Below are 144179 nucleotides of genomic sequence, written 5' to 3' on the forward strand. Positions count from 1 at the left end.
GGTTGAAGTGGCCTCTGCCTCGTCCAGACAATTTCCTAATGAGGAACCCTTGTCGGACGGAGAGATTCTGGAGGAGGATAAAAGATACTTCTTTTCCGCTAAAGAAATGGAAGAGCTGCTCCGAGCAGTCAGGTCCACTATGGGTATTGAAGATATTCCTAAACCCCGTACGGTTCAGGATGAGATGTTTGGGGGCCTTAGAGCTAGGTCTCCCTATTGTTTTCCCCATCAATGAAAATATAAAGGAAATGATATTAGAGGAATGGTCAGATCCAGAGAAGAGACTTGGCGTTCCTAAAGAATTCAGGAATAGGCTCTGCTTTGACCCGTCTGAAAGTAAAATATATAACCAGACGCCTAAGGTCGATTTGCAAGTATCCAAGGTAGCAAAAAAGACCGCCCTACCCTTTGAGGATTCCTCTCAGCTAAGTGATCCTATGGATAGAAAGGCAGATGGCCTTCTTAAGAAATCCTGGGAAGCGGCGATGTTTGGGGTAAAAACTAACATCTCCGCTACATCCGTTGCCAGAGCAATGTATATATGGCTTGGAGAACTAGACGAACATCTGAAGAACAAGACTCCAAGAGAAGAGATCAGGGAATCTCTCCCCCTTCTCCGCTCCGCCACGGCATTTTTAGCCGATGCGTCGGCAGAATCAATCAGATTTTCCGCCAAGGATGCTGCCCTTTCTAATGCTGCCCGTCGGGCTTTATGGATGAAAGCCTGGTCCGGAGACAAGGCATCCAAGGCCAAGCTTTGTTCTATCCCCTTTTCAGGGGAATTTGTCTTCGGCCCCACTCTGGATAAAATCCTAGAGGGCGCAGCAGACAAGAAGAAGGGTTTTCCAGAGGACAAAGAACCAAAAAAGAAGCCCTTTCGGCAGTACCAGCCCCAGCAGAGATCCTACAGGGGGAAAGGGAAGTCTGGCCGATGGAGTTATCCAAAAGGGGGGAGAGGAAGAGGCTTTATCCTCAATCCCCAGAATAGGCAACCGAAGCAGCAATGACGCCAGGGTAGGGGGGCGACTGATGGGTTTTCTATCCTCCTGGAGTCTGGTAACTTCAAATCCCTGGGTGCTAAATATAATCTCCCAGGGCTACAGGATAGAGTTCACATCAGTCCCCCCAAAAAGATACTGCATTACATCTCAGAGCAGATCAGATCTCCCGAAAATCTGGCAGGGAGTCCAAGACCTCTTAGAGCTAGGGGTAATACGAAAGGTTCCTATCCCAGAGGAAAGAAGAGGATTCTATTCCAGTCTTTTTTTAGTAAAAAAACCAGATCAATCCTTTCGCACGATAATAAACTTAAAACCCCTAAACAGGTCTATCTTATACAGGAGGTTCAGGATGGAGACCATCCCATCCACAATCCCTCTGATTCCAAAAGGAGCATTCATGTCATCAATCGATCTGAAGGACGCTTACTACCACGTCCCCATCCATCATCTTTCCCAAAAGTATTTAAGGTTCGCTCTAAGAGGACCAGACAGGTCTATACATCACTTCCAATATGTCGCCCTCCCTTTTGGTATCTCCTCGGCCCCCAGGGTCTTCACAAAGATCGTAGTAGAGATGGTGGCCTGCCTTCGTCAAGAAGGAATCACAATTATACCTTATCTCGACGACTTCTTAATCCTGGGCAAGACAGAATCCGAAAACCTTTCGGCGACCCAAAGATTCTCGGAACTCTTAAGGAGCCTCGGATGGATTATAAATATAAAAAAATCCACCCTAACCCCGTCCACGAGAATAAAGTTCCTGGGCGTGGAATTAGATTCGTCTCGACTGATGACCTTCCTCCCTCAGGACAAAGCTACTGCCCTGATAGAGAAAGTCAGAACATTCCAGAAGGCTCGCAACTGCTCCATCAGAAAGGCCATGAGTCTCCTAGGAAGCCTAACTGCCTGCATCCCCTCGGTGGCTTGGTGCCAAAGCCACACAAGAATAATCCAAAATTGGATCCTAACTATCTGGGACGGAAAACAGTTAAGCCTGGACAGGGTCTTTCGGATCCCTCAGTCTGTAAAAACAGATTTGGACTGGTGGAAAGTAAAAAGAAGACTGCTAGGGGGCCTTCAGTGGCGGAATCATCCCGTCATTCAGGTAATTACGGACGCAAGCCTCGGAGGCTGGGGAGCAAAGATAGGAGATCATCTTCTACAGGGTACCTGGCCTGCCGAAATAAGAGACAGATCTTCCAACTACCGAGAGCTTTACGCAGTCCTGGAAGCTTTATTAAAAGGAGAGTGCCTTCTAAAAGGACAACATCTAAGAGTAATGTCAGACAACACTACAACGGTGGCCTATCTGCGTCACCAGGGGGGAACAAGATCACGGCCTCTTGGCGAGATAGCAAAAAGAATTTTCTCCTGGGCAGAAGTAAACACTTTATCTCTGTCCGCCATCCACCTAAGGGGCTGCGAAAACACAGTAGCAGACTTTCTGAGCAGAGAGACAGTAGACCCAGGAGAATGGTCTCTGAACAGGAAGATCTTCCAAAAGATCTCAGAAAGGTGGGGCTGTCCAGAGGTAGACCTATTCGCCACCAGGAAAAATGCGCAGGTAGACTGTTTCTGCTCCCTAAACCCAGGAGACAATCCATGGGCAATAGATGCTCTATCAATACATTGGAATTGGAGACTAGCCTACGCCTTTCCCCCAATACCACTATTACCTCGGATTGTCCAGAAGCTTCTGGAGGAACCGACTACTCTCATCCTGATAGCCCCTCTATGGCCAAAGAGAAGTTGGTTCTCCACTCTAGGACAGTTATCGCTGGAGGATCCGTGGGAGATTCCCTTCCAGAGGGACATTCTGGTCCAGGGCCCTCTTCTTCACCCAGACCCAGGCATGTTCAGGCTGTCAGCCTGGATCCTGAGAGCGAGACACTAAGAAGCAGAGGACTTTCGGAAAAGGTGATATGTACTCTGAGGGCAAGTAGGAAAAAGGTGACCTCCTCCATCTACCTCAAGATCTGGAAGAAATACTGTTCCTGGTTAGGAGTTGAGCGCCCAGACACCACCTCTCCTCCCATCAACAGAATTTTGGACTTTCTACAGTGCGGCCTTGAGTTAGGCCTTAGACCTAGTACTTTGAAGGTCCAAATTTCTGCCCTAAGCTCCTTCTATGACTGTAGCCTGGCCAACCACAGATGGATCAGGAGGTTCTTCAGGGCGGTTGCTAGGTTGAGACCCTCCCTGAGATCCAGAATTCCGACCTGGGATCTTAACACCGTACTAGAGGGCTTAACAAAACCTCCATTTGTACCTTCATCGGAGATCTCGTTAAAACACCTTTCCTTTAAGACTGCCTTTCTGATCGCCATCACCTCAGCCAGACGCATCGGGGAGATCCAGGCTTTATCATGTAGAGAGCCCTACCTCCAAATTAACAAGGATCACATCCGTTTAACTCTCGACCCAGGCTTTCTCCCCAAAGTAGTCTCTCCTTTCCATCTAGAGCAGGAGATCTTCCTACCCTCTATCCCTAGGTCCGATCAGGCAGGGTCTAGTGATAGGTTACATCTCCTGGACGTCAGGGACATAGTTATCCGTTACCTGGATTCTACCAGAGATTTTAGGGTGGATGACAATCTCCTTATTCAGTTTTCAGGGAAGAATAAAGGAAAGAAGTTAGCCAGGTCTTCCATAGCTAGATGGATCAAATCCACTATTGAATGTTGCTACAAGATCCAGAACAAACCCTGTCCTGGTAATGTTAAAGCCCATTCTACTAGGGCCACATCCTCCTCTTGGGCCGAGAAAGGAGGGGTCTCGCTGGACCAGATTTGTAAAGCCGCAACCTGGTCTAGTGCTAATACTTTCGTAAGACACTATCGTCTTAATCTTCCGGACGCAAATGAAGCTCTTTTCGGCCGGAAGGTTCCTACAGGCGATATCCCCACCCATTTAGTTATCTGATATGTCTCAATGTGGGCCGTCATGGTGGATGAAATGGAAAAACCGCAATTAGACTTACCGGTAATTCCGTTTCCTTGAATCCACCATGACGGCCCATACTATTCCCCGTCCCTAAAAAAAAAAAAAAAAAAAAAAATATATATATAAAATATATTAAAAAAAAAAAAAAAAAAAAAGATTTTTGGGATTTATGTTGCATATTCATGCAGGAGTTTAAGGGTATGGATCAATATCCTTTTACTTTTGTTCCACCTTTTCGGGTAATTGTAAAGCACTGAGGAGGTGGAGGGGTGGGGGGTTCTTAAACTCTCTATGTGTTCCTGCCCCTACAGAGGTCAAGGGTCAATCTCAATGTGGGCCGTCATGGTGGATTCAAGGAAACGGAATTACCGGTAAGTCTAATTGCGGTTTTTTTGTCCTAAGTTAGCGGAAAGTGAGACTTTGTGAGAAAAAAAACAAAAAAAAATCAATATCCGCTAACTTATGCAAAAAAAAAAAAATTCTAGGAACTCGCCATGCCACTCATTGAATACCTTGGGGTGTCTTCTTTCCAAAGTGGGGTCACATGTGGGGTATTTATACTGCCCTGGCTTTTTAGGGGCCCGAAAGCGTGAGAAGAAGTCTGGGATCCAAATGTCTAAAAATGCCCTCCTAAAAGGAATTTGGGCCCCTTTGCGCATCTAGGCTGCAAAAAAGTGTCACACATCTGGTATCGCCGTACTCAGGAGAAGTTGGGGAATGTGTTTTGGGGTGTCATTTTACATATACCCATGCTGGGTGAGAAAAATATCTTGGTCAAATGCCAACTTTGTATAAAAAAAATGGGAAAAGTTGTCTTTTGCCAAGATATTTCTCTCACGCAGCATGGGTATATGTAAAATGACCCCCCAAAACACATTGCCCAACTTCTCCTGAGTACGGCGATACCAGATGTGTGACACTTTTTTGCAGCCAAGGTGGGCAAAGGGGCACCTTTCGGATTTCGCAGGCCATTTTTTACACATTTTGATTGCAAGGTACTTCTTACACATTTGGGCCCCTAAATTGCCAGGGCAGTATAACTACGCCACAAGTGACCCCATTTTGGAAAGAAGACACCCCAAGGTATTCCGTGGGGGGCACGGCGAGTTCCTAGAATTTTTTATTTTTTGTCACAATTTAGCGGAAAATGATGATTTTTCATTTTTTTTCTTTTTTCCTTACAAAGTCTCATATTCCACTAACTTGCGACAAAAAATAAAAAATTCTAGGAACTCGCCATGCCCCTCACGGAATACCTTGGGGTGTCTTCTTTCCAAAATGGGGTCACTTGTGGCGTAGTTATACTGCCCTGGCAATTTAGGGGCCCAAATGTGTGAGAAGTACCTTGCAATCAAAATGTGTAAAAAATGGCCTGCAAAATCCGAAAGGTGCACTTTGGAATATGTGCCCCTTTGCCCACCTTGGCAGCAAAAAAGTGTGACACATCTGGTATCGCCGTACTCAGGAGAAGTTGGGGAATGTGTTTTGGGGTGTCATTTTACATATACCCATGCTGGGTGAGAAAAATATCTTGGTCAAATGCCAACTTTGTATAAAAAAATGGGAAAAGTTGTCTTTTGCCAAGATATTTCTCTCACCCAGCATGGGTATATGTAAAATGACACCCCAAAACACATTCCCCAACTTCTCCTGAGTACGGCGATACCACATGTGTGACACTTTTTTGCTGCCAAGGTGGGCAAAGGGGCACATATTCCAAAGTGCACCTTTCGGATTTCACCGGTCATTTCTTACACATTTTGATTGCAAAGTTCTTCTCACACATTTGGGCCCCTAAATTGCCAGGGCAGTATAACTACCCCACAAGTGACCCCATTTTGGAAAGAAGACACCCCAAGGTATTCTGTGAGGGGCATGGTGAGTTCCTAGAATTTTTTATTTTTTGTCGCAAGTTAGTGGAATATGAGACTTTGTAAGAAAAAATAAAAAAAATAAAATCATCATCATTTTCCGCTAACTTGTGACAAAAAATAAAAAGTTCTATGAACTCACTATGCCCATCAGCGAATACCTTAGGGTGTCTACTTTCCGAAATGGGGTCATTTGTGGGGGTTTTCTACTGTTTGGGCATTGTAGAACCTCAGGAAACATGACAGGTGCTCAGAAAATCAGAGCCGTTTCAAAAAGCGGAAATTCACATTTTTGTACCATAGTTTGTAAATGCTATAACTTTTACCCAAACCATTTTTTTTTTGCCCAAACATTTTTTTTTTATCAAAGACATGTAGAACTATAAATTTAGCGAAAAATTTATATATGGCTGTCGGTTTTTTTGCAAAATTTCACAGCTGAAAGTGAAAAATGTCATTTTTCTGCAAAAAAATCGTTACATTTTGATTAATAACAAAAAAAGTAAAAATGTCAGCAGCAATAAAATACCACCAAATGAAAGCTCCATTAGTGAGAAGAAAAGGAGGTAAAATTCATTTGGGTGGTAAGTTGCATGACCGAGCGATAAACGGTGAAAGGAGTGTAGTGCCGAAGTGTAAAAAGTGGCCTGGTCATGAAGGGGGTTTCACCTAGCGGGGCTGAAGTGGTTAAGGAAGGCATTGGGCTGCCTTCCCTGCCATCGAGTCCCCGTCACAGAAGCGCAGAGACCTGATGGCTGCTTCCTCCCTGCACGGACATCGCACTGACCACGGCTGTGCAGGGGTTAATGCGCCGGCACCGGTGATTTCACCGATGCCGGCGCATACAGCAGGGGTCCGGCTATCAGTGACTGCCAGACCCCTGCTGCTGATCGGGCGGGCGCAGATCCTGCACTGCCCAATCAGCGTGCCGTACATGTATGGCGCTGGGTGTGAAGGGGTTAAAAGAACAAAAAAGGACAAACATCGGCTTATTTGGCAAAATATTCAGTTTTAATTATGTCCCAGACAAATAGGTCAAAAACATTAACTGTTCCTACATTGGCTGAAACCTTAAAAACAAATAGTGGTTAGTGCAATTGTCATTTATCGCTTTAATGTGTATAGACAGTGAGTGTTTTGTAAAACACAAAAAGCTAATTCATCAGTCTCTAAACATGAGCACCGCAAAAGTCCAATCAAAAGTAGGTCAACTTCAAATCATCAACAATGTGCAGTGCCAGACTTGCGCTGCTTCTACAGGACAAACAATGGTTCGATGGAGATAACCGTTACCACATCCACTCCGAGATTTTGAAGATCCCTCTCGATTTCACCACTGGTATAGTCCATCACTGTTCCCAGCTGTGAAGCACCGCACTCTCAAAAAGGAAAAACACAAGGAGCATCCCAATAGTGAAGTACTGTAGACCAAAGTGCTTCGGCACTTGCTGGATGGATTAATAAACTATCACTTGTTTGCTAATTAACTGAGTGTCATGGTGATTTTGACTATTGCACGTGGTAAATCTCCCTATCATTGAGCACCAGACCGACATTTTATGTCAGAGTGCCAAGCATTTTCTTCTGTTCTGAGGCTGGGGCAGGGAGACCAGAGGCAGAGTGACATTCCTCTGCATAATATGGTTATCCAGCGTCTCCAGTGTTTTATTTGACGTTTGAGGCTGTAGCACTCACAGGAATGCTTCAAACAGTCGATCAGCAGAGGATCTGATCTTTAGCCCTTAACCCCTTTGGGACACAGCCTTATTTCACCTTAGGTACCAGGCCATTTTTTGCAAATCTGACCAGTGTCACTTTAAGTGGTGATAACTTTAAAACGCTTTGACTTATCCAGGCCAGATTGTTTTTTCGTTACATATTGTACTTCATGACACTGGTAAAATGAAGAAAAAAAAAATACATTTTTATTTATAAAAAATAAATAAAAAAATTTACCCAAAATTTGTAAAAAAAATTGCAAATTTCCAAGTTTCAATTTCTCTACTTCTATAATACATAGTAATACCTCCAAAATTTTTTATTACTTTACATTCCCCATATGTCTACTTCATGTTTGGATCATTTTGGGAATTATATTTTATTTTTTGGCTTACAAGGCTTAGAAGTTTAGAAGCAAATCTTGAAATTTTTCAGAAACTTTCAAAAACCCAATTTTTAGGGACTAGTTCAGGTCTGAAGTCACTTTGTGAGGCTTACATAATAGAAACCACCCAAAAATGACCCCATTCACTTTTTGGGGAAATTTTCCATTTGAATACTTTTTTTACAGTTACAAAGCAAGGGTTAACAGCCAAACCAAGCTTATTTTACATATAGCTCCCTGACACGTGTTGGGACTATTATATAATTTTATTTACAATTGGTCCTTAGGACCATAGGTGTCCCTAGATTTACACGTGTCATTGATATTAAAATGTAACATTTATTTCTTGTCCTTAAAAAATGATAATAGTATCTAGAACCTCTAAAGTTAAAATTGTCAGCTATGTCTGACTATTATATTCTTGGTCATCCTATATCTGATTACAAGGTACATCCACTAGAGGGCACTCTGCACTTTCATCTGTTGTCCTCTTAATTTATTCTGTTATAGCATAATCTATGCCCAGACAGTGCTCACTGTTAATTGCACAGTGTGCTGCCTTCTGGCAGCGATTGCCTTAGTGGACTGTATTCCTATTCCTCATTTGACAGATTCAGACATACGCTGGCTAAAAAACACACAGTTATCACTATCTGCCTCCCGACATGTTTCGCCAGGAACTTGGCGTCTTCGGGAGTATGGGCAGTGGATTGTGTGCTGGGGGCGGAGCCAGGCTTATAAAACCTCCCTATGTGTATCTTTGTTACAATGCACTGAAAAGAGGCAGCCTATCGGTGTATGTCTGGCAGATAAAGCTAACTCCTCCCACTCACTAGTTGACCTATAGGCTCAAAAAAAAAAAAAAAAAAAAAAAAAACTATAAACAGTAAATATAAATGTATTGGATAAAGATGGACAAAGGGGAAAATTCTATCATTGATCCAGATCGTAGAATCACAGCTAAGACAATAATATGGACTAAGGAAATCAAATAAATAAAATCAGTAAGTGTCAAAAAACAAAATAATAAGAATAGTCCCAAATTGTCCAGGAAATGCCAGCTTACTCAATCCATCAATACATTTATCTTTAATAATAAAACAATACTTCAGTAATAAATGGATATATGGATAAATAGATATTATTAGACTAATGAGTCATATAAAGAATCAGCACCCCACTGTGTCAAAAGACAACTCAAGATAGAAATGACAATTTATCAAGCAGAAACTAAGTCCTAACGCATACGCAATAGAAATCTGCGATACCTGCTCTATCACTGCGAGCAGATGCAGTACATCTAAGGACTACAAACATCCTAATCCTAATAAGTGCGCATTGAAAATCCACGATACCTGCTCTATCACTGTGAGCAAACGCAGTTCATTCTAGGATCGTAAATGACTAAGTCATATGACATGCGCAGACACGCAATGGACTCGGTGTCGCATAGGCTATGCGTCACACTTGCGGAAGTACGCGTAAAAACACGATCTATACCAAGCTAGATAGCAAGTATCTGGACATGCGCAATGACTTACCACAGGAGCAAATAGGCATCAAGTATTAGCGCAATCCAACAGCGCAGCTTTGAGCCTATAGGTCAACTAGTGAGTGGGAGGAGTTAGCTTTATCTGCCAGACATACACTGATAGGCCGCCTATTTTCAGTGCATTGTAACAAAGATACACAATGGCCCAGGAGATCGGTACACACATAGGGAGGTTTTATAAGCCTGGCTCCGCCCCCAGCACACAATCCACTGCCCATACACCTGAAGACGCCAAGTTCCTGGCGAAACATGTCGGGAGGCAGATAGTGATAACTGTGTGTTTTTTAGCCAGCGTATGTCTGAATCTATAGTAATGTGATAGTCAAATGAGGAATAGTAATACAGTCCACTAAGGCAATCGCTGCCAGAAGGCAGCACACTGTGCAATTAACAGTGAGCACTGTCTGGGCATAGATTATGCTATAACAGAATAAATTAAGAGGACAACAGATGAAAGTGCAGAGTGCCCTCTAGTGGATGTACCTTGTAATCAGATATAGGATGACCAAGAATATAATAGTCAGACATAGCTGACAATTTTAACAGCCAAACCAAACTCAATATTTATGGCCCTGATTCTGTAGTTTACAGAAACACCCCATATGTGGTCGGAAACTGCTGTACGGGCACATGGCATGGCGCAGAAGCAAAGGAATGCCATACCGTTTTTGGAAGGCAAGTTTTGCTAGACAGTGTTTTTTGACACCATGTCCCATTTGAAGCCCCTCTGATGCACCCCTAGAGTAGAAACTCCATAAAAGTGACCCCCATCTAAGAATTTACACCCCTCAAGGTATTCAAAACTGATTTTACAAACTTTGTTAACCCTTTAGGTGTTCCACAAGAATTCATGTAAAATAGAGATTCAAAATTTCACTTTTTGGGCAGATTTTCCATTTTAATATTTTTTTTACTTTCACAAAGCAAGGGTTAACAGCCAAACAAAACTTTATATTTATGGCCCTGATTCTGTAGTTTACAGAAACACCCCATATGTGGTTGTAAACTACTGTACGGGCACACGGCAGGGCGCAGAAGGAAAGGAATGCAATACGTTTTTTGGAAGGCAGATTTTGCTGGACTGGTTTTTGACACCATGTCCAATTTGAAGCCCCCCTGATGCACCCCTAGAGTAGAAACTCCAAAAAAGTGACCCCATTTTAGAAACTACGGGATAGGGTGGAAGTATTGTTGGTACTAGTTTAGGGTACATATGATTTTTGGTTGCTCTATATTACACTTTTTGTGAGACAAGGTAACAAGAAATAGCTGTTTTGGCACCTTTTTTATTTTTTGTTATTTACAGCATTCATCTGACAGGTTAGATCATGTGATATTTTTATAGACCAGGTTGTCACGGATGCGGCGATACCTAATATGTATACTTTTTTTTATTTATGTAAGTTTTACACAATGATTTCATTTTTTAAGCCAAAAAAATCATGTTTTAGTGTTTCCATAGTCTGAGAGCCATATTTTTTTCAGTTTTTGGGCAATGTAAGGTGACAAAAAATGGTTTATTTAGCACAGTTTTTATTTGACATTTTTTACGGTGTTCATCTGACGGTAGTCGGTCGATACGTATGCGGCGATACCTAATATGTATACTTTTTTTAATTTATGTACGTTTTACACTAACAGTTTTTTTAAAACAAAAAAATTATATTAGTGTCTCCATATTCAGAGCCATAGTTTTTTTTATTTTTTGAGCGATTGTCTCAGGTAGCATTTTTTGCGGGATGAGGTGACGGTTAGATTGGTACTATTTTGGTGGGCAAACACCTTTTTGAGCGCTTGCTGTTGTACTTTTTGTGATGTAAGGTGACAAAAAAAAATGGTTTATTTAGCACAGTTTTTGTTTTTTATTTTTTACAGTGTTCATCTGAGGGGTTGTGTCATGTTATGTTTATAGAGCAGGTCGATACCTAATATGTATACTTTTTTCCCCTTATTTTTTTAACTTTATTTGGGGAAAATGACGTTTTTGTTTATTTTTACTTGAAACTTTGGGAATTCAACTTTTGGGGGTCTGATCCTTTACAATGCATTCCAATACTTCTGTATTGGAATGCATTGGCTGTAAGAGTAATACAGTGTTTATTACTCATACAGCTTCCGGCCTGGAAGATCCAAGGTGCTGGAACTCACAGGCACGTCACAGGAAGGCAGCGGCGATGCCTCAGGAAGGCTTTGCACTGCCTTCCATGCCATCGGGTCTCCCCTATAGCCGCATGGGGACCCGATGGCACCGCCGCCAGCCGCCACCACGATAGGTAAAAGGCGCAAACCGCAGGTCTGAATTGACCTGCGGTGTGCGGCGATCACCAACATGAGGGGGTCAGGCGCCCCCTCCCCGCGCATTTAGCAGAGGTGCCTGCTCGATGATTTGAGCAGACACCAGCTTCCGATCACCGTCCGCCGCGCGGCGGTGATCGGAAATACACAGGGCGTACAGGTACGCCCTGTGTCCTGAAGATATTAAACAAATCTGTTCCCCATATCACCACCAGCAGTTAAAAAGTAAAATCATATTTCCCTTCACCAAGTGCTTGTCATTTGAATTACACAAGAAATAATTTCAGATCTTGAACATGAGAATGAGAACGATAGAGACATTTTAAGGACAAGCGTTCTTTGTGGCACAAGGAAATCAGAACACCAGTTACAGGTTGATTCTCTCTCCTTGTACAACTCGTGCTTTTGCCATCCATATATCCTGAAGCAAAAAGAAAAAGTCAGAGACAAAATGCTGCTGTGACAAACTACAACAACTAAAAATAACAAACTCTTGAAATAAATCTGTACTGGTAATTCAGCAAAACCCAAAATTAAAATCAAAATATGTACAGATGTATCCATTCTTATTTGTTCTCTTGCTGCACTTTCTGTATAACAATGATGCAATAAATACACTCTTTCAATGGCTTTTGTTGTCTTTAATGAAGAGATAAGGCACTACAATGGCTCACACTGAGTAAGAATGGATGCATCTGTATTGTACCTCACTGGGTGCAAGCAATTATTTGTACAGCCTAATATATGCATTACTTTTGCTGGTCCAGATTTACAGCTAGTAATATACGCTGGTTGTCAGTCCAAACAATTGACAGCTCTGCTGTAGGACACATCCAGTCTCAGTGAGAAGTTCCCAAAAGCAAAGAAATCAGATAATATTTCAGAGAGATTACAGCTGTCTAAGGCCTCATGCACATGAATGTGTGCCGGCCGACCCTGTGCTGCAGCTTGCGGTCCGCAACACACGGGCACTGATCGCGTGCTCACCGCCTGCGGACACAGACCCATTTACGTGAATGGGGCCCGCAATACTGCATCCCGCGGTCTACATTGCAAAAAAGTAGTACATGCACTCCTTTTTTTGTGGTGCGGAGGCACAGACAGAAAACCCACAGAGGGACTCCATAGTGCGTCTGATCTGTGCCTCCATTCCGCAGCGCACCTTCCGAATTGCGGACCCGTTCAAGTCAATAGGTCCGCACCCGTGATACGGTGAACACACGGCCAGTGCGTGTATATTGCAGATCCGCTGTTTGCTGGACACAATATTCGCACGGAACTGCTAAGGTCGTATGCATGAGGCCTAAATATGAAACCTGATAGGCTCATTACAAGTCAATAGAGCCGATCTGTGAGGCTCCTTTGCAAAATGGTTCAGTTGTAAGACAGGTTCACCATGGTGTCCATGAAACCCATAAGCCTTGACACCAGTGTGAACAGGGCTTTAAGAACAGTGATCTACTAAATGTCTTTTTAGGCAATTGAGCCAAATTACCTGTGAAACAAGATCGCACAGTGTAATAAATGAAGCATGATTACATACATCATACATTCTTACTTTACTGTGTAGTGAACAGAGCTAGTTACTGCAGCGCTGCGCCATTTGAAGTGAATGAGCGCAGCACTACAGTAACCAGCTCCACCCATTATGAATTGGACAGAGCTGGTGATCGTGGAGTGGGTCTGACCCCTGCTACTCAGATATTAATGGTTTCTCCTCAGGATAGGCCATCAATATTAGAATCCTGGAATACCCCTTTAAATAATAAAAACTAGTTTCCGAATAATGTAACGGCGTAATGTCATACCTTTAAGGTCCTAAGTGACTCCATTGCAAGCTGTTTCTTTATCACTTCAACAAACTCTTTCTCAATGTTTTCCTGACTTGTTCCCTTGACATCTATATAGTAGCAATCTGAGCTGGCAAAATGGCAGGAAATAGCCTATAATCACAAGATAAAAACAGGGATTTATTCCACACGGACAATATAAATAGCATTAAATCTAAGGGTACTGTCACACTAGCGCTTTTGTTTTCCGTGTCACAGGAGCTCAATACTGGAAAAAAAATGAGTTTTAGCCTAATACATTCTGAATGGAGAGTATTCTGTTCAGGATGCATCAGTTCAGTCCCTCTTACGTTTTTGGACGGAGAAAATACCGCAGCATGCTGCATTTTTCTCTCCCGCCAAAAATACTGATCACTTGTTGCCAGCATTAATTTACATTGTAGTGTATTAGTGCCGGATCCGGCATTAAGAGTTACAGCAAAACGGATCTGTCTTTCCGGTCTGCGCAGACCTTTAAAAATTTTAAAAAAAAATAAAAAAAATACTGGACAAGTTTTTCCAGATGATACCGGAGAGACTGATCTGGTATTTCAATGCATTTGTCAGACGGATCCGCCTGACAAATGCCATCAGTTTGCGTCTGGATTGCCGGATCCGGCAGGTAGTTCCGGCAACGGTACTGCCAGCCGGAATCCTCTGCCGCAAGAGTGAAAGTACCCTAAAGCTCGACATAACTAATACTTCTGACATTATATAACTTCATATTCTACCCATGAATTGTGTACCCTAATACACCCTGCAGCTTGCTATATTACTACACCTGAAATTCAGATGCATATCGCGACTGATCTATTCATTTCAATGAGGCAAATCGAGTCCAAAAGGAATACAAAACAGAAAGCAGGTCAAATGCAGACCAAAGTTTATTCCTTTGGACTCCATTTGCCTCACTGAAGTGAATAGATCACAGTATATGTTTGAATGAAGTTTTCAGATATTTGAACATACACCCCTGATGGAAAGCCCAGCACGGCACTCTGGGAGAGAATTATTAGTATTACTGGGACTTTGGGGAGCACTGTGAATATAGGGGGCCTACCTATATGGCACAGTGATTTCTACAGTAGAATATCTGGGGACATTAGGGAGCACAGTGGGAACAGTATTGGGGGTAGCAGCAGGATAACACTTTTGGGGCACCAGGAAGAGGAGGAGGATTATAGAAAAGTGGTTAAAGGGGTTGTCCGAGTTATGAAAAAAAAAAAATATATAGCACAAAAAATCTGATGGGCAGCAATATATAACTAAGCTAAGCAAGTTTTATCCAAAATATATATATATTTCCTAATTTCCCTGTTTCTTTTCTGGCCCTTTGTTTACATGCAATACAAACCATCTCTGCCCCTCCCCCTGCTATGCTAAGGGAGTGAATACAAGTGCTGCCCTGAGTGACATGTCTGCCTGCTGGGAGAATCAACAGCATGTTGTATGTGTAGGACTACAAGTCCCAGCTGTATAATGACACTGCTAAGGGAGTGGATACAAGAGCTGCCCTGAGTGCTGGGAGAATCAACAGCAACTTGTAAGTGTAGAACAAGTCCCACCTCTATAATGACACTGCTAATACACACAGGATCTTCCCCCTACCTTCTTGTGCAATGCTCTCTCTAGTCTGTCAGCTCCTGTGCCCAGAGTGGTCACTGCTGCAGCTACCCAGTCTGTGCAGCTGTAAAAGGGTTAAGAATCCTAGGAGAGAGCAGACAGCCCGGCAGTGAAGGGGGGGGGGGGGGGGGGCGAGGTGGCCATTACAGTGATGACTCTTTTTCAGGCTTGTAAACAAACTTTTTTTATCAGAGCAGGGAGAGAAGCTGACATCACAGGTCATGTGACCCTCAGTCAAATCCGATAAACCAGGCACTGCAGATAAAGTGAGTTAATTGAAAAGTTGTTATATTTGCCTAGTTAGGAATATAGAAAGAACAAAAAAATAACTCGGACAAACCCCTTTAATATAAAGTTTATTTTTGGCAAACTCTGCTGAGAGAAGATGTAGCTGAAATAACTGGGCCAAATAGAGAAGAAGAGAAAAGAGAATATCTACATCAGGGGGACGACACTGGATTTAAGAGGTATGCGGTGCTGTGTCATCTTGTATGTTTGGTATTGGTGAATATAATGTCCAGCCACATATGTGTCACCTATTTCTTTAGCGCCATTTTCTGCAGCTCTGGTCTGTTAATAAACTGCAGCAAGGACTTGCTGGTATATGGCATGTTACTGCTGCAGCCAATCACCAACCAGTGATCTAACGCTGAGGACTGGTTGCAGTCGTCACATGGCATACACCTGCACATCAGTGTACACATCTCCAACACTGTGACGGATGTGCACACTTGCCCATTACATTCCTGTCAGTCTTTGTTTACATAAAAAGGTATGACAGCACAACATTTCACATACAAACAAGAAAACTGAAAAATAAGGATCAGTCTAACTTAAAGTGGTATTACACCTACTATAAATGAAAAAAAAAAAAAATAGAAGCTCTTTGTGCACATTTGTGATCAAATGTGTGTCGGGCCCATCTACCAGGCATCAAGGTGGCTTCTGCAGTTGGGTCCCTAACACTAACAGAACTGCCTCTCCTGGACTAAGCCTACAATATTCAGGGTAGTGTAGGAGTCAGCTACCTGTATACTCTGCTCAGAAGCCCCAGGCAGATGGTGCTCAATCTAAAAGAGGCAGCTACCCTTAATATATACTACAAGAAAATTTAGACTAGCACATTCATAATCACAGATGCATATCCATAAGGCAAACATGCAGGAAGCAAACAAAACCTTATTAATGCCTGATAGATGGGCCAGACACAGGTTTGATCAAAAAAAAAAAAAGAGCTTCTATCCCCCCCCCCCCCCCCCCCAAGTTAGATTGATCCTTATAGTTTTATTGTTTGTATGTGAAATGTTGTACTGCCATACCTGTTTTTGTTTGCTTCTGCATGTTAGCGTTATGGATATGCAGCTGCGATTATGAATGTGCTAGTCTAAATTTTCTTGTAGTCTTTGTTTACATGGCAGCAGCAATGATGCCAGAAAGTCCAGCACGTCACAGGCATCCTCACTGCAGCCATATAAACAAATCACTCAGAATAGAGTGGCGAGAATGTAACACCTGAAAATTGTTGTTTTTTTCGATATGTTGCTGCCATATTTTATTTTTAACTACTGAACAATAATTTTTCTTCTGGGGAGTTTTTGATTCAAGGGCATTTTAGAAGAGTGGAAAGAGGGCATGACGTCTAAAAAGGGGTGGGATGTATGTCTGTAAAAATTTTAGGCTGTCTGTAAATTTCAGTTCAGTTGAAAGGAAGGTTGGCAAATTTGGACAGTACATTGTTCTTATGTTAGGTTATTTTGCGGTTACTATTTATGTGGTGCAGTCTGTTTTACCTTTCTGAAGCCAGCCGTCTTGTTCATTCCTGATCCATGGATAAGTATGGGGTGAAAGAACACTGTGTCTCCCTTTTCCATGGTTAAGTGCACTCCAGGGATGTTTGGATCATAATCACGAACTCCATGGTACATCTTATTGACCCCACCCTAAAAACAGAAAATTCACGCATATTATTGCACATGGGCACATTAATTCATGCTATGCAACCATTTTTTGGCATAAAAGAGTCACAAATGGTTGCACAATCAGCATTTTGCACAAATATTTCCTGTTTTCTGTTGCTCAATGCAATTTTATAACAAGTGGGCAGGGTGTGGTAGAAGTGTGCAGGGACTCCTTGGCCTGACACATTGGCCTAGATTTCAGATGCTGCAGAGTTTGTGCTGGCTGTGCTCCACAAAATATATTAAGATGCGCTGCTTCTTAACAAATTTATTTTAGATTAAGTCTTTCAATGGAAGGGTTTTTTGGACATGCTGTACCTATGGCAGGTGGGACACTTTTTGCACTTTTGACATGTACAAATAAGAACAAAATTTCAAAATGAAAAAAAATGAAAAAAATCATGCTAAGTAGGCGGGGAGGCAGTGGCGTAAAAATGACTGGGCCCAACAGCAAATTTTTGAAGGGGACCTTTCCCCAGCAACCTCTTCGCAAACCCCTCCTCCTTTAAGGAGAATATAAGTGGTAATATTGTTAACACTATTGATATCACTATGTTATAAAACTATAATACAGTATTACCATATAATTCATCCAGATTTTTTCCTTACTTTCCTTAATGTAAACCACATAATCTGGTAACCAAAAATGTAAAGCTTCCAACTAAATTATTACTAAATTACATACTATTCATATTTACGCTACATATAAATGGTATAGCATTTCCTTTAGACTTGGCTGAAGTGATGAAAATGTTCCTTACCTCCCACTCTGGATAATCATGTTGTTTGAGTTCTCCTGTGTGAGTTCCTGGAAAAACCACAAGGCATCCATTGCTTCGGTCAATGTGCTCCATGGCTGTCCAAGCACAAACTATGCGGTCTGCAGGCCTGAATGCAAAGTAGTACAGATCCTGGTGGAGTGGATGGCGAGAAGTCTTCTTACCTGGAATAAATAACAAAAATGAAACTACATTTAAATATTCCCCTGATTCCGCTCCTCATGGATTTCCCCACTTTGGAGAATATTAAAGCCCCAAAAAATGTAAGAACCCCCCCTTCCCCCCCCCAAAAAAAAACAACAACCCAACAACTATTAAATAAGTTAAAATGAAACTCTCACAACAATAGAAAAATAACTAAATAACTCATACAATTTTTCTCCCACAGCTTCCAGTGTTGAGCACCAGTCCTGCAGTGATGATGTCACTTTCTAAGCTTTCAAACAATACCAGAATCACAGCATTAAATCCATTACATCAGAAGATGGCAGTGAAGCAGGTTTCATTTCTTTCAATCCCAACTCGAATTTTAACAGCTATATCTTCCAATGTAGTGGGTATAATGCTGTGATTCTGGAAAGAAGACCAGGCCCATAACTCTAGCTGCTACTTATCCCAAGATATGAGAAGCTAAAGCGGCCCTACCCTCTTCTTAATTCTGGTTTTCTTTGGGACCTTGGCACAGCAAAGCTCACCGAGCTGGGCACTTAGGAGCAGTTTTCCAGCAAAATAAAAGCACTTTTCCAGGACATGCAATGAAGACACGAAGTACACACAGGTATGTTTAAAATGTGTTTGCAATCTTCTGTGGGGTAATGCTGTTAGTCATATTAGTCAAAATGACATGCCAGATTCCCCTTTAAACACTAACCCTGGGTTCACACCTAAGCGTTCCTCAAACGCGCGTTTTTTGTAATAGTAAACGCGCGTTTGACGCGCGTTTGTGTCATTGACTGCAGTGTCCTATGGCCACAAACGCGCGTCAAAACGCCCCAAAGAAGCTCAAGTACTTGTTTGAGCGTCGGGCGTTTTACAGCGCGTTCGTACGCGCTGTAAAACGCCCAGGTGTGAACCCTTCCCATAGGGAAGCATTGGTTTTCATGTCTTAAGCGTTTTACAGCGCGTTTGAACGCGCTGTAAAACGCTCAGGTGTGAACCCAGGGTAAGGGGCACATTTATTAAGACCCACATTTTAGATGCCAATGCCACTTGCGCTCGTGGTGGATCCGCCAAAGTTATGTAGAGGCGCCTTTAAAAATTTGTGGTACATAAAAGGAAAAACATATGTAAATAGATTTACACTAAAGATGTAGAACAACCATAATAGAAGAAAATAAACTCTGCTATGCCTGTTCACAGCTCTCATTTTATTAGCATTTGAGAAGCCACTTGCCTGCATCTGGAGGCTTATTGATCAGCATGGAGTGCATGGACATGATGTTGGGGCCAGTGAAACACTCCACGTACTGCAGAATCTAAGAGACAAGAACAAGCTTTCAGTATATGTATGGTGCATCTGGAAAGTTTTCAGACCTTTCACATTTTGTTATTGTGCTAAAAAGTTTAAGTTTCCCCCCAATCTGCACTCAATACCCTATAAATGACAAAGTGAAAACAGAATTTTAGAACTGTTTGAATTTATGTTTGTATTTATGAAAGTATAAACTAAAATTTTGCATAAACATAAAATAAGTATTCAGGCCCTTTACGATGACACATGAAATTTAGCTCTGTGGCCCCCCACCCCCCATTTCCCTTGATCACCCTTCCAAACTAAGTAATCGCGGCAAAAGGGCCTTTCATGCTAAAAGAAGTGACTAAGAACCCAATGGTCACTCTGGCCGAGCTCCAAAGATCCTGTGTGCAGATGGAAGAAACTTAAAGAAGGTCAAGCATCACTGCAGCATTCCACCAATCTGCACCTTGTGGCAGAGTGGACAGAAAGAAGCCTCTCCTCAATAAAAGACACGTGAACGTTTGCAGAAAAGCACCTAATGGACTCTCAGACTGCGAGAAACAAGATTCTCTGGTCTGATGAAACGAAGATTGAACTTTTTGGCCTCAATTCTAAGCGTCATGTTTGGAGAAAACCAGGCACTGCTCAATATCATTTTTACAGTGAAGCACGGTGGTGGCAGCATCATGCTGTGGGGGTGTTTTTTAGCGACTGGGACAGGGAGACTGGTTAGGGTTGAGGGAAAGCTGAATGGAGAAAAGTACAGATATTCTTAACGAAAATCTGATACAGAGTGCTCTGGACCTCACACTGGGCCGAAGGTTTATCTTCCAACAAGACAATGACTCTAAGCACACAGCCAAGACAAAGCAGGAGTGGTTAAGGGACAACGCTGTGAATGTCCTTAGGTTCAAGTCAGGGCTCTGGCTGTGCCACTCAATCGACCATCTCTGGTGAGACTTGAAAAGGGCTGCCAACTGACAGTCCCCATCCAAAATTGACAAAGCTTGAGAGGATCTGCAGAGAAGTGGCAGAAAATCCCCAAATCCAAGTGTACATTTGTGGCATCAAATTCAAGAAGACTGGAGGCTGTAATCACTGCCAAAGGTGCTTCAACTACTGTAAGTACCGAGTAAAGGGTCTGAATACTAATATCAATGCAAGATTTTAGTTTTTCATTTTCAAATTAGGCATCTTTCACACCTGCAGCTGGCAGGTCTGGTAGACAATGGCGGCCAGGCAAAAACTGCTGCCGTAGTGTTTGTTGTCCAGCCAAAACTGCATATTTGCAAGGTTGAGGCCAGAAGGTGATAGTATCTCTACCTGAAAAGCCTGCCAGATTTCCCTGCTGCTAGTGTGAAACTTGCCAAAGTTAGCAAACATTTTGTTTCCACTTTCTCATTATGGGGTATTGAGTGCAGAATGATGGGAAAAATTTGTACATGAGAAATATCAGTATATCTGACTAGTGTACGAGTTGCAACCTGCATTTTCCCCTCTTTTGCTTAATCTAGCTCAAATTGCACACTGAACACAGAGGAGATCCTGCTCCCCTATCTTTCTGTAGCACACCCTCACTAGAATCATGGAGGACATTATGCAGCAACACTGAGCAGCGTATTTACAGTCAGGTCCATAAATATTGGGACATCGACACAATTCTAACATTTTTGGCTCTATACACCGCTATAATGGATTTGAAATTAAACTAACAAGATGTGCTTTAACTGCAGACTGTCAGCTTTAGGCCTCATGCAGACGACCGCTGTTTGCTTCCGCACCCGTTCCGCCGATTTTAGTGTTTCAGGTGCAGACCCATTCATTTCTATGGAGCCATTGAAAATGCGGATAGTGCAGCGTTTGCCACCCGCGTCAGTGATTCCAGTCCGTCAAAAGAATATAACCTGTCCTATTATTTCTGCTGAAAACGGTTTGCGGACCCATTCAAGTCAATGGGACGGCTAAAAGACGCGGAGGCACACAAGATTGTCATCCGCGTCCACGTCCGTTTTATTCCCATCATTTGCATGGCAAATCTGTCTTAGACTTTTTTTACATTCCTTTATGTCTGGTGGTCCTCCAAAAATAAAGGAAGACACGCGGAAACAAAAACGGAAACGGATCACGGAACACCATTTTGTGGAACGGAACACAATAACGGTCGTGTATGCATGAGACCTTAATTTGAGGGTATTTACATCCAAATCAGGTGAATGGTGTAGGAATTACAACAGTTTACATATGTGCCTCCCTTTCACTTTTTAATACTTGGTTGCAAATCCTTTGCAGTCAATTACAGCCTGAAGTCTGGAACGCATAGACATCACCAGACGCTGGGTTTCACCCCTGGTGAGATTCTGCCAGGCCTCTACTGCAACTGTCTTCAGTTCCTGCTTGTTCTTGGGGCATTTTCCCTTCAGTTTCGTCTTCAGCAAGTCAAATGCATGCTCAATCGGATTCAGGTCAGGTAATTGACTTGGCTATTGCATAACATTTCACTTCTTTTCCTTGAAAAACTCTTTGGTTGCTTTTGCAGTATGCTTTTGTTCATTGTCCATCTGCATTGTGAAACGCCGTCCAATGAGTTCTGAAGCATTTGGCTGAATATGAGCAGATAATATTGCCCGAAACACTTCAGAATTCATCCTGCTGCTTTTTGTCAGCAGTCACATCATCAATAAATACAAGAGAACCAGTTCCATTGTCAGCCATACATGCCCACGCCATGACACTACCATGCTTCACTGATGAGGTGGTATGCTTAGGATCTGTCACGACCATGGTCATGACTCCTGTACCGCATGCTGTTGCCTGCGGTCTGGTTTTGTTGTTCAACCATAGGTGAGTGCCGCTAGTATGTTGCCTCACTTGTGGTTGCCGCTGGCAACATGTTATTGTCAGTATAGCAGCCTGAGCTGTGCTAGGCTGCTTGCTGCTATGTGCATGCGGTTGCACCTGGCAACCTCTCTTTATAGGTGTGCCTTTTATCCGTTAAGTATGGTGTGGACATTAGCGTCTCAGCACAGGGATCCAGTCAGCAAGGCTGTGGCAGGTAGGTGGAACTAGTGCAGTTCACCTGCCATATCCATAGGTCTGTTTTTGTACCCCTTTTCCTTGCAGCTTGGCCAGTGAGACTCCTGTTCCTCCGTGCCTAGGAGGAACAGGTCGTCTTACCCTGCTCCTAGTTCAGGGCCACCCTGAGGGCTAGCAGGGACTATTAGGTTCCGGTGTATGAGCCCTCCCACCATCAGGGTTGGCTCATATGGTTAGGAGTTAGGAGTCAGGGTCAGGTTAGGGACGCGATAGGAGGTGACCTGCTCCCTAATTCTGTCGTCCTGGCCAAGCAACCAATAACATCGTCTGGCATCGCACGGCTGAGGGTTTTCCCCATCCTCAGCCGTGACAGGATCATGAGCAGTTCCTTTCCTTCTCCATACTCTTCTCTTCCCATCACTCACATAGGATGTTGTTCCAGAACTGTAAAGGCTTTTTTAGATGTTGTTTGGCAAACTCTAATCTGGCCTTCCTGTATCTGTGGCTCACCAATGGTTTACATCTTGTGGTGAACCCTCTGTATTCACTCTAGTGAAGTCTTCTCTTGGTTGTTGACTTTGACACACATACACCTACCTCCTGGAGAGTGTTCTTGATCTGGCCAATTGTTGTGAAGGGTGTTTTCTTCACAAGGGAAAGAATTCTTCGGTAATCCACCACAGTTGTTTTCCGTGGTCTTCCATCCCTTTTGCTGTTGCTGAGCTCATCGGTGCGTTCCTTCTTTTTAAGGATGTTCCAAACATTAGGCCACGCCTAATGTTTTTGCTATCTCTCTGATGGGTTTTGTTTTGTTTTTTCAGCCTAATGATGGCTTGCTTCACTGATCGTGACAGCTCCTTGGATCTCATTTTGAGAGTTGATCGCTTAATAAGTGGGAGGCACATATGCAAACTGTTGTAATTCCTACACCGTTCACCCGATTTGTATATAAATACCCTCAAATTAAAGCCGACAGTCTGCAGTTAAAGCACATCTTGTTCGTTTTATTACAAATCCATTGTGGTGGTGTATAAAGCCAAAAATGTTAGAATTGTGTTGCTGTCTTAATATTTATGGACCTGACTGTATTTATGTTACTCACTCACTTATAATAATAAAATAAAAAAAATATGCAGCAATATTGAACAGTGTAGCTGTGAATCCACCACTTAGATAAAATACAAAATTTAACAGACAGGAGCAGGGTCTGTGCGGCTGTGCCTCCCTATAGTTGACCCTTCTTCATCCCCTTTCCATTTATATAGACTTCTGTTCACTGTGCGTAACCTGGTCCCCAAGGTGGAAATTAGCTTTGAAATGAGACAGAGGTGAGGAGATGAAGTGGCTCATACCTGTGGTAGACTGCAGTATCGGAATAGTCCAGGAAGCTCCTGAAAATACTGAACTTTTGTAATTGCTTCTTGATCTGGAAGAAATTCTGACTTAGCAATGGCCACATCTCGCATTACAAGCATTCCAGGTGCTGTCAATTCTTTCCTGCAAACTTTCTCAAAGACATCCCTGGAAAAAATAGCAAGATCAATTCAGTAATGAAAGACAGTAAATAATGCCTGAATAGTTGTCTACAAGGAGAGAAACAATTATATGAATGTGTATTTGTACCTAAATTCATCTATGTCCTTGTGTGATACCAGGTTTTTTATAACAAGGAATCCATTCTCCTCGTAGAACTGTCTCTGTTCTGGGGTCAGAAGATTATTGTCCAAGGTGTAGCTGTTGGAAATGAGCACAGAAGCAAAATCACCATCAGAGGTTTCTGTAATGCAGACGGCAATAGAAGGAAATATAGGTAACAGGTTATCAATGGTAATCAGTGTTATTACTGTATGTTCTTGACTATATGCCTGGTATAAAGTCCAAGTTATGGCTGTTTATGCTGCTCATGTACTGCAATTGCTCATCTCTGCTTCTCCTAGCTTATAGCTCCTTACAAGTTACCAATAGCACACATCACCTGTCACCTATGTACAATAAGTAACACAATCTTTTAAGCTATATAGTCCTAGTTATTTTACCTTTATTATACATTCTCTCATTTTTACCAGAAGTAAACTAAGGCAGACAGTTCTCAAGCCACAACTGGGTATTACCATTCCACTTTATGTCCACAAGAGTCTGCCATCATCAGCAGTGCCTGGACAGTGTCAGACTGTGCAGGGACACCCCTCCAACAAAATACTACAATCTGTGAAAATAAAAATGTACTTACCGAAAGGTGGTTGTGGCAACCTGACCTGACATAGGAACTGCTGTCTGAACTCTATGTAAGGTGAATACAATCCGTTATCTGTTTTTACTACAACATACCTAAACACACACACAAAAGTAAAACTTATCTATTTTCACATATGATGATCATAACCGAGAGAAGATAAAATACTATGCACTACTATGTGATTTTGCACAGCAAAAAAAAACTAGTCTGATTCACACATAGTGTTACGATCAAACTTTTTTGCACGCCTAAAGAGCAGTCACCCATTCCCCCTAAAAAAATATTTGCGGTTAAGGAGTAACTGCTCACAACATTTAGATTTCTTGGGGAAGGCAGCCGATCTGAAAACTAGATTTTCAGACCGTGGCTACCCTATAGACACACTTAAATCAGCCGAAAAACACACGCGATATTCAACTCATCAGCACCTATGATGAGGCTTCTGCCAGCGTGAGGGAGATAATTTCTAAGCACTGGCATGTACTTAGAATGGACCCCCGATATCTGTGAAGTCATCAAGGAACGTCCTAGCATCAGGGGCGTAGCTAAAGGCTCTTGGGTCCTTGTGGAAGAGCTCAACTTGGGCCCCCCTTTCCCTCTGTGCTTTGTGGCCAGGGTTACGGAAGCACATTGCCTTTGTGCTGCCTGAGTCAAACATTTTAATGGCAACCCACCCATGCCAAATTCTTGACCTTACCCCTTCCCTCCAGCCAGATGTGTAACTTGACCAGCATGCACTTTCTATAATACCAGTGTCTTCTTATGTGGCACAAGGGTCTTTGGGCCCCCTCAGGCTCCTGGGCCCGGTAGCGACTTATACCTCTGCACCCCCTATAGCTACGCCCCTGCCTTGCATCACTTGTAGGAGAGGAAGGAGTGTACGCGATTGGTTTGTTAAAAGTCCTTTTTTCACAGCACCAGTATCCAGAACATGGTTGGACAAACGCACCTACCGGAACTACAGATGGGGAGGCTGTGTAGCGTGTAAATACATGAAGTGTGGTAAAACCTTTGAGAGTAAAAACACCAATAGGACATATGAAATCAGGGACTTGATAAACTGCAAATCCAAAGGGGTGGTATATAAAATCACATGTTCCTGTGGAAAAGAGTATGTCGGCAAAACAACGAGAGAGCTGAGAAGGAGAATTGGGGAACACATTGGGGACATCAATAACTCAAGAGACACTTCCGTTTTGCGTCATGTGAGAATGGAACATGACGGTAGAACAGTGTCTTTCCTTTATGGGTATCGAGATGATTAAACCAACGGGGAGGCAAGGAGATTGGGATAGGAGAATTCTCCAGTGTGAAGCAAAGTGGATCTTCTACCTAAAAATGGTACACCTAAATGGTCTTAACGAGCAGCAGAATTTTAGTTGCTTTATTTGAATCATTTCCATAACATTCATTTTTTGTAACCTGTTTTATCCATTTAAACTAGGTGTAACTTAACAGTCTTTTCTAATCTAATCCAAATTGTTTATGCATTTAAACTAGGGGTTCTATAATATTCACCTCTATTCATTGAATGGTCTTTCTTAATCTAAGTCATGTGATCCGATCTACTTGTTTATGTTCTTTATAAATATGATCTTTTCTCCGGTTTTGGGCTATTGTCAATATGAATTAATAACAAATTATGCGGTATCTAACCTCTATATCCATTATGGAGCAACTTGGTAGCTCAGTCAATTTAAATAGCTACCTGATATCAATGACAGCGGGTGAGCGCTGCGTCCAGACATCACTCAGTTGCGCTTCACCATATCTCCGGCGGCCTTGTAGATCATGTGGTTCCTACTTCCCTGCCTTTTCTGCCCAAGAGGAGGCCATAGCTCTAGTCACGTGTGCCTTAATACCCATAGGACATGTCTGACCTACTAAACTATAGCTGAGAACAATAGTTGTTTTTATCCAACACCCTATTGATGTTTTGGAGAGTTCACCCTTATTTTTGCTGGAGAACTGAATTAACAGATTATCATCCTTCCTAAAGGGCGCTGTAACTTCTAGGTATTGGATAATTGTCTCCTTTACGTCGAGGAGATGCCATTTTTCTTCCGAGGGATTTTTTGGATCACTACAGAAGGAGGGTAAGATAATCTCCTGGTCCCTATGGAAGTTTGAAACTACTTTTGGGAGAAAACCCGGATCTAGTTTTAGTACGATCTTAAATCGGGAAATATAAGATTACACTCACCGGTAATCACTTTTCCATGAGCCCATGACAGCACCCTTGAGAGACCGCCTCTATCCAGGACAGGAAACAGGAACTTCCGTGGAGAGCTTCTTAAGGATGGACCCAGCCTCTATCCACCAGTTATTTGCGAGAACCTGTCCCAAAACATATAAAACCATCCAACAACTTTTTTTTTTTTTTCTTTTAGGGAGGGAATAAGTAGGGGGTGGAAAAAGGATTACCGGTGAGTGTAATCTTATATTTTCCCCTCCCCCACGACAGCACCATAGAGAGAGGGATCCACCCCCAGGGACAGGAAACCTACAGAAATAAAAGGGTGGAGCCTCTCCTCCCATTCAGTGGTTTCCTGTCCCTGGAGTGGGAGACCTACAGTTTTCTTTCAGGCTTACCGTCGGTCTTGGCTTCCTAGGAGTTCCTAGAGGGCTGGCGGTAGCTGCCGGGGTCCATCGCGCTGCTGGGCAGGCTGACAGGACCCTAGGATACGGAGGTGCTCCAGGGGCCCTCAGTATCTTGCGGCAGCCATGTGGGTAACTCTCAGGGAGAGCTCTGCCCCATGGAGGAGTACATGTGGCGGCCGGAGGTGGTATCCCTGAACGCAGGGCTCTACCACTTGGAATCAGGCTGGAGCGGCGTTGCGCTTCCGGTCACGTGTGCGGAGGGTATGACGACTTCCGGTTCCCTCCAGCGTGGAACGCACACGTGACTTCCGGTTCGCTCGGACGGACGCGGCTTCCGGTTTCCCCCAGATCGAGGCGTGGAACGCATAGCACTTCCGGTCGGAGACCGGATAGTGTGAAGAACGGATAGCCGGGTTCTCTATTTAAGGGAGGCAAGCCAGACCGGTCCTTGAGCTATACAGGACGGTCTGTGCTTATTTAGAGACATGTAGGAGCCTCCTGGGAGTAGTACAGGGGGATCTATAATTAGGCTTTGATTAATTATACCCCCTTTTTTTGTTCACTTAGTGTATATAGACTCCCTAGCTCCTCCCTCCGTTATATAATGGAGGAAGAAAGAAGACAAGAAGCTGCTGAGGGTGAAGTGACTCCCATCCTGGTAGCTCTTTGATCTTCAAGGGGGTAAGTGGCTCAATTAAATTTACAAACCCCTTTAAAAATGTCGCCTTGTGCTCTCTCTTTTCCAGCCTAAACCAAAGAAAATGCTGGCAAAAAGAAAAAACAAGGAATGTGCGCTCTGCAGAGCTTCTCTATCTTCTTCTTACGAAAAGAAATTATGCCAGGCATGCATTGACAAGACCATTTCAGACGAATCACCTTCCTTACTGGAGAATATTAGATCACTCATTAAGACGGAGGTTAAAAACTCCATTAAATCAGAAAAAAGTGTTAAATCATCCGTTAAGGATAAAGGCGCAGGATCTTGCTTATCTCTTGGCCCCTCATCAGACGATAATGACACACCACCGGGGTCGTCCGCGTCTGGTTCCTCATCGGAGGATGAGTCTATGTCTAACACCTTTTTTCCTTCAGAAGATACTGACAAACTACTAAAAGTTATAAGATCTACTATGAACATTGAGGACGTTAAAGAGGATAAATCTGTAGCAGACTCTTTGTTTGCGGGGTTGCAGGAAAGAAAGGGTCGTTGTTTTCCCGTACATAGCAGTATTATGTCATTAATTCAGAGAGAATGGAGGAAGCCTGGAAAAAAGGTATTTGCCTCTAGGGCCTTTAAACGGAAATATCCATTTGAAGAAGCGGCCTCTTCCTCTTGGGGGAAAGCTCCAAAAATCGATGTTGCCATCTCTAAAGTGTCTAAAAAATCCGCTCTTCCCTTTGAAGACACTGGTATGCTGAAGGAGCCCTTAGACAAAAAAGCGGAGGCCAGGACTTTAGGCCTCTGGTTACAGCAGCTAGAAGTACAGTTAAAAGAAAGAGCCCCTAGGGATCAGATTTTATCTTCCTTACCAACCTTGCAAAAAGCGTCTGACTTTCTAACAGATGCGTCTGTGGATTCTATTAAGCTCAGCGCACAGTCAGCCTCCCTCACCAATTCTGCACGCAGAACTCTTTGGTTAAAAAGTTGGAGCGGGGGTGATATAGCCTCCAAACAGAGACTATGTAATATACCCTGCCAGGGAGAATTTTTGTTTGGTCCAGAGTTGGACGACCTTTTAGAAAAAGCAGCCGATAGGAAGAAAAGGTTTCCGGTCCCTAATCCTGCTGCTATCTTTGGTTCCCGGAGTAGGCAGTCCTTTCGTCCCTATAGAAATAATGCAGGTAGAAGGCCAAACAGGGACAAGGATCAAAGATTCAGATCCAGAAATTTTGGGGGGGAAAGGATTCCTATTTGGAAACTCTCCCTCTGCTAATAAGAAACAACCCCAGCAATGATGCCAGATTAGAGGTGGGAGGAAGGCTAAAATTCTTCCAGGAAGCTTGGGGAAGGATTGCAGGGCCTTGGGTCTTGGATATCATTTGCTCAGGTCTAAAACCAGAGTTCCATTCTTTGCCTCCGCAAAGGTTTACCATTACAAAAAGCATTTGTGTAAGAGGCTGTTTTCCTATAATAAAAGAAGTTTTAGACCTTATCAAGAAGAATGTCTTAATTCCCATTCCTCCAAAGGAGCTATCCAAAGGGTTTTTCTCCCACCTGTTTCTAGTTCCAAAACCAGATGGTACACACAGGACTATCATCAATCTCAGGGATTTGAACAAATTTCTGGTTTTCAAAAAATTCAAGATGGAAACAATGAGGAATACGATCCAGCTTCTTTTTCCTCATTGTTTCATGGCTGTGTTGGATTTAAGACGCTTACTTCCATATTCCAATGCACCAGAGGTTTCAGAAATTCCTGAGAGTGGCGATTCCGATAGAGGGTCAGATTCGACAATATCAGTTCCAGGCATTACCCTTTGGCCTGTCTATGGCCCCAAGGATATTTACGAAGGTGGTAGCAGAGATGGTATCTTTCATAAGGATCAAAAACATTTTGATCGTTCCATATTTGGACGACTTCCTGATCATTGCGAGTTCTCGGCAGGATTGCGAAAGGAACGTTCAGACTGTTATTCAGACCTTTCAGGAGCTAGGTTGGATAGTAAATTTCAAAAAATCCAAATTAAAACCGGTCAAGATTCAACGGTTCCTTGGCCTAGTTTTGAACTCAGACTCAGAAAGTGTACCTCCCAGAAGAAAAAATTACAAAAATCTGGAATCAAGTCAAATCCCTCTCTTCCACATCCCTGACTCTTCGAAAGGCCATGTCGGTCCTAGGTTCCCTTACTTCTTGTATCCCGGCAGTGGAGTGGGCCCAACTTCATTCCCGTCATCTACAGTCGGAAATCCTGTCAGCTATCAAAAAGCACAAGGGGGTGTTGAATGTCAGGATAAAAATTTCAGATGCAACCAGGAGGAATCTATCTTGGTGGCTGGACAGGGACAATCTAGTTCAGGGAATTCCATGGTCCTACCCAGATCCTGTTGTTCTGACCACAGATGCGAGCCCTTGGGGGTGGGGTGCCCACATTCAACAATACAATTTTCAGGATCTATGGTCTCCAGTCCAGAAATCATTCTCCTCCAACTGGAAGGAGTTGGCAGCGGTAAGGTTAGCCGTGAAAGCTTCTCTGCCACTACTGGGCACAGGCCATGTGAGGATTCTCTCGGACAATCAGACGACGGTGGCTTATGTGAATCACCAAGGGGGGACAAGGTCGGTGTCCTTACGGTGGGAAGCAGAAAAATTATTAACTATGCTAGAGAAACAGGTCAGCCATGTATCGGCCCTCCACATAAAGGGGAAGGAGAATGTTTATGCAGATTTCCTCAGCAGACATCCTTTAAAGCAAGGAGAATGGTCCCTCAACACCTCAGTATTTTCCAAGATCAGCGAGTCATGGGGCATGCCAGTCATAGATCTCTTCAGCACAAGCCAGAACAAGAAAGTGGAAGTCTTTTGCTCCTTAAATCCAAGAGAATCCCCCTATGGGGTGGATGCTTTTCTTCTGAAGTGGGACTTTCCCCTAGCATATGCCTTTCCCCCCTTCCAACTGATCCCAGCAGTTCTAAAGAAGATCAGGAAGGACAGGGCAAGGGTTATCCTCATTGCCCCCTTTTGGCCCAAGAGGGCATGGTTCACTCTGCTCCGAACAATGTCAATCTCAGACCCCTGGATGCTGCCAGACCTGCCGGATCTGTTGTCCCAGGGTCCAGTTTTTCACCAGGCAGTCAGTGGTCTCCATCTGACTGCATGGAATTTGAGCGGCGCTTATTGATCAAAAAAGGTTTCTCCCGGGAACTCATCACGACCTTGCTCAAGAGCAGAAAGCCTGTTACTGTCTCCATCTATGCTAGAAAGTGGAAAAAGTTTATTGAATTTGGCAATCTCAACCCAGGGCATTTACCTCTGTCTGTCCCTATCTCCCAGGTGCTGGAATTTTTACAGAAGGGTCTCTCATTAGGTCTGGCTAAGAGTACTCTTAAGGTACAGGTCTCTGCCCTGTCAGCTCTTTTCGAGCAGAACTTTGCCTCCAATCCATGGGTTATCAGATTTTTTAAAGCGGTAGATAAGATGACGCCAGTTTTATCCCCCAGAGTTCCCCCGTGGGATCTTAACATCGTACTTAATTCATTAACCAAAGCACCCTTTGAGCCTATTGATTCTGTTTGCATAAAGCTTCTTACTTTCAAGCTCATTTTGTTAGTAGCCCTCACTACTGCTAGAAGGATAAGCGAGTTGCAGGCCATTTCCATCAACCCCCCTTTTACTACAATTCTGGAGGATAGAGTAATTATTCTTCCTGATCCGGCCTTTTTACCCAAAGTGTCATCTAAATTCCATAGGTCCCAGGAGATTATTCTTCCTTCCTTTTGTGACCATCCCAAGAATGCTGGCGAAGTGACATTCCATACCCTAGATGTACGGAGATGCTTAATTCAGTATCTTAAAATTACGGAAGAATGGAGAAAGTCTTCTGCTTTATTCGTTCTCTTTTCAGGATCGAATAAAGGGAAGAAGGCTACCAAAAGTACCCTGTCTAGATGGCTTAGACTGGGTATTATACAATTACCTGGAGGAAGGCCTGTCTCCTCCAGTCTCGGTGAGGGCTCACTCTACTCGCGCAGTTTCCACTTCCTGGGCGGAAAGGTCGGGGGCTTCTATTGAGCAAATTTGTAAGGCGGCCACGTGGTCTTCTCCCTCTACTTTTTTCCGTCACTACCGTTTGGATCTGCACTCTTCCTCTGATCTTTCCTTTGGTAGGAAGGTTTTGCAAGCGGTGGTCCCTCCCTAGGAAGGGTTATTTCCTCTGTAATTCTCTCTATGGTGCTGTCGTGGGGGGGGGGGGGGGGGAATGATGATTACACTTACCGGTAATCGGATTTTCCAGACCCCACGACAGCACCCTTCCTAATTCCCTCCCTTGGTGATGGTTTCCTTATTCACTTGGAGTTGCAAAAAAAAAAAAAAAAATTAGATATATATATATATATATATTTGTTTGTGTATATGTATGTGTGTATATATATATATATATATATATATATATATATATGCATGTATGTTCCTTTTCAAAACATTTATTGTTTATACGATTATATGCTGTTCAGCTCGGAATGATTAATGGTGTAGGAGTCCCTCTCTTGCTCTGTAATCCACTGAATGGGAGGAGAGGCTCCACCCTTTTATTTCTGTAGGTTTCCTGTCCCTGGGGGTGGATCCCTCTCTCTATGGTGCTGTCGTGGGATCTGGAAAATCCGATTACCGGTAAGTGTAATCATCATTTTCCCTTATGCCCATGACAGCACTCTTGAGAGAAGACTACAATAGAAGTAGTCTAGGGAGGGATTACAGCCTGCAAAACTTTCCTACCAAAAGAAAGCTGACCTCTGGAGTCTAGATCTAGCTTGTAATGGCGGAAGAAGGTATAAGGGGATTTTCAAATAGCGGACCTACAGATCTGCTCTAGGGAAGCTTCAGCTTTTTCTGTCCAGGAGGTGGAAATGGACCTGGCTGAATGTACCCCGAATTCCAAGGGACAAGGCTCCCCTGCCGAGGACTAGGCCAAGGAAATGGCTGTGACAATCCATCTAGATAGTGTTCTGGATGTGACCCTATCACCTTTGTTCCTCCCAAAAAACTGCACAAAAGCCTAGAGGAACTCCTCCAGAGTTCAGTCCTCTCAAGGTATTTCAGGAGACATGGTCTGACATCCAGAGAGTGTAATTTCCTTTCTCTTTCATTATTCGGGGCTTGGCATAAAGAAGGAAGGACAATGTCCTGAGATCTATGAAAAAAGGAAACTACTTTGGGGAGAAAAGGAGGGTGGAAAAAGCTGAAATTTCACTTACACGTCTGGCCGAGGTGATAGCCACCAGGAAAGCAGTCTTAAAGGAAAGCAATTTAATTGGCAAATCTTGTATAGGTTCGAATGGAGGCTCCATCTTCCTGGACAATACTAAGTTGAGGTTCCATGGAGGGGCAGATATTCTGGTAACTGGTCTGGTACGACTGACAGCTTTAAAGAATCTTCTCACCCAAGGATGGTTGGCTAGAGAAAAGTCAAAATACGCACTAAGAGCTGAAATCTGCACCTTAAGTGTACTAATCCTTAGTCTTTTGTCTAGGCCGTTCTGAAGAAAATCTAGGATTATCGGCATAGGAGGGGGATCTAAAGGGTCTATTGGAAATGCAGAAAAAGCTAAGAAGTTCTTCCAAATTTTTAGGATATATATAAGAATTGGTTGGTCCTTGTGTGGGCTTGGCTCCATGCAACCGCTGGTATACAGGAGGCCATAAGACCCAAGATGCTCATGGCACTTATGATCGAGGTACTGGTTTGAGTTTGGAATCTTCCAATTTTTTCTATTATGGCCTTTATTTTTACCCGAGGTAGTAATGTCTTTTGGGCATCTGAATCTAGAATTACCCCCAGAAATTTCCTGTTGCATGACGGAATTAGGGAAGACTTCTTTATATTTATCAGCCAACCTAAGCTGGAAGTTTTCTGTAAGAAGGTCTCTGTGTTTGTGACTGTTTCGACTACTGAATTTCCCAATAAAAGAAAGTCATCTAGATATGGGAAAATTACAAGTCCCACTTCTCTGAGGGAGGGCAGCATTTCTACTACAAGTTTTGTAAAGATCCTTGGTGCGGATGAAATGCCGAATGGAAGGGCTCCGAATTGGAAATGATGAATTTTGTGATCCGGGCCTGGCAAGGCAAAACGGATAAATTTTTGCGAATTTTGATGTATAGGGATGTAATAGTACGCGTCTTTGAGGTCTACGGATGTCATGCATGCCCCCTTTTTTATTAAAGGTACGATGGAGGAGATTGATTACATTTTGAATTTTTTTGAACATTATAAACTTGTTTAGATATTTTAGGTTTATGATGGTTCTGGAGGATCCATCCGGTTTCTGAACTAAAAAGAGTCTTGAGCAAAAACCTTGTTTTTCCTCTGGTATTGGGACCTATTTTATTACCCTCGACTTTTTTAATTCTAGTATACCCTGCCAGATCTTTGAAAGGGTATTTGGATCGTGGGACGTTACCTGGAAACTTTTGGGTGGGGTGGAAGTAAATTCTATTTTGTATCCTTTTTTTACAATGTATAGCACCCAAGGGTTTGATCTTGTAGATTCCCACTGGGTTAAGAAATTTTTTAACCTCCCCTCTATTTTGGCGATTGAGAAGGAAGTCCCGGCCCTTGCCTCCCTTCTGGTAGCTCCAGCGACCAGATCTGCCTTTGCCTCTGTAAGGTTTGGATTGCTGACTGAAAGGGCAAAAAAAAAAAATATATATTTTTTTCTTCCAGAAAGCCCTTCTTGTTGGTGGCTTTTTCTAATATTTTATCAAACGCCGGTCCAAAAACATTCCCTCAGGTAACTTTTTTGAGCAATGAATGCACTTAAAATACTTTGTTTTTGCTTTCATTTCTTTAACCTATGCAGAAAGGAGAGCAACCCTAATCAGGCCCATGGACTAAGGAGACAAACATATACAGGTAGATATGCAGGTTTTCCCACTGGGAGACTCACGGTTGGAGTTATCGAAGGTGGGTCTATACATTCGCCACGGGTCCCAGGAGCTTTCGGAGCTGACATCGCTGCTGCAGAGCCGGGGAGACGCTGGCTGTGCGCTCCCGCGCTTGTTTCAAAGAGCAGCGTCTGCCGTCATCCGGGATCGCCTGACCAGCGTGATGGCGAGTGCCCCGATAAGCTCTGCCCCCGGAAGCAGTAGGATGCAGCGGAGACTCCGGTAATGCCTGGTTCGGCATCTTTGCTCCTGCTGGTCTGCTTCCACGAGAAAATGGGAAGGAAGACCTCAACCAGCCCCAGTGAAGTCAGGTCTCCTACGTCGGAGACGAGATCCACGTTAAACTCCCCAGCACAGCTTTGGCATAAGCTGCAGGAGGGCTGAAGAGGAGATTGGTAAGTCAATCTTTTTGGTTAATTAAAATAAAAAAGAAGAACTGTTAACTCCCACATAAGTTACTCTGTGCAGCCAAACCCCTTAGGGACAGGAAAAACACTGAGGATGAGAGTGGGTGGGGGCTTCTTAAACTCTCTCTGTGTATTTCCTGCCCCTATAGAGGTCAATCTCATCCGCAGCCGTCAAGGTGGATGACGGAAAAACAGTAGTCTTTGTAAGGCTACTTTCACACTAGTGGCAGGACGGATCCGACAGGCTGTTCACCCTGTCGGATCCGTCCCGCCACTATTTAGCCGTGCCGCTGCTCCGTCCCCATTGACTATAATGGGGACGGGGGCGGAGCTCCGGCGCAGCATGGCAGTGCACAGCGAAAGGCCGCTGGACTAAAAGTACTGCATGTCTGACTTTTTAGTCCGGCGGCCTCTCACCGCAAACTGTTTTGCTGCGCTGGAGCTCCGCCTCCGTCCCCATTGTAGTCAATGGGGATGGAGCAGTGGTCCGGCGGCATGGCCAAATAGCGGCAGGATGGATCTGACAGGGTGAACAGCCTGTCGGATCCATCCATGCCCGGTGTGAGTTAGGTTCACTTATTTGTCGCAGGACAGATTCTGGGAATATCCCAGAACTAGAACAAACGTTCTTGCCTTATTCAGGTTCATTCGGCACAACTGCGTACATTCTTATATGTGACTGATTAAAACCTATTCTTTATGCTTACTGCATGTACACATACTATAAAAGGATGTTCCGGTAGTATCTGTATGAGCACCAATGTTTATCTTTTATGATTGGTTTAATGCTGTTGTTATGCAAACTTTTCTACTGCCTATATAAGGCCAAGCGATAGCATAATAAAGTTAGAGTATTTCTCAGTGATACTTGTGTGTGTCCGTTATTGCCAACTGAGAAACATCTCTCCTGACGTCAGTGTCTCAAACAAAGGTTGTTGTAGAGGTCCAGAAAGTCCAAATCCTGTCAGCAACATACTGTATCTTCTGAAGAATATAAATCAGGTTCTGTCTTTATGTGGAAACGTAACAACCTTTGCTATGTGAAGTGCACATGAACATTCAGTGACTAAAGTTCAATATTTTCACATTTAATGCTCATGCACACGAACGTATATTATTTCCACGTCCGTTCCATTTTTTTTTTTGCGTATATGGAACCATTCATTCCAATTGGTCTGCAAACCCCCCCCCCCCAAAAAAAACTAAAGTTACTCCATGTGCATTCCTTTTCCATATGTTCTTATTTCCCGTCTGCAAAAAATAGAACATGTCCTATTATTGTCCGCATTACGGACAAGGATAGTACTGTTCTATCAGGGGCCAGCTGTTCCGTTCCGTAAAATACGGAATGCACACGGACGTCATCCGTATTATTTTGTGGACCGCAAAATAAATACAGTCGTGTGCATGAGCCCTTAGTAACATAATAGAGATAAATAGAGATAAAAAGGTTACCAGAAAGCTACTAAAGGCCGCTAGACAGTTAAATGTAAACTAGTTTACATAAAGCTAGATAATAATTATCACTCATGTAGGGTATATCAACCTTATGTACACTACATTCTATATACTTGGTTCCAGACCGGCATGAAACAGAACAGTAATTACTCCCAAAAACAAGAATTGAAGAAGCTTGTCTGCCACATTAAAGGGAGTCTGTCACCTCCATATTGCCATATACAGTGCTTACATTGTCCTGTAGCACACCTATACATGAATGTAATAGTACCTTTGTCTTTTTCTTTTCACTTGCAGAAGCAGGAAAAACAGTGTCATTCATATGCATATGAGCACTCGCAAGTGAATAGGAGGGCGGGCAAAGAAATCGGCTGGGGAAGAGCAACGCTGAAAGAAGGCAGAGCAGCCTGGGCTCCTACACACTGAACGGCGCCCCTGGGCACTTGCGAGTGCTCATTTGCATATGAATTAAACGTCGTTTTTCCTGCTTCTGCAAGTCTAAAGAAACAAAGAAAGGTACCATTACATTCATGCTCTGTAAGCACTGTATAAGGTCATATAGTGGTGACAGATCCCCTTTAAAGAGCCTCTGTCAGCATGAACTCGTCCACCCCTACGTTCTCCCAGCAGAAAGCAGTGCTCATCAGATCCACTGCGCATGCACAGTCACTGGGCCGACTAGGTGCTTGCGCAATGTAGCTTCCCAAGCTCAGGGAGCAGTATTTGATTCATTGTGCAATTGCCGAGTCCCAGGGGCTAGACAAGATGTCCATCCTGTCACTGAAGGGGGGGGGGGGTTACAGAGAGCACAGGGAGCAATGCATAAGTGTCTAAGACTGCATTATAATCACCCAAAAGACTTCAGTGGAAAGGGGGAGGAATATGTATGCCTACAATCACATACGGGGCATTTATTAAGACCAGCGATTTATACGATTTATTAGCTGTGCCCCGCCCTCCCCGTTCTCAGTGGGCGTCTCCTTCTCCCTGGCTGTGAGCGGTCCAATCACACCGGACCATGTCACAACCAGGGAGAAGGTGTGCTGTTTTTTCTCAATGGCTGTGACAGAGTCCACTGTCATTGGACAACTCGCAGCCAGGGAGAAGGAGACATCCACTGAGGAACACGGTTGTCTCCTCCTCCCTGTACCGCCTTGATTAGCATACAAGGCGGCAAAACAGAATGAGGTGCACGGCACCCCAACAGAGCAGCGCATCTGAAAAATATATATATATATAAAATATATAGCGATATTACATCTCCTAAACATGCCCTACAGTGCCAGGTATTAATATTGTAATCTCAAAACCCGTAAAAGGTCCTCTTTAAGCCCCCTAATGTTCCAAGAGACAATTTTACATGTAGCCATCACGAAAATGGAAAAAGTCCAACACCTTGTTCCGGTTCCAGCGGACATCACACACACATGCCAACGACACCCTGAATGTAGGACTAGTTGGTTCTTTCATTTATTGCAAGTTGTATTGCTCTGTACCCTATGATAGATTTTGTGTGGTGGAGTTAAAAGAGTGCCTTATTGTAAAATAAAATTTGCCACTGTGCGCCCCGCTGAACTTTTCCGGGGGGAAAGGGGGGGGATGCTGAATCCTTGCTCTCGGTGCTGGAAAGCCTAGCTACACCTCTGCCAGGTTGTGCTGCGATCCCGTTCAGTGTCCACTTCCGGGATCTTGTGCCGTATATTGGGCATGTGGTCCTTGCCTCGGGTTAGAACCCACAGTGCATGCTTCAGTCTGAATCTCTCGCCATAGCACTAGCAAGAGATTCAGACTTGCAGCACAACACGGATAACCCCTTTAGGTGCATACTGCAGTTTATGGCGCGCTCTTCAAGCTGTTGCTTCCAAGATGGTGATATACCTCCTCCTTCACCTGGTTCAAAAGATCATGCTGCCGACATGGAGAAATTAGGCTCTACTCAACAAGACCTGCTGTACCAGCCAAATGGTAGGAGGAACGGTCTACTAGCTATTGAAGTGGGCAAACGATTCCCTTCAGACATTCTAACTACTTTATCAGCTAGCGTGCAGGCCACCTTAAACTGCAGGAGAAAGTGGTACTACAAGATCACATGCTCTCGGAGGACGAACAGGGCACAGCATTGAAGACTTGGAAAACCACTTCCGCAGGAGGAATTGGAGATTGATCAGACAGTTCCCCTGAAAGACTTGCTCCAACTTTGTGACATTACACTACCACAGGCCTGAGTTCTACAAGACAAGAGTGGAGTCCACCGGATTGGGCCTTCTCAGGACTTAAATAACAAACCGGCTCTGAACCCAAATAACTGCCAGAGACAGGTTATTACCAAGTACTTACTATTCTAACAAGGAAAACATACCAAGGGCCTATAGAGCTTATAGAGGGACCTTGATCTTGAGAGGATGCAAAATTCTGGTATTTGCAGATCAGGGCCGTTTCTTGGACCGGGAGGCTGCCCAGGGCGCTGTCAGAAGGGGTGCGCCGGCAGGGCACAGCAGGAGATAAGCGCTGCGCTTCCATTGTGGAAGCACTCACTCATCTCCATAGTCATCTGTATCACCGTCCTCAGGACAGCGATACAAATGTCTGTGCTGCGGCAGGAGAGGGAGAGGTGTCTCCCCTCCCTGTTCCTCTGGCGTGATGACGTCATCGCACCGCCTGAGCCAGCGAGGGACACAGGCCGGAAGAGGCCTGCATCGCATCACTGGAGGTGGCAAGTATAAGTTGTTTATATATATGTGTATATGTACAAATTACAATACTGGCACATAAGGGGGGCTGCCGGCACAGACATAAGGGGGGGGCGCTACTGGCACAGACATAAGGGGGGCTCTACTGGCACAATAGGGGGGCACATGATTGGGGGCATATCTTACTGGCACATGATTGGGGGGCATTTATTGGGGCACTTATTACTGGCACATTATTGGGTGGCACTATAGGGGCATCTACTTAGGCTAAAAAGAAGGGGTATTTTATATGGGGGGCTCTGTATTGGGGCATTTTATAGTGGGACACATTATGGTGGGTACTAATGGGAAGGGGGGAGAGGAGCACTATAGGGTTGTTGCGGGTAACGAAATTTCGATACCCAATCGATACTTTTGTCCCGGTATCGATACGATACCGGGATTTCCGTTTTTTCGATACTGGGCTGCGCTTCTGCGCAGTCTAGTATCTCTGAACATGAGCGCGCTGCTATCGGCGCGCTCATGTTCTCTCTCAGCAGCACGGGGAGAAGGAAGCTGTCCTCCCTCCCCCCTGTGCTGCTGCCGCTGCCACCAATGAGAAGAGAGGGGCGGAGGAGGGGCGGCAATGAGAAGAGAGGGGCGGAGGAGGGGCGGGCGCACTGCGCCACCAATGATAGGATTATTTCCACACAGAGCGGCGCCCAGCGATGTCCCAGCACTCACCATTAGTCCTGGGCGCCGCTCTGTTCGCCCGCAGTGCCCCATTACTGTCTCCTCTCCTGCTCCACATGCTGCTGATTACTATCGGAGCGATGGGAGGAGACATCAGCTTCACTAGTGGGCGTTCCTTTTCCCTGCGCTGCGATTGGACAGCGCTACAGCCAGGGAGAAGGAACGCCCACTAGTGAAGCTGATGTCTCCTCCCATCGCTCCGATAGTAATCAGCAGCATGTGGAGCAGGAGAGGAGACAGTAATGGGGCACTGCGGGCGAATGGAGCAGCGCCCAGGACTAATGGTGAGTGCTGAGACATCGCTGGGCGCCGCTCTGTGTGGCCTAATAGTGAAAGTCTGGACTCATATACAGTAGTCAGTCTTTAACACATACAGGAGGCGGGTGCCGGCAGCAGAATCGCATTGCCGGCACCCTGCCCCTGACAGGGAGCTGCGATCAGCAGCAGTTAACTGCCGCTGATCTGCCAGTACCCGCCTCCTGTATAAAGGGGTAATTATCATTGGTGGTGCAGTGTGCCCCCCCCCCTCAACCCTCCCATCCCATTAAAATCATTGGTGGCACAGTGCGCCGGCCCCTCTCAACCCCCTAGTATTAAAATCATTGGTGGCAGTGGCCACAGGGACCTCTCCCCTTCCCCTCATTGGTGGTGCAGTGGCAGCTTCTGATCGGAGCCCCAGCTGTGTAAGCCTGGGGCTCCGATCGGTTACCATGGCAGCCAGGACGCTACAGAAGCCCTGGTTGCCATGGTAACATCCCTGATGCTGTGTGCACAAAGCACAGAGCAGCAGGGACAGTGTGGAGTCCTATTCACCCTGATAGAGATCTATCAGGCTGAATAGGAAAAGGGATGAAAAGGGGGGAAATAGTTATTAAATAAAAAGTGTAAAAAAAAAAAAACACTAAAATATAAGCCACTAAGTATAAATCACTAAGTATAAATCACTAAGTATAAATCACCCCCTTTTCCCAATTTCACATATAAAATATATAAATAATAAACATATTACATCGCCACGTCAGAAAAGTCCAAACTATTAAAATATAAAAAAAAATCTAGGTGGTGAATGCCGGAACAGAAAAAATAAAATAAAAACTGTGCGATTCGCCATTTTTAAAAATGAGGAATGCACGTGGCTTTTTTTGTTTATTTTTTTCGTGTGGTATCGAATGGTATCGAGTATCGCAATACTTTTTCATGGTATCGAAACCGAATCAAAAATTTGGTATCGCAACAACTCTAGAGCACTATGGGGTCATCTACGGGGGCACTGAGAAGGGGTATTTTATATTGGCACATTATGGGAACATTAGCTCAACTGGGGGCATTACAAGGGTGTATGTTTTGCACATTATAAGGAGAATTATGTCTACTGGGGGGGCATTATGGTGGGCTTTATTACTCCCCCATGGTATGAAACCTCTAGTAGCAGCACCAGCCTCTCCCTGCTCTGCTATCCCTCTGCCCCTTCTCCAAATCCTTATTATGAAATTTTTCTCATTAGGATAAAACACAACATCAGCTCCACCGAGCCCCCGGCCAAAGTGTTGAAGTGGCGTCCGAGATCTCCAAGGGGCCAAGCCAAGTAATTGTAAGTTTTCATGTTGAGTATGTTTATGTTACACACATATAGCCTACACTGTGCCACACAATATACAGTATACCTCTACACTGTGTAGGGGTTATACTGTTTATTGTACAGCATGGCACAGAGGTTATATTGTCCGGCATGGTGTAACCTCCATACATTTTATGTACAGTATACAGTAATCCGCCTTGCCATCTATGCTTTGAATCTGGTTTTATATATGACTTGGTTTTTGTACATTTACTTGCGTGTGCTAGTTGAGACCTGCTGTGATTGGGTTTTAGTTAGTTATTAAATACTAACATGACAGTTTTTTGGTTTTGCACATTATTGATGATTGTATTTCTTGAATACTCTAAGGGTATTGCCTTCCTTTATACTGCAGTTCTCCTGTACCACTCTGCCTGCGACTTTTAGCAGTTTAAGAAGTAATTTATGATTTTCTTTTGCTCTCAATAAATCTTGTGTTAAGCATAAAAAATAAATAAAAATATATGGTGAGACGGTTGCAAGTACACTTCTAATATGATTTCATCGAGCAGTTTTGATGGGGGGGGGGGAGTTTTTTTAACACTCGCCCTGAGAGAAATTTTATCTAGAAACTGCACTGTTGCAGATTATTCTTTAGATGTCAATAAAAAGCTTTCAGCAATATCTGCTCCCTCCTATATAAAAGGAACATTAAATTCTAACTGATCTACCGGCTGTACTTCGGGTATTTAAAACGGATAGATCCTACAAGCAGCTCCAAGATCCAGCGGAAGCTGATGCTTTTTTTGATCAAGACGTTATGGACAAGAGCTCTGACTAGCAGATCTCATCACAGACCAGATCCCCAGGCTCATCACCATCGAACCAAGGTTGGACCCGCATGCCAACATCCTCAACTACAAGACCTTCAGATTCACCAAGGGCTCAACGACACCATATGGGAAAGCAAGGCAAATCTCCAAAAGAAAAAAAAAGCACTGAACTATACTGTTGGATAACTGGGACATTTTTAGATTACTGTCTTATATAGTTCGGGTAGCGTCTCCTGTTGATATACTGCATTTTTTAATTTCAGGTCCTAGTTTAGTGTGTATATAGATCATCAGTATCATAACATGAAATGGTAAGAGGTTTCGTTCCCCCAATAAATGCATGAAAGTACTACGACATTTAAAGCACTTAATGACGGATGTAGATGTACTACAGAAGATGCACCTGCGGGCTGAGGACCTCAAGAATGTGAAAGCTATGGGTTGTAGCAGTATACAGCTGCCCAACAGTAAATAACAAAGCAGGGGTTCTACAGCTTACTAGCAAACCCCTTTCACATATGGTACATTCTTTAGAAGAAGATACAGGAAAGCTGGTGCAATAGCGATCCCTCGTCCTCATTCATTAAAGGAGATGCAGCGGTCTGCTTCACTGAACAAACGGCCTCCTGTGAATACCTATTGGTATAGGGAAGAGGTGTTATCAGTGATTGGAAGCAGTGTGTGTAAGTGTGCATAGAGAGAAAGCTGTCAGTCACTGATAACACTTCCCTCCTGTACTGATAGCTGTTCACAGGTAGCAGAATTGCCAACCTTCCCTTTAAATTTTTCTGGACAACTTAACCAAAGATCACAGGGAGAGCCAGTATAGGCACGAGGACAGGGAACCTCTACCATTAAGGGGTGTCCCTGGGCTGAGTCTATGTAGGGTCATGAAGGGATAGTTATAGGATATTAATATTTTTTCTACTATTGGATATCACAGTTGTGAGCTGTATTATTGCTATCACGACCTACAGACCACCTCAATCATCATTAGTGCGAAATAATCATCGTAACGCTTCCTTTACCAGCACCAGATCTCCGTCTAGTTATGGAGCACTACACCCCTTGACGACTGAGCTAACCATCTGATTCCATCTGCCCTGGTATTTCAGCAATCGTGAGTAACCACCTGATTCCATCTGTTCTGGTATTTCAGCAAATCGTAAGTTACCAAGTAACCTTGGTTGTGGTTCAATAATATGTGAATATTCACGATATACAGACTCAGTATTTTCAGCTAACCGTGAACAACTATTGAATGTGTATCATATTTAAGCTAACCGTGAACAATCACGGAATGTGTATTATATTTTAGCTAACCGTGAACAATCACGAAATGTGTACCATGTGAACTTATGCAATAAGATCAATAGTGAACCACAATATATTGGTTTCCTTAACGATTTCTTTTGGTTCTCAACTGTGCCCTACACTAAGAGTACGCTGTGCAGGGATAATCAAAATCCCCAGGTCTGCTTACCAGTCGTGTATCTTTACCTTGATATAGGTGTAACTGTAGCCATTCCTCTTTGCCATTATAGGACATTGTTTGTCGACTTTCCTTGCATGTGTAGTCCGGCTGTAGGCCAGATTTTAATAGAATATCATTAAAAGGTATATTTTAATTGGGAAGGTGTTCCAGTATATATTCAATTATTCTTCCCTTAGATTTATTTACTGCCAAGCAGGTTTGTGATGTGGTAGAATTTATAACTATAGATTATGGCAGGCTTTCTCAAAGGCCCAATAAATACGGATAGTTGGTTGGAGGAAGAGGGGGAGGTCTTCTCTGAACAGGAGGGTGCCTCTGAGAGGAGTGGACATTTATCATTAAAATCTATTTTCAAAGACCTGTTTCTCGACTACAAAGAAAATCTTAAATCTTGGTGGGAAACACGCACTTTGGAAAATTATATAAAAAATAGGATCATACCAAGGGGTTTGAGAGTTCGTCTAGTCCCGGCGCAGAGATCTAGTTCCCCTGGATTATTAGAAAAGTGGGAAAAGGAGTCAATTGATAGCTCAATACGCTTTATGAATATCCTCTTAGAGGAAGAAAAAGAAATTTTGAATAATACCTGTAAAAAATTAAATAAACAGATTGAATTAGCCTTGACACTTAAAGGGGACCCCGACTTCAATCGAAGAGAAGCGACTCTCCAAACCTCGGTCGAGAATTTCCAAACACAACTAAAGGAGAGAAAGCATAGGCAGTTTGTGACTGACCTTAACACCTTTAGAGATAAACGAGCCTTTGATTTCCTGAGAGAAAAATCAGAAACTAAGATTATAGAAGAGTCGAGCACTGATTTAGACTCCTCGGATACAGAGAGATATAACAGAGTTAAAACACCCTACAGAGGACGTGGTAGTGGGAATTCTCGACCGAAAGGAGGAAAAAGATGGCAGAGAGGTGGACAGGGTTATGCCTCCTCTACTTCGGAATCATATGTTGCTTCCGGGGGTGGGGGGGAAGCCACAAATTTTTTAGGAAAGAGGAGGGGAGGATCAAACTGGTCCCCCCTACGACCTGAGGGACAGAGTTCCAATACAGAAAGAACAAAGGCACAAGTGAATGAGAAATGTATAATCAATTTGACGAACAAGGCCCTTACAACCAGTGAACTGGAGATCCTGTCAAAAGGTCTTTCTTTTGTGCCAACGGTAAATTTCAATACCTTCTCGTGGGTAAAAGACCTAAATCTTTTCACACGGAAATTACGTTGGCACAAATTCTACAAAAACAATGATAGGGAGGAATGCACCAAATTGGGCATCCCATTGGATTGCCTAAAGGATACCAGACTCCTCCTTTCCATTAATGAAGGTCCTTACCAACAAGATGGGTTGGGCCCCTTCACCAAACTGCGTCCCAAAAGCAATAGAATGCCCCCGCCCCAAGAAAATTCTGCAATCGATATCTTCTCCAGACTGGTGATCCAGGATCTGGAAAAGATTAGATCACAACAAGGGTCTGGGTGGAATCTTACTAGACAGGAAAGAGAGTCCCTCATTGGATTGCAAAAAGACAGTAGCATCATTGTGAAACCCGCCGATAAGGGGGGCAACATTGTTATTATGGACCACACTATGTATAATGGGATGTGTGAAGGCCTTCTCAATGATGCCGGTTGTTACGGTCGACTACGGGATGATCCCTCAAACCTTTTTACAGAGGAACTGGACCAGATCCTCTTACAAGCATTTGAGGATAAACTAATTTCATCAGATGAGCTCAAATTTATGTCTCCAAAAAATCCCCAGATACCAACTTTCTATGCACTCCCGAAAATCCATAAGGGGGTGGATCCTTTGAAAGGGAGACAGATAGTATCTGGAATAGATTCCCTCTCTCAAAATACCAGCATCTATATTGACCAGGTCCTGAGACCATTTGTTTCAGCATTGCCCTCGTACATAAGGGACACGACTGACCTTCTCCTGCGAATACAGGATGCTGCTGTGGAGGAAAAGACATTTTTGGCATCTATTGATGTTGAGGCCCTATACAGCAGTATACCTCATGAGTGGGGAGTTAAGGCAGTCGAGTCCTTTTTGACAACTAGGGGTACTCAGTTCAGAGCGCACAATTCATTCATGATCAGTATCCTTAATTTTGTTCTATCACACAATTTCTTCCTTTTTAAGAATGTGTTTTACCACCAGCTCAGGGGCACCGCGATGGGTAGCCCCTGTGCTCCGACCTACGCAAATTTGCTCCTGGGCTGGTGGGAGGAGCAACTTGTATTCAGTGATGTGGAGGAACCCTGGACCACCCACATTACTTTCTGGGGAAGGTACATTGATGATATCTTTCTCTTGTGGGATGGTCCAGAGGTTGCCTTCAAGTCCTTTGTCACATCACTGAATAACAATCCCATAGGCCTAAGATTTACCTACGAAATAAATGAGAGGGAGATTTCATTCCTAGATATCAAAATTTCGAAAAGGAATGGAACACTGTATACTGAAACATTTAGAAAACCGACGGCCACCAATAGCCTCCTACACTGGGGTAGTTTTCATCCGAACCCAGTAAAAAGAGGCATCCCTAAGGGCCAATATATTCGGATCAGGAGGAACTGTACTGATACCCCCACATTTATGACACAGTCTAGGGACCTTAGGGAAAGATTTCTAAATAGAGGCTATCCTGACGTGACACTAAAAAAGGCATTTAGGCATTCCCTCACACACAACAGAGATGACTTTCTGAACCCTAATAAAAAGGATGAAACACAGAATCAAGTTATTAGGATTATTGGAACGTACGATGACTCTCATGAGAGGATATTCGAAATTTTGAGAAGGCATTGGGACATCCTCCGAACAGATAGAGATCTTGTAGATGTGCTCCCACCCAAACCAGGGATCACTTTCAGGAGGGGAAAATCGATAAGGGACCATTTGGTTCATAGTTTCTACACCACACCGAAAACCTCTGGAACCTGGTTGGATAGGAGACCGTTGGGAACATTTAAATGTAGTGGTTGCATAGCATGCCCATTCATCATTACATCAAAATTCTTTAAAAGTGTCACAACGGATAGAACCTTTGAGATAAGGGAATTTGGTAATTGTAGGAGCTGTGGAGTGGTCTATCTTATAACTTGTACGTGTCCCTTAAATTATGTGGGTAAGACTAAAAGGGAGTTGAGGAGGAGAGTGGGGGAGCACCTAGGGGATATTAGACATAAACGAGACAAACCAGTGTCGAATCATGTACTTGAGTTCCATGGGGGTGATCCTAAATCCCTGGGATTTCAAATCATTGAAATCATTCCTCCCTCTCCACGTAAAGGAGATTGGGATAAAAAGATTTTGCAGAAGGAATGCCAGTGGATATATAGACTAAAAACTTATAGTCCACATGGCCTCAATGAACAATTATCGTTCGGCTGTTTCCTGTAAAATAGGTGCATCCTCCGTTTCTGACTTTTCCCACATAAATATAATTATTGAGTGAGATACACTATCCACAACTCCCACTTGGCTACGACTAGAATTCATTCTTATAATCATTGCCTGTTCAGGGCACCTATAAAATGAATTACTCTTCTTTTCTTGCTCATCCGTCCACTCTGACACGACTATTAAATTCTTATGTCCGGCTGTATATGGGGTTCACCTCCTCGGGTGGCCCCCTTCTCTTTCCTCAACTAAACCAACTACCAATGGTGACTTTATTGCTATCATACATTCTGTCATAAATTAAAATATCGGATCAGAATTGATCCTATAGTAATTATCATAGTGCCGGAAGGGGGTGCATCTTGTAATTCTTTTCCCCCCTGATGGCTTGTTAATATATGGTCCAGTGGAACCTTGTCAATATATAAAGTGTCCTAAATCCCTATTTAGGGTTGATCCAACTCCCTCTAAGCCTCCACCCTGTGTCCCATTCTCCCCCCCTTCTTTACTGTTTGCCAAATGCTATATCATATTATCCACTTAATAATCGATTCCGGTGGAAATAATATACGGATAGCAATGATACATTAATAAACATGCCATTTATAATGACTTAAACATTATGATGATTGCAAACCAATTGCACAGCCTCATTGAATATTCAATCGCTTGGTGGAACGCAATTTGCGTTCCAAAACAACTTCCGGGTATCGGGACAGCACTAGATACGTCACTTCCGGTTTCGGATACTACTTCCGGTCTGTGGAACGCATATGCGTTCCAAATTGGCGTTTTTACATGCTGTCTATATGGATCACCAACTGTGAGGTAGTCTATGACTATATAATATATTTTCTATGAAATGTGCTATTACCATGATGAGGGGGATGTTAAACAATTCAGGAGAGAACACTCTGAACATCAAGTTCATCTGTCTTGGTAACTTAATTATCTCAGAGGGGAGGGACTAATTGGGGGAGGACACTTTATAAGGCGCTGTTTTTGAACAGGACCTGGGGACACCGGTCATTTTTTGCCTACATCTGGGCTTCCGCTCCTGGAGGGTCTTGATTGAGAGACGCCAAATCTGAAAATCTCTATCATGAGATATTGCTGATGGAGTATTGGTCTCCACTTCCCCTGACGAACTAGTCGGAAAATATTTGGACTGGGGAAACGTAGCGTTGGGATTTGTATGTTTGTATCTGTTTTTCTAGTGTGTCTTATATGCCTAGCTTTTTGGCAATTAGGATAGGGTGATAAAGGGAGAGCCAGTATAGGCACGAGGACAGGGAACCTCTACCATTAAGGGGTGTCCCTGGGCTGAGTCTATGTAGGGTCATGAAGGGATAGTTATAGGATATTATTATTTTTTCTACTATTGGATATCACAGTTGTGAGCTGTATTATTGCTATCACGACCTACAGACCACCTCAATCATCATTAGTGCGAAATAATCATCGTAACGCTTCCTTTACCAGCACCAGATCTCCGTCTAGTTATGGAGCACTACACCCCTTGACGACTGAGCTAACCATCTGATTCCATCTGCCCTGGTATTTCAGCAATCGTGAGTAACCACCTGATTCCATCTGTTCTGGTATTTCAGCAAATCGTAAGTTACCAAGTAACCTTGGTTGTGGTTCAATAATATGTGAATATTCACGATATACAGACTCAGTATTTTCAGCTAACCGTGAACAACTATTGAATGTGTATCATATTTAAGCTAACCGTGAACAATCACGGAATGTGTATTATATTTTAGCTAACCGTGAACAATCACGAAATGTGTACCATGTGAACTTATGCAATAAGATCAATAGTGAACCACAATATATTGGTTTCCTTAACGATTTCTTTTGGTTCTCAACTGTGCCCTACACTAAGAGTACGCTGTGCAGGGATAATCAAAATCCCCAGGTCTGCTTACCAGTCGTGTATCTTTACCTTGATATAGGTGTAACTGTAGCCATTCCTCTTTGCCATTATAGGACATTGTTTGTCGACTTTCCTTGTATGTGTAGTCCGGCTGTAGGCCAGATTTTAATAGAATATCATTAAAAGGTATATTTTAATTGGGAAGGTGTTCCAGTATATATTCAATTATTCTTCCCTTAGATTTATTTACTGCCAAGCAGGTTTGTGATGTGGTCAAAGATCACAGATAGCCCAAAATATTTACCCAACCCTTTTAAGAGACCATGCCCCCAAAATGCTCTAAACATAATGCCCTTGAATCACAGAATTAAAGTGATTATCCAGTAGTTAAAAATAAAATATGGCAGCAGCATGTGGGAAAAAATCCACAATTCTCAGCTCCATCAGTTTATAAACCAGCAGAGGCAGAAGGGAACGGACCAGAGCTACATGGAATGGCCTTGAAGAAAGGTGCGAGTATAACATGCATCCACAATGCATATGTGTCAAATTGTTGGTCCAACCAAACCCTCCCCCCGCAGCATAAAAGGGCTTGTGCAGCCAGTTTGAAGTGGTCGTGGGGGTCTGACACCTGGCACCCCTGCAGATCAGCTGTTTGAAGAGGAGGCAGAGCTCCATGCAAGAGCTTCTCCCTCTTCATTACACTGCACGTCATCTTGGACGTGCAGTGTAATCGCTCCATTGACTTGAATGAAGCTTGTACTAGTAATTACACTGCACCGCTGCTAAAAGAGAGATGTTGTGCAGTGTATCAAAGAGGAAGCAGCGCTCACATGGAGCACCGCCAATGCCTCTAAATACTACAGTGTAGAAATAGTACCATACAGATAGTCCCCCTATAGTAAAAGTGCTCCCCAAAGTCCCACTAATAATAATTCTCTCCAAGAGAGCCCTTATTAGTAATAGTGCCCCAGTAGTGATAATGCTCCATAAAAGTAGTCATTTTAGCAGTAGTGGCCTCCAAATTGTGCCAAATAATGATAACACTTCCCAATTATACCCCTGGTAATAGTAATAATAATAATAATAGATACTTTTCCTCATAGTGCCTCCTATAGTAATAAAGCACCCCTACAGTAAAACTGCCCTCAGAGTGTCCCCAATAGTGATAAAGATCCACATAGTGTCTGCGGTATTGATAAAGACTGTAGGACGCACACATTCTTTCAGGTCAGCCTGCTATTGTGGACTGTCCATGAATCTATGGACGGTTGGCAACCCTGGAAGGAAGTTGAAAAAGCAAATATAAATGTATAAATGACAGGTTTTAGAAAACTACACATCAATCTGCTCAGCTTCTCCTGCTCTCTAACAGGCTACCTGCAGATTGCATTGCATTTTGTGGTGACAGGTCCTCTTTAACCACCTCAGCTCCCCTAGCTTAAACCCCCTTAATGACCAGACCACTTTTTACAATTCTGCACTACACTACTTTCACGGTTTATTGCTCGGTCATACAACTTACCACCTAAATGAATTTTACCTCCTTTTCTACTCACTAATATAGCTTTCATTTGGTGGTATTTCATTGCTGCTGACATTTTTACTTTTTTTGATATTAATCGAAATTGACCGACATTTTTGCAAAAAAAAAAAAAAAATAAAGACATTTTTCAGTTGTAAAATTTTTCAAATAAAACTACATTTCTATATAAATTTTCCTCTAAATTTATTGTTCTACATGTCTATTTATTGGTTTGGGTAAAAGTTATAGCGTTTACAAACTATGTACAAACTATGGTGCAAAAAAAATCTATTTACGCACTTTGACTTTCTGAGCACCTGTCATATTTACTAAGGTTCTACAATGCCCAGACAGTAGAAACACCCCACAAATGACCCCATTTTGGAAAGTAGATACCCTAAGGTATTTGCTGATGGGCATAGTGAGTTCATGGAAATTTTTATTTTTTGTCACAAGTTAGCGGAAAATGATTATTTTTTTAATTCTTTTTTTTTTTTCTTGTGACAAAAAATAAAATTTTACATGAACTCACCATACCCCTCACGGAATACCTTGGGGTGTCTTCCTTCCAAAATGGGGTCACATGTGGGGTATTTATACTGCCCTTGCATTTTAGGGGCCCTAAAGCATGAGAAGTAGTTTGGAATCCAAATGCGTAAAAATGCCCTGTGAAATCCTAAAAGTACTCATTGGAATTTGGGCCCCTTTGTGCACCTAGGCTGCAAAAAAGTCTCACACATGTGGTATCTCCGTACTCAGAAGAAGTAGGGCAATGTGTTTTAGGGTGTATTTTTACATATACCCATGCTGGGTGAGAGAAATATCTCTCTAAAAGACAACTTTTCCAATTTTATATGTAATGGATATGGATATATGTAAAATATGTAAAAATACACCGTAAATATACCACATGTGTGACACTTTTTTGCAGCCTAGGTGCACAAGGGGGCCCAAATTCCAATGAGTATCTTTAGGATTTCACAGGGCATTTTTTATGCATTTGGATTCAAGACTTCTTCTCACACTTTAGGGCCCCTAAAATGCCAGGGCAGTATAAATACCCCACATGTGACCCCATTTTGGAAAGAAGACACCCCAAGGTATTCCATGAGGGGCATGGCGAGTTCATAGAAGAATTTATTTATTTTTCTCACAAAGTCTCCCTTTCCGCTAACTTGGGACAAAAAGTTCAATCTTTCATGGACTCAATATGCCCCTCAGCGAATACCTTGGGGTGTCTTCTTTCCAAAATGGGGTCATTTGTGGGGTGTTTGTACTGACCTGGCATTTGAGGGTCTCCACAATCATTACATGTATGGCCAGCATTAGGAGTTTCTGCTATTCTCCTCATATTGAGCATACGGGTAATGAGATTTTTTTTTTTTTGTTCAGCCTCCGGGCTAAAAGAAAAAAATGAACGGCACAGATTTCTTCATTTGCATCGATCAATGTGGATGAAAAAATCTCTGCCAAAAAATGTGCAAAAAAAAAGGAGGCCGCAAAGCAATAAATTTAATAACATTAACTTTATATAACATTTGAAACATAACATTAACTTTTATAAACTTTATTAAACTTTTGGAACATTAACTTTTTTGCTTACCTGGGATTTTTTTATTTTATTTTTTTACCTTTATAGGACAAACCTCTCCTTCCCCATGGGACAATGTGCAAAGCGCAAATCGCCCAGAGATGTGGCGAAGTACATTATGCACTTTGTTCCAGGTGAAAGGAGAGGTTTGGAGCAGCTGTGTGTGAAAGGGCCCTAAGACCCCTGTGTGCCTGTCTTGTGTCATGCAATCCCTATACTAAGTGTACCTGTGTGTGGTACTTCCGGAAACACTCCCCTAAGCATAGGGCAGGGTGGTCAGGGCAGTCAGAACAGAAATAGCGGTTGTCACGCCTTACTCCACTCCTGCTACAGACACAACATCTTTTTCGGGGTGACGCTTGGGTTGAGGTACCAGCAACGACATTGGGGAAATGTCGCTCGTGTAGATGGCTCACTACACTGGTGGTTGGGGCCACGGAACCTCCTGAAATTTGAGGAAGGATCTTGTTCTCCCAGCCTTACTGTAGAGAACAAAACTATTGTACATCGCCAATTAAATTAGATATACAGACACCTTCTTATACCAGCGTCTGGTCCTGCGTGAAAGTAAATAAGGAGCCAACATCTGGTCATTGAAGTCCACCCCTCCCATGAGCAAATTATAGTTGTGAACACAGAGGGTCTTTTCAATGACACTGGTTGCTCGTTCAATTAGTATTGTCGTGTCTGCGTGAATGGAGGAGAGCATGTAAACGTCACGCTTGTCTCTCCATTTCACCGCAAGCAGTTCAACGTTACACAAGGCAGCCCTCTCCCCCCTTGGAAGACGGGTGGTAACGAGCTGTTGGGGGAAGCCCCGGCGACTAGGTCGTGCAGTGCCACAGCAGCCAATCTGTTCTAGAAAAAAATGCCTGAAGAGGGGCACACTTGTGTAGAAATTGTCCGCATAAAGATGGTACCCCTTGCCAAATAAGGGTGAAACCAAGTCCCAGACTGTCTTCCCACTGCTTCCCAGGTAGTCAGGGCAACCGACCGGCTACAGGGTCTGATCTTTACCCTCATAGACACGAAATTTGTGCGTATAGCCTGTGGCCCTTTCACAGAGCTTATACAATTTGACCCCATACTGGGCGCGCTTGCTTGGGATGTATTGTTTGAAGCCAAGGCGCCCGGTAAAATGTATCAGGGACTTGTCTATGCAGATGTTTTGCTCTGGGGTATACAAATCTGCAAATTTGGCGTTAACCTCCTCAGTACCGCTGTACGCAGGATTGCGTCTTTGCGGCGGTCCTATTACTCTGGGTGGACGCGCCGGTGCGTCCTCTCGCGAGACGCGAGATTTCGGGCAAAGCCGGCCCGCGCATGCGCATCGCGGGCCGGCAAAATTTAAAAGACAAGTTCGTCATCAACCTGCCAGCCAATGATCGTCGCTGGCAGGTTGATGATTTTCAAAAAAACTAATCAGAAGCCAGCTAACACATCATATTTTGTAAATATGATGTATTAAATGGCTGCTGTGCTCCTCTGCTCGTTCTTTTGGTCGGTTGGTTCCAGCAGAGGAGCACACATCACTGTGAGTACCCACCAACACCACACTTAGCCCCCAGATCACCCTCCATCACCCCAATTAACCCCTTGATCACCCCTTCTTGCCCCTGTCAATCACTAGTGAAAGGGAAAAAAGTGATCAGTGTAAACTGTCACTTTTTTTCCCACTGGTATTGACTGTTAGGTTTTAGGGATAGTTTAGGTCCCTTGGTTAGGTAGTTTAGCGATCGTTTAGCGCCCAGCCCAACGCACCGCAGTCACTTATTCGCTGATTAGCGTATCGCTAATCAGCATTTGTACTTTTATAATATCTGTAAGTGATCAAAACTGATCACAGTCAGATCTATAATAGTATTAGTGTCACCTTAGTTCGCCCTCCACCCAAAACGCAGCGTTTGCCCGATCAGGCCTGATCGGTCGCCCACACGTGCGTTCACCCACGCCCGCCCCAACGCAGTGACAAAAAAATCATTATTTTTTTGATCACTGCACATTCACTTTACAAGCGCTGCGGCGATAAAAAAAATCAGTTTTGATATTTTTTATCAACCGCAGCGGCCTCCGGTACTTCGCTAGCCTCCCATTTGTAAGACAGGCTTGCATTTTTTCTTGGGTAGTCTCAGGGAATACCCCTAAATTTAGTTGCCCAAATGTCAAACAGGGGGTATTCTTCTGAAGAGGCCTACAGGCTTCTGACCCAGTCGGATGAGGAATGGGAACCCTCATCTGATGAATCTAGCAGGTCAGAATATGAACCTGTAGAAAGCAGTGGCAGTCTGACCCAAAGTTCGGACGAGGAGGTTGAGGTCCCCGATAGCACCAGGCGTACCCGGCCCCGTGTCGCTAGACCACAGGTTGCGCAGGATCCGTTTCAAGGGCAGCAGAGTGGGGCTGGCGCTCTCGGATTACGTGGTGAGGCATACACCAGCAGCGCAGCCCATCCTGGACCTAGTACCAGCACTGCCGTACAACATGGTGAAGTGACGAGCACCAGAAGGGCAGTTGAAGCTGGTACGGTGGCACGTGCATTAGTTACCCCGTCGCAGCCACCGCAAAGACGGGCCCGTAGACCCCCTAGAATCCCTGAGGTGCTGGCAAACCCTGATTGGCAGTCCCCAACTTCAGCCGCACCTGTAGTTCCCCCTTTCACCGCCCAGTCTGGAGTTCGGGTTGAGACAGCACAGATCGGTTCGGCCCTGGGATTTTTTGAGCTGTTTATGACTGCGGAGCTCTTGGACTTAGTCGGGCAGAAACAAATCGGTATGCCACTCAATTTATATCCGCCAACCCGGGAAGCTCTTATGCCCAGTCTTTCCGGTGGAAACCAGTCCAAGTTTCCGAATTTTAAATTTTTCTGAGCCTTCTCCTCAACATGGGTCTAACCAAAAAGCATGAATTGCGGTCATATTGGTCCACGAACCCAATTCATCACATGCCCATGTTCTCTGCTGCTATGTCCAGGACACGTTTTGAGACCATCCTGCATTTCCTGCACTTTAGCGACACCACCACCTCCCGTCCCAGAGGCCACCCAGCTTTTGAACGGCTCCACAAAATTCTGCCCCTCATAGACCACTTCAACCAGAAATTTGCTGATTTGTATACCCCTGAGCAAAACATCTGCGTAGACGAGTCCCTTATACATTTTACCGGGCGCCTTGGCTTCAAACAATACATCCCAAACAAGCGCGCCCGGTATGGGGTCAAATTGTATAAGCTCTGTGAAAGGGCCACAGGCTATACCCACAAATTTCAGATCTATGAGGGAAAAGATCAGACCCTGGAGCCAGGTCGGTTGCACTGACTACCTGGGGAGCAGTGGGAAGACAGTCTGGGACTTGGTGTCACCCTTATTCGGCAAGGGGTACCATCTTTATGTGGACAATTTCTACACAAGTGTGGCCCTCTACAGGCATTTGTTTCTAGAACAGATTGGCTGCTGTGGCACCGTGCGAACTAGTCGCGCGGGCTTCCCCCAACGGCTCGTTACCACCCGTCTTGCAAGAGGGGAGAGGGCTGCCTTGTGTAACGAAGAACTGCTCGTGGTGAAATGGAGAGACAAGCGTGACATTTACATGCTCTCCTCCATTCACGCAGACACGACAATCCAAATTGAATGGGCAACCCGTGTCATTGAAAAGCCCCTCTGTGTCCACGACTATAATTTCCTCATGGGAGGGGTGGACGTCAATGACCAGATGATGGCTCTGTATTTAGTGTCCCGCCGTACCAGACGCTGGTATAAGAAGGTGTCTGTATACCTAATTCAATTGGCTCTGTATAATAGTTTTGTTCTCTACAGTAAGGCTGGGAGAACAGGATCCTTCCTCAAATTTCAGGAAGAGATCATCACGAACCTCCTGTACCCAGGAGGTTGTGTGGCCCCATCCACCAGTGTAGTTAGTCGTCTACACGAGTGACATTTCCCCAGTGTCGTTGCTGGTACCTCAAACCGACCGCCACCCCGAAAAAAATGTTGTGTCTGTAGCAGGAGTGGAATAAGGCGTGACACCCGCTATTTCTGTCCTGACTGCCCTGACCACCCTGCCCTATGCTTTGGAGAGTGTTTCCGGAAGTACCACACACAGGTACACCTAGCATAGGGATCACATCTCACCAGGACAGGCACACAGGGCTATTAGGGCCCTTTCACTCACAGCTGCTGCAAACCGCTCCTTTCACCTGGGATAAAGTGCATGATGTACTTCGCCACATCTTTGGGCGATTTGCGCTTTGCACACAAAAAAATCACCGGTAAGCAAAAAAGTTAATGTTCAGTTTCGAAAGTTAAATAAAGTTTATATGTTCTGTTCTAAAGTTATTATAAAGTTAATAAAATTTATTGCGTTGCGGCCTGTTTTTTTTTTTTTTTTTAACCTTCCAGGTGGACCAACCGATCGACTAGCTGCAGCACTGATGTGCATTCTGACAGAAGCATTGCGCTGCTGTCAGATTACACACAAGTCAGTGTATGCGGCGCTGCAAGACGAGATTTCTCCTCTGCAGTAAAAGATACGTTTGCCGAGGCATATGAGCTGAGGAGGTGGCGGTGTTCATATGCTTTGGCAAACACTTTGTATATAAAAAAATAATAATCCCGGCAATGATTTATTCATCCACATTGATTGATGTGAATGGAGAAATCGTGTTTGCCAGGGCATACGAGCTAAGTGGGTATGGATGTTGGGCGGAGCTCCTATGTCCGGGCAGACGCCTTTCCCCTCCTTTTTTTGGGGGGCAGAGATTTTTTCATCCACATTGATCGATGCGAATGAAGAAATCTGTGCCGTTCATTTTTTCTTTCAGCCCAGCTCTCATTATCTGTATGCTCAATATAAGGAGAATAGCAGAAACGCCTAATGCTGGCCATACATGTAATGATTGCGGAGACCCTCAAATGCCAGGGCAGTACAAACACCCCACAAAAAAACACCATTTTGGAAAGAAGACACCCCAAAGTATTCGCTGAGGGGCATATTGAGTCCATGAAAGATTTAAATTTTGGTCTCAAGTTAGCAGAAAGAAAGATTTTGTGAGAAAAAAATAAAAATAATCAATTTCCGCTAACTTGTGCCCAAATTTTTTTTTTTCTATTAACTCGGCATGCCCCTCATTGAATACCTTGGGGTGTCTTCTTTCCAAAATGGGGTCACATGCGGGGTATTTATACTGCCCTGGCTTTTTAGGGGCCCTAAAGCGTGAGAAGAAGTCTGGGATCCAAATGTCTAAAATTGCTCTCCTAAAAGGAATTTGGGCCCCTTTGTGCCCCTAGGCTGCAAAAAAGTGTCACACATGTGGTATCACCGTACTCAGGAGAATGTGGGGAATGTGTTTTGGGGTGTCATTTTATTTTTTGTCACAAGTTAGCGGAAAATGATGATTTTTTATTTTTTTTTCCTTACAAAGTCTCATATTCCACTAACTTGTGACAAAAAATAAAAACTTCCATGAACTCACTATGCCCATTATGAAATACCTTGGGGTGTCTTCTTTCCAAAATGGGGTCACTTGTGGGGTAGTTATACTGCCCTGGCATTTTAGGAGCCCATATGCGTGAGAAGTAGTTTGCAATCAAAATGTGTAAAAAATGGCCTGTGAAATCCGAAAGGTGCTCTTTGGAATGTGTGCCCCTTTGCCCACTTTGGCTGCAAAAAAGTGTCACACATGTGGTAATCGCCGTACTCAGGAGAAGTTGGGGGATGTGTTTTTGGGTGTCATTTTACATATACCCATGCTGGGTGAGATAAATATCTTGGTCAAATGCCAACTTTGTATAAAAAAATGGGAAATGTTGTCTTTTGCCAAGATATTTCTCTCAACCAGCATGGGTATATGTAAAATAACACCCCAAAACACATTCCCCAACTTCTCCTGAGTACGGCGATACCAGATGTATGACACTTTTTTGCAGCCTAGGTGGGCAAAGGGGCACACATTCCAAAGGGCACCTTTCGGATTTCACCGGTCATTTTTTACAGATTTTTATTTCAAACTTCTTCTCACGCATATGGTCCCCTAAAATGCCAGGGCAGTATAACTACCCCACAAGTGACCCCATTTTGGAAAGAAGACACCCCAAGGTATTTTGTGATGGGCATAGTGAGTTCATGGAAGTTTTTATTTTTTGTCACAAGTTGGTGGAATATGAGACTTTGTAAGAAAAAAAAAGAAAAAATCATTATTTTCCGCTAACTTGTGACAAAAAATAAAAAGTTCTATGAACTCACTATGCCCATCAGCGAATTCCTTAGAGTGTCTACTTTTTGAAATTGTACCATAGTTTGTAAACGCTATAACTTTTACCCAAACCATTTTTTTTTTGCCCAAACATTTTTTTTTATCAAAGACATGTAGAACAATAAATTTAGCGAAAAATGTATATATGGAGGTAGTTTTTTTTGCAAAATTTTACAACTGAAAGTGAAAAATGTCATTTTTTTGCCAAAAAATCGTTAAATTTCGATTAATAACAAAAAAGTAAAAATGTCAGCAGCAATGAAATACCACCAAATGAAAGCTCTATTAGTGAGAAGAAAAGGAGGTAAAATTAATTTGGGTGGTAAGTTGCATGACCGAGCAATAAACGGTGAAAGTAGTGTAGTGCAGAAGTGTAAAAAGTGGCCTGGTCATTAAGGGTGTTTCAGCTAGGGGGGCTGAGGTGGTTAAAGTGGTCTATGAGGGGCCGAATTCTGTGGAGCAGGTCAAAAGCTGGGTGGCCTCTGGGAGCAGAGGTGCTGTTGTCACTAAAGTGCAGGAAACGCAGGATGGTCTCAAATCGTGTCCTGGACATGACAGCAGAGAACATGGGCATGTGATGAATTGGGTTCGTTGACCAATATGACCGCAATTCATGCTTTTTTGTCAGGCTCATGTTGAGGAGAAGGCTCAGAAAAGTTTTAAATTCGGAAACTTGGACGGGTTTCCACCGGAAAGACTGGGCATAAAAGCTTCCTGGGTTGGCGGCTATAAATTGAGTGGCATACCAGTTTGTTTCTGCCACGACTAAGTCAAAGAGCTCCGCAGTAAAGAACAGCTCGATCCGATCTGACCTGTCTCAACCTGAACTCCAGACTGGGCGGTGAAAGGGGGAACTACTGGTGTGGCTGAAGATGGGGCCTGCCAATTAGGGCTTGCCAGCACCTCAGGGACTCTACGGGCCTGTCTGTGCGGTGGCTGCGACGGGGGAACTACTGCATGTGCCACCTGTACCAGCTTCAACTGCCCTTCTGGTGCTCGCCACTTCACCATGTTCTACGGCAGTGCTGGTACTAGGTCGAGGATGGGCCGCACTGCTGGTGTATGCCTCACCACGTAATCCGACAGCGCCAGCCCCACTCTGCTGCCCTTGAAGCAGATCCTGCGCAACCTGTGGTCTAGCAACACGGGGCCGGGCACGCCTGGTGGTATCAGGGGCCTCAACTTCATCGTCCGAACTTTGGGTCAGACTGCCACTGCTTTCTACAGGTCAACTAAATTTAGGGGGTATTCCCTGAGACTACCCAAGAAAAAAAGCAAGCCTGTCTTGGTAGCGGAGGCTGCTGCAATTGATAAAAAATATCAAAACTGATTTTTTTTTTATCGCTGCAGCGTTTTTGTAGGGATTGTGCAGTGATAAAAAAATAATAATAATTTTGTCTCTGCGGAGGGGCGGGCGAACGCATGTGTGGGCGACCGATCAGGCCTGATCGGGCAAACACTGCGTTTTGGGTGGAGGGCAAGCTAAGGTGACACTAATACTATTATAGATCTGACTGTGATCAGTTCTGATCACTTACAGATACTATAAAAGTACCAATGCTGATTAGCGATACGCTAATCAGTGACTGCGGTGCGGTGGGCTGGGCGCTAACCGACGCTAACTACCTACCAAAGGGGCTTAAACTAACCTAAAACCTAACAGTCAATACTGGTGAAAAAAAAATGTGACAGTTTACACTGATCACTTTTTTCCCTTTCACTAGTAATTGACAGGGGTGATCAAGGGGTTAGTTGGGGTGATGGGGGGTGATCTGGGGCTAAATGTGTTGTGTTTGGTGTACTTACAGTGATGTGTGCTCCTCTGCTGGGACCAACCGACGAAAAGGAACCAGCAGAGAGCACAGAAGCCATTTAACACATTATATTTATAAATATAGTGTGTTATATGGCTTGTGATTTGATTTTTTAAAAGTCACCAACCTGCCAGCGCAGATCATTGGCTGGCGACGAACTTCTGCTGCGACTTTTCCCGGCCCGCACTGCGCATGTGCGGGCCGGCTTGGCACGTCATCTCGCGTCTCGCAAGATGACGCGCCGATGCGTCAACGAGGAACAACCTGACCGCACGCAGGACGCATCCCTGCGTTAGGCGGTTAAAGGGGTTGTCCAGCTCTGAAACATTATTCAGCAGTTTCCCCATCCTGATGCAGCCAATGCCTGGAACGTGCTGCCTAGAGATGGGTCTCCTCTGTAACCAGTGAGGATGGATGAACGGGAGCCAGGGTGCAGGACTGGCTCGTTCGGTCCACATTTATCAATTTCCAGAATGTATGGTGGTCACTGCTGCCAATGACTGGTTGCAGTGATGACATGTCCCCCGTTTGGTATGTCACAGGGTCATATGCCACTTGGGGGACACATCACCTATGACTGGCTGCAGCGACATATGGACAAGTTTAGTCTGTTATGTTGCTGGTGAGATCATATGTGGCCAATCAAAAATTCCCTATTGCTATTTGTCTGGAGCATTAGACCTCTGGTCAAGCAGGATTTATGGCCATAATACATGAGTAAAAGCTTCACTGTATTACACTTGCCTGAAAATGGCCTTTATGGGGATCTGTCACCAAGCACTCCACAAACCTGGTGGTAAAATAATTCAGATAAACATTTCCATTGCAAACTGATATATCAATCAGATGATTGCTGCTGATCCCCAAAGCTAGCAAACAGTAACAATGTTTAGAACACTGCAATCTCATATGTCATTCTGTCACTTGATCTAGTTCTTAAGATAATTATACATAGTAGATTAGTGTTAGTGGAACCCACCAATTTCTGCAGGGTTGGCCGTCCACTGATTGTGTATCGGGGTATCCCAATCCCAGTAAGGACTGGGTTGTTGGATTTAAACATGCCAAATCCTTTTGTTCTCAGGAAAGAAAATCCACCAGTAGAGTGGCCGAATGATTGATGTGCCTGTCATCTCGCCAATACCCTGAGTGAAGATGCACCTTTGTAGTATACTTAAGTAAACTCTGTATTTCTGCCTCTTCATCAACAGATGCCCTTTAATATCAAGACTTTTTGCTGCTGCTGCTGACAGATCTTATCGTTACGTATCAGGGGCGGACTAAAAACTTAAAGTGCTCCTGAAAAAAATAAAAAATAAGTGGCCCCCATGTTGTAGCTGATTCCAAATTGACAGTAGGTGGGGCCAGCAATACTGTAGTGCAGAACAAAATACACAATGCAGCACAAAATACTGCCGTCCCCACAGCAGCATTCAACTGTATCACCACCCTGAGGAAGGCTATACAGTTGAATACAGGAGGACACTCTCTTCTGCCAGCCAGGTGCATAAGTACCAGATGCTCCAAGCATTAAAGGGGTTATCCCATTACTAATGTAAAAAAAATGAAAAATCGGACATCATATAGTCCATGACAAACTCTTTCTAATGCTACTTTCACACCAACAGTTTCCCTTTCCGCTATTGAGATCCATCATAGGATCTCAATAGCAGAGGAAAGCACTTCAATTTTGTCCACATTCATTGTCAATGGGGACAAAACTGAACTGTAGAGAACAGAGCGCGCCAGAATGCATTCCCTTCCGTTTCATCGCGTTCCCATGACGCATACAAAAGCACAGCAAGCAGCGTTTCTGAGTGTGTCCTGGAATGCGGAGCAAGACGGATTCGTCATGACTCACAATGCAAGTCAATGGTGACAGATCCGTTTTCTCTGACACAAAATGAAATGGATCGGTCCCCCTGTTGACTTACAATGACGGATCCGTCATGGCTATTTTAGAGACAATACAACCGGAGCTGTTCATAAAGGATGCAGATGGTTGTATCCATGATGGATCCAGCAAAAACGCTGGTGTGAAAGTAGCCTAACAAAGCTAGAACCAGCCCTGTACCTCACATGGATCGAGCAAATCTCCCCATTGATTGCTCTGCTGGATTTATATCAAGCTGACAGCTCAAAGGGAGTGTATTTTCTGCTGCAGTTCAGGGGGTGTGTCTCAGCTCTCCCTATCACAGCTCAGGAGGCAGTTGAAGGATGAAACTGAGCATGTGCGGCCTTCTCAGTGAGCAGTACAAAGAAATAAGAAAAAAAAAAAAAGAAAAAAAAAACAGCAGGTGGCGCTATACAGATATATTTTAAATTATATACAATTACAAAAGTATTATGATCCAGGTGCTGGTTTGATAACTGTACAATATTTTTCGTGGGACAACCCCTTTAATGCTGAGAGAATCAGATCCCTATGTCCATGGCTGGTGTCTGTAAGGAGGGCTTGCGTGGCCCCCTGGGCATCAACCTACCAGGCAATTTCCCTGTAGGGTCTATGGCGAGTTGGATATATTTGTGTTAAAGGGGTTTTCTGAGATGTTAATACTGATGACTTGTCCTCAGGATAGGTCATCAGTATCTGAGTGGGCCACCACCGATCAGCTGTTTGAGAAGACACAGGTGCTTGCAGTAGCGCTGCAGCCGTCTCTCAGCTTTTCCTAGGCCAGTGATGACACGTTCATCGTTCATGTGGCCTAGAAGCAGCTCAGCCCCATTGAAGTGAATAGGGCTGAGCTGCGATATCAAGCACAGCCGCTATACAATGTACGGTGCTATGCTTGGTGAGCAGGGAGAAGGTCATGGCACTGTGAACGCCTGTACCTTCTCAAACAGCTGATTAGCTGGGGTGCCAGGTGTTAAAACCCCCACTGATCAGATACTGATGACCTATCCTGAGGACATGTCATTATAAAAATCTCAGAAAACCCTTTTAACCACCTAACTGTTCTGCCCAAACTCAGAACGTGCTGTGGGAAAAGTATCTAACTGTTCTGCCCGAGCTGAGCTCAGCCAGAGGGCTGCTTGAGCTGCTGATATCTCCTGAATGGTAGAAGCTAGAAGCATGGTACTGGTCTTGTTTGAAAGTAAAATGACAGCATTAGGCCAAGCTAAACAGGAGATATCACTGTTAGAAATCTAGTCAGGATTTCTAACAGTGATATCTTCTCATGTACTGAAGATAATGCTGTCATTCTGGCATTGTTTGAAAGCTTGGAATGTCAGCTTTCAAACAATACAAAGCTAGGTATGAACCAAACCAGAGATATGGGCAGCTAAAGCAGCCCTCCCCCTCCACAGTCTGGATGAGGAGGGGGAGCAGTTGCAGAACTGACAGATGCAGGAGGAAAGGAAAAAGAATTGTAAAAAAATAATAATAATTATATATATATATATATATATACACACACATACACACACACACACACACACTCACCTAAAGAATTATTAGGAACACTTGTTCTATTTCTCATTAATGCGATTATCTAGTCAACCAATCACATGGCAGTTGCTTCAATGCATGTAGGGTTGTGGTCCTGGTCAAGACAATCTCCTGAACTCCAAACTGAATGTCAGAATGGGAAAGAAAGGTGATTTGAGCAATTTTGAGCGTGGCATGGTTTTTGGTGCCAGACAGGCCGGTCTGAGTATTTCATAATCTGCTCAGTTACTGGGATTTTCACGCATAACCATTTCTAGGGTTTACAAAGAATGGTGTGAAAAGGGAAAAACATCCAGTATGCGGCAGTCCTGTGGGCGAAAATGGCTTGTTGATGCTAGAGGTCAGAGGAGAATGGGCCGACTGATTCAAGCTGATAGAAGAGCAACGTTGACTGTAATAACCACTCGTTACAACCGAGGTATGCAGCAAAGCATTTGTGAAGCCACAACACGCACAACCTTGAGGCGGATGGGCTACAACAGCAGAAGACCCCACCGGGTACCACTCATCTCCACTACAAATAGGAAAAAGAGGCTACAATTTGCACGAGCTCACCAAAATTGGACTGTTGAAGAAAAATGGTTTCTTGAACATGACAATGAGTTCACTGTACTAAAATGGCCCCCACAGTGCACCAGATCTCAACCCAATAGAGCATCTTTGGGATGTGGTGGAACGGGAGCTTTGTGCCCTGGATGTGCATCCCTCAAATCTCCATCAACTGCAAGATGCTATCCTCTCAATATGGGCCAACATTTCTAAAAAAAATTATCAGCACCTTGTTGAATCAATGCCACGTAGAATTAAGGCAGTTCTGAAGGCAAAAGGGGGTCCAACACCGTATTAGTATGGTGTTCCTAATAATTCTTTAGGTGAGTGTGTAAATATATATGTGGCATTATCATGACTGTAGTGACCCACATAATAAAATTTTTATTTTTACCTCTCAGTGTACACCATAAATAAATTCCACAAAATAATGTAAAAATTGCTGTTTTTTATCTTTCACCTTAAATATTAAATAATAATTGATTTAAATACTCTGCACATGGGGACAAGGGAAACAAGTTGATGTCTCACTTGGTCAAAAAACTAAAAGAAGCCCAATTTATAAATAGCATCAAAACTCAATCAGGCTCTTTAACAACTGAAACCAAAAGCATAGCAAGGGAATTAGACCGTTTCTATCACCAGTTATATAACATTCAACCTCACACACTACTAACCAAGGACTGTTCCCACATGGATCAGTTTTTGAAAGGTCTGAACCTAATGACGCTCACTCAAGAGTAAGGTTCACACCTTCTGTCTCCAATCTCTGAAGACGAAATTTCAGAGATTATCACCTCCATGCCAATGGCGAAGGTCCCAGGTCCTGACAGGTTGCCGGCAGGATATTATAAAAAGTGTTTACCAACCCTCCTCCCACATATCACATCCTGGTGTCAAGCCTTACTTGCAGGAGAACATCTTCCAAAGCAAGCTTTAGAGGCGACAATAACAATACTGCCTAAAGAGGGCAAAGATAAGAAAGTCTGGGGCAATTACAGACCTATTTCTCTTTTGAACTTGGATGTGAAGATATGGGCAAAACTGTTAGCGACTAGACTAAACAAGATAATTCGTAGAATTATACACCCAGACCAAGCGGGCTTTGTCTCCGGTAGGAGGGAAATATTCACTCTTGCAGAGTCATAAGTGCTATTAAAATAGCTACTGACAAAAAGCTTCCCCTCATCCTTGTGGCAACGGATGCAGAAAAAGCATTTGATAGTGTCAACTGGCTCTTTATGCAACAGGATTTACTTAGATTTGGGATCCCTCAACCCTTTATTACAGCGGAGATGTCTCTTTACCGAAACCCCAGCGCAAGAGTGGAGGGTTTTCGTGGAGGGTTTTTAGACATACGGTTCTGGACGTATAAACGCATATCTTATGCCACTGCTCCAACTGTTTGGGAACCCTTACTGGTTGTAGTTCTCTAGCAAAGGATCTAACTCTCAGTTTTCTCATACTTAAGATAACTACCATAACAACGCACAATCATACTCATCATCATTACTATTGGAGAGATTCCGGGAGTGGCCTAATGTTTTTTCAGGGCTTAGAATTTAACATCTCATTTAAATAATTGATTATGGGTTCTTGTTTCTTGTTATTGTTTCCACTTTCTCTTCCTAAAAGGAGTCAGAGACAATATATATTTACCCCAAAAATTGAAAAAAAATTTTACTGCAGACGCAGGGATGCGTCCTGTGGGCGGCCGGGTTATTCCTCCTAGACGCATCGGTGCGTCATCTCGCAAGAGGCGAGATTTTGCATGAACGCGCAAGCGCATACCTTGGGGTGTCCTCTTTCCAAAATGGGGTCACTTGTGGGGTATTTATACTGCCCTGGCATTTTAGGGGCCCTAAAGCATGAGAAGTAGTTTGGAATCCAAATGCGCAAAAAATGCCCTGTGAAATCCTAAAGATACTCATTGGAATTTGGGCCCCTTTGTGCACCTAGGCTGCAAAAAAGTGTCACACATGTGGTATCTCAGTACTCAGGAGAAGTAGGGCAATGTGTTTTGGGGTGTATTTTTACATATACCCATGCTGGGTGAGAGAAATATCTCTGCAAAATGCCAACTTTGTATTAAAAAAAAGGGGAAAGTTGTCATTTACAGAGATATTTATCACAAACAGTATGGGTATATGTAAAAATACACCCCAAAACACATTGCCCTACTTCTTCTGAGTACGACGATACCACATGTGTGACACTTTTTTGCAGCCTAGGTGCGCAAAGGGGCCCAAATTCCAATGAGTACTTTTAGGATTTCACAGGGCATTTTTACGCATTTGGATTCCAAACTACTTCTCACGCTTTAGGGCCCCTAAAATGCAAGGCCAGTATAAATACCCGACATGTGACCCCATTTTGGAAAGAAGACACCCCAAGGTATTCCGTGAGATGGTGAGTTCATGTAAAATTTTATTTTTTGTCACAAGTTAGTGGAATATGAGACTTTGTAAGAAAAAAATATATATCATTTTCCGCTAACTTGTGACAAAAAATAAAACCTTCCATGAACTCACTATGCCCATCAGCGAATACCTTAGGGTGTCTACTTTCCGAAATGGGATCATTTGTGGGGTGTTTCTACTGTCTGGGCATTGTAGAACCTCAAGAAACACGACAGGTGCTCAGAATAGATAGTTTGTAAACGCTATAACTTTTACCCAAACCAATATATATACACTTATTGCATTATTTTTTTTATCAAAGACATGTAGAAAAATAAATTTAGAGAAAAATGTATATAGAAATGTAGTTTTATTTGAAAAATTTTAACAATAGAAAGTGAAAAATTTCATTTTTTTGCAAAAATTTCAGTCAATTTTGATTAATATCAAAAAAAGAAAAAATGTCAGCAGCAATGAAATACCACCAAATGAAAGCTCTATTAGTGAGAAGAAAAGGAGGTAAAATTCATTTGGGTGGTAAGCTGTATGACCAAGCAATAAACCGTGAAAGTAGTGTAGTGCAGAATTGTAAAAAGTCTGGTCATTAGGGGGTTTAAGCTAGGGGAGCTGAGGTGGTTAAAAATCTACAATAAAAAGAAAAGTGCATTTTTGGGAGACATTAACGTGACTGTTAGGAGGTTAATGATCTTGAACCCTACAATATAAAAGTTAAAAAGAGTGATAAAAGAAGAAAGAAAAATACTACATTTTCTAATCAAAGAAACAATCTAGCAGGGAGACAAGTGTAAGGCCGATTTATTGGCCTGTATTTGTGGGAGGGGCATGGCTGCCTACTTCAACAGCCAGCGTCCCTCTCACTCTGTACGTCGTTACAGCGTTTGATGAGCCACACCTGGCTTCCCAGTGAGAGGAGTTCAGCATACCTGGATATCCTGACGTCGGTGAGGGTGAGAAGCTGCTTCTCTGCAGCGCACAGTGTTAGGGTCCGGCCGGCGTGGGGCTCGTTCCCCTAGGTGAGGGGGGGTCCCCCGCACCGGAGCATAATGCCAGGGAGTTGCGCGGCTCCCCACGCGGTAGGGGTGTCCAGCCGGCGGTGGGTCGGCCCCTGACTGATGGGGGCTCCCCCCGCGGCATCGACTTCAAAATGCCAGGGTTTATAATGCCAGGGAGCTGCGCTGCTCCCCACGCGGCAGGAGTGACCAGCCGGCGGTGGGTCGGCCCCTGGCTGATGAGGGGCACCCCCGCACTGGTGCACTCTGCCAGGGAGCTTCGTGGCTCCCCACGCGGCATCGACTTCAAAACAGGTCGGGGGCTGAGCCCCTGATGGAAGTAGGGCTCCCCCTGCCCCGGTTCATAATGCCAGGGAGCTGCACTGCTCCCCACGCGGCAGAAGTGACCAGCCGGCGGTGGGTTGGCCCCTGGCTGATGGGGGTCACCCCCGCACTGGTGCACTCTGCCAGGGAGCTTCGTGGCTCCCCACGCGGCATCGACTTCAAAACCGGTTGGGGGCTGAGCCCCTGATGGAAGTAGGGCTCCCCCTGCCCCGGTTCATAATGCCAGGGAGCTGCACTGCTCCCCACGCGGCAGAAGTGACCAGCCGGCGGTGGGTTGGCCCCTGGCTGATGGGGGTCACCCCCGCACTGGTGCACTCTGCCAGGGAGCTTCGTGGCTCCCCACGCGGCATCGACTTCAAAACAGGTCGGGGGCTGAGCCCCTGATGGAAGTAGGGCTCCCCCTGCCCCGGTTCATAATGCCAGGGAGCTGCACTGCTCCCCACGCGGCAGAAGTGACCAGCCGGCGGTGGGTTGGCCCCTGGCTGATGGGGGTCACCCCCGCACTGGTGCACTCTGCCAGGGAGCTTCGTGGCTCCCCACGCGGCATCGACTTCAAAACCGGTCGGGGGCTGAGCCCCTGATGGAAGTAGGGCTCCCCCTGCCCCGGTTCATAATGCCAGGGAGCTGCACTGCTCCCCACGCGGCAGAAGTGACCAGCCGGCGGTGGGTTGGCCCCTGGCTGATGGGGGTCACCCCCGCACTGGTGCACTCTGCCAGGGAGCAGCATGAGCTCCCCACGCAGCACACAAATTTTGCTGATGGGGGCGGGGGCCACGGTGTATGAAGGGCTCCCCCTGGCCCGGTTCATGGTGCCAGGGAGTTGCGCGGCTCCCCACGCGGTACGGGTGTCCAGCCGGTGGTGGGTCGGCCCCTGGCTGATGGGGGTTCCCCCGCACTGGTGCACTCTGCCAGGGAGCTGCGCGGCTCCCCACGCGGTTATCATGTAGGGACACAGGGGACACCGTGGCCCCGCTCCTTATCTTCGTTAAAGTCTGGCACGGGCCGCCGTGCCGTTAGTGAGGCAGGGATCAGGGATGAGAGAACCAGGCCGTTCAGGGGGAGCAGGTCATAGCCGGTGGCTAGCTTCCTTCTGCCAGCTGCACACAAGGTCGCCAAGAGGGTCATTTAGGCACGGGGGATTAATTAGTCCATACAGGTGAGTACTAGGTCTCCGGGGAGGGGTGGGTTACAGAGTACTGCACGGTCTACAGACCTGGTCCACCGTAGTAAATCCTAGCTGGGATTGCTGGTCAGGAGCCGAGGTTCACTCGTCTCGGTGTCAATCCAGTACAGGGGCTTAGTAGGCGCACAGCTTGCGGTGGTAGCTCCCCCCCCCCCCCCCAGGTTAGGCAATTCTTATTGGCAAGGGTTAATGAAAAAAAAAATATATAGAAAAAAAAATTTAAGAAAAAAAAAAGTATTTTTTATTTTTACTTGTTTGCGTCGTTCTTTACGACGAATGCACAATCCAGGGTTAATGTCTTGATTGTTTTGCTTCTAGGTCCTAACTTGTCTCGGCTACAACCTGATTTGTGGCTTATCAGCAAGGTACATGTCGGGGGGGAGGGGGGGAGGAGAGAAGTCACAAGCTTGGTTTTCACTAAAGTCTGGCACGGGCCGCCATGCCGTTAGTTAGGCAGGTTTCAGGGGTGGGAGAACTAAGCTTGGTCAGGGTGAGCAGTTATAGATGGTGGCTGCCTTCCTTCTGCCAGCCGTACATAAGGTTTCCCAGGGGGTTATTTAGATACAGGGTGTTAATGAGTCCATGCAAGTGATTTATTTTAATTTGCAAAGGGTTGATTTCATAAAAAAAAAAAAAAAAGATAATAATGCTGCCCGCACGTCTTGCATTCTGCCATGGAGCAGTGCGAGCTCCCCGTGCGACAATTGCGTAAAAGTACAGGGGACAGCATGTCCCCGCTCCTTGTCTTCAACAAAGTCTGGCACGGATGGCAGGGATCGTGGCTGGGAGAACTAGGGTCGGTCAGGAGGAACAGCTCATAGGCGGTGGCTGGCTTCCTTCTGCTGCCCGTACATAAGGTTTCCCTGGGGGTTATTTAGCTACAGGGTGTTATTGAATCCATGCAGGTGATTACCAGGGATCTTAGACGGGTGTGTTGGGTCTGGTTTAGTAGGGACGGGTTTAAAAAAAAAAAAAAGGGAACTCATAGTTGGCGAAGCAAGGTCTCCGGGGAAGAGCGGGTTACAGAGTACCGCACGGTCTACAGGCCTGGTCCGCTGTGAGCAATCCTAGCGGAGGCTGCAGGTCATGGGCCTAGGTTCGCTGGTGTCAGTGTTAAGCCAGTACGGGGGCTTAGTAGATGCGGCTTGCCCTGGTATTTTACCCTCCCTAGGTTTCCAGGTTAAGTAAATTTTAATTGGTAAAGGGTTAATTTGTTAAAAAATAAATAAAAAATGCTGCTCTTGTTCCATCATTCACGTTTTACACATTCGCAGGGTTTCCTCACGACATGTGCACAATCCAGTGTTGATGCCTTAATTGTTTTGTTTCTAGGTCCAAACCTTGTCTCAAGTTACATCCTGAAATTTGGCTTATCGGCAAGGTAGTAGGGGTACACGTCGGGGAGGAAGCTTGGTTTGTGTCTCATGCACTGTCTCACGTCCAGTTCGTGCTGTGTTACTACCGTTCTGCGGTTGTCAGTCCGTAGGTATTCTAAGCAGGTAAGTGCATGGTCACCCTCTGGGTGTCTGTTCGAGTTGGAGAAGGGTTTTGATCGGTCTTTTTGAAGTGCCCCCCTTTCAGCGGTGGAGAGTTAGTCCCGATGGGGTGGTCACAGGTAAGTTTAGCAAGAAGGAGAGACTTATCGACCTGTCAGCCCCACATGGTTACCACGTCCCTAGTCTTAACTCCCTCATTCCTTCAGAGGAAGTGGGCATGAGGTATTCTTCTATTGATAAGTGGAAGGTCCGATACTACTTTTCCACCAAACTCACTGTCTGTTCTAGGAGAAGCCCGTGGCTCTTTAATCAGTTGGCTCAGGCCTCCATTGGGTTTTAGAATACAGTATAAGGTACGCTCTGAATTTGTTATTCATTATTTAGATGACTTCCTGCTGATCTCGAGGCCAGGCTCAGCCCCCTTAGGGCTGGGGAGATTGTTGAGCTGTTTTCCCAGTTAGGTGTCCCGGTCTCCCCCAAGAGACCTGCTAGCTCAGGTTTTGCTGCTATTTTGGCACCCACTTGGTCGCAGGCGAGTGGCCTGCTGAGGTGAGACAAATCCCAGGTTTCCTGCAAACCTCAGCACTTTTCGAGCTGTACCCCATTGTGGTGGCCGCCCGTGTTTGGGGCAGCAGCTGGGTAAATCGCACTGTTTTGTTTGTAACCGACAACGCTGCGGTGGTAGATATCTTAACCAATGGGTTGTCTAAGTCGTCTTATGTCATATGTCTCTTGAGATGTCTAGTTCAACTCTCCTTGCGACATCATTTTTGTGTTAGTAGTACGCATGTGCCAGGTTCTCAAAATGTGGCAGCTGATGCTTTATCGAGGGCTAATTTCTCCCTTTTCGCAGGTCACGCCATAGGCGGATGTTGTGGGCGCTACCGTCCCCCTTCACGAGTCACTAATACTGGTTTAACTGGTCACCTAGAGACAGCCCACTCCTTACTAGCCAAGCCCCTTTCGCCGTATACAACTAGGGTGTATCGCACTGGGTGGAGGGCATTTGCAGGTTTTAGGGAATATGCCCTCAAAGGGAGTCCAGTTTTGTTGAATACATCCTTGCCTTCATTGGCTACAGCCACTCGGAGCTCAAGCTGTCCCACAACACGGTGGAGTCGTACTTGTCGGGGGTGCAGCATTTCCTCTCTGTCAGTCATCCTGAACGGGCATCGGCGTTCTCTGTGCATGCTGTCAAAGCTACGTTGAGGGGTTTGAGCAGATGTGGACCAGGAGGCCAAGTACGCATACAAGCTGTTATTGGACTGCTTTTCGTAACCTATCTGACATTCTGGATAGGAACCTTTCGGGGTTGCCTACTTCAACAGCCAGCGTCCCTCTCACTCTGTACGTCGTTACAGCGTTTTCCCCACCCACCCACCCTTACTATCCACTACACTTAAAGGGGATGCCCTCTTTCAGGTGTCCCTACTACGGCGCGGTTGCGGCATAACTCTAACCGCTTAGGGGCAGGGTAGTCTCAGGTGGGACGGGTGCATTCTCTTGGTTGCCACGACCACAATAATAATTATTCCTTCTAATTCTTTCCGAAGACCAGCGGCTATCTTCCTTTGATGGTTTTGAAAAGTGTTGTTGGCACATATCAATGAGTGACCTGTGTGCCAGTCACCCTATACCAGTCTCTTCCTGCAGACTGCACAGTGCCCGGACCTGTGTGCCAGTCACCCTATACCAGTCTCTTCCTGCAGACTGCACAGTGCCCGGACCTGTGTGCCAGTCACCCTATACCAGTCTCTTCCTGCAGACTGCACAGTGCCCAGACCTGTGTGCCAGTCACCCCCTGCAGCCTGCACAGTGCCCGGACCTGTTTGCCAGTCACCTTATACCAGTTTCTTCCTGCAGACTGCACAGTGTCTAGACCTGTGTGCCAGTCACCCTATACCTGTCTCTTCCTGCAAAATACTACATTTTACATTTTCTAATCAAAGAAACAATCTGGCAGGGAGACGATAATTATTCCTTCTACTCCTTCTTTACGGAGACCAGCAGCTATCTTCCTTTTATTGTTTTGAAAAGTGTTGTTGGCACATATCAATGAGTAATCACTAACTGGACAAAAATTGGAAGATTGCATGGTTAGCAGCTCGCTGATATTGCAATATGGATAACGTGGGTGCTCTGGCTGATTGGCTGTCCGAATAGCCAAAGTGCAATAGCTAAATATGCAAAAGAGTAAGCTGTCACTCTCACCCAGTTTGTATCAAACATTGGTATTTATTACATCACTTCCATATTAAAACTGAATAAATAAATAAATGAATAGACAAAAAGTGTAAGGATAACATCTTATAATAGTAACCACGGGGCTCTTGCTAGGAGGATAAAGTATAAAATATACATTCTGCAGAGAATATCCTTTTGGTGACAGAAGTATTTACCGGTATGTATAATAATATATGAAAAATAAAAAAGGTCGAAAAATTTTAAAAATTCAAAAGTTAGAACAATTAAAATCTATCTATTCGTTATCTACAATTTTTTTTTTTTTTACATTTTTCTAACTTTTTAATTTTTCAGGGCCTACAGGGAGGCCATTATATGTACTGCAGAGGGGGGCATTGTATATACTACATGGGGGCATTATACATACTATCAATACATAGGGGGCCCACTACAGGGGCATTATATCTACTACAGAGGCAGCATTATATATCCTATGAATACAGAGGGGGCAGGTGAAAGCATTACACTTGTTAGCGCTAAAGAGGGTATTATGTGGATACTATGAGGTGGTGTATTATATGTAGTGGCACTACCGGGGTCATTATAACTACAGGGGTATTATAAATACAGGGGCCACTATAGGAGGCATTATAACTTATTACTGCCAAGGGATTTAAAGGGATGCCTTATAGAGGGGACTTGTTACTGCTGGGGGGCACTACTATAGAGGGTTTTATTTCGACTAGGGACCCTATGGGGGCATTATTAATATTGAGGATATTATTATTAAGCACAATAAGGAGTGCTCCCTATTAATATTGGAGGGAGTCTAACAGCACTATTACTATGGAGGGGGGTTATCTTTATGGCAGTATAATTTCTATAGTGCAGTATTTGGGGGCCTTGGGGAGCACGGGGTCCACAGTATTAGGAGGTGGTAGCAGGATGACGATATTGGGACACCAGGAGGAGGAGAATGATAGAAAAGTGAGGAACCTAAGGTGTCAAGACACAGCTGAAATAATTTATATATTACAAAAATTGTACTTATTAGTGCGGGGAGGGAGGGGCCCAATATTGAGTTTTGCTATGGGGCCCCATGATTTCTATGTATGCCCCTATATGCAGGTGCACCTGGCACTACTATATAATAAACAGACGTGATAATAAAGTGTTGCAGTTTAAGGTACCATTACACGAGGTGATGATCGGTATGACTGAGTGCGAACGAGTTGTTTCTTGGTGTAGTGAACGTTTCCACAGTGACCCTTTAGAAGTGCTGATTATCGTTCACAAAATCATAATTTCAATCACATATCCCATCGTGTTGCATTTACACAAAGTCAAATTTGAGGGCCGTGCGGTAAGCGATTCCTGTTTATGAACTCGTTAATGTCCAACGATGATTTTTTGCTCCCACACAAGTGAACCACCGAAAAATCTACCGATTGTCACTCTCTCACTCATTGCTTTTACACTGCTTGATAATCGTGCAGATATGTGCAATTTAGCGATAATTTACAGGATAATCTCCTTGTGTACAGGTACCTTTAGTTCTACTGCATGAAGACCCAACCAAGTTGTTAAGACTGGTGTTTCCTGGAGTATAAAGCTCCACATCTATTAAAAGGGTTCTCCGAGACCACAAACCCCTTCTTATTCTTATGGCCAGGCAGGGTACATGGGTTAAGTAAAAAGATCCACCTGTGATGTAGACAGCACATCAGTCCCAGTCCCAGTTCCGGGGACCAGAAGCAGTGGCGCTGCAGCCGGAGCATCGGTGACCCTGCCTAGAGATATGAGGGGCAAAACTATTGGCTGTATAACCTGAAACCTGGTGTACGGGGTAAATTCTGATAAACCTGTCTGGCTGTAGAGGCCCTTCTATGTGAACAACTGGAAAAGAAATCAAATAGTTGTATAGTTGTAGCAGTGTCCGGACCTGCACCTGTGTACCAGTCACCCTATACCAGTCTCTTCCTGCAGACTGCACAGTGCCCGGACCTGTGTACCAGTCACCCTATACCAGTCTCTTCCTGCAGACTGCACAGTGCCCAGACCTGTGTACCAGTCACCCTATACCAGTCTCTTCCTGCAGACTGCACAGTGCCGGACCTGTGTACCAGTCTCTTCCTGCAGACTGCACAGTGCCCGGACCTGTGTACCAGTCTCTTCCTGCAGACTGCACAGTGCCCGGACCTGTGTGCCAGTCACCCTATACCAGTCTCTTCCTGCAGACTGCACAGTGCCCGGACCTGTGTGCCAGTCACCCTATACCAGCCTCTTCCTGCAGACTGCACAGTGCCCGGACCTGTGTGCCAGTCACCCTATAGCTGTCTCTTCCTGCAGACTGCACAGTGCCCGGTCCTGTGTACCAGTCACCCTATACCAGCCTCTTCCTGCAGACTGCACAGTGCCCGGTCCTGTGTACCAGTCACCCTATACCAGCCTCTTCCTGCAGACTGCACAGTGCCCGGACCTGTGTGCCAGTCACCCTATACCAGTCTCTACCTGCAGACTGCACAGTGCCCAGTGGAGCCGCCTGTGTACCAGTCACCCTATACCAGTCTCTTCCTGCAGACTGCACAGTGCCCGGACCTGTGTGCCAGTCACCCTATACGAGCCTCTTCCTGCAAACTGCACAGTGCCCGGACCTGTGTGCCAGTCACCCTATACCAGTCTCTTCCTGCAGACTGCACAGTGCCCGGACCTGTGTGCCAGTCACCCTATACCTGTCTCTTCCTGTAGACTGCACAGTGCCCGGACCTGTGTGCCAGTCACCCTGTCTTTTCCCGTTGTCAGCTCGGCAATGTGCCGGACCTGTGTACTAGTCGCCCTATACCTGTCTTTTCCCGTTGTCAGCTCGGCAATGTGCCGGACCAATGGAAGGATACGAGGTGTCGCTGGAGGACGGACAGGCGGCCGCCTCCTCGCGGAGTGATACCGTTGTCCCGGGCCTGCATGCTTCTAGCGGAGTCTGCGGCTCTTCCAGGCATCACTTAATGGCGCAGACCTCACAGTGCGGACTTATAAATCTCCCGCCCCGGGCCTGACTCCTCCCTAGTCCCTACACCGCCCCAGCCAAATGACTGCGAGTAGGGCGTCTGGTGACGGGAGTCTGTATGGACGGGGTATACCGGGCACCTGAGACTAGGTGGCGCATAGCTGCAGGAAGAGCTGAAAGTACACGGTGATAACTGTGCATCTGGCTGTATACACCTCACAGCCCCATCCTAAACCACCCCCCAGGGCAGGCTCCTCATCCATACAGACATTAGAGGGCAGATTTACCATAGACCTGCTGCCTATACAGGTGTGTGATACCCAGGTGCGGTGCCAGATGCTGCGCTTTACACTGTGTGACTGCAAACCAATAAGGGCGGCGATGGGCCCCCTAGAGTCAAAGGGCCCAGGCCTGCCAACTAAAACGCCCCTATTATAATTCTCAAGAGGCAGCAACTGGGCCCGGGCAGCTGCCCCTTTTGCCCCGCGTTAAAGACAGCCCTGTCAATGCACCTATACCAATATCTGCGCCGCCAGCCCCAGAAAACTGCTGTAAAAGATGCTAAAAGTGGTGAGGCCCACAGCGAGATGGTGCTCGCTCTCTCTCTCTTTTTTTTTTTTTTGGAGAAATGGCTTTAAAAAGTCACAAATGTGCAGTTTACCACTTTTCATGATAAATCGTCCCCCATGTTAGGGTACTTTCACACTAGCGGCAGGACGAATCCGACAGGCTGTTCACCCTGTCAGATCCATCCTGCCGCCGCTCCGTCCCCATTGACTATAATGGGGATGGGGCGGAGCTCCGGCGCAGCACGGAAGTTCGCGGTGAGAGGCCGCCGGACTAAAAAGTTGGACATGCAGTACTGCACCGGAGCTCCGCCCCAGTCCCAATTATAGTCAAATGATGGCTATTAGGGATGAGCGAATCGACTACAGATGAAGTCGATTTGCATAAAACTTTGTTTCAATACTGTATGGAGCAAGCGCTCCATACAGTATTAGAATGTATTGGCTCAGATGAGACTTCGCAGAATAACTTCAGAAATTGATTTATACTGCAAAAAAACATTTCCAAAGTCGATTCGCTCATCCCTAATGGCTATCAATGAACACAATGGGCAATCTAATGGCTGCCAGCTATAGACTTAACAAAAAAAGGGAAAAAAAAGTTTTTAAAATATAGAAAAAAATAAAAGTTTAAATCACCCCCCTTTTTTCTATATTCAAAATACAAAATTAATAAAAATAATACACATCATGGGCAACACCCATACTATTAAAATGTAACAATATTAATCCCAAATGGTGTAACTGAAAAAAATTCACAATTTTTTGCCACTTCAGTTCACAATTTAAAAATAAATAAAAAGTACAGATCACCATGCAAAAAACTTTTTTTTCAAGGTTTTTAATTTTTTTCAACATTAAAGTGAAAAACAAAAATGCAAGAATGGAAAATTGCCTGGTCCTTTAAGGGTTAACACCCCACTTCCCCCACCCCCGAAAAGAATCCACTTGCTCGTTCATTGTGTCATACTATTGCTGGAGGCTGGCTACTTTTTCATGGGCCACCCTGTACTAAGAATAAGGGCAACCTCTGCCTGATCACGATAGTGCTCCTCATACATACAGAGTGATGAGTGCTACTAAGGGCTATCTATACTGTATATAATTATGGTGTTCCATATCTCACTATAGGGCTCAATATATAAAAATTCATAATTCTGACTTTTTGAGTGCTACTGTTTGAGGCTACTTTCACACAACCGTACTGCCACTGTGCTCGTGTCGCAGGCCGCGGGTCCGCAAAACACGAGTACTGGGCATGTGAACTCTGCATCACGGTGCAGACCCTTTGCCTTTAATACAGGAGTGCATAGCCTGACAAATACATTAGTAAATTTCCCGCACATTTGTTAAAATAAACTTTAAGCAGACCTTTTAACCCCTTCAGGACCCTGACATTTTTCACTTTAGGGACCAGGCCGTTTTTTGGAAATTTGACGTGCCACTTTATGTGGTAATTACTTTACTTATCAAAGCCATTCTGAAATTGTTTTCTCGTGACACATTGTACTCCATGATAGTGGTAGATTTCAGTCAATATTTTTCATTTTTATTTAAAAAAATTACAAAATTTACCCAAAAATTTGAAAAATTCGCAACTTTCCAAATTTACATTTCTCTGCTTTTATAACAGATAGTAATTAGAGTTGAGCGAACACCTGGATGTTCGGGTTCGAGAAGTTCGGCCGAACTTCTTGGAAATGTTCGGGTTCGGGATCCGAACCCGATCCGAACTTCGTCCCGAACCCCATTGAAGTCAATGGGGACCCGAACTTTTCGGCACTAAAAAGGCTGTAAAAAAGCCCAGGAAAGAGCTAGAAGGCTGCAAAAGGCAGCAACATGTAGGTAAATCCCCTGCAAACAAATGTGGATAGGGAAATGAATAAAAATAAAAATAAAATAAATAAAAATTAACCAATATCAATTGGAGAGAGGTCCCATAGCAGAGAATCAGGCTTCACGTCACCCACCACTGTAACAGTCCATTGTCAGATATTTAGTCCCAGGCACCCAGGCAGAGGAGAGAGGTCCTGTAACAGACAATTTGGCTTCATGTCAGCAGAGAATTAGTCTGCATGTCATAGCAGAGAATCAGGCTTCACGTCACCCACCACTGCAACAGTCCATTGTCATAAATTTAGGCCCAGCACCCAGGCAGAGGAGAGAGGTCCCGTAACAGACAATTTGGCTTCATGTCAGCAGAGAATTAGTCTGCATGTCATAGCAGAGAATGAGGCTTCACGTCAGCCACCACTGCAACAGTCCATTGTCATAAATTTAGGCCCAGTGTAACGGTCAGCAGAGGAAGAGACCGTAGAGCAGGACTCAAGTACAGTGCAGCAGACAAGGAGGCTGAAGTAGAAACCGGCTTTATTAAAAGAGAACTCTAACTGCCGGAGAAGCAGATTTACAATATGAACAGCTTGAGAATTCACAATAAAGATAATGGAAATTTGCATAAAGAACACAAGTGAATCACAAACACAAGTACAGACAATAGCAGGCTACTCTCTTCTAGGTAGTCCTATCTGTCCCCGCTACCCGGGGTGCACCTCTACGGTGCACTAAACTAAATCCTATTCCCCTATGTCCTAGCTCAGGTTAGCATCAGTGCACTCACAGTTCGGTGTCCGGCCCATGCAGGCAGGTACAGTCTGGGTCCCGATCTGGTTGCTTGCTTGCTTGCTTCAGCGTGGCTCAGCTCTGGCCTCTCTTTGTAGTCTCTGTAACTCTGGTTAGAGATAATCAGCAGCTCTGGACGTGTAATCAGGCAGGGCCTGGAATTCACTCACAGTTCCTCTGGTAAGTGCCGCACACTACAGCAGTCTCTCTTCTACACCAGGACACATCAGCTCAGTCAGAGAGCAAACACACTCTAATGTCCCAGATACTGTGTCACAGCTGGCAGGGAGAAATCGCTCTAATCTTCCCTGTGGATCTCCCTCTCAGTGCACAGCGTCCTTCTTCCTGTGTACTCAGACACCTTCAGCCCAGGCTCTCTGCTCAGCCCGGGAAAAACACTTAACTCCTTGTCCTCTGGAAACAACTCCTCTCACTGTCCTACTTAGCCACAGTGGCCTCTGGTGGCTGGAGGGAAACATGACAGTCTGCTATATATATATATATATGTGTTGGAAATGTTGCTGGATGATCAGGGCTGCCTCTTACACCAGCACCCAGGCAGAGGAGAGAGGTCCCGTAACAGACAATCTGGCTTCATGTCAGCAGAGAATCAGGCTTCACGTCACCCAACATTGGAACAGTCCATTTGCATATATTTAGGCCCCCGCACCCAGACAGAGGAGAGGTTCATTCAACTTTGGGTAGCCTCGCAATATAATGGTAAAATGAAAATAAAAATAGGATTGAATGAGGAAGTGCCCTGGAGTCCAATAATATATGGTTAAGGGGAGGTAGTTAATGTCTAATCTGGACAAGGGACGGACAGGTCCTGTGGGATCCATGCCTGGTTCATTTTTATGAACGTCAGCTTGTCCACATTGGCTGTAGACAGGCGGCTGCGTTTGTCTGTAATGACGCCCCCTGCCGTGCTGAATACACGTTCAGACAAAACGCTGGCCGCCGGGCAGGCCAGCACCTCCAAGGCATAAAAGGCTAGCTCTGGCCACGTGGACAATTTAGAGACCCAGAAGTTGAATGGGGCCGAACCATCAGTCAGTACGTGGAGGGGTGTGCACATGTACTGTTCCACCATGTTAGTGAAATGTTGCCTCCTGCTAACACGTTGCGTATCAGGTGGTGGTGCAGTTAGCTGTGGCGTGTTGACAAAAGTTTTCCACATGTCTGCCATGCTAACCCTGCCCTCAGAGGAGCTGGCCGTGACACAGCTGCCTTGGCGACCTCTTGCTCCTCCTCTGCCTTGGCCTTGGGCTTCCACTTGTTCCCCTGTGACATTTGGGAATGCTCTCAGTAGCGCGTCTACCAACGTGCGCTTGTACTCGCGCATCTTCCTATCACGCTCCAGTGCAGGAAGTAAGGTGGGCACATTGTCTTTGTAGCGTGGATCCAGCAGGGTGGCAACCCAGTAGTCCACACAGGTTAAAATGTGGGCAACTCTGCTGTCGTTGCGCAGGCACTGCAGCATGTAGTCGCTCATGTGTGCCAGGCTGCCCAGGGGTAAGGACAAGCTGTCCTCTGTGGGAGGCGTATCGTCATTGTCCTGCCTTTCCCCCCAGCCACGCACCAGTGATGGACCCGAGCTGCGTTGGGTGCCACCCCGCTGTGACCATGCTTCATCCTCATCCTCCTCCACCTCCTCCTCATCCTCGTCCTCCTCGTCCTCCAGTAGTGGGCCCTGGCTGGCCACATTTGTACCTGGCCTCTGCTGTTGCCCAAAAACTCCCTCTGAGTCACTTCGAAGAGACTGGCCTGAAAGTGCTAAAAATTACCCCTCTTCCTCCTCCTCCTCCTCCTCCTCCTGGGCCACCTCCTCTTCCATCATCGCCCTAAGTGTTTTCTCAAGGAGACATAGAAGTGGTATTGTAACGCTGATAACGGCGTCATCGCCACTAGCCATGTTGGTGGAGTACTCGAAACAGCGCAACAGGGCACACAGGTCTCGCATGGAGGCCCAGTCATTGGTGGTGAAGTGGTGCTGTTCTGTAGTGCGACTGACCCGTGCGTGCTGCAGCTGAAACTCCAATATGGCCTGCTGCTGCTCGCACAGTCTGTCCAGCATGTGCAAGGTGGAGTTCCACCTGGTGGGCACGTCGCATATGAGGCGGTGAGCGGGAAGGCCGAAGTTACGCTGTAGCGCAGACAGGCGAGCAGCAGCAGGATGTGAACGCCGGAAGCGCGAACAGACGGCCCGCACTTTATGCAGCAGCTCTGACATGTCGGGGTAGTTGTGAATGAACTTCTGCACCACCAAATTCAGCACATGCGCCAAGCAAGGGATGTGCGTTAAATTGGCTAGTCCCAGAGCTGCAACGAGATTTCGCCCATTATCACACACCACCAGGCCGGGCTTGAGGCTCACCGGCAGCAACCACTCGTCGGTCTGTTGTTCTATACCCCGCCACAACTCCTGTGCGGTGTGGGGCCTGTCCCCCAAACATATGAGTTTCAGAATGGCCTGCTGACGTTTACCCCGGGCTGTGCTGAAGTTGGTGGTGAAGGTGTGTGGCTGACTGGATGAGCAGGTGGAAGAAGAGGAGGAGGAAGCCGAGAAGGAGGAGGTGGCAACAGGAGGCAAAGAATGTTGCCCTGCGATCCTTGGCGGCGGAAGGACGTGCGCCAAACAGCTCTCCGCCTGGGGCCCAGCTGCCACTACATTTACCCAGTGTGCAGTTAGGGAGATATAGCGTCCCTGGCCGTGCTTACTGGTCCACGTATCTGTGGTTAGGTGGACCTTGCTACAGATGGCGTTGCGCAGTGCACACTTGATTTTATCGGATACTTGGTTGTGCAGGGAAGGCACGGCTCTCTTGGAGAAGTAGTGGCGGCTGGGAACAACATACTGTGGGACAGCAAGCGACATGAGCTGTTTGAAGCTGTCTGTGTCCACCAGCCTAAATGACAGCATTTCATAGGCCAGTAGTTTAGAAATGCTGGCATTCAGGGCCAGGGATCGAGGGTGGCTAGGTGGGAATTTACGCTTTCTCTCAAATGTTTGTGAGATGGAGAGCTGAACGCTGCCGTGTGACATGGTTGAGACGCTTGGTGACGGAGGTGGTGGTGGTGTTGGTGGTACATCCCCTGTTTGCTGGGCGGCAGGTGCCAACGTTCCTCCAGAGGCGGAGGAAGAGGCCGAGGAGGCAGCAGCAGAAGAGGCCGAGGCGGCAGCAGCAGAAGAGGTAGCAGGGGGAGCCTGAGTGACTTCCTTGGTTTTAAGGTGTTTACTCCACTGCAGTTCATGCTTTGCATGCAGGTGCCTGGTCATGCAGGTTGTGCTCAGGTTCAGAACGTTAATGCCTCGCTTCAGGCTCTGATGGCACAGCGTGCAAACCACTCGGGTCTTGTCGTCAGCACATTGTTTGAAGAAGTGCCATGCCAGGGAACTCCTTGAAGCTGCCTTTGGGGTGCTCGGTCCCAGATGGCGGCGGTCAGTAGCAGGCGGAGTCTCTTGGCGGCGGGTGTTCTGCTTTTGCCCACTGCTCCCTCTTTTGCTACGCTGTTGGCTCGGTCTCACCACTGCCTCTTCCTCCGAACTGTGAAAGTCAGTGGCACGACCTTCATTCCATGTGGGGTCTAGGACCTCATCGTCCCCTGCATCGTCTTCCACCCAGTCTTGATCCCTGACCTCCTGTTCAGTCTGCACACTGCAGAAAGACGCAGCAGTTGGCACCTGTGTTTCGTCATCATCAGAGACGTGCTGAGGTGGTATTCCCATGTCCTCATAATCAGGAAACATAAGTGGTTGTGCGTCAGTGCATTCTATGTCTTTCACCGCTGGGGAAGGGCTAGGTGGATGCCCTTGGGAAACCCTGCCAGCGGAGTCTTCAAACAGCATAAGAGACTGCTGCATAACTTGAGGCTGAGACAGTTTCCCTGGTATGCATGGGGGTGATGTGACAGACTGATGGGGTTGGTTTTCAGGCGCCATCTGTGCGCTTTCTGCAGAAGACTGGGTGGGAGATAATGTGAACGTGCTGGATCCACTGTCGGCCACCCAATTGACTAATGCCTGTACCTGCTCAGGCCTTACCATCCTTAGAACGGCATTGGGCCCCACCATATATCGCTGTAAATTCTGGCGGCTACTGGGACCTGAGGTAGTTGGTACACTAGGACGTGTGGATGTGGCAGAACGGCCACGTCCTCTCCCAGCACCAGAGGGTCCACTAACACCACCACGACCATGTCCACGTCCACGTCCGCGTCCCTTACTAGATGTTTTCCTCATTGTTATGGTTCACCACAACAACAAAAATATTATTTGGCCCAATGTATTGCATTCAAATTCAGCGGGATATAAATTTGAGGCCTAGTATTTAGGCGCTGGGTGACCGGTATGGATTTAGTGACAGAATTAGACTTGGAAATGCACAGTAGCGTGTGTGTGAAGTTATTCTGAATGACCCTATGTGCACCTTGAATATTATATACCCTTTTAGGGATAGATTTCAAATAGCTCTGATATAGCAGAAACCACTAAATTATGAAATTGCTAAATTGGGAATTGTATTTCAACCCAGAACAAAAAATGTGCTTTGACGGGCACTAAATAACTTTCCCATCCACAACAGGACAGCGGTAACGAGAGATTTAGCGGGATATAAATTTGAGGCCTAGTATTTAGGCGCTGGGTGACCGGTATGGATTTACTAACAGAATTAGACTTGGAAATGCACAGTAGCGTGTGTGTGAAGTTATTCTGAATGACCCTATGTGCACCTTGAATATTATATACCCTTTTAGGGATAGATTTCAAATAGCTCTGATATAGCAGAAACCACTAAATTATGAAATTGCTAAATTGGGAATTGTATTTCAACCCAGAACAAAAAATGTGCTTTGACGGACACTAAATAACTTTCCCAGCCACAACAGTACAGCGGTAACGAGAGATTTAGCGGGATATAAATTTGAGGCCTAGTATTTAGGCGCTGGGTGACCGGTATGGATTTAGTGACAGAATTAGACTGGGATATGGCCAAAAAATAACCACACTATTGCTGGTTAAATGCACTTGGTGTGACAGCTTGACCAACCACACTACTGAGGGTTAAATGCACTTGGTGACGGGCGCAGCTTGCCCCTGATGTAGTATATATATGGCCAAAAAATGAACAGACAATTGCTGGTTAAATGCACTTGGTGTGACAGCTTCACCCTGATGTAGGCTTTAGCCAAAAAACAACCACACCATTGAGGGTTAAATGCACTTGGTGACAGGCGCAGCTTGCCCCTGATGTAGTATATGGCCAAAAAATAAACAGACTATTGCTGGTTAAATGCACTTGGTGTGACAGCTTCACCCTGATGTAGGCTTTAGCCAAAAAACAACCACACCATTGAGGGTTAAATGCACTTGGTCGCAGCTTGGATGCACTTGGTCGCAGCACCGCACAAGACACAAAATGGCCGCCGATCACCCCAGAAAAAAGTGACTGACAAACGGTCTGGGCAGCCTAAAAACAGTGAGCAATTGAGTATCAGCAGCTCAATGATCCACAGCTGCAGATCGATCGATTAATCAAGTGCTTTGGAGGAGTTAATCAGCCTAATCTCGCCCTACTATCGCAGCCGCAACCTCTCCCTACGCTAATCAGAGCAGAGTGACGTGCGGTGCTATGTGACTCCAGCTTAAATAGAGGCTGGGTCACATGGTGCTCTGGCCAATCACAGCCATGCCAATAGTGGGCATGGCTGTGACGGCCTCTTGGGGCAAGTAGTATGACGCTTGTTGAATGGCTGCTTTGCAGCCTTTCAAAAAGCGCCAAGAAAGCGTCACAAAAGCGACGAACACCGAACCCGAACCCGGACTTTTACGAAAATGTCCGGGTTCGGGTCCGTGTCACGGACACCCCAAAATTCGGTACGAACCCGAACTATACAGTTCGAGTTCGCTCATCCCTAATAGTAATACCTCATATAATAGTTATTACTTTACTTTTACCATATGTCTGTCATGTACCGGCAGGACAGGTAGTGGATCCTCTGGACCAGAGAGGCGATGGCGCGGGTTGTACTAAAGGACCGGTTCTAAGCAGTTACTGGTCTTCACCAGAGCCCGCCGCAAGGTGGGATGGATTTGCTGCGGCGGTAACTACCAGGTCGTGTCCCCTAGTAACAACTCGACCTCTCTGGCAGCTGATAAGGCGTGGTACACAGGGAGAAGGCAAGAGCGTAGTCGGACGTAGCAGAGGTCAGGGCAGGCGGCAAAGGTTCTAAGGCGAGTAGACGGTAGCAACGGGTTCGGCAACAGGCAAGGCAAACAAACACTGTGGAACGCTTTCTCTGAGGCACAAGGCACAAAGATCCGGCAGGAAGCTGTGGGAGGAGAAGGTATAAATGGGCAGTGCACAGGTGCAGCCTAATTAAGTCAGCACTGCCTCTCACAAACCTTAACCCTTAATAACCCTTTTGGACCAGGCACCAATCACTGGTGCACTGGCCCTTTGAATCTAAGAGTCCCGGCGCACGCGCACCCTAGAGAGCGAGGACGCACACGCCGAGACACTGGAGTGCTGCCTGGGGGCATACGCTGTGAGCGCTCCGCGGCCAGCAGGGGACCCGGAGCGCTCAGCGTAACAGTGTCTACTTTATTTTTGGATCATTTTGTGAATGCCATTTTATTTTTTGGGGACGTTAGAAGGCTTAGGGTACTTTCACACTAGCGTTTTTCTTTTCCGGCATAGAGTTCCGTCACAGGGGCTCTATACCGGAAAAGAACTGATCAGGCATATCCCCATGCATTCTGAATATAGAGCAATCCGTTCAGGATGTCATCAGTTCAGCCATTTTGACTGATCAGGCAAAAGAGAAAACCGTAGCATGCTACGGTTTTATCTCCAGCGAAAAAAACTGAAGACTTGCCGGAATGCCGGATTTTCCCCATAGGAATGTATTAGTGCCGAATCCAGCATTCAAAATACCGGAATGCGCAGAATGCGCATGACAAGCGGAGAGACGGATCCGTTCTTGCAATGCATTTGTGAGATGGATCCGCATCTGGATGCGTTTCACAAATGCTTTCAGTCACATCCAGATCGGCTGATCAGGCGGGCAATTCTTACGACAGGACTGCTTGCCGGATCACACTGCAGCAAGTGTGAAAATAGCCTTAGAAGTTTAGAAGCAAATCTTGAAATTTTTCAGAAAATTCCCAAAACCCACTTTTTAAGGACCAGTTCAGGTCTGAACTCACTTTGTGAGGCTTACATAATAGAAACCGCCCCAAAATGACCATATTTTAGAAACTACACTACTCAAGGGGTTCAAAACTGATTTTACAAACTTTGTTAACTCTTTAGGTATTCCACAAGAATTAAAGGAAAATGTAGATGATATTTCAGAATTTCACTTTTTTGGGCAGATTTTCCATTTTAATCAATTTTTTTACAGTAACAAAGCAAGGGTTAACAGCCAAACAAAACTCATTATTTATTAGCCTGATTATGTAGTTTACAGAAACACCCCATTTGTGATTGTAAACTGCTGTATGGGCACACGGCAGGGCACAGATGGAAAGGAACGCCATATGGTTTTTGAAAGGCAGATTTCACTGGGATCATTTTAAGTTGCCATGTCACATTTGAAGACCCCCTGATGCACCCCTAGAGTAGAAACTCCAATTTGCAAACTACGGATAAGGTGGCAGTTTTGTTGAGGGTACTATTTTAGGGTACATATGATTTTTGGTTGCTCTATATGCTCTATATTGTACTTTTTGTGAGGCAAGGTAACAAAAATAGCTGTTTGGCACTGTTTTTATTTGTTATTTACAACGTTCATCTAACATGTTAGATCATGTGCTATTTTTAAATTATGACTGTTTTACATAATAAAGCGTTTAAAATAATAAATTTGTGTCTCCATATTCTGAAAGCCATAGTTTTATTTTAATTTTTTGGCGACTGTCTTATTTAGGGGCTCATTTTTTTCAGGATGAGATGACGGTTTGATTTGTACTATATTAGGGTGCATATGACTTTATGATCGCTTGGTATTACACTTTTTGTCACCTTACATCACAAAAAGTGTAATAGCACTGTGATGTAAGGTGACAAAAAATTGGCTTTTTTTACACCGTTTTTATTTTTTACCGTGTTCACCTGTGGGGTTAGTTCATGTGTTATTTTTATAGAGCAGGTCGTTACGGACGTGGAAATAAATAATATGTATACTTTGTTTTATTTATTTAAGTTTTACACAATAATATCATTTTCAAAAAAATATTTTAAAAAATTATGTGTCTCCATAGTCTGAGAGCAATATATTTTTGGGGCGATTGTCTTAGGTAGGGTATAATTTTTGTGGGATGAGATGGCGGTTTGATTGGCACTATTTTGGGGTGCATGTGACTTTTTGATCGCCTGCTATTACACTTTTTGTGATGTAAGGTGACAAAATGTTTTGACACTGTTATTATTATAATTTTTTTACAGTGTTCACCTGAGGGGTTAGTTCATGTGATATTTTTATAGAGCAGGTCGTTACCGACGTGTGGAAATACATAATATGTATACTGTAATTCAGTTACAGGATCGCGCTTGAGTCCGCGCGATAGACGGGATCGCGCTGCTACTGAGGCCAACGGCGCATGCGCGTGTACAAGCGCGGTCCCGGCGACTGAGCCGGGTGTCAATTACAGTGCATAGAGGCTGGGTTAGGGCAGGGGAGGTACAGCCTGAAGTGAGGGAAGGGCTACCCCCTTGACTTCTAGTGTGACTGTTGGAGCAGGAAAAGATTACTTTATAAGACGATTTTTTCAGGCAGATACATCACATGAAAGCGGCACAAGGATGTATAATAACACACTGAAGATGATCTATAAGGTACTGTTGCTAGTTTATTAAGTGAAATTGAGGTGAAAGGTTCGCTTTAAAAATATTTTTTTTTAAATCATGTTTTGGTGTCTCCATAGTCTGAGAGCTATATTTTTTTTTATTTTTTGGGCGATTGTCTTAGGTAGGGTATAACTTTTGTGGGATGAGATTGCGGTTTGATTGGCACTATTTTGGGGTGCATATGACTTTTTGATTGCTTGCTATTACACTTTTTGTGATGTAAGGTGACAAAAAAATTTGACACTATTATTATTATTATATATTTTTTTACAGTGTTCACCTGAGGGGTTAGGTCATGTTGGATTTTTATAGAGCAGGTTGTTATAGACGCGGCGATACCTAATATGTCAACTTTTTAATTTTTTTTACATTTAACACAATAAAAGCATTTTTGAAACAAAAAAAAAATCATGGTTTAGTTTCTCCATAGTCTGAGAGCCATAGTTTTTTTTTTTTTTTTTTTTTTAGGCGATTAGGTAGGGGCTTATTTTTTGCAGGATAAGGTGATGGTTAGATTTGTACTATTTTGGGGGGCATACGCCTTTTTGATCGCTTGGTGTTGCACTTTTAGTGATTTATTATTTATTTTTTTAACGGTGTACACCTGAGGGGTTAAGTCATGTGATATTTTTATAGAGCTGGTCGTTATGGAGGCAGCGATACCAAATAGGTCTGTTTTTCTTTTTTTTTTTTACAATTTTATGTGTTTTATTTTGGGAAAGAGACATTTTTTTTTTTACTTGAAACTTTATTCATTTTTTTATTATGGAAAACACCGTTTTTTTTTTACTTTTCATTTTTGTCCTACTCTGGGACTTTTGGGGGTCTGATCCCATCGGCAATGCATTACAATACATTGTGAGGGCTGGATCTCACAGGCTTCCGTAGAAGTCAAGCTCCGAAGCCTATGGATGGCATCGGGCTGCTTTCTCTGCCATCGGGTCCCCGTCACTACAGCGCGGGGACCCGATGGGGAAGCAGAGGGCACACGTACCCTCCACAAACCCTGTGCATGCTGTGGTCAGCTTTGACCACGGCATACAAGGGGTTAATACACCGGCATTGGGTGTATGTACACAACGTACACAAACCCTTTAAGGCCTCTTTCACACTTGCGTTATCCGGGTCTGGCGTGTACTCCACTTGCCGGAATTACACGCCGGATCCGGAAAATCAAGTGAACTGAAAGCATTTGAAGACGGATCCGTCTTCAAAATGCTTTCAGTGTTACTATGGCAGCCAGGACGCTATTAATGTCCTGGTTGCCATAGTAGTAGTGGGGAGCGGGGGAGCGGTATACTTACCGTCCGTACGGGTCCCGGGGCGCTCCAGAATGACGTCAGAGCGCCCAATGCGCATGAATGACGTGCCATGCGATCACGTCATCCATGCGCCTGGGGCGCCCTGATGTCACTCTGGAGCGCCCCGGGAGCCGCACAGACGGTAAGTAAACTGCTCCCCCGTTCCCCACTACACTTTACCATGGCTGCCAGGACTTTAGCGTCCCGGCAGCCATGGTAACCATTGAGAAAAAGCTAAACGTCGTATCCGGCAATGCGCCGAAACGACGTTTAGCTTAAGGCCGGATCCGGATCAATGCCTTTCAATGGGCATTAATTCCGGATCCGGCCTTGCGGCAAGTGTTCAGGATTTTTGGCCGGAGCAAAAAGCGCAGCATGCTGCGGTAATTTCTCCGGCCAAAAAACTTTCCGGTCCGGAACTGAAGGATGATGCATCCTGAACATCCTGATGCATCCTGAACGGATTTCACTCCTTTCAGAATGCATTGGAATAAAACTGATCAGGATTCTTCCGGCATAGAGCCCCGACGACGGAACTCTATGCCGGAAGAAAAGAACGCAGGTGTGAAAGAGCCCTAAGGCCAGCTTCACATCCAGTGATCCAGCTCAGTTCCCCCTCCAGCGTGGCCAGAACTGGTCCCCATAGTTTTCTATAGGATCTTTCATATTCATCCACTGCATCTCTGATGACGTTAGATGTCAACCCGCGCTGAACAGAAAAGTGCTACATGCTAGGTTTTCCTGTCCGACACTATCAGTCTATAGATGCTAGATCTGTGCACATACGCATATATCAATTGTGTCTGGCTCCAAGTCTAAAACATGGCTGGGCACAACTGATATATTTGAAGCAGGTTAAGCAAAGATCTAGAGCTCACAAATCAGGACTTACAAAATAAATGCTGGACATTGGTATCGCACAAGTAAGGTTTTCAATTTTAAGTGTGCACTCCACTATTTATGTTGTCCTGTCCTCAGCATGATTTCTATTGCTACAAAATGTAGGCAATGCTATTAAAGGAGTTTGCCTGGAGTTAATCATGGGATAACCCCCTTTACCACTTTAACCCCCCTAGCTGAAACACCCGTAATGACCAGGCCACTTTTTACAATTCTGCACTACACTACTTTCACCGTTTATTGCTCGGTCATGCAACTTACCACCCAAATGAATTTTACCTCCTTTTCTTCTCACTAATAGAGCTTTCATTTGGTGGTATTTCATTGCTTCTGACATTTTTACTTTTTTTGTTATTAATTGAAATGTAACGAAATTTTTGCAAAGAAATGACATTTTTCACTTTCAGTTGTAAATTTTTTTTTTTTTAAAACGACATCCATATATAAATTTTTCGCTAAATTTATTGTTCTACATGTCTTTGATAAAAATAATGTTTGGGTAAAAAAAAATGGTTTGGGTAAAAGTTATAGCATTTACAAACTATGGTACAAAAATGTGAATTTCCGCTTTTTGAAGCAGCTCTGACTTTCTGAGCACCTGCCATGTTTCCTGAGGTTCTACAATGCCCATACAGTAGAAAAACCCCACAAATGACCCCATTTCAGAAAATAGACACCCTAAGGTATTCACTGATGGGCATAGTGAGTTCATAGAGCTTTTAATTTTTTGTCACAAGTTAGAGGAAAATTATGATTTTTTTTTTCCTTACAAAGTCTCATATTCCACTAACTTGTGCCAAAAAATAAAAACTTCCATGAACTCACTATGCCCATCATGAAATACCTTGGGGTGTCTTCTTTCCAAAATGGGGTCACCTGTGGGGTAGTTATACTGCCCTGGCATTTTAGGGGCCCATATGCGTGAGAAGTAGTTTGAAATCAAAATCTGTTAAAAATGCCCTGTGAAATCCGAAAGGTGCTCTTTGGAATGTGAGCCCATTTGCCCACCTAGGCGGCAAAAAAGTGTCACACATGTGGTATCGCCGTACTCAGGAGAAGTTGGGGAATGTGTTTTGGGATGTCATTTTACATATATCCATGCTGGGTGAGATAAATATCTCAGCAAAAGACAACTTTTCCCATTTTTTTTATACAAAGTTGGCACTTGACCAAGATATTTCTCTCACCCAGCATGGGTATATGTAAAATGACACCCCAAAACACATTCCTCAACTTCTCCTGAGTACGGCGATACCACATGTGTGACACTTTTTTACCGCCTAGGTGGGCAAAGGGGCCCACATTCCAAAGAGCACCTTTCGGATTTCACAGGCCATTTTTTACACATTTTGATTGCAAACTACTTCACACGCATTTGGGCCCCTAAAATGCCAGGGCAGTATAACTACCCCACAAGTGACCCCATTTCGGATAAAAGACACCTGAAGGTATTCCGTGAGGGGCATGGCGAGTTCTTAGAATTTTTTAATTTTTGTCACAAGTTAGCGGAAAATGATGATTCTTTTTATTTTTTATTTTTTTATTACAAAGTCTCATATTCCACTAACTTGCGACAAAAAATAAAAAATTCTAGGAACTCGCCATGCCCCTCACGGAATACCTTGGGGTGTCTTCTTTCCAAAATGGGGTCACTTGTGGGGTAGTTATACTGCCCTGGCATTTTAGGGGCCCATATGCGTGAGAAGTAGTTTGAAATCAAAATCTGTAAAAAATGCCCTGTGAAATCCGAAAGGTGGTCTTTGGAATGTGAGCCCATTTGCCCACCTAGGCGGCAAAAAAGTGTCACACATGTGGTATCGCCGTACTCAGGATAAGTTGGGGAATGTGTTTTGGGGTGTCATTTTACATATACCCATGCTGGGTGAGATAAATATCCCGGCAAAAGACAACTTTTCCCATTTTTTTATACAAAGGTGGCATTTGACCAAGATATTTATCTCACCCAGCATGCGTATATGTAAAATGACACCCCAAAACACATTCCCCAACTTCTCCTGAGTACGGCGATACCAAATGTGTGACACTTTTTTTGCAGCCTAGATGCACAAAGGTGCCCAAATTCCTTTTAGGAGGGCATTTTTAGACATTTGGATCCCAGACTTCTCACGCTTTAGGGCCCCTAAAAAGCCAGGGCACTATAAATACCCCACATGTGACCCCATTTTGGAAAGAAGACACCCCAAGGTATTCAATGAGGGGCATGCCGAGTTCATAGAAATTTTTTTTTTTTTTGCATAAGTTAGCGGAAATTGATTTTTTTTTTTCTTTTTCTCACAAAGTCTCACTTTGCGCTAACGTGGGACAAAAATTTCAATCTTTTATGGACTCAATATGCCCCTCAGCACTTGGGGTGTCTTCTTTCCAAAATGGGGTCATTTGTGGGGTGTTTCTACATTTGAGGGTCTCCGCAATCATTACTTGTATGGCCAGCATTAGGAGTTTCTGCTATTCTCCTTATATTGAGCATACGGGTAATGAGATATTTTTTTTTTTCCGTTCAGCCTCTGGGCTGAAAGAAAAAAATGAACGGCACAGATTTCTTCATTCGCATCGATCAATGTGGATGAAAAAATCTCTGCCAAAAAAAAAAAGGAGGGGAAAGGCGTCTGCCAGGACATAGGAGCTCCGCCCAACATCCATACCCACTTAGCTCGTATGCCCTGGCAAACCAGATTTCTCCATTCACATCAATCGATGAATAAATCATTGCCGGGATTTTTTTTTTTTTTATATATATAAAGTGTTTGCCAAAGCATATGAACACCGCCACCTCCTCAGCTCATATGCCTCGGCAAACGTATCTTTTACTGCAGAGGAGAAACCTTGCCTTGCAGCGCCGCATACACAGACTTGTGTGTAATCTGACAGCAGCGCAATGCTTCTGTCAGAATGCACATCAGTGCTGCAGCTAGTCGATCGGTTGGTCCACCTGGAAGGTAAAAAAAAAAAAAAAGAAAAAACCAGGCCGCAACGCAATAATTTTATTAACTTTATAATAACCTTTGAATAGAACATATAAACTTTATTTAACTTTTGGAACTGAACGTTAACTTTTTTGCTTACTGGTGTTTTTTAATTTTTGCTTGTTTTTTTTTACCAGTACATTATGCACTTTGTCCCAGGTGAAAGGAGAGGTTTGCAGCAGCCCTGTGTGTGAATGGGCCCTAATAGCCCTGTGTGCCTGTCCTGTGAGATGTGATCCCTATGCTAGGTGTACCTGTGTGTGGTACTTCCGGAAACACTCCCCTAAGCATAGGGCAGGGTGGTCAGGGCAGTCAGGACAGAAATAGCGGGTGTCACGCCTTATTCCACTCCTGCTACAGACACGACATCTTTTTCGGGGTGACGGTTGGGTTGAGGTACCAGCAACGACATTGGGGAAATGTTGCTCGTGTAGACGGCTAACTACACTGGTGGATGGGGCCACAGAGGTTCTCGATGATCTCTTCCTGAAATTTGAGGAAGGATCGTGTTCTCCCAGTCTTACTGTAGAGAACAAAACTATTATACAGAGCCAATTGAATTAAATATACAGACACCTTCTTATACCAGTGTCTGGTGCGTCAGGAAACTAAATACGGAGCCAACATCTGGTCATTGAAGTCCACCCCTCCCATGTGTAGGTTATAGTCGTGAACTGAGAGGGGCTTTTCAATGACACGGGTTGCTCGCTCAATTTGGATTGTCGTGTCTGCGTGAATGGAGGAGAGCATGTAAACGGCACGCTTGTCTCTCCATTTCACCTCAAGCAGTTCTTGGTCACACAAGGCAGCCCTCTCCCCCCTTGCAAGACGGGTGGTAACGAGCCGTTGAGGGAAGCCCGCGCGACTAGTTTGCGAGGTGCCACAGCAGCCAATCTGTTCTAGAAACAAATGCCTGAAGAGGGCCACACTTGTGTAGAAATTGTCCACATAAAGATGGTACCCCTTGCCAAATAAGGGTGACACCAAGTCCCTGTCCCAGGTAGTCAGGGCAACCGACCGGCTCCAGGGTATGATCTTTTCCCTCATAGATCCGAAATTTGTGGGTATAGCCTGTGGCCCTTTCACATAGCTTATACAATTTGACCCCATACCAGGCGCGCTTGTTTGGAATGTATTGTTTGAAGCCAAGGTCTGGGACGAGAGGTGGTGTTGTCGCTAAAGTGCAGGAAACACAGGATGGTCTCAAATCGTGTCCTGGACATAGCAGCAGAGAACATGGGCATGTGATGAATTGGGTTCGTGGACCAATATGACCGCAATTCATGCTTTTTGGTTAGACCCATGTTGAGGAGAAGGCCCAGAAAATTTTTAATTTCGGAAACTAGGACTGGTTTCCACCGGAAAGGCTGGGCATAAAAGCTTCCCGGGTTGGAGGATATAAATCGAGTGGCATACCGATTTGTTTCTGCCACAACTAAGTCCAAGAGCTCCGCAGTCAAGAACAGCTAAAAAAAATCCCAGGGCCGAACCATTCTGAGCTGTCTCAACCCGAACTCCAGACTGGGCGGTGAAAGGCGGAACTACAGGTGCGGCTGAAGTTGGGGACTGCCAATCAGGGTTTGCCAGCACCTCAGGGATTCTAGGGGCTCTACGGGCCTGTCTGTTCGGTGGCTGCGACGGGGTAACTACTGCACGTGCCACCGTACCAGCTTCAACTGCCCTTCTGGTGCTCGCCACTTCACCATGTTGTACGGCAGTGCTGGTACTAGGTCCAGGATGGGCTGCGCTGCTGGTGTATGCCTCACCACGTAATCCGACAGCGCCAGCCCCACTCTGCTGCCCTTGAAGCGGATCCTGCGCAACCTGTGGTCTAGCGACACGGGGCCGGGTACGCCTGGTGCTATCAGGGACCTCAACCTCCTCGTCCGAACTTTGAGTCAGACTGCCACTGCTTTCTACAGGTTCATATTCTGACCTGCTAAATTCATCAGATGAGGGTTCCCATTCCTCATCCGACTGGGTCAGAAGCCTGTAGGCCTCTTCAGAAGAATACCCCCTGTTTGACATTTGGGCAACTAAATTTAGGGGTATTCCCTGAGACTACCCAAGAAAAAAAGCAAGCCTGTCTTACAAATGGGAGGCTAGCGAAGTACCGGAGGCCGCTGCGGTTGATAAAAAATATCAAAACTGATTTTTTTATCGCCGCAGCGCTTGTGAAGTGATTGTGCAGTGATCAAAAAATATATTTTTTTTGTCACTGCGGCGGGGCGGGCGTGGGTGTACGCACATGTGGGTGACCGATCAGGCTTGATCGGGCAAACACTGCGTTTTGGGTGGAGGGCGAGCTAAGGTGACACTAATACTAATATAGATCTGACTGTGATCAGTTTTGATCACTTACAGATACTATAAAAGTACAAATGCTGATTAGCGATACGCTAATCAGCGAATAAGTGACTGTGGTGCGGTGGGCTGGGCGCTAAACAATCGCTAAACTACCTAACCAAGGGGCCTAAACTATCCCTAAGACCTAACAGTCAATACCAGTGATCACTTTTTTCCCTTTCACTAGTGATTGACAGGGGCAAGAAGGGGTGATCAAGGGGTTAATTGGGATGCAGGGGGGTGATCTGGGGCTATGTGTGGTGTTTGGTGCTACTAATAGGTTAGAGATGCTTGGCAAATCATTTTGTACAAAATTATTTGAGCCCGTCTGCCGCACGTCAAGGCGATCTCTAGTTAGACGGGTTCCTAACACTAAATTCTATCTGTTATGTGCCATGACGGCTACCATATAATTCAGCAAGTGTAGGTTCCACATGCATGCTGGGCCCGCTTTAATTTCTGTCATTCTGGCACCAGGAGAGAGATAGTGTGTGGACTCTCATTGCAGTCCTTGGTGGCCATTTGGCGCTGTGAGTGGTGTGGAGTGGGCCCGGCATGCATGTTGGTACCTGCTTTCCTAGGATATAATGGAGGCCATTTTGGCACCAAAAAATGACAGAAATTAAAGCGGTCCCAGCATGCATGTGGAACCTACACTTGCTGAATTATATGATAGCCGTTATGGCACATAACAGATAGAATTTAGTGTTAGGAACCCGTCTAACTAGAGATCGCCTTGACGTGCGGCAGACGGACTCAAATAATTTTGTACAAAATTATTTGCCAAGCATCTCTAACTTATTAGTATAGCATTTGCAACTGTGACGCAATTTTTGTACTTTATTTGGTTTGCATTGAAATGAATGGTTCCGTATAAGGAACGCAAAAAACGGCCCTTATAGGGAATGCAAAAAAACGGCCCTTATAGGGAACGCAAAAAACGTTAATGTGAACGAGCCCTAAGGGTGCATTCACATCACCGTTCAGCTTTCTGTTCTTCTGATCCGTCAGAAGAAAAAAAAAAAGAGGAATAAAATTGCGGATCCGCAAAACACGGACACCTGCAATGTGCGATCCGCAATTTGCGGAACGCACATTGCAGACACTATAATCGAAAATTTCTTTTCTTGTCCGCAATTGCGGACAAGAATAGGACATGTTCAATTTTTTTTTTAGGAGCAAAATTGCGGGTCCCGAAAAAGCGGATCCCGAAAAAACTGAAGCAGATCCCGAAAATGCGGATGCGGATCCAGGAAATGTGGATTTGCATTGAAAGTGAATGGGTCCGCAAATTGCGGAACGAATGCGGACCCAAATTACGGACGTGTGAATGTAAAAAATTAATGTGAAAATGGCTTAATGTAGCTTAATGTACCATAATGTGCCTCAACCTCAATCAATTGCCTTGAAACTTTGCACAACCTAAGATCTCAGCTTCCCAAACCTATCCTGGACGTTTCATGGATTTTGGTTACCCACAAGGCAAATAAGTGACATTAACCCCTTCACGACTGCAATCCGTATATATACATGATAGCTGCACATACCCCGTGCAGCTACCACATATATAAACGTTCTAGCAGCTCTTTAATCCAAGCGCTGCAAAGCTTCTGCCCCTGAACTGCTGCTGTCACGGACAGCATACAGTGCAGTAATGCCGGCAAGGGACTTATCAGAGTGGCCCCTTGCCAGCAATCGATCCGATTGATTAGTCTGTACAGACTAACCAATAGGATTGCGGCAGTGAAAAAATGCCGGTTTCAGGCTCTGATCTGTGCTCTGCAGCTGTATGCTGACACTCTGCTGTAAACCCATAGATGCCGCGGCAGCCACCTACAGGGCATCTGATTGTATTATACTTTGCAATGCAGGAGCATTGCAAAGTATAGTACAGCCATCAGCCCTACTGGATCGTCAAGATCCAAGAGGGACTTGATAAAAATAAATAAATAAAAGTAAAAATAAATAAATGTGTAAAATTAAAAAAATTAATTGCCTTTTCCTATAAAAAAAATACACATATTAGGTATCACCGCGTCCGTAACGACCGTCTCTATAAATATATCACATGATAGACCCCGTCCGATAAACACCATAAAAAAATAAAAATAAAAACTGTGTAAAAAAAGCCATTTTTGTCACCTTACATCACAAAAAGTGCAACAGCAAGCGATCAAAAAGGCGTATGACCCCCAAAATAGTACCAATCAAACCGTCACCCCAATCAAACCGTCACCTCATCCCGCAAAAAATGATACCCTATTTAAGACAATCGCCCAAAAAATAAAAAAAAGCTATGGCTCTCAGAGTATGGAGACACTAAAAGATAATTTTTTTGGTTTCATAAATGCTATTATTGTGTAAAACTTAAATAAATAAGAAAAAGTATAGACATTAGGTATTGCCACGTCCGTAAAGATCTGCACTATAAAACTGTCACATGACCTAACCCCTCAGATAAACGCTGTAAAAATAAATAAATAAAAACTGTTCCAAAACAGCCAAGTTTTTGGTCACCTTGCCCCATAAAGTGTAATAATGAATGATCAAAAAATTCTATGTACCCAAAAATGGTACCAATAAAAACCTCAACTCTTTCTGCAAAAAAAGAGCACCTGCACAAGACGATCGGCAGAAAAACAAAAAATATATGGTGTTCAGAAAATGGACACACAAAAACATTATTTCTTTTTCAAAATTGCTTTATTATGTAAAACTCAAACAAACAAACAAAGTAGACATATTTGATATAATTGCGTTCGGAACAACCTGCTCTATAAAACTAGCACATGATCTACCCTGTCAGATGAATCTTGTAAAAAACAAACAAACAAACAAAAAACTGTGCCAAAGCAGCCATTTTTCGGTTGCCTTGCCTCACAAAAAAACTTAATATAGAGCAATTAAAAATCATATGTACCCCGAAATAGTACCAATAAAACTGGCACCTTATCCCCTAGTTTCCAAAATAGGGTAACTTTTTTGGAGTTTCTACTGTAAGGGTGCATCAGGGGGGCTTTAAAACAGTTTAGCAAAATCTGCCTTCCAAAAACCATACGGCATTCCTTTCCTTCTGCGCCCTGCCGTGCCCCCTTACATCAGTTTACGACCACATGTGGGGTGTTCCTGTAAACCACAGAATCTGGGTAATAAATGTTGAGTTTTGTTTGGCTGTTAACCCTCAATGTGTTAAAGAAAAAAATTTTATAAAGTGGAAATTCTCCCCAAAAAGTGAAATTTAGAAATTTTCCTTTAATTCTTGTGGAACACCTAAAGGGTTAACAAAGTTTGTAAAATCAGTTTTGAGTAACTTGAGGGGTGTAGTTTCTACAATGGTTGGTTTCTATTATGTAAGCCTCACAAAGTGACTTCAGACCTAAACTGGTCCTTAAAAAGTGGGATTTGGAAATGTCTTAAAAATTTTAAGAATTGCTTCTAAACTTCTAAGCCTTCTAACGTCCTAAAAAAATAAAATGACATTTCCAAAATGATGCCAACATAAAGTAGACATATGGGAAATGTTAAGTAATAAATATTTTAATGGGTATGACTTTCTGTTTTATAAATTTGGGATTTTTTCATAAATAAAGGTATGACTATCATGAAGTACAATGTGTCACAAGAAAACAATCTCAGAATGGCTTGGATAAATAAAAGTGTTCCAAAGCTATTACCACATAAAGTGACGCATGTCAGATTTGTAAATTTTGACCTGGACACTGGGGCATCAATGACCCTTGGTCATGAAAGGGTTAAGCTTGATTTTTGCCACATTAAAGAGAAACTGTCACTGGGATTTGGGGTATAGAGCTGAGGACATGGATTGCTAGATGGAGCTTAAAGGTTCCCTTTAAGCTCCCCAAAAAACAAGCTTACTGTCACTCATTTGCCTTGTGTGTAGCCAAAATTTATGAACCTTCCAGGATAGATTTGGGAGGCTGAGATCTTAGGTTGTGCAAAGTTTCAAGGCAATTGATTGAGGTTGAGGCACATTATGGTACATTAAGCTACATTAAGCCATTTTCACATTAAATGTTTTAGGATGTCCTACATATGTAATATAAAAATTTTCATCAGTCAAAAAAGACATTTTTGCTCATTCACTGTCTCCATAACAATAATTTTCAGTTACTACAGTTTTTTTTTTCCAGGGGCTTTTTTGCCCCTATTATGGATGCAAAGCCCGGATCTCCTGTGAATAATCAGAACCAAAGGTATGGTGCTCAGACTCCTTTTCTGAAGAGCTACAGAAGGTCCAGGTATTGTGTCCATAATACTGGAGTAATAAAGCCTCCATTACTTAGATTTCTTGATTACTTTGTTTAGAGGGATGGAGGATTATATAGTACACAATTCCCAATACTTACATGCAAAAATTGGTTGGAGCACACATGCAGCACTGAATGTAGACATGTAAAATTCAGATCGTACAATGTTTTGCTGACTATATTAGGTGTTTTGCAGCAAAATCTGTGCAGTTTTCCCTGTGTACACCACTTTTCTCAAGCTCTGAGAAAAGGGGACGTGGTATGGGCAGGCCGGTGTTCCGTTATTTTTTGCTCCCCATGAAATTTTGCTACCCTCGTCACTTCCTGTTGTGACGTAATTTAGAGGCAGACACACCTCCTTCCCAGCCACTCTGGTGGCGAGCAGCAAGACACACCTCCATCCAAACCTTCCGATGTTGCTACGTCACAACCGGAAGTGACGAGGGTAGCAAAGTTTAACGGGTAGCAAAAAAGAACAGAACACCGGCACGCTAATCTCATTGATCATTTTATGTCTCTTTTTGAGTTAGAAAATGACTCAGGCTACTTTCACACTAGCGTTCGATCGGATCCATTCTGAACGGATCCGCTCATATTAATGCAGACGGTGGCTCCGTTCAGAACGGATCCATCTGCATTATATTGTCAAAAAATGTCAAAGTGTGAAATTAGCCTGAACAGGTCCGTCCAGACTTTTACATTGAAAGTCAATGGGGGACGGATCCCTTTGAAGATTGAGCCATAGTGTGTCATCTTCAAACGGATCCGTCCCCATTGACTTACATTGTAAGTCTGGACGGATCCGCACGCCTCCGCACGGCCAGGCGGACACCCGAACGCTGCAAGCAGCGTTCAGGTGTCCGCCTGCTGAGCGGAGCGTAGGCTGAACGCCGCAAGACTGATGCATTCTGAGCGGATCCGCGTCCACTCAGAATGCATTGGGGCTGGACGGAAGTGTTCGGGTCCGCTTGTGAGCCCCTTCAAACGGAGCTCACAAGCGGACAGCCGAACGCTAGTGTGAAAGTAGCCTCAATTAGATTTAATCTTGTTGAACGTCTGCCAGATCATGCACCTAAGTTATGTAGAGGCCAGCGTATCAAGCTGAAGCGGACAGGGACTAAGACCGGTCTTGGTAAATGTCTCTAAATATGTTTTGTGCTCTCGGAAAATATAGATTTTTGGTAACCTAGAAGCGGCTTGCCACGTACAGTATATTTTAACACATATGGATGATGACCATATATTATATGGCCTCTGTGCCAATGTTTTTAAAGGAAACCTGTCACCTGGATTTTGTGTATAGAGCTGAGGACATGGGTTGCTAGATGGCCGCTAGCACATCCGCAATACCCAGTCCCCATAGCTCTGTGTGCTTTTATTGTGTAAAAAAAACACGATTTGATACATATGCAAATTAACCTGAGATGAGTCCTTAATGTGAGATGAGTCAGGGACAGAACTCATCTCAGGTTAATTTGCATATGTATCAATTTGTTTTTTTTTTTACACAATAAAAGCACACAGAGCTATGGGGACTGGGTATTGCGGATGTGCTAGTGGCTATCTAGCAACCCATGTCCTCAGCTCTGTACCCAAAATCCCGGTGACAGGTTCCCTTTAAGAGCACAAATGCTTGTTGATGTATATCATTGTGGTATATATAAGATTTGCACACCTCAATATATTACGTTTTTTTTATGTGTAAACCTCTGCTTGGATGTCAGTTTTATGTCCAAATGTTTGTTTTGATGTTTTAATAATTGCCGTTTGTCACAAAATTACCTGAAGGTGAAGATGGTTGCCAACAGTCCATCAAGGCAACTGCAATCATCGGGTTGTTTGGTCTCAGGAAATGCGGTATATAGGTTTTAGGGGGAGGACTAACTTTTCAAGGGCTGTAATCCCTGTATTTTATAGGTTGTTACTTTTTTTTTTTAATTTCCAGCTTAAAACCACATTTTTGGTCTTTCTAGTTCTGGTGAGTTTATGAAGACATGTGCAGATATTTAGGTCCAAGTTGTATGTATAAACTCTGCACGTGTTGAACGTTAATTTTTAAGAGGTGTGGTCTAGGGCTGCAGCTAACGATTATTTGAATAATCGATTAGTTGTCGATAATTTCCTTGATTAAATCAGTAAAAAAACACCAAAATGACAAAAAGGGGTTTATATGATTTTACTTGAAAAATTATGTTCAAAGGCCATATTAAAACAAATTTAGGAGTCACATAATTATAAAAATTTTGCATTACAATGTAAAAAAGACAACATGTCCACATGGTCAGGGCTGAGGCTAGCTCTCTTCTTACACATTTGTTACCTGTTGCAGAGAAGAGGCGTTCCAAAGGGTGTATATGTACTTGGGGTAGACAAGTATGATCTTGCAAATTTAACACTTATGGGGGATCTGTGGGTGACACACACTTATGAGGGATCTGTGGGTGACACACACTTATGGGGGATCTGTGGGTGACACACACTTATGGGGGATCTGTGGGTGACACACACTTATGGGGGATCTGTGGGTGACACACACTTATGGGGGATCTGTGGGTGACACACACTTATGGGGGATCTGTGGGTGACACACACTTATGGGGGATCTGTGGCTGACACACACTTATGGGGGATCTGTGGCTGACACACACTTATGGGGGATCTGTGGGTGACACACACTTATGGGGGATCTGTGGGTGACACACACTTATGGGGGATCTGTGGGTGACACACACTTATGGGGGATCTGTGGGTGACACACACTTATGGGGGATCTGTGGGTGACACACACTTATGGGGGATCTGTGGGTGACACACACTTATGGGGGATCTGTGGATGGCACTGCTATGGGGAGGGGGATCTGTGGATGGCAGTGGCACTGTTATGGGGAGGGGGGGGATCTGTGGATGGCACTGTTATGGGGGGGAATCTGTGGATGACACTATATAGCATCTAATGCTATATGTGTCATCCACAGATCTCCCCCATAACAGTGTCTCCCGAGTCACAATACACCGGCCCCGCCGCTCACAGCAATATCTAAAGAGTATTCCTTAACCGTTACCCTGCAGTAACTTTTACTTAAACTTTAAATTAGCGCTATGAATTGTCTGCCCATTCCCGGAGAACCTCTTAAAGTATTAGGCTCCCCCAAGGAATCCTCATTTTTTTTCAAGTAGTTTTCAAACACACCGATCAAAACCGTCATGGTCCCCTTTAGTTATTCAGTTTAGAGAAAAACATTTTTTTAATATATTCTATTAGAGAATTTTGAATTATTAGAGAGGGAACGCACGATCCTTATTTCTTGGCCAGGGTGAACACTCTGGCGAGCCTGTCCTGCAATACTGTGAATGGGCACCTTGTAATGTTTCCTTTCTCCTGTGGAGGAGCTACAGGGAAACGGAACTCTTAGGGCTCACTCACACAAGCGCTTAGTGCCCATACTGCAGACTTGAGTATGTCCGCATCCGCCAGATAAGACAGAATATAGGGCTTCACCTTTTTGCGGTGTGGAGGCAGGGATCAGAAGCCCATGGAGCATTACGAAGTGATTCAGTGAGCTTCAGATCTGTGCCTCTGCACTGCAAAAACATGTTCCATCTTTGCTTGTATATTGCGGATCACAGACCTATTCAAGTCATTAAGTGCACACGGCAGGTGCCCATACATTTGCAGACCGCGGTCTGCAGCACAGGGACTGAGCAAGTACGTTCATGTGCATGAGACCTTACTGCCACATTTCCCCACAAATTATAGTTGATATCTGCAGGGTCCTAGTAGCGGATACTTTGTGATCTGTTGTCAAGGGGACACTTCTAACAAGGATGACGACCATAATATGAAGAACCATACTTTCTTCCCCCCCCACTCTTTTTTCTAAAGATTCAATTTACTGCAAGAAAAGAAACAAATACAGGTTGTACAAGAGCAATAAAAAAAATTAAATATTTATAACAAGTTTGGAGTTTAAGCTGCAATGTTGGCAATGTCAATTTTCTTTGCATTAGATCACAAACTCATGCACCAAATTGGAAAAAAAGGAAAGAGCTACCAACTACTTAACAGCTGCTGATTTATAAAGAAAAAATATAAAGGCATGTAATCACTATACAAAATATAAAAATGTATGAAACACTATAGAACAGAAAAGGCGTTGATTATACTTAAAGTGTTTTGTACTTATGGGTGCGCACATTTAGAATTACTGAACTGAAGTGACATGTTACCTCTGAATGTATCTGCACGTGGCCTGTAGTTACATAGCTCTAACCACGCAGCTGTTTTCTGTGCTACTAATAAGAAAGGGCTTTGTTAACATGGGAAATAAGAGAATTACAGAAGAAAAAAAATACATCGTCTCAACCAGAAGTGCTTTAAAGGGATTCTGTCACCAGTTTCACCCCCTCCAAATAAAAATATGGTTATGTTCAGGGAGCTTTAACCATTCCTGTCAGTTATAAAAGCAATGTTACAGCAGCAGGAGGAGGGGGGAGGGAGGGAGAGCAGGAGGCTTTCACAGGATGTTACAGAGGGAGGAGGGGGGAGGGAGAGAGAGCAAGCAGGAGGCTTTCACAGCATGTTACAGAGGGAGAGCTGGAGACGTCACAGAAGATTATGAGGTGGCGCTGGGCACGAACGGCAGCAGGTGAGGGCGGCAGCTTGGAGCCATTTACATCCCCTTGGGCACCTTATTTTTATCACTGACGGTTAGTAATAGCGTATTTTTTTAGCAAAATGAGCCTACAGATTACATTTATAAGACCACATTAGGAATGGTTAAAGCTCCCTGAACATAACCATATTTTTATCTGGAGGGGGTGAAACCTGGTGACAGAATCCCTTTAAGCAAATGGTGCACCCGTAAGACCCTTCGATGCCGCAGTAAAATGTGTACCTAGCATAGAAATGGTAACAGAGCACAACCTTAAGGAGGAGTGGAGAGTACACGGCTAGAAGAGCGCAAGTCTAATAAGTCTAGTCTTTAATAAAAAAAAATAAAAAAATCATGCACCCTCCTGCTATGATCCACAGCCAATTTATTGCCTCTCCATAATAACTTCCATAGCCATTGAACATTGTCAGACCAATAATGATAAATACACATATATAAATGAAGACACTAACTGCTTGTTTGACACTACGAATGGCAATGTCTGTGCTGAGTGAAAGCACCTTTAAAAAAAAAAAAGAGCCTATGCGGCAAGAGATAAGCGTCTATAGATTCAAAATGAATCAACTGTATCGGATAACAATTCTTCAACTTAGAAGCTGCCTCAACATTAGGTGCATCTTCAGTTAATGTAACAGAGGGGGGGGGGGGGGCAGACGGATACGGATAAAAAAAGAAAATAGAAAAAAAAAGAAACAGAACAAAAAGGCAATGGATTTTTTTTTACTTCTTAATTACTTCCCTTCGTATAACTGACCCAAGGCCACGAAATGGGCAGACACAATGATATATATTTATATATTTTTTTTTCTCTACAATTATTTAAATTGTATGATGGTAAAGAACAGGGTCTATTTAAAAACAAAAAAGCTACGGAAGCCTAAATTAAGAGGTGGCACCAGGCGTGGGGTTTACATTTTGAGTAGCAACTTGGGGGCAACTTCTATGATTCGTGGCTTATCTATGATTCTAGCAGTGCGGTTGCCTTTTTCTACAATTCCAATGATCCATGCTTGATGACTTTCTCCATACTTTGGGGACTTGATCTCGGCACAAAACCGGGCAGCCGGTTCTCGCGGTAGACAGATTAGGAGACCTCCTGCAAAGATCAGAAACTCTCAGTATAGCAGACTTGGCATTTACATATGTGCATGTTATTATTTTATGTCCTCTAACAGGTCAGTATTCCTTAATAAATACCCAAATAACATTTTAGAACTGAAAATTATAAATTTCAGGATTACCAATGGGACCAAAGTGTCTAGTTTCCAATAAAAGTAAACAGAATAATGAGCCCCGCCCGTAAAATACTTACTTTTCCTATATACAGTATACATAAAGTCCCTTGCAGACAATAGAAACAACTACCAGGCTGCATGCTCAGTCTAAAACTTGTGTAACACTGTGTATGGTGAAGTAGTGGAGGGAGTGTATATCTCACCCAGAATGCTCAGATGGGTAAAATGATCAGGTAAAAGAATCCAGAAAGCTGTGTTCTTTCAACAAATAATAGTTCGCTAAGATATTGTTGTTTAAGTTATTTCATGGGCTGGATTTTTATGGAATGGTATGTAGGTGTTGGTAGAGGGACCCACCATTCCCTCCAGTACAGCATTTTCCCCTAACATGAAGTAATCCCAGGTATAGCTTCTAGGCTCATTACTATGGGGATAAAGATAGGGCTAAGATCCTCATTCACAGTCGGGTCGGTGCCTGGAAGCTGGATGACCTGTGGAGGCTGTGCAAAGCCTGATCCCCCTGTGTTTGGATTCGAGGTAACCTAATGTCTAGTTAGCGTCTAGGCGGGCAAGGTGATTTATTTTTGTCACGTACATGTGGATGTGCAAAAAGTGAATAAGGAACTTGGAAGCCACTGTCTTGTGGTGGATGGAAAATAAAAGCTGCTTGGACTTTGAGTGTCATTGCCGACCCCACCAAGAGAACACAGACCCATGATACTTGCTTAGGAGAGCTCATAGAATTAGGCAATTTTCACATCAACGGTAAAGCTATTCAGCAGGCTGTTCCGGCAAAGAAACGGCCTACTAGAGTTCACTGTATTTGGTATAGCAGGATAGGGCTGTGCACCGCCAGACCCTATTGACTATAATGAGTGCTGGGTTTTGGCTGGACAAATAACGGTGCATGCACATTTTTTTGTCTGGCCAAAACATGGCACTCATGCTAGGCCAGATCCAGTGAATTCCAGCAGGCTGTTTCTGTACCGGAACAGCCTGCTGGATAACTTTACCTCAGATGTGAAAATAGCCAAAAGCTGGATTTACACTGCCCAATGTGCAGGCTGATTATTAGGAACAAACATTCCTATGAACGCTCGTTTCCGATAATCTGCCCAACTAAAGGTGCCGCAAACGCAGATGTTGGGGCATATAAAGATCAGACAAATGTCTTAAACTTTCTAACCCTTTTTTTTCTCCGGAGCCCATGCATGTGTATAGAGGGAAGGTCATGAGAGATAGCTGTAGGCTGAATAAGCGTTTGGCCGGAAGTGGTTACCACAGAACTGTACTGCAATAACTAGATTTTTCCACTACACAATGGACAAAGCTGTGTGTTTCCAATGTCAACTTCCTGTGCTAGAGCTACACTGAAACAGCTGACTGGTGAGAATGTGAGATGATAGATCCCATCCATCTTATATTCAATCGGATATTGATGGACAAGAACTGTGTCTTCCTACACAAAATACTTTTGTGACCTATCTTCAATCATTCAGGCTCTTGCGGGTTCAGGGATTTTAGTGACTTACCCGATGTCTCTGGGCAAGATCCATGCATACGACCAAACATATTTCCACAAGCCTTGCTAACAGCAGCCATTTTGGCTAAGACAGGAAGGTTATGGATGACAAAGGAAACCTCATTCCGCTGCTGTTTGGCCAAGTTTTGTGCATGTCCTAAAATCCCAAAACCTGTAATATCAGTAGCAGCATGTGCATTAAATGTGTGCATAAGACCGGCAGCTGGGAAGAGAGAGAGAAAAAACACCAGTATTAGGCCAAATGGGATTCAGGAGCTGAATAACTTAAAGTACCAAAATGATAAACACCGAGTCCTAATCACATATTAAGCAAGGGTTTGTCTTCAGTATCTCTTGGCCACTCACTTCCGATTGAAAAATTGGTTCCAGGCAATGGAACAGATTTTAAAAAGTGCCAGTGGAGCATAATCTGACAGATAAGAGTAAGGTCTTTAGGACAATAGATATGATATGAAACTGACTGCACTCTTCTCAGCTTCTAACCTCACTCGCAGGAAGAAGCTCAACACACTAACATGCTGCATTTAATCCAAAGGTGCCAAGCAGGGCCGGGCCAACAGAGAGGCTGGGGAGGCTTCAGCCTCAGGGCGCAGGCCAGCTCCCCAGCCTCTGGGCGGCAGGCAGGCCACTGACCACGTCGCTGCCGGGCTGCCGGCCGTGCTGGAGGCAAGAAAAATGCAGCTAAGTAAAGAAAAATGAGTGGCCATCATTACTTTAAGAAATGAAGGTCAGTCAGTCCGAAAAATTGGGGAAACTTTGAAAGTGTCCCCAAGTGCAGTCACAAAAACCATCAAGCCCTACAAAGAAACTGGCTCACATACGGATTGCTCCAGGAAAGGAAGACCAAGAGTCACCTCTGCTGCGGAGGATAAGTTCATCCGAGTCACCAGCCTCAGAAATCGCAGGTTAACAGCAGCTCAGATTAGAGACCAGGTCAATGCCACACAGAGTTCTAGCAGCAGACACATCTCTAGAACAACTGTTAAGAGGAGACTGTATGAATCAGGCCTTCATGGTAGAATATCTGCTAGGAAACCACTGCTAAGGACAGGCAACAAGCAGAAGAGACTTGTTTGGGCTAAAGAACACAAGGAATGGACATTAGACCAGTGGAAATCTGTGCTTTGGTCTGATGAGTCCAAATTTGAGATCTTTGGTTCCAACCACCGTGTCTTTGTGCAACGCAGAAAAGGTGAACGGATGGACTCTACATGCCTGGTTCCCACCGTGAAGCATGGAGGAGTAGGTGTGGGGGTGCTTTGCTGGTGACACTGTTGGGGATTTATTCAAAATTGAAGGCATACTGAACCAGCATGGCTACCACAGCATCTTGCAGCGGCATGCTATTCCATCCGGTTTGCGTTTAGTTGGACCATCATTTATTTTTCAACAGGACAATGACCCCAAACACACCTCCAGGCTGTGTAAGGGCTATTTGGCCATGAAGGAGAGTGATGGGGTGCTGCGCCAGATGACCTTACCTCCACAGTCACCGGACCTGAACCCAATCGAGATGGTTTGGGGTGAGCTGGACCGCAGAGTGAAGGCAAAAGGGCCAACAAGTGCTACAACTCCTTCAAGACTGTTGGAACACCATTTCAGGTGACTACCTCTTGGAAGCTCATCAAGAGAATGCCAAGAGTGTGCAAAGCAGTAATCAAAGCAAAAGGTGGCTGCTTTGAAGAACCTAGAATATGACATATTTTCAGTTGTTTGACACTTTTTCGTTATGTACATAATTCCACATGTGTTAATTCATAGTTTTGATGCCTTCAGTGTGAATGTACCATTTTCATAGTCATGAAAATAAAGAAAACTCTTTGAATGAGAAGGTGTGTCCAAACTTTTGGTCTGTACTGTATATACACACACATACCCGGGCCATATATATATATGCATATATTAAAAGACATATATACATATTTGCATAATACTCCTTCCTTCTACATAGGTATACAAAGCATTGCTACATATATTTTAACAATATGGTACAAACATATCCCTCCCAAACCCTCCCTCCACCCTCGTCCACCCCCCTCATTGCAATAGCGATGTGTTTATCATAATAGACAATTGCAAAGAAATGTGAAAATATATAGAACATCCAATCTCGTGTGAATTAACATTGTACCTAAATGCAATAAAAATAAAGTGATGCAATTTTATGTTGGGTGAGTCATTTGCGGTTTTGTTTTGTATCTATCTTGTACCATGGGTCTGATGGGTCTAATTTGGCATACCATTCAGTGTATATAAATGGGCGTATAGTCTCCACTATTTCTGACTCAATAAAGAAGGCTGTCATAAATGCTCTCCTTAAAAAAAAAAAAAAGTTTGTTAATGTTGATCTACGATGTTGTGTCTCAATATGTTCTAGCATCAAACATTTTGACGTTTGCTTAATAGCCTCTTTCAGTGGCGGTATATCTGGTTTAAGCCAGTAGGTTAGGAGACACCTTTTAGCTACTAAGCTGATTAAATGAAGTGCTTTATCTAGTTTAGTATTATCTCTTCCCATGTGAAATAGGAGGATTTCTGGGTTCATTAGAATTTTTATGTGGTATTTTGTCTCTATCAATGACAGGAAGGATTGCCAAAAAGATTCTACCCTGGGCACAACCAAAGTCGATGGGGTGAGATCTGTGTTGGCTGTTTGACATTTGGGGCAATGCGTTTTTCTGTCCTCAGTTATCTTGTCAGGATCCCGTGGGCTATGAGAACCATATATAGCCCTATGCGTTATTTTTTAAAAAAAAGTCTCTCTCCACTCCTCACTGGCCACTATTTTTTGGATTAAATCCATCCAATAGTTGATCTGGGAGATTTAATTCTGGGAAATCCTTAAGCCATGCCTTGAATAGGGACAGGTCTTTTTTTCCTGGAGTTCAGCTCTCTCAAGGAGATAGGTCTTATTGGGGTTTAGGCGAACCCAGGATTGAGTCAAAAGGGTTAGTAGTGAATTCTAGTGATAGATCAATCACCCTAGGGCGTAGAAATGCCATTAACTGATGGTATGCAAATAAATGATCTGTAGGTAGTTGATATTGGGCTTGTATTTCCTGAAAGGTGTAGTACCACTTGCCTAACCTCCTCTATGCCTCTTTCTGACCACTTCTGGAACTGTTTGTCTAAAAAGGTTGCATGGAATTCTGGATGCTTCCAAATCTCCACTCTTATAGATATTAAGAATAGCAAATTATACATCTTTCTCACCGCCTTCCATGCTGCTATTGTGTCTCGCAGCAGTACACTTTGTTAACCTGGCTAGGTAGTTCTATGCATTTGGTATGTAGAATAGAATTTAAGCTCCAGGTCCTAGCCATTTCCTCTTCGATCGGTATCACTGAGTAGTGTGAGGATTTATTTATCCAGTCCAGACAATGTCTTATTAGACTTGCCAGATTATAATTTCTGATGTCAGGGAACCCAATGCCACCTCTGTTTCTGTGTCTGGTTAATGTAGTTAAAGATATTCTGCACTGTCTACTCTAGACTGTCCAATAAATGATCGAAAGGCTTTTAGAAGTATTTGAATATCTGCATGTTTTAAAAAGATTGGTAGGATTTGCATGGGATATAGTAGTTTACTAAAACCCATCCTTTTCAGTAGGTGACATCTTCCCAGGAACGAGACAAGCAGGCCAGACCAGGATTTAAGTTCTGAAAGTATCTTTTTGAACAATGGAGGATAATTTAGAGCAGGGATGCTCAACCTGCGGCCCTCCAGCTGTTGTAAAACTACAACTCCCACCATGCCCTGCTGTAGGCTGATAGCTGTAGACTGTCCGGGAAAGATGGGAGTTGTAGTTTTGCAACAGCTGGAGGGCCGCAGGTTGAGCATGCCTGATTTAGAGTATACAGGGAATCTGGAGTCTTTCCTATTTTGATTCCTAAATATTTAACACTGTGGGTCGCATTGGTGATCAGTATGTCTTTCATTTCTTTCTTATGAAATGACTGAGACATTAATAGGTCTAGTAGTTCGCACTTAGATATGTTTACTTTAAAGCCTGATATTGATCCAAACCGAGAGATGAGCTCACACAGAGCCGGGAGGTCTCTATGAGGGTGTTCTAGAAACAACAATAGATCATCAGCAAATAAAGCGTGTTAGTACCTGTTTGCCAATGGCAATACCTTCAATATATTTGGATAAAGTTATTGCTTTAGAAAGTGGTTCTAGGGCTAGATTAAAAATAGTAATGGCACGAGGGGACATCCTTGCCTAATGCCTTTCTGCAAATTAAACACCTATGAAGGGTGTCCAGGTGTGGAGATCCTAGCCAAAGGAGAGCTGTATAGGGATGTGATGTGTTCTAAATTGACCTTTAAATCCCATGGTGTCCAATACCTCATCCAGCCATCCCCAGCTCACGTTATCAAACTTTTTTTGCATCAATTGCGATGAGAGCTGGGAATGAGTGGAGGAGGGGACGTAGCTTAATATCATCCAAAACCGCCAGTACTTTGCGTATGTTATAAACCGCTGCCATGCCTTGTATAAAGCCAACTTGATGAGGGGTAATAAGCTTAGGTAGGAAAGCCAATAATCTGTCTGCTAGTATCTTTGAGAGGTTTTTGAGATCGTTGTCAATAAGGGAGATTGGGCGATAAGATGATGCTGAAATGCTGCCTTGTTTTGGGAGTACTTTGATATATGCTGTGTTCACGTCTGGCTGACCTTGCAATATTTGGTTGTATAGAGATGTAAGGATTGTGGAAATTGTTGGAGCTAATATTTCCCTAACCTCACCACAGTGTTTATCCCAGCCCTAACTCATCTCTTTAACCTATCACTAACCTCTGGTGTCTTCCCCTCTGGTTTTAAACATGCTACCATTACACCCATCCTCAAAAAGCCTTCACTTGACCCATCATCTTTGTCCAGTTATCGCCCCATGTCACTTCTTCATGGAGCTTCTTCCATATGCCTCAAAGCTACTTGAGCAACATGTCCATTCTGAACTGTCCTCTCATCTCTCCTCCTGCTCCCTATTTGACCGGCTACAATCTGGCTTCTGACCCCACCACTCAACTGAGACTGCCCTTACCAAAGTCACCAATGACCTAACAGCCAAAACCAATAAACATTACTCTGTCCCCCTTCTCCTTGACCTGTCCTCTGCCTTTGACACTGTCGACCACTCCCTTCTGTTACAAACTCTCATCTCTTGGCATCACTTACCTGGCCCTCTCCTGGATCACTTCATACCTCACAGACCAGACATTTAGCGTGTTCCACTCTCACACCACTTCCTTGTCTCATTCCCTCTCTGTTGGTGTCCCGCAAGGCTTTATCCTAGGACCCCTGCTCTTCTCTATCTACACTTTCGGCCTGGGACAGCTCATAGAGTCCCATGGCTTTCAGTATCACTGACGACACACAAATCTACCTCTCTGGTCCAGACATCACCACCTTACTATCCAGAATCCCGAAATGCCTATCTTCCACATCTTCCTTCTCCTCTCGCTTTCTAAAACTTAACATAGATAAAACAAAATTCATCTTTTCACCATCTTGCTCAACCCCCCAACAGACCTATCTATCATGATCAATGGCTGCACACTCTCCCCGGTCACCCAAGTCCGCTGCCTTGGAGTGACCTTGGATTCTACCCTCTCCCTCCGTCTACACATCCAAGCCCTTTCCACCACCTGCCGCCTCCAACTCAAAAACATCTCCGCATCCGCGTTTTCCTCAACTTTGAGTTTGCAAAAATACTTGTACATGCCCTCATCTCCCGTCTAGACTACTGCAACATCCTCCTCTGTGGCCTTCCATCTTCTTCCCTTCCTATCCTCAGCTCTGCTGCCTGACTAATCCACCTCTCACCCTGTTACTCCTCTGCCAATCCCTTCACTGGCTTCCCATTGCCCAGCGAATTTAGTTCAAAATACTAACAAATACATACAAGGCTGTCCACAACCTGTCTCCTTCCTACAGCTCTGAGCTACTTTCCTGATACATCCCCACACGCAATCTCTGATCCTTACAAGACCTCCATCTCTCCTCTTATCACCTCTTCCCACTATCGCCTCCAAGATTTCTCCCGTTCATTCCCCACACTCTGGAACTCGCTACCCCAACATATCAGACTATCACCTACATTGGAATCCTTCAAAAGAAGCCTAAAAACCCACCGCTTCATACAAGCCTACAACCAGTGACCCTGCTGCCTCTATACCGCCATGACCAACTTTACCCTTACCTACTGTGTCCTTATCCCATACCATGTAAATTGTAAGGTTACTTTCACACTAGCGGCATGGACCTCCGGCAGGCTGTTCTGTCGGGTGAACAACCTGTCAGATCCGTCCTGCCGCTGGTGACCATGTGCTTCCGTACTCCCGCTCCGTTCCCATAGACTATAATAGGTCCGACATTTATTCCGGCAGCCTCTCGCCATGCGCATTATTCTTTTCCGGCATTGAGTTCCGTCCTAGGGGCTCAATACCGGAAAAGAACAGATCAGTTTTATCCTAATGCATTCTGAATGGAGAGCAATCAGTTCAGGATGTCTTCAGTTCAGTCTTTTTGACTTTTCAGGACGAAAATAATACCGCAGCATGCTGCAGATTTATCTCCGCCCAAAATTCCCAAACACTTGCTGTTCATTGGCAAAACGGATCAGCCCAATGTACATGTACGGCGCTGGTCCTTAAGTCACGTCCACCAGCGCCGTACATGTAGGGAACTGGTCCTTATGGGGTTAAGTATCTTTATTATATTACGTAACTAGAATAAAGTCAGCTATAGGTTTGAGCGAATCATCTTTGGATGAAACATCCGAAGTTGATTTGAATAAAACCTTGTTAGAATACTGTATAGAGCGGGAGCTCCATACAGTATTAGAATGTTTTGGCTCCGATGAGCCAGATTTATTACTTTGTGAAGTCTTGCAAGACTTTGGGTAATAACTTCAAAAATTAATTTCTACTGTAAAAAAACTTTTACCGTACTCATGTTCAGTTCCAAGTGGCTCCCGCTCCGTACAGTATTCTAACAAAGTTTTAAGTTGATTCGCTTATCTCTAGTCAGCTATTTAAAATGATCGTTATACATAAATTAGAAAATCACTTAGGGGGTCATTTACCTGAAATACGCCCACGTCTCCCCACTAACACTAGGGCTAAAATTGTGGGCGTGGGCAGGGAAGGGGACGGGCCGGCAGGTTTGTCTCATTTACCATTTTGTACCAATGTTTTAGGCATAGAAAAAAGTCTAAATGTAAGACAACTCGGAAGCTGTCTTACATTTAAAACAGATGGAAGATCCGACGAAGTTATGAAGAGCCCGGTCACTTTACTTATCTCTGGCGCATCCACCGCCAGCTTAGGAGTTTATTAAGACTGGCGTAATAAATGTGCCCCTTAATATTTAAACCATTATACTTGGGGGGCGGAGCTTGCCGATGGCGGAGTAAGCAGCGTGCTGCCTGAGCTCCTGAACGCCACCGGCCTTTATCAGCCACACATAGCACCCAGAAGCCCGCGGATTCTTTCATGGGTCGCAAGAGAGGCCCATCTTGCACCCCTGCACCCCCACCGCACGATTCGGGGGACATCTCAAGGTTCTTTGGCCCGTCCAGCCAGGCTGAACACTCAAGCTCCGGAGCCGTTTTTTCCAAGATGGCGGAGTCAGCGCGAGAATCCAGCGCATCAACCCCTCTGACCAGAGGGAAAACTGCAGCGCTCAGCTCCCGCTCTCAGGGTGAACATCTTACCGGTGGACCGCCGGTTTCATATGCTGCAGCGGTGAGTCCTACTTCTGGGTCTGCGGCCACCTCGCCGGCATCTAGAAAATCAGGAGGCCTCCCCAGGCCTGCAGCTCTCTCAGCAGGGCTCCCCATCTCCGTCAGCTGCGTCCAGCAGGTCGCATACGGCTCACTCCCATGATGATGATTGGGACTGGAAGCTACACCTGAAATCCCTACCCACCACTACAGAGGTTGATGCCTTACTCAGCAGGATGGAGGCTTCCCACAAGCAGGATATGGCGGCCCTGCATCAGGATATCAGACACGTGGGTCAGAGAGTGGAGGATGTAGAGAACAAGCAAGAGCAGATCTTGAATTCTCTGGACTGCCACCGTGAAGTCATTAATGATCACGCTGCTCAATTGCAGGACATTTTAACCCACATTGACGATATTGAGAATCGTAATCGGAGGAACAACCTCCGGATTAGGGGGGTTCCTGAATCTGTGGAAGATCTCTACAACTGGGCGCAGAGCCATTTTACTGCACTGTTAAAGGTGAATCCTGACACAGCCATCGAGATTGATCGGATCCATCGGGCTCTTGGCCCAAAATCAACTGACCTGAAGCGCCCCAGGGACATTATTTGTCGCATACACTTCTTCAAGGAGAAGGAGGCCATCCTCAAAGCAGCCCGGGCTGCGGCTGGTCCCGGTTTGGACCCGAACGCTATCCAGATCCTCCCAGACCTAGCACGCCGCACCCTGCAACTTAGAAAGGCCCTGAAGCCTCTCTTAGCCGTTCTCAGGGACAATGAGATCCTGTATAGATGGGGGTATCCCTTCCAGCTCTCGGCTAGGAGGAATGGGAAATCTGCTTTCTTCAAATCTGTGGAAGACCTGCCCAAGTTCCTGGCTACTCTTGATCTCCCCCCAGTGGAGCTCCCGGACTGGCCCAGACCTCTCCTGGTACCGCCGGTTAGCGGTCGCGAAGAATGGCAGGAGGCGATGCCGAAGCCCCAGAGGCATTCCAGACGTCACCCCGGACCGCCTATTTGAGCTAGATAAGCTACCGCGGGACTTCGAATATTTTCTTACACTTGTTTCAGTGTATAATTTTCATGTTTTAAGGTTTCTTGCTATGTGTTCTACATTATTGATATCCTTATTTGCATGTCGGAGGCTAGTAGGGCAGCTGTCCTGCCCTTGACCTCTCCTCCCCTCGCTAGGGATACCGACACTTGGTGTCGAACGTGACAGTAGTCACTTACTAGCCTACCTCGGAGCCACAGTTTTTGGCTCTCTCGCATAAGAGGGTTTTTTCGTTCTTTTCCCTTTTCTTTTTGTTTTACTGAGTGTTACTTGTTTGTCCTTGTCTTTTCCCTCTTGTTCCGCACCCCTTTGTCATTGTCCCCTGTCACCCTACCCGGGCCCTTAGTGGCGGTTGTGATGACTCCTTTTTCTTTTTGTACGTATAATGCTAGGGGCCTAAACAAGCCAGAAAAACGTAGCCAGATCTTATACCGTTTCCATCGGAAGCGGGTCATGCTTATCATGTTTCAGGAGACTCACTTTAAGCAAGCCTCGGTTCCCAGGTGCGACCGCGGATATTACACGACATGGTTCCATAGCCCAAATCCTGTTAAAAAGGCGGGAGGGGTATCCATAGCCTTTCACAAGTCCTTCCGTCCCACGGTCTTGTCTTCAGACATTGACAGTAGGGGGCGTTATGTGTTCCTCAAATTTTCTGATGGTTCGCGCGTGTTCACAGTTGCTAATGTCTATTTTCCCAACCAGGGGCAGATCCCTTACGGCTCCAAGATCCTTAGGAAGCTGGCTCGCTTTGCAGATGGCTCCTCGATCATTCTGGGCGGCGATCTGAATATGGTGATGGACCCTGCACTGGATTCTTCGTCTGGTAGGTCTGCTATCTCTCCGTCATCGCAGCGTTGCTTTAGGGAGTACTTATCCTCTCTACACCTTGTAGATCTCTGGAGGGTGCTGCATCCGGGAGTCAGGGATTTCAGTTTCCACTCCTTAGCCCATAATAGTTACGCCAGATTGGACCACTTATTTGTCTCCCATTCTTTGCTAGATGCGGATCCACTCAGCTCAATGGATGGTTTCCTTTGGTCTGACCACGCTCCTGTCTATGGCCTCCTTAGGTTTCAACAGGCCCCTTCCCGTCCCTTCACATGGAGACTAAACGATAATCTTCTTAATGACCTGGTGTGTATGACCGAAGTTCGTAAGGCCATCACTGAGTTTGCCAATAACCATCAATCAGACCCCTCCCCTGCGCCGATTAAATGGGAAGCCCTTAAATGTGTGCTCAGAGGGATTTTCATCTCTCATGGAGCTAGGCTTAAGAGGGAAAGGTCCGCAAAACTCTCCTCCCTTTTATTAGAGCTCGACGGGAAAGAGGCCTCTAATAAACTCACCCCCACAGATCAGCTGAAAGCTGACATTTCTCTGCTTCGGCAACAAATACTCCAAATCCTAGATCAAAGAACCCTATGCCTCCGTGATAAGGTCAAATTCGGATTTTTTGAATATGGAGATAAGAGTGGGAAGTGGCTTGCTAGGGCCTTGCATCCCAGACTGCCCCAGACCCAGATTACTTCGCTTAATTCACCCAGTAAGGGTACAATTTACGCTCCTTCCGAAATCTCATCGGAATTCCGTACTTATTATAGCTCACTCTATGACCTGAACGCAGGGAGGGACTCTGCTTCGGTTTCCTTTACTCGAGATGTTAAGGAGTATCTAGACCAATTCGGCCCTGAACACATACCAAGCGTTGACTCTCGGGCTTTAGAGGATGATTTCTCGCCCCCAGAACTAGCAGGAGTGATAAAGGAGCTCAAAAACGGGAAAAGTCCAGGTCCGGATGGCCTGACCCCGCGCTTCTATAAGCTTCTTATAGAAGAGCTATCCCCCCTGCTACTAGATTCTTTCAATTCAATTGCATCGGGTGCCTCTTTCCCCCCCCAGGCTCTACAGGCCCATATAACGGTTATTCCCAAACCTGATAAGGACCCCTCTTATTGCTCTAATTATAGGCCCATTTCTCTCTTAAACGTGGACCTTAAAGTTTATGCTAAATTACTAGCTCTGCGGTTACATCCCCTCATTCCGAAATGTATCCATCAGGAGCAGGTGGGTTTTGTACCAGGCAGGGAAGCGCGTGACAGCACCCTGAAGACTTTGGGCATTATAGCTAGAGCTAGGTCTACTAGATCTCCTCTGTGCCTGCTTTCAGTGGATGCAGAGAAGGCCTTCGATAGGGTCAATTGGGGATTCCTGGCCTTGACCCTGGAGCATATAGGCCTCGGCGCTAAAATGATTGGGCGTATTATGGCTCTTTACTCCTCTCCCTCAGCCCAGGTACGGGTCAATGGCCTCCTTTCTCCGCCCTTTGCCATTAATAATGGTACACGCCAGGGCTGTCCATTATCCCCCTTCCTTTATATTTTGACCATGGAATCCTTGGCCAACGCTCTGCGTAATAATTCATCTATAAAAGGGGTGGGAATTGGAACGAAAGAGCACAAATTGTCCCTTTTTGCCGATGATTTGCTTCTTTACCTCTCAGAGCCTAGGATAGGCTTGCCTTCGGTCCTTCGGGAATTTGAGAGATTTGGTAGAATTAGTAATTTTAAGGTAAATGTCCAGAAGTCCGAAATCTTGAACATATCATTGCCACATAGAGAACTCACCCACATCAAGGAAGGGTTCGCGTTTAAAGTAGCCCCGGACTCCATTCGCCACCTGGGCATCAACCTGCCCGCAAACCCGAGCCTTCTTTTCCAGTTGAACTATAAACCACTGCTTAGGAAGATAGAGGCCTCTCTCCTGAAGTGGTCCCCCCGTCAGGTTTCTTGGTTCGGTAGGATTAATGCCCTAAAGATGGATGTCTTGCCCAAACTTCTCTATCTGTTCCAGACTGCTCCGTGTAAGATACCCAACAGATTTTTCGCCCAGTTGAGGTCACTGGTCTCTAGATTTATCTGGAGTGGTGCAAGGGCCAGGGTGAGTTACAAGGTTTTGTCCAGAGCAAAGAGCCTGGGGGGAGCGGGCCTGCCAGACTTCCAGGCATATTTCAGGGCCTCCATCTCAAATTGTGTTCTAGACCTTGTACATAAACGTTCTCTGAAGCTTTGGGTAGACATAGAACATACCCTTGAACCACGTTTAGTACCTGGGATATTTTGGCTTCCTGTAGCCGCACAAAATAGTCTCTTACATACCCTGCTCTCCCCTCTACTTCAGACTCTGGTTAAAGTATGGGGCGGATTTGCCTCCAAAATTAAGTTAATCTCTGCTCCAGGCCCTTTGACTCATGTTGTAACTCACCCTGGCCTTCCTCCTCAGATCAGAAATCTGCCATCTTTTCGTGCAGTTCCTCCTCCCCGGATTCTAATTAGGGATATTTTTAATAGCTCGGGTCTCTTACCCCTTAATGACTTGTCACATATATTTCTAAACGCCCCGGGCCGCTGGTTTCATTACTTTCAACTTCGCAGCTTTTTGGGCTCCCTGGCTCCCGGATTGCAGCTGTCAGCCCCATTGACTAATTTTGAGAAGCTCTGTGTTGCCAACACGGGCCCGGATCATGGTATCTCTCTGATATATAGCTTGCTGGGTGCCGGTGGGATGGAGGACCTATCAGTAGCGGAACAGATGAGAAGTGTTGGGTTTGCCTCTGGTTGGGAGAACGATCTGACATTTTCCCTGTCTGTTGAGCAATGGAGTCGCTCCCTCTTATTTACTCATAAGTCATCCCTGTCTGTTCGCTTGCAGGAACTGAACTATAAGATTCTCACACGTTGGTATAGGACTCCGGTTAAGTTGCACCAATTTTACCCATCTGTTCCCAACACCTGCTGGCGCTGCCATACAGAGGTTGGTTCCATGCTCCACATTTGGTGGGATTGCCCTGGGGTTGCCCCATTGTGGCAGGATATTTTTGCTCTGTATAATGCTCTTTACCGGTCTTCTATACCTCCGTCCCCTTTGATCGCTTTGCTCTCGATATTCCCAGGCAGGATCCAACATGTCAAAAGAGGTGTGCTTAGAACATTTGTTTTATCAATGAGGCAGATTATTCCACGCCAGTGGAGGTCTTCAGAAAATTTACAGAGAATCACGTGGTTGCGGGCCCTGGATGCCCTGTTCAGAATGGAGGAGATGGAAGCTGAGTCTTGTAATCGTACGCAATCATTTGCGCTGACCTGGGAACCCTGGCGACAGTTCAGAAGTTCAGCCCGCCTCCAAACGTGGTTGGATTCAGGTGATTGCACCTGGCACGCATGATATGTTGCCTAGCTATTCATTCCTCCCCCTTCCCATCCCCCTCCCCCTTTCCTTCCTTGTCTTTGTTCGTCGATGTCTTGTCTTTGTCTGTCCCCCTGTTATTGCTTGTTTAAGGTTTTGGTTTGCCATGCCATGAGCTGCACCTAGTAGCTCCTTGTTCAACGGGCTAATACTGAAGAATTGGTTATATGTCCTTGTCCTCATCTCTGCCATTGCCCACGGCTTGCTATGCCAAGCGTTATTTCTCCCCAACTACTGAGACATTTGATGGGAACATGCTTTTGGTGTTTGACACCTCTGGATCATTTGCACGTGATCAGGGGGAATGGAATGTAATGCTTTATTTGTCCATTTATATGCTGGCACTGTATGTTTTTATTGCCCGGCTATAAGTAATGTCTTGGTCTTTCACTGTTATAGCTGTTATGTCTAATTTATTGCTATATTTCTCTATGCAATAAAAAGAGATTCAACACTAAACCATTATACTTAAATTTGCTAGTTTATTAGAGCTAGGCATGTATACCTAAGTTAGTCTGTCAATGATTGTCAGAAGATCTGTAATTACCTTATAACAGCTTTCATTAATGTCCTCTGTCCCTTTCTACTGCTCCCTTAAAACACCGTTACTAGGGCTTGTCTGTCTCTGGCTAAGAAGACAGGAAGACGGAGGGGCGGTCCTTCACACTGCATGGCTGCATTAGGCTTCAGAGTGAGGAGGCGTGTCTCTCAGTAATCCAATCTGATTGGCTGACAGGGAGCTGTTTGCTACAGCAAGTGTGTATGTGAAGTGAGGGAAAGCAGTTTTGGCCTCAGAGAACAGGCAGAGGAGCCATCTTGAGAAGGTCCTCATATTGTAAATGTTTAAACAGCAGTAAGGAAAAAACTCAAGGAAAACAGTGGTATGTGAAGAAACTAAAGATTACGTTATGGATAATGCTGCTGCAGCAGTAACATATACTAAAATATATTTTGGGATGACAACACTTTAATGAACAGTTGCCAACATCAATTAAAGGGAGTTTATAGGAGTAGAATATTGATGACCTATTCTCATGATAAGTCAACAATACCTGATTGGTGGGGTTCTGACCCCCAGCACTGCCACTGATTAGATGTTTGAAGAGGCTGGGGCCTTCCAGCGAGTTCTGCAGCTTCTTCATAGTATACCAAGCGCAGTACCATTCATTGCATAGTAGTTGTGCTTGGTATTGCAGCCCGGGATAATTCACTTGAACAGTACTATGATGTGCCTAGGTCAGTGGTGGCGAACCTATGGCACGGGTGTCAGAGGTGGCACTCAGAGCACTCTCTGTTGGCAGCCATGCCCTGGAAAAAAGTCTATAATGTACCAATATGCCTTAGACTTTTCCTGCCATTCGGCACAGGCAGAGACTGAATGCAGGCAGGCTATTATAGCTAAATGATAAATACATGGAAAATATACTATATTGGACTGTAGTATTCAGGTTAAATTGCAGTGTTGGCACTTTGCGGTAAATAAGTGGGTTTTGGGTTGCAGTTTGGGCACTCGGTCTCTAAAAGGTTCACCCTCACTGGCATAGGTCATGTGACTGTGGTACGTTACGTCACTGTCCGCTTTAAACAGAAGATCAGTGGTGATGCTGGGAGTCGTACCCCACAGATCAGTTACTGATGACCTATCCTGAAGATAGGTCATCAATATTAAACTCCCGGTGAAGCCCATTTAGCAGAATTTGGGCACACTGATTTAGCATTGCTAAAAAAAAAAAAAATAATAATTGTGAGTTAGAACAGTACATTGTTTGGCGGGTGATGATTTCACACAGGATTAATTACCCTACCTTTGTCATTTGTTGCACTACCAAAATAATTTTGGGAACATTTTTACATGACTCATAGGGATTTTTATTGATATATATATATATATTTTTTAACAGGTTTTTTTCCCCACTTTTATTTTTGGAAAACAGCAAATATTTTTTTCAGTTTTTTCAAACTATAGATTCTTAATTTTAAAAATATACAAACTGTGTTTCCTATTTGGGGTTGGCAGTCTTGATATAATATGCATAATCTTGTGTAAATGGGGGCAGCTATGGTGAAAGTTTCAGTTGACGTGGAAATTTCTGCATTTTTTTAATTTTCTTTTAATTATATTTTTATTTGTTAAATATATTTTTGCCACATAATATGACCCCCAAAGTCAGTAAAAGACCTTGGAGAGACACTGACCATTTTATTTTGCACCTTTCCACTGTAACTGGGGCATCCAAATGAGCCCCATTTACAGAGGAAACAGGAAACAGTCAATTGGGGGGGGGGGGGGAGATTCTGTTTATGAGGGTCTTCCTAGGCCTTGCAGATCAGCTATACTCATGTGATCGCTGGGTTCAATAGAGGAAGCTATGTATTGAAGAAAGAAGGGAGAAGTGGTAAGAAACTACTTCAGTCTCCTCTTCAGGGTCCCGGCTGACAGCTGGGGACCCGACCTGCTCCAGCTAGAATGAAGGCAGCAGGAGCTCTAATCCAGCGCCATACATCTACACTCTGGATTAAAGCCCAGCACTAGGCACCATTAAATTATCGGGTTAAGAAAAATCCTTTTCCCACTGGCATCTGCGGTCAGGAAGAGAGTCAGGAGGTCTTCATATAGATTACATGGACATCCGGCCCCATCGAAATGACTAGGATCAGTCAGCAATAATCGAATGCTTATAGCACCTTTACCCTGTTCACTATTTGTTATCCAGGTTTTTTTAAACGCTCATGAAGTATACCAATAAAAGCTTTTTTTTTCTTACTTTTTGTTAGGGTTCCCAGGTTCTCAGTGATCAGTGTAAAGAATTGCTTAGTAGAAAAAATAATAAAGAAAACCAACATTTGAGAAAACGTAAAATACACAGTTACCCGTTCGGTTTAACCGCGCCATGTTCATCATCGCCTCCTGATATGCCAACTCCACATCTTCTTGGGTGACGACCAGTTTTATTTTATTCCATTTTTCTGGCTGATGGTGATTCAGAAAACAAATAAATAATTTAAAAATTAAAGTACAATAAGACACATCCCTAATACATGTGTAGTTCACCACATTGCAGACAATATTACCCAGTGTTTCAGTTGTCATCAGCATAGAACAGCAAATAGTAGAATAGACTTTTAGGCTGGGTTCACATCTGCACTATTATCTACGTTTTTCTATTCTGCAAAAACAAAACAAAAAAAAACGGATCCTCATGCTCAAGCTAAAATTAGCATATACAATCCATGTTGCGGCAGCAGTACGAGGATCAACCTATAAACAATCACGAGTACCAGCTCCCATGAAATATTTAAAACCTATAGAAGAAACGACGAATACCATAAATACTTTATTAATTACAAAACATGATATATATCAAGGACATGATCATTAAAAACCAAGTGGACAGAGAAAAACACCATCCTGATGGGACATAGGCTACAGGCAATATTGTCATAAGTTAGTGTATAAAAAATTATAAATCAATAGATATCACGAAGGTAGGTCATATATAATAACACAATATACTGTATATGTGGGGAACCGCAGGTGAACAGAATAATAACTGCCGGTCCAGAAAGAGGATCCAGAAATAACCACCCACTTCCACCCATACAGCATAGAAGAAATATAAATGATAACCTACCAGGACAAGTGCCGTATGTCAACCAACAAGGATGGCGTTACCCCAACGCGCGTTTCGGCATGCCTTCGTCAGGGGGTAACGCCATAACTGTGGAGCACAGGTTATAAACCCCCCTTCTCCAATAGAACATTGATTCGCTCCCTAAATCACCTGGACGCCAGCTGGCTGTGCGTGAGCGGATTGCAGCGCATGGTCCTCCCCCCCGCCCGGCATCACATCGCCACACCCCCGTCACGTGACAACGTTACATGACCTGGTGGAATGACATAGAGACGCCGGGCGGGAGGGGAGAAGGGAAAACAAATCAGGACACCGCTGAAAAAAAAAAAAGGAGAAAAGAGAAGACACCCCCTCTACTGGCGGTCAATATATAGACGTATCGCCATCATCACAGCTCCTTCATTGTCATTAAATAGACAGTACTCTGTATCTACCCGTAGCACATATTTTAAAATACAAGTATAAATTAAGATGCAAAATTAAAATGGTGGTAATAGATAATGGTGATGAGCTAAAAAAGCTAATAGACAACTACAGTTGCAAGAAAAAGTATGTGAACCCTTTGGAATTATATGGATTTCTGCACAAATTGGTCATAAAATGTGATCTGATCTTCATCTAAGTCACAAGAATAGACAATCACAGTCTGCTTAAACTAATAACACACAAGGCATTAAATGTTACCATGTTTTTATTGAACACACCATGTAAACATTCACAGGGTGCAGGGTGAAAAAATATGTGAATCCCTAGACTAATGACATCTCCAAGAGCTAATTGGAGTGAGGTGTCAGCCAACTGGAGTCCAATCAATGAGATGAGATTGGAGGTGTTGGTTACAGCTGCCCTGCCCTATAAAAAACACACACCAGTTCTGGGTTTGCTTTTCACAAGAAGCATTGCCTGATGTGAATGATGCCTCACACAAAAGAGCTCTCAGAAGACCTACGATTAAGAATTGTTGACTTGCATAAAGCTGGAAAGGGTTATAAAAGTATCTCCAAAAGCCTTGGTGTTCATCAGTCCACAGTAAGCCAAATTGTCTATCAATGAAGAAAGTTCAGAAAGTTCTATCAATAAATATGACTGCAAGAGCACAGCGCAGACTGCTCAATGAGGTGAAGAAGAATCCTAGAGTGTCAGCTAAAGACTTACAAAAGTCTCTGGCATATGCTAAAATCCTTGTTAGAAAATCTATGATACGTAAAACACTAAACAAAAATGGATTTTATGGGAGGATACCACAGAGGAAGCCACTGCTGTCCAAAAAAAACATTGCTGCACGTTTACAGTTTGCACAAGAGCACCTGGATGTTCCACAGCAGTACTGGCAAAATATTCTGTGGACAGATGAAACCAAAGTTGAGTTGTTTGGAAGAAACACACAACACTATGTGTGGAGAAAAAGAGGCACAGCACACCAACATCAAAACCTCATCCCAAATGTGAAGTATGGTAGTGGGGGCATCATGGTTTGGGGCTGCTTTGCTGTGTCAGGGCCTGGACGGATTGCTATCATCGAAGGAAAAATTAATTCCCAAGTTTATCAAGACATTTTGCAGGAGAATTTAAGACCATCTGTCCACCAGCTGAAGCTCAACAGAAGATGGGTGTTGCAACAGGACAACGACCCAAAGCATAGAAGTAAATCAACAAGAGACTGGCTTAAACAGAAGAAAATATGCCTTCTGGAGTGGCCCAGTCAGAGTCCTGACCTCAACCCGATTGAGATGCTGTGGCATGACCTCAAGAAAGCGATTCACACCAGACATCCCAAGAATATTGCTGAACTGAAACAGTTCTGTAAAGAGGAATGGTTAAGAATTACTCCTGACCGTTGCGCACGTCTGATCTGCAACTACAGGAACGTTTGGTTGAAGTTATTGCTGCCAAAGGAGGTTCAACCAGTTATTAAATCCAAGGGTTCACATACTTTTTCCACCTGCACTGTCAATGTTTACATGGTGTGTTCAATAAATACATGGTAACATTTAATTCTTTGTGTGTTATTAGTTTAAGCAGACTGTGATTATCTATTGTTGTGATCACATTTTATGACCAATTTGTGCAGAAATCCATATCATTCCAGAGGGTTCACATACTTTTTCTTGCAACTGTAATAGAATGTGAATACATGGAATGAAATAAAAAAACTAATAATTACATACTGTACACTTTGATACATCATAAATAACTTATAAATAAAAGCATATAAGTGTGATTCATGTTAATTCATGTTACATATTATACAAGTTGATACATCATGAATGACTTATAAATAGATACATAAACGTGTAATTCATATGGTGAATAAAGCAAAATACATAAAGGAAATGAATGAAGGTGAAAAATAAGTGAATGTGAAAAATAATAAAGTGAAAAGTATGTTAAATGTTTTGAGCGCTATAGCATGCTCAAAACAACATAATACAATTACAAATACACTCCATATCAGTGAAAGTATGATGAGTACATTTGAAGATAAATAAAAACAATAGTGCTGGATACATATGAAACCCAATATGTACAAAATACATGTGGATAATACATTGTGCATATGAGGATGCAGAGGGGTGAAAAAAGTGGGGGAGGGGGAACTGGGGAGGGGGAAAAGGGAAGGGAAAAAAAGGGGGGAGAGGGAGGAAAAGAAAGGACTGGAAAGGGAAGAACAGAAAGAGAAGAAAAAAGGGACCAAGTATATATATGTGTTAGTGAAAGTGTCACACCCACAATATGTCCCAATCCAATACCTGTGTTACATAAAAAAAGAAAAAAATATATAACACCAATGGGTACAGAGACCAACAACAGATATCACGATCTTGATATAATAGAATCAGTCGGATCCTAAGAAGCTGGAAGAATGTTTCATTCTACAGTAAATGGAAAGGTTTTCTATGAATGGAGGGATAATATAACCTGAAAAGATAAACAAAGTGAGAAAGAATGTTAAAAAGACAATAATAACTAAAAACAAATAGTCCACAGTGGGGGTCTGAATGGCTAGAGAAACGTTTTTCTATTCTGTTATAGGAGCAGAAAAGTGAAAGGAATGGCAGAATCATATCAGTCACAAGATAGGCACCAAAAGCATCCAGTGTGCCCTTTTGACTACAATGGGGTCAGTCAGGTTTCCATCATGGTGTGAGTCATTTTACCAGTCAAAATAGCGTAGCATGCTGCACTATTCTGTCAGGCTTTTTTTGCGGACCACAAGTACCACAATGGACATCCTACACAGGATAGCAAATGTGTGGATGTGATAAACAGTAAAAATAATATAACAAAAACAAAGACAGGTGCACTATGCGGTCTTACTAACCCTCATACTGGTGTTAAAATTGAGAGATTAGCCAACATGTCCTACGTGAGGACATGTCTGAGCCCGAGCACCGCTCCAAGGTTTCTCAAGTAGCAGTGGGCAATACCAGGAGCCAGTGGGCGAATTACAGGAGAGCAAAGTCCGACTCAAAGCAATCTCCCAGTAACCTCCAGCATGTGCCCATGCATACAATGGGAGGAGGCTTAGAGCTCTGAGCCCCACCCAAGACTGGCTGATATAGCCCGGTCCTCACATGTGCACCAGAATGCTGCCTGTGGATGGAAATAAAGGTACATTCAGACTAGGAGTTTGTACACCTCCAAAAAATTCAAAATACAAACTACAAATTGGCGTGGTATTAAAAAGCAGGAAGTGCTCAACCCCATATGCAGTGGTGCAGCTATACCGGGGGGAAGGGGGGGGGGGCAGATCCTGCACTTGTGGTCCGCTGCTAATGGCAATCCCCAGCAAAAATTCATACAATGGAGGATGTCTGCAGCGGACCACAAGTACCACAATAGACATCCTGCACAGCATAGCAAATGTGTGGATGTGATAAACAGTATATATAATATAACAAAAACAAAGACTTAATATTCATAGTCTATAGCTATACAGCCACCTGATACAGATCAACAAGGGACGCATTGCAAATTGCGATACACCCTTGGTCTTGATCTCATTTAGATCCACTGTGCTTTTTAAAAACCCAGTGACCGGAAACCGGCAGAGCCAGACCAATCGATTCGGCCATCACTGTACAAAATTAACCCCTCTCGGGCGTTACATAAATTAACTAAAGAATTATATACACTCACCTAAAGAATTATTAGGCACACCTGTTCTATTTCTCATTAATGCGATTATCTAGTCAACCAATCACATGGCAGTTGCTTCAATGCATGTAGGGTTGTGGTCCTGGTCAAGACAATCTCCTGAACTCCAAACTGAATGTCAGAATGGGAAAGAAAGGTGGGCTACAACAGCAGAAGACCCCACCGGGTACCACTCATCTCCACTACAAATAGGAAAAAGAGGCTACAATTTGCACGAGCTCACCAAAATTGGACTGTTGAAGACTGGAAAAATGTTGCCTGGTCTGATGAGTCTCGATTTCTGTTGAGACATTCAAATGGTAGAGTCCGAATTTGGCGTAAACAGAATGAAAACATGTATCCATCATGCCTTGTTACCACTGTGCAGGCTGGTGGTGGTGTAATGGTGTGGGGATTTTTTCTGGGCACACTTTAGGCCCTTTAGTGCCAATTGGCCATCGTTTAAATGCCACGGGCTACCTGAGCATTGTTTCTGACCATGTCCATCCCTTCATGACCACCATGTACCCATCCTCTGATGGCTACTTACAGCAGGATAATGCACAATGTCACAAAGCTCAAATCATTTCAAATTGATTTCTTGAACATGACAATGAGTTCACTGTACTAAAATGGCCCCCACAGTCACCAGATCTCAACCCAATAGAGCATCTTTGGGATGTGGTGGAACGGGAGCTTCGTGCCCTGGATGTGCATCCCTCAAATCTACATCAACTGCAAGATGCTATCCTATCAATATGGGCCAATATTTCTAAAGAATGCTATCAGCACCTTGTTGAAGCAATGCCACGTAGAATTAAGACAGTTCTGAAGGCAAAAGGGGGTCCAACACCGTATTAGTATGGTGTTCTTAATAATTCTTTAGGTGAGTGTATATAATTTATTAATTTTTTTCAACCAACTGTTGGTAAGCAAAACACAAGGATTTTTACAAAAATATCTTATTGTGTTTAAAAATGTCTATGACAGTATGACACATGATATCCCTAACCTGCGATGAAGTCCTTCCATACTGTAAAAAAAAAAATACAAATACAAAAAAAATGTATATTCCTAAAAAAAAAAAAAAAAACACTGGAATTAACTAGCCACAATAGCAGGATGGAAGAGGTTCAATAAGCATCCAGGGCGAGACACTCTAACTCATCATACCCACTGTAACTCTGAAATCAACATTTAGACCCTTTGGCTTCAGGAAATTCAGGCGAGATGTCCACATTAGTTCACATTTTTTGAGGAGGAATAATCTATCACCCCCTCGCTTGGGCATTTTCACTTGGTCTAGAATCATAACCCTTAATCATTAATTTACAATTAACACATCCTAAGCATGGAAAACATTCCATGCGTTTGGGTTTAAGAAATGGTTGTGTCATACAATCCCCTCTAGATATATCCGATATTACTATTCTATCTCTAATACTCCTTGATCTCTTGTACAACATCATTGGGGTATCCTTGAATGCAGCTATTTGGAATAGCCGTTCTTCAACCCACCAAAATGCTTTCACACAATCTGCTCAATCGATGGGCTCAATTCATTATATATTGTCACAAATGGTAACTCTCACTTCTTTGTTTAGTAACAGGTGTTACACTATTTTTCAAGATCTGTTTAACTCTAGTTAAATGTCTATGTACTAAATTCTTCGGATACCCTCTTGATATAAATGAGCCCTCCATCGCATTCAAAGCTTTATCAGCATTTTCCTCCATATCTACAATTCTCCTTACCCTCAACATTTGGCTATATGGCAACGAGTTCACCATTCTCCTTGGATGACAACTCGTATAATGTAATAATGTATTCTTGTCCGTTCCTTTAACCTCTTACGGACACAGGGTGTACCTGTACACCCTGATGTCCTAGTCCTTAAGGACACAGGGCATACAGGTACGCCCTGTGTATTTCCAATCAACGCCACGCGGCAGGCAGTGATCGGAACAGAGTGCCTGCTGAAATCATTCAGCAGGCACTCTGTGACATTGCCAAGGGGGGTCCTGTGACCCCCCCGTATTAGCCATCGCAGCAAACTGCAGGTCGATTCAGACCTGTGGTTTGCTGCGTTTCCGGGTCATTCGGGTCTCCAGTGACCCGATAACCCGGAACAGGATGGTGATCGGTAGTGTAATAATACACCACCAATCACCATCCTTAGATCCTTAGAGGTGGCGGTGACATCACCTCTCAAGATTGCTTCCTATTAAGCTGGACGGACGGGCAGGGGTTAACTTCCCCCAGCTCTGCTCTCCTCCTCCACACTGCTTCCGTGGAGAAAGGAGCCCGTCGTCCAACAGTGAGCCCAGCACCCCCATCATCCACACGTGAGACACCAAAATTCGCAGACACAGGTTTTAGGGAAAGATTAGATTAGGCAAGGAGACTTTAGGGGGGAAAAAAAAAGTTTTATTTTTGGGCTTCACCCTGATTGGGTGTCTGGTGTCCACACTCAGCTGTGCGACACCCCCAGGGTCCGGCCACTGTTAGCGCATCGCCTACACCAACGCTGATCAGCGTCGGACCGCTGATCAGCTATTTTGAATAGTTTTATTTTTATTTTTATTTTTTTTGAGGCTTTCATTTTTTCCCATTTAGTTTTATTATTTTTTGTTCCTGTTAGGTTTAGGGTGGGTTAAGGTAGTGAGCGTCAACACCCGTCCCCACACACACACGCATACTAAATAAAGTTTTACATACACCCACTCCCCTATGGCCCGCCAGACGTCCTCGGCCGAGGAGACATACACCCTGCTTGCCTTCCGACTCCGAGAGCCCCAATGAGGACGAGGATGACCCCACTTTCCTCTCATCATCTGCGTCCTCCTCATCATCTAGCGATGATGATGAGCCCCAAGGCGGCGGGGACGCCACCAGGCAAAGCAAGAGGACCCCCATGCCAGGGACCCTGTGGGCTCGTACTAGTTTTCTGGCCCACCAGATAAGTCCACCTGAGCCCCCTACCAGTGAATCTGATGGTGTTCAACAGTTCATTGCTCAACACCCGGGCTCCTTTTTGGCTAGGTCCGGTGGCTGGACTCCGGTCAGCGCAGCCGAGATGACATTTTGGGGCCTCGTGCTGTACATGGGCCTAGTAAAAAAAATAAAACTGTGTCAGGCAGTACTGGAGTGGGGATGTCCTCTACCAAACCCCACTCTACTGTATGGCCGTGACATGTTCCCATTTTGAAGCCATCCGGAAATGCCTTCATTATGCAGATAATGCAGCATGTCCCCCACGAGGTGATCCTGCCTGTACAAAATCAGGCCGGTCATCGATCACTTCGGGGCCAACTTTTTGGAGGCCTATGTACCTGGAAGGGAGGTCGCTGTTGATGAGTCTCTCATTGCTTTCAAGGGGAGACTTATTTTCCGCCAGTATGTTCCCTTCGGGCGAGGTATGGCATGAAGCTGTACAAACTTTGTGAGAGTACCTCAGGGTACACTTACAAGTTTTGTGTGTACGAGGGGCGAGATTCCCGTATTGAACTCCCAGAATATCCTTCCACTCTGGGTGTTAGCGGGAAACTTGTGTGGGACCTTATGCCCCCACTGCTAGATAAGGGTTACCACCTGTATGTGGATAACTTTTATACTAGTATCCCCTTGTTCCAGTCCCTCGCCGCCAGATCCACGTCCGCTTGTGGGACCGTGCGGAAAAATCAACGTGGCCTCCCTACCCACCCCCCTCCAGGTACCTATCCCCAGGGGTGAGACCCGTGCCCTTACCAGTGGAAACCTGTTTCTGGTCAGATATAAGGACAAGAGGGATGTCCTTGTACCGTCCACAATTCATGGTAATGGCATCACACCTGTCCGAGGTACCGCAGCTTTTTTTTGTCACCATACATCACAAAAAGTCATATTCACCCCTAAATTGTGCCAATAAAACCATCCTCTCGACTTCCGGTTCCGGCGCTGGGATGCGAGCAGCGGAGTGAAGGAGCTCCGGTACTCACCCGCCTGCAAACTGCCTTCATTCCTCCTACAGTGACGTGAGGGGGGACAATCCACGAGTGCCTGGGACCCCTGACCTGCCAAAGTATACCTTTCATGGATCGTTATCTCCTGCGGAACGGCGGTCAGAGCCTCACTTCACTCAGCAGTGCAGGAGGAGCGCAGAGCAAGATGGCGGACACGCGCCCTCCCTCACCAGAGTCAGTGCCGGAGACACAGGAAAGGGGTGAGTCACCTATACAGCCTATAGTGCCCTCTGCTCCCCCTAATATAGACTATAAATCCTTAGCCACAGGGGCGTAACTAGAAGTTACTGGGCCCCACAGCAAATATTTGTAAGGGCCCCCCTCAGCGCGCTTCGCACCTCCCTCCTCCTGTGTAAACCCCACTCCTTTGGCACAGTGTAGCGGTATACTGTATATTGTGGGGCACAGTGTAGCGGTATACTGAATATTGTGTGGCACAGTGTAGCGGTATACTGTATATTGTGGGGCACAGTGTAGCGGTATACTGTATATTGTGTGGCACAGTGTAGAGGTATATTGTGTGGCACAGTGTAGAGGTATACTGTATATTGTGTGGCACAGTGTAGCGGTATACTGTATATTGTGGGGCACAGTGTAGCGGTATACTGAATATTGTGTGGCACAGTGTAGCGGTATACTGTATATTGTGGGGCACAGTGTAGCGGTATACTGTATATTGTGTGGCACAGTGTAGAGGTATATTGTGTGGCACAGTGTAGAGGTATACTGTATATTGTGTGGCACAGTGTAGCGCTATACTGTATATTGTGGGGCACAGTGTAGCGGTATACTGTATATTGTGTGGCACAGTGTAGCGGTATACTGCATATTGTGTGGCACAGTGTAGAGGTATACTGTATATTGTGTGGCACAGTGTAGCGGTATACTGTATATTGTGGGGCACAGTGTAGAGGTATACTGTATATTGTGGGGCACAGTGTAGAGGTATACTGTATATTGTGAGGCACAGTGTAGAGGTATACTGTATATTGTGGGGCACAGTGTAGAGGTATACTGTATATTGTGTGGCACAGTGTAGCGGTATACTGTATATTGTGGGGCACAGTGTAGAGGTATATTGTATATTGTGAGGCACAGTGTAGAGGTATACTGTACATTGTGGGGCACAGTATAGAGGTATACTGTACATTGTGGGGCACAGTATAGAGGTATACTGTATATTGTGTGGCACAGTATAGAGGTATACTGTACATTGTGGGGCACAGTATAGAGGTATACTGTACATTGTGGGGCACAGTGTAGGCTATATGTGTATAACATAAACATATTTCATGTGAACACTTACAGTTACTTGGCTTGGCCCTTGGGGATCTCGGACACCACTTCAACACTTTGGCCGGGGGCTCGGCGGAGCTGATGTTGTGTTTTATCCTAATGAGAAAGATTTTATAATAAGGATTTGGAGAAGGGGCAGAGGGATAGCAGAGCAGGGAGAGGCCGGTGCTGCTACTAGGGGGTCATACCATGGGGGAGTAATAAAGCCCACCATAATGCCCCCCCAGTAGTAATAATTCTCCTTATAATGTGACAGTGCAAAAATACCCCCTTGTAATGCCCCCAGTTGAGCTAATGTCCCCATAGTGCCCCCATAATGTGCCAGTATAAAATACCCCTATATAGTGCCCCCAGTAAATTCCCCCATAGTGCTCCTCTCCCTCCTTCTTGCTAGTGCCCCCCATAATGTACCAGTATAAAATGCCCCATATATAGTGCCCCAGTAGATGCCCCTCAGTGTCCAGCCTCTGCCGGCCTAGAGTCCCCTATAATGCCCCCCAATAATGTGCCAGTAAGTGTCCCCATAGATGCCCCCCCATCATGTGCCAGTATCGAGTGCCTCTCCACCCCCACATGTCCCAGTATCATAGTGCCATCTCCCCCCATGTGCCAGTATCAAGTGCCTCTCTCTTCCCCCCTATGTCCCATTATCATAGTGCCATCTCCCCCCCAAAAAGTGCCAGTATTAAGTGCCTCTCCCCCCCATGTGCCAGTATCATAGTGCCAACCCCCCCCCACATGCCAGTATCAAGTGCCTCTCTCCTCCCCCCCATGTCCCAGTATCATAGTGCCACCCCCCCCCCACACACAAAAAAGTGCCAATATCAAGTGCCTCTCTCCCTCCCCCCTCCCCATGTGCCAGTATCAGGTGCCTCTCTTCCCCCCCCCATGTGCCAGTATCAAGTGCCAACCCCCCCTTTCCCCTCCAGGTGCCAGTATCAGGTGCCTCTTCCCCCCCCCCATGTCCCAGTATCATAGTGCCATCTCCCCCCCCCCCACACAAAAAAGTGCCAATATCAAGTGCCTCTCTCCCTCCCCCCTCCCCATGTGCCAGTATCAGGTGCCTCTCTTCCCCCCCATATGCCAGTATCAGGTGCCAACCCCTCTCCCCCCCCATATGCCAGTATCAGGTGCCTCTTCCCCCCCCCCATGGGCCAGTATCAGGTGCCAACCCCCCCCAGGTGCCAGTATCAGGTGCCAACCCCCCTCCCCCCATGTGCCAGTATCAGGTGCCACTGCCAGTATCAGGTGCCTCCCGCTCCCCCATGGCAGTAACAGTCGGGTATTAAAAAAAATAAAATAAACACTTCTACTTACCTCCATGTCAGCGATGCAGCCTCTTCCTGTGTCCCGCCCTGTATGTCCTTATATGGAGTCAGTGCTTGTATTTCAGAAAAGATTCTGCTGGGATTCGAACCCAAAACCTTCTGCTTCAGAGACAAAGCAGCTAACCACAAGACCATACCAGCTGTCTTACTGCTGACTGAAAAAATATGAGACTTCTACTGTTATAGCTGGCTAAGTGTACATCTATACACATGACAGCTGCTCATATATAGAGATATAGCAGAGCTGAATGTGCTGAGACAGCTGTCATATACAGATATAGCAGTATCTCAGATATATCTCTATATGACAGCTGTTCCAGCACACTCAGCTCTGCTATATCTCTATATATGATAGCTGCCCCCAGCAAACCCAGCTCTGCTACATCTATGCATATGACAGCTGCCCAAATACACCCAGCACTGCTATATCTCTATATGACAGCTGTCCCAGCACACTCAGTTCTACTATATCTCTATATATGACAGCTGCCCCAGCAAACCCAGCTCTGCTACATCTATACACATGACAGCTGCCCAAACACACCCAGCACTGCTATATCTCTATATGACAGCTGCCCCAGCACACTTAGCTCTGCTATATCTCTATATATGATAGCTGCTCCAGCACACCCAGCTCTGCTACATCTATATATCTCTAAGTATTGCTATACAGTAGATAGATATATAGAGATATAGCAGAGCTGAGTGTGCTGGTGCAGTGGTCATGTGTATAGATGTAGCAGAGCTGGGTGTGTTTGAGCATCTGTCATGTGTATAGATGTAGTAGAGCTGGGTTTGCTGGGGCAGCTGTAATATATAGAGATATAGCAGAGCTGAGTGTGCTGGTGCAGCTGTCATGTGTATAGATGTAGCAGAGCTGGGTGTGTTTGGGCATCTGTCATGTGTATAGATGTAGTAGAGCTGGGTTTGCTGGGGCAGCGTGTGTGACAGTTTATTTTCAAGTTAGTTAAATATCATGTTCAGGGCCCCTTCACAGCAGCCGCTAGGCCCCGAAGCAGCTGCTTCCCCGGTAGTTACGCCACTGCTAGCCATTGAAGTGGCCATACACCTGGCTCCTCATATCAGGGAGACACTAACTAAAACGCTGTCAGCCTCATTAAAACAGCTCCATGAGGCCATTGCACAGCATGATATAAAACTGGAGGAGCTGGAGCATAGGACGCTATCTCTAGAATTTCAGACCATGCATCGGTCGCAGCGAAACAATTTACGCCTAAATCTATTAAACCGCAGGCTTTAAAAGGTCTTTGTGAACTAGATCTCCCGCGGGCTTTGGGACTGGAGGGGTGCCATAAGGTGGAGCAGGCCCATAGGATTGGACCCATGCCGGAGTCCCGACTGAGAAGACATAGTGGGCCGTCTAGTGATACACCTAGACCGTGCCAGGTGATAATGAAGGTCCTAGACTATTGCGACAAGGAGGCTATCCTTAAAGCATTCAGAACTAGGAAGGTCCCACTAAAGCTCTTAGGCCATAGAGAATTCAGCCATGTTTGTTCTATACTGCATAAGAGGCAAATAAAATTCCAGCTTATGTACCCAGCTAAACTCTGTGTCACTCACGCAGATGGCTCTGCTGTCATCTTCCACGAACTGGCGGAAGAGATGATAGACTCTTTGCAAAACCGAAGGGGTGAAAGAGACCCAGAGCAGACAAGGAGAACCGATTCACCACGCTGGGACAGATCTAAAGGGGAGCGTCGCAGAAAGGAGTCCAGCCAAGACAAAGACCGAGCAACTGGGACTGGGCGCAAAAGATCTCCCATGAGAGGCGACTTCTCATACCCGTGGAGATGACTGATCAGTTTATGGCAGATGCCGTGGTTTGGCATGAGTATCCTTTTTCCGTTGTGGGGAGAGTAGTGTGAGAGAATAATCTCCACATGATAGATTGTTTCACCTTCCCGCCCAAGGAGACGGGAAGGGTGGTGATACTGTTGGTTGGCTCTATTGGGAGCTATATGTTCCTGTTCATGTGCCAGTAATTCTTTATATTTGCTGGGCATTTTCTTGAGGGGTTCTGGGTTTCTTAGTTTCAAAGTTACGGTTCAGAAAGGTGGGCGAGGGCCGCAACCCAGAAAAAAGGAAGTTCTATTTAAGAATTTGAAGTTAGTTGCTGCTCTAACTTAAGGGGAAAGTAATTTGGGTGGACAGGGTAGGAACGGTTATACTTGTAGTAGGGAATAGTTATACCAGTATTTTTACCTATCTGGTTGTCCTATTGATATTGGGTTATTAGTGGGTGCTTGAAAAGAAGCGCAATATGAAAATAATCTCTTGGAATATCAAGTGCTTGAGATCGCCGCATAAAAGGGGGATGATTCTCAGATATCTTAAGAAGTTCAAGCCTGATGTTGTTCTCCTACAGGAAACCCACCTGGGGAGAACGATTTTGCTAGGATGAAGAAGCTATGGGTAGGCACAGTAATAGGATCCCCTGCAACTCACAGGAAAGCAGGGGTACTAATATTGATCAATAAACAACTGAATTGTTGTACAGCAATCTGTGGATACCTTGGGTAGATGGGCACGGGTACTTATACAAATCCAGGAAACTCAGTACAGCATTTGCAACATTTATGACCCGAACTCCAATAATGGTTCTTTTTTCAGGGACTTGGATGCGTCTTTACTGTGTGACAGGTGTATGAACAAGATCATTGGAGGCGACTTTAACTCAGTGGTTAGAGGGGTGGAGGATCAAAGATGCATGGGTGACAGAGCAGGGGGTGACAGACCTCAGGACAATGTTCTACAGCCGCTGATGAGGGGCGCTGGACTGATAGACCCATGGCGCCAACTTCATCCAGATGACCGGAGTTTCACGTTTTACTCGAATCCTCTTAATCTCGAATTGACTATATATTTCTACCTCACTCCTTGATGCACAAGGTGGAAAGGGCGGAGATTGGGGACATTGTAATTTCAGACCATGCACAGGTTTCTCTTACTTTAATGGATAAATATCCAAGAGGGCCAGAATATATTTGGTGCTTTCCCTCTCACCTGTGCTTAGGGGAGGAGTTTTTTTTAGAAAAGCTTAGTATATGGTGGGAGGAGTACAAGGCAGATAACGAAGCCCATATGAATACCCCGGGCCTGTTCTGGAGTGCATCTAAGGCGGTAATGCGTGGGAAAATTATGGGATATTTTAATGGTATCAAGAGAAAAGCCCAACTCTCCTTCAACCAGGCGAGTCAGAAAGTCAGGGAGGCCTATCTTATTTTCACTGGCAACCCATCCGAAACCAATAAAAAGAGATTGGTTGAAGAACGTCAGATATTAGAAAATTGTGTGAAAGACAGAGAATCCTTGAGGCATTCAGAAATGGAAGTCAGGATGTATAAATATGGTAACAAGTCTGGGAAACTATTGGCCAACCTGGCAAAAGGGATGAGACCGCCCCAGTATATTTCGAGCCTGAAGGATTCTAGGGGTAACATAGTCCATGACCCAGCGGAAATTAATTCTATGGTGGGGGCGTATTATGAGGCCTTATATAAAGACGAGGCGCATTGTGACTTGGCGGATTCTCTCCTCACCAGGGTCAATCTACCTAGACTTACGGACGAACAACTCCAAACTTTGAATGCAGAGATTTCCATACAGGAACTACAGGGAGCCATTTAACAGTTAGGTAACTCGAAGGCACCAGGCCCGGATGGATTTACCAGGGAGTATTATAAGGCACTGATAACCCAGATATCGCCAGTTCTTGTGGAGCTATTTAACGGCGTCTTTCAAGGCCGTATGCCGGTGGACAATGAAAACATGTCCTATATTAAACTATTGTCCAAGCCAGGGAAAGACCTCTTGCTCCCGGGGCTATATAGGCCCATATCATTGATAAATGTTGACGCCAAGCTTCTGGCTAAGATTGTGGCAGATCGTCTGGCTAAAATATTGCCCCAACTGATAAGGGTCTGAACAAGTGGGGTTTGTCCAGGGTAGATCTGCAGTGACGAACATTAGGACGGTCTTGACAGTTCTGGACAGGGTTCATCATCTGCCCAAGAAGGGGGAGCTCCCAGCCATGCTCACCTTAGGGTTTTTTATCTAAACTTTCAATCTCCAGAAGGGAACACGCCATGGCTGCCCCTTTTGTTTAATCTAGCTGTGGAGCCGTTAGCTAGGGAATTGTGTAGCTCTAATGTTTTCGAGGGTATCAGGGTTGGGGAGGCTGAGGTGAGGGCAGCATTATTCGCAGATGATGTAATATTGTTTCTTTCCAAACCAAAAGACCATCTGGGGAGAGTGATGGAACTGTTGAAGGGATTCGGACAATATTCCAGATACTCGATCAATACATCCAAATGTGAATTGTTACCATTGACACAGGGCGACGACGGGTCCTATATTAGATCCCTGGGGCTTGGTATCACTAAAGTGACTTTTCATATAAAACATAACTTTTACTGTTGTTGGTTAAAATAATACCCCATCTTAGTATATATGTTAGGCTACGTCAAATGAATAGACAAGGCCTTACTTGGACGAATCAGGATAATGAAGTCCGATGTATAGAAAAATTTACGGCAACTTACAGTTAGATGACTGTGGACCTGGCCAAATGGTAGATAGAGAGGTGGTGGATAAGGCAAAGGGAACAATATCCCTAATACAACCCTCAATGTACCCCTGCCTACAGACGGAGCACCCACCCCGAAACGGGCGACCCCACCTCTCGGTGGCTAAACCCTCGCTGTCGCCTAATGATACCCTGCCTGTAAGGATCGATGATGTTCGTCCCTTCTTTGGCAATTTGTCCCGACGCGCCTTTTTTAGGGGTAGAAATAGAGCCAGAGGAAGAGGGAGGAGACGATGGCCACAAGGACAACGAGGATACAGGGGCACGAATCCCACGGCCAATTATCAGGGTTTCTCACAAAACACAATACGAGAACCCACACTGCAGGCATCCTCCTCTGCATTACCTTCTTCAGTCTCCTTACCAATTCCAACATCCTCTACAGGCACTTTTTTAGAAATAAGTAGAGGGACAAACACCTTCCCCTACCAACTGAGAGACAGGGACACTGGAACAATCCAGAAGTCTACCAAAACCAAATAACACCACTTCCCAATCAGGTTATTAATCTGACGGAGAGACCGCTGACTGACCAAGAGGTGAGACTTCTAACAAGGGGTCTATCATTCGTCCCTACAACTTGTTTTGAATGGATCAAGGACCTCAGCCTCTTCGTGCGTAAACTAAAGTGGCACAAATTTTTCCAAAACCATGACAAGGAGGAATGTATCAAATTAGGTATATCCCTGGAAGATCTGGAGGGAGTTCGCACACTAAGCTCGCTCCTTACTGAAAATGAGTGTAACCCGAGTCTAGGTCCTTTTACACATCTCAGACCTAAAAGCAGTAGAATGCCTCCACCACAGGAGACTTCAGCGATTGACCTGTTCAATAGACTAGTGATAGACCAACTTGAGAAATTGCAGGAAGTTAACACAAAAGGGCCCATAAACTTAAGTAAAGATCAGGTGGATGCTCTAAAAAATCTAGAATCAGACAAGAATATTGTATGTAAGCCATCTGACAAAGGGGGAAATATCGTAATCATGGATCATCCTACCTATTACAATATGTGTCTTAAACTACTAGATGACAGAACATGTTATTCCATCCTGCCATCAAATCCTACAGCTGAGTTCTCTGACCACTTGGAGTCTATCCTCATAGAGGCCCTTGATAAGGGTCTGATTTCCAAGGATGAGATGAAATTTTTGGCACCTTTACACCCTCAGATTCCCACTTTTTACTCACTTCCCAAAATCCATAAGGGGTACCCTCCCCTTAAGGGCCGCCCCATTGTATCCAGGGTAGGATCAATTACCCATAGTCTCACCACATATGTTGATAACATCCTGCGTCCCTTTGTATCAGCACTACCCTCTTATATTAGAGACACAGCAGACCTTCTACTCAAGATCGATAACATACAAGTAGATGATAGGGTTCTGTAGGCGTCCATTGATGTGGAGGCATTGTACACCAGCATCCCTCATAACTGGGGGATTACAGCCGTTGAGTACTTCCTCAGCACAAGAGGAACTCAGTATAAGTCTCAATCTGATTTTGTTATCCAGTCACTCAAATTAATACTGACGCACAATTATTTTGTATTTGGGACGCGTTTCCTCCACCAGCTCAGGGGTACGGCAATGGGTAGCCCCTGTGCGTCCAGTTATGCCAACCTATTCCTGGGCTGGTGGGAGGACACCATCGTGTTTAATGAGCCATGTCGTCAATGGGCCCAGAATATCCTATTCTGGGGGAGATACATTGACGACGTGTTTATCATATGGGATGGAACCAGCAATTCCTTCTCCGATTTTGTTACTCACCTCAACACCAATAATATAGGTCTCAGGTTCACCTTTGAAAGCAACAGAGACAGCATTGCCTTTTTGGATATACGCATTACTAAGCGTCAGGGTGAACTGCATACCGAAACTTACAGGAAACCGACGGCCACCAATAGCCTATTGCGGTGGGATAGCTATCACCCTGAGACTCTTAGACGCGGTATCCCAAAAGGACAGTACCTCAGAATCAGACAAAATTGTTCCTCATATGAATCGTTCCATCACATGTGCAAGAGATTCCAACAACGGGGATATCCCAATCGAGTTTTGAGGGTTGCGTTTTTACACTCCAGTAAAACGGAACACCAAGCCCTATTAGTAAACAAGACCCGGAATGCAGAGACAAACCGATCGCACTTCATGTGCTTGAGGTACATGATGGCGACGTGAGTACACTCAAATTCCAGGTCATTGAAGTTAAACGACAGTCACCAAGGGGTGGCGACTGGGATAAAAGGATTCTCCGTAAGGAAGCCCAGTGGATATACCGCCTCAAAACAGTGTTTCCAATGGGACTAAATGAACAGATTTCCTTTGGGTGTTTTATTTAGTCTCCTTCACTTTATTCATGCAGTAGCCAGCACTATGGTTATCCTTTACAAATGTAAATCAGCCTTATATCGGACCGAAATTGGTCCAGTTATATATATATATATATATATATATATATATCAATATGGGGGGCCTGTTCCTTTGACATAACCTTATGTTAATGCAGTTTATTATATCCAGCCTCTATACATGTGGGATGATCGCTTCTAAGATGCACAGTTTTATAATATATGGCCCAAGAACTTACAGTCATGTGAAAAAATTAGGACACCCTTTGAAAGCATGTGGTTTTTTGTAACATTTTTAATAAAAGGTTATTTCATCTCCGTTTCAACAATACAGAGAGATTAAAGTAATCCAACTAAACAAAGAAAACTGAAGAAAAGTCTTTTCAAGATCTTCTGTAAATGTCATTCTACAAAAATGCCTATTCTAACTGAGGAAAAAGATAGGACACCCTTGCCCCTAATAGCGAGTGTTACCTCCTTTGGCTGAAATAACTGCAGTGAGACGGTTCTTGTAGCCATCTACCAGTCTTCGACATCGGTCTGAGGAAATTTTACCCCACTCCTCAATGCAGAACTTTTTCAGCTGTGAGATGTTTGAGGGGTTTCTTGCACGTACAGCCCTTTTCAAGTCACCCCACAGCATCTCAATGGGATTCAAATCTGGACTTTGACTTGGCCATTCCAGGACTCTCCATTTCTTCTTTTTCAGCCAATCTTTGGTTGATTTACTAGTATGTTTTGGGTCATTGTCATGTTGCATGGTCCAGTTCCGCTTCAGCTTTAATTTTCTAACTGATGGTCTCACATGTTCTTCAAGCACCTTCTGATACACAGTAGAATTCATCGTGGATTCTATGATGGTGAGCTGACCAGGTCCTGCTGCAGCAAAGCAGCCCCAAACCATGACACTTCCACCTCCATGCTTCACAGTTGGTATGAGGTTCTTTTCTTGGAATGCTGTGTTTGGTTTACGCCAAACATGTCCTCTGCTGTTGTGTCCAAATAATTCAATTTTGGACTCATCTGTCCAAAGAACATTATTCCAGAAGTCCTGGTCTTTGTCAACTTTATCTCTGGCAAATGTCAGTCTGGCCTCGATGTTTCTCTTGGAAAGCAAAGGTTTCCTCCTTGCACACCTCCCATGCAAGTTAAACTTGTACAGTCTCTTTCTGATTGTAGAGGCATGTACTTCTACATCAACAGTAGCCAGAGCCTGCTGTAGTTCTCGAGATGACACTTTAGGGTTTTTGGAGACCTCTTTTAGCATCTTGCGGTCTGCTCTTGGGGTGAACTTGCTGGAGCGACCAGTCCTGGGCATGTTGGCAGTTGTTTTGAAAGCCCTTCACTTGTAGACTATCTTCCGGACAGTGGAATGGCTGATTTCAAAATCTTTTGAGATCTTTTTAACCACTTCAGCCCCGCTAGGTGAAACCCCCTTCATGACCAGGCCACTTTTTACACTTCGGCACTACACTACTTTCACCGTTTATCGCTCGGTCATGCAACTTACCACCCAAATGAATTTTACCTCCTTTTCTTCTCACTAATGGAGCTTTCATTTGGTGGTATTTTATTGCTGCTGACATTTTTACTTTTTTTGTTATTAATCAAAATATAACGATTTTTTTGCAAAAAAATGACATTTTTCTCTTTCAGCTGTGAAATTTAGCAAAAAAAACGACATCCATATATAAATTTTTCGCTAAATTTATAGTTCTACATGTCTTTGATAAAAAAAAAATGTTTGGGCAAAAAAAAAAATGGTTTGGGTAAAAGTTATAGCATTTACAAACTATGGTACAAAAATGTGAATTTCCGCTTTTTGAAACGGCTCTGATTTTCTGAGCACCTGTCATGTTTCCTGAGGTTCTACAATGCCCAGACAGTAGAAAACCCCCACAAATGACCCCATTTCGGAAAGTAGACACCCTAAGGTATTCGCTGATGGGCATAGTGAGTTCATAGAACTTTTTATTTTTTGTCACAAGTTAGCGGAATATGATGATGATTTTTTTTTTTTTTTTTTTCTTACAAAGTCTCATTTTCCACTAACTTGCGACAAAAAATAAAAAATTCTAGGAACTCGCCATGCCCCTCACAGAATACCTTGGGGTGTCTTCTTTCCAAAATGGGGTCACTTGTGGTGTAGTTATACTGCCCTGGCAATTTAGGGGCCCAAATGTGTGAGAAGAACTTTGCAATCAAAATGTGTAAAAAATGACCGGTGAAATCCGAAAGGTGCACTTTGGAATATGCGCCCCTTTGCCCACCTTGGCAGCAAAAAAGTGTCACACATGTGGTATCGCCGTACTCAGGAGAAGTTGGGGAATGTGTTTTGGGGTG

General features: G+C 44.5%; 1 protein-coding gene across 3 annotated transcripts; it reads right to left on the bottom strand.

Annotated features, from left to right (window-relative positions):
* Positions 1-6805: 6805 nt before the first annotated feature.
* LOC122927829 (phytanoyl-CoA dioxygenase, peroxisomal-like) lies at positions 6806-76139 on the bottom strand. 3 transcript variants are annotated; one of them, XM_044280090.1, is made up of 9 exons: positions 76047-76139; positions 24675-24718; positions 24068-24178; positions 23797-23965; positions 19349-19430; positions 17938-18119; positions 17009-17158; positions 13575-13709; positions 6806-7709 (listed from the first exon to the last, which is right to left on the bottom strand). In XM_044280090.1, exons 1-9 carry the CDS (start codon positions 76113-76115, stop codon positions 7632-7634), a joined length of 1020 nt encoding a protein of 339 aa, XP_044136025.1. In that variant the 5' UTR covers positions 76116-76139; the 3' UTR covers positions 6806-7631. The 3 variants fall into 3 exon arrangements, with proteins under 3 accessions (XP_044136025.1, XP_044136027.1, XP_044136026.1); XM_044280091.1 differs by lacking the exon at positions 6806-7709 and adding an exon at positions 11472-12187; XM_044280092.1 differs by lacking the exons at positions 24675-24718; positions 76047-76139 and adding an exon at positions 37022-37148.
* Positions 76140-144179: the final 68040 nt, after the last annotated feature.

This window comes from Bufo gargarizans, chromosome 2, assembly GCF_014858855.1.
Source record: "Bufo gargarizans isolate SCDJY-AF-19 chromosome 2, ASM1485885v1, whole genome shotgun sequence".
Lineage (NCBI taxonomy): Eukaryota > Metazoa > Chordata > Amphibia > Anura > Bufonidae > Bufo > Bufo gargarizans.

What these genes read in the sequence shown, in the direction of transcription:
- LOC122927829 (XM_044280090.1), bottom strand. Translation starts at nt 76,115, where the DNA reads ATGCAGGCCCGGGACAACGGTATCACTCCGCGAGGAGGCGGCCGCCTG. An exon ending in CCGTCCTCCAGCGACACCTC is followed by an intron (nt 24,719 to 76,046) that starts GTATCCTTCCAT and finishes CATAGAGTTCAG; the next exon opens with ACAGCAGTTCCTATGTCAGG. An exon ending in AGTCACTTAGGACCTTAAAG is followed by an intron (nt 7,710 to 13,574) that starts GTATGACATTAC and finishes TCATTTTACCAG; the next exon opens with TGTCATGAAGTACAATATGT.